The sequence below is a fragment of the Phoenix dactylifera genome, chromosome 16, assembly GCF_051530095.1.
Source record: "Phoenix dactylifera cultivar Ajwa chromosome 16, Ajwa_hap1_PhDact_Kaust_v1.1, whole genome shotgun sequence".
Taxonomy (NCBI): domain Eukaryota; kingdom Viridiplantae; phylum Streptophyta; class Magnoliopsida; order Arecales; family Arecaceae; genus Phoenix; species Phoenix dactylifera.
In genome coordinates this window covers 1,066,683-1,210,861 of record NC_143205.1, presented here as the reverse complement: position 1 = coordinate 1,210,861, position 144,179 = coordinate 1,066,683, and the positions used below count along the sequence as shown (strand labels likewise).

The 144,179-nt window shown below is 42.7% G+C and overlaps 5 protein-coding genes, 2 non-coding genes and 1 pseudogene across 8 annotated transcripts; 5 read left to right on the top strand and 3 right to left on the bottom strand.

Annotated features, from left to right (window-relative positions):
* Positions 1–2,645: 2,645 nt before the first annotated feature.
* On the top strand, positions 2,646–7,531 carry LOC120104331 (lysine-specific demethylase JMJ18-like; annotated as a pseudogene).
* A 19,146-nt stretch (positions 7,532–26,677) lies between these two features.
* On the bottom strand, positions 26,678–31,767 carry LOC103723859 (uncharacterized). Its single transcript, XM_008814932.6, has 3 exons — positions 31,150–31,767; positions 29,629–30,059; positions 26,678–27,381 (listed from the first exon to the last, which is right to left on the bottom strand). The coding sequence occupies exons 1-3, from the start codon at positions 31,312–31,314 to the stop codon at positions 26,943–26,945; spliced, it is 1,035 nt and encodes a 344-aa protein (XP_008813154.2). The 5' UTR covers positions 31,315–31,767; the 3' UTR covers positions 26,678–26,942.
* Positions 31,768–34,658: 2,891 nt separating this feature from the next.
* LOC103723858 (transmembrane 9 superfamily member 2-like) lies at positions 34,659–39,176 on the top strand. Its single transcript, XM_008814931.6, has 7 exons — positions 34,659–35,375; positions 36,151–36,191; positions 36,292–36,874; positions 36,957–37,094; positions 37,181–37,337; positions 37,437–37,921; positions 38,689–39,176. Exons 1-7 carry the CDS (start codon positions 35,227–35,229, stop codon positions 38,906–38,908), a joined length of 1,773 nt encoding a protein of 590 aa, XP_008813153.4. The 5' UTR covers positions 34,659–35,226; the 3' UTR covers positions 38,909–39,176.
* Positions 39,177–53,293: 14,117 nt separating this feature from the next.
* Positions 53,294–55,982, bottom strand: LOC103723864 (uncharacterized). Its single transcript, XM_008814936.5, has 2 exons — positions 55,590–55,982; positions 53,294–54,700 (listed from the first exon to the last, which is right to left on the bottom strand). Exons 1-2 carry the CDS (start codon positions 55,868–55,870, stop codon positions 53,383–53,385), a joined length of 1,599 nt encoding a protein of 532 aa, XP_008813158.4. The 5' UTR covers positions 55,871–55,982; the 3' UTR covers positions 53,294–53,382.
* A 1,110-nt stretch (positions 55,983–57,092) lies between these two features.
* Positions 57,093–64,138, bottom strand: LOC103723856 (ruBisCO large subunit-binding protein subunit beta, chloroplastic-like). 2 transcript variants are annotated; one of them, XM_008814929.6, is made up of 15 exons: positions 63,987–64,138; positions 62,096–62,337; positions 61,868–61,993; positions 61,314–61,451; positions 61,128–61,223; positions 60,720–60,962; positions 60,378–60,612; positions 60,106–60,275; positions 59,942–60,019; positions 59,752–59,823; positions 59,554–59,658; positions 59,277–59,369; positions 59,104–59,196; positions 57,536–57,659; positions 57,093–57,412 (listed from the first exon to the last, which is right to left on the bottom strand). In XM_008814929.6, exons 2-15 carry the CDS (start codon positions 62,333–62,335, stop codon positions 57,399–57,401), a joined length of 1,827 nt encoding a protein of 608 aa, XP_008813151.3. In that variant the 5' UTR covers positions 62,336–62,337; positions 63,987–64,138; the 3' UTR covers positions 57,093–57,398. The 2 variants fall into 2 exon arrangements, with proteins under 2 accessions (XP_008813151.3, XP_008813152.3); XM_008814930.6 differs by having other exon boundaries at positions 62,096–62,318; positions 63,987–64,116.
* A 4,741-nt stretch (positions 64,139–68,879) lies between these two features.
* On the top strand, positions 68,880–119,517 carry LOC120104330 (uncharacterized). Its single transcript, XM_088712872.2, has 3 exons — positions 68,880–69,033; positions 117,857–118,470; positions 118,999–119,517. Exons 1-3 carry the CDS (start codon positions 68,880–68,882, stop codon positions 119,515–119,517), a joined length of 1,287 nt encoding a protein of 428 aa, XP_088568998.2.
* Positions 109,448–109,553, top strand: LOC120109576 (small nucleolar RNA R71). The gene has a single exon (XR_005510412.1). It is a non-coding gene; the product is annotated as a small nucleolar RNA R71 (small nucleolar RNA).
* A 6,525-nt stretch (positions 119,518–126,042) lies between the features above and the next one.
* LOC149751080 (small nucleolar RNA R71) lies at positions 126,043–126,148 on the top strand. The gene has a single exon (XR_016398806.1). It is a non-coding gene; the product is annotated as a small nucleolar RNA R71 (small nucleolar RNA).
* Positions 126,149–144,179: the final 18,031 nt, after the last annotated feature.

Sequence of the window (144,179 nt, the reverse complement as noted above, 5' to 3'; positions counted from 1 at the left end):
ATACTAATTATTGTCGAACCGTCCGGTTCAAGCAATACCAAACCGACCCAGTGCGATGGTCAGAACCAGTCTTTTCGAGCTGGAACCGGCCAGTTTGATATTGACTCGGTGTGAACAAGTCAGTTCCCACCGAGCCAAGTCGCATTTGTGGCAATAATGCCACAGTGTCTCGAGTGGCTGTGAGCGCAACTAGTCCACTTTCGTCCTCATCCACAGCAAGTAGAGGAACCGTTTGACACAGAAGCATCTCAATGACCTTGTATATGTTCACTACAATCTGAGATTGAGGCAAAAGTGCATTCAGAAGCAAGTATAGCTCAAGTATATAGATCTGATCCATGGTGCTTTTATTAATGATGAGGATGATTCTATGATCGGATGGCTTGTGAGCCAGCATCAAAAGCCAAAGATTGATGAGCCAGTATCGCCTCCACGACTGGCTAGCTTCGTAGCTAGCGAGGCTAGGGTCGATGCAGGGCAATGGGTTGAGTGCAATATTCCACGCATTCCTACAACTGATCAGCCATAACCATAAAAGAGCCAGTTACCACATGACTTCTTGTCCGAGACATCCTCTCAGAGATATGATCGAGAAATAGTTAGACGAGACCACTACGCTATCCAGTCGACTCAGTCAGGAAGGCGACATAGCCATGCAGAGAGGGGTACAAAGAGTAAGAAGGCAACTGCCCAGCATATCTAAAAAGAAAAATAAAAGGCACCTGCAACCCGAATGAAGAGTATTGAAGAAAAATGTTGGAGCATAAACAATGACAATTCTGGTGGTCACGGATCTGCTGGCCATAGATAAGAGACCACTATTGACATAGGTTCTTAAGGAGAGTCTTTTTCAAACGTGGGAGCTAAAAAGAAATTTTGCCTATAGCAATTTTGACACGGATGCTTAAGAAGAGTCTTTTTCAATTAGGAGAGCCAAAAAAAAAAAAAATCTATAATAATTTATTTTTGGTTTATGCCTATATAAAGGCATGCTCTATTTTATGTTTTCAAAGAATTTAATTCGAGTTTGAGTGAATTAAGGAATTAAGCCTTTGGCTTGTTTTTCTTCTTTTGGATGTTATGTATCTCTAGGCTTTTTTTTGGATGGTGAGTGTGTTCTTATTCTGTAAGTGGTGATCATTAGAACTCTGTATCTCTAGGGTGGAATTCTTTGGATAATGAGTTTTTTTTTTCATCAAACTCTGTTTCTCTTGAGTGGATTTCTTTGGATAGTGAGTTTTTATCTATCCATTGCTCTTATTCTTGAAGATTTTGGGTTTACCACTATTCTCAAATTTATGATTGGTGTTGGAGTGTTCGTTGTTGTTTTTCTTCTCTATTTTTTCGGCATCAGATTTGGTATCAGAGCGTCCCAGGTTGTCATGGCTGCTCGAGGTCATGGTTGAAGAGGGCAGAAAGTTGAAGGACCAAACTGCGAGCGAGATCTTCATGATGCTGAGAATGAAGAACTATGGAGGGAAGTGCAGTGGCTTCAACAAAATTTGGCGTGTCTTCAAACTTTAAGACATAATATCCCAAATCATGAATCATAGGAAGAGGATTCACATGACGAGAAAGAAGAGACGAATCCTTTTTATCAAGATCATAGCCCAATGTCGAATCGTTTCCGAAGGAGTCACGAGTTTCAACGAGAGTTTGAAACCAAAGTTGATATTTCTAATTTTGAAGGAAGAGCGCATCCTGATGCATTCATCGATTGATTGAATACAATGGAGCGCATCTTTGAATACAAAAATGTACCTGAAGATCGCAAGGTAAAAACTATAGCCATCAAGTTGAAGAAACACGCCTCTATCTAGTGGAAGCATCTTATGAAGCAAAAAGCACGTGAAGAAAAAAGGCGAATTGTGACATGAAAAAAAATGAGAAAGGTGCTAAGACAAAAAAAAAATTCAAATAAAAATGGGCAAGTTGCTCTTCTCAAGTTTCATAATTTTAAGCAAAAAAATTTATCGGTGAAAGATTATACTTTTGAGATTGAGTATCTAATGTTGCGGTGTTTGAGGAGCTCGAGGAGCAAACTATAGCCCGTTATTTTAGCGAGTTACATTGGAAAATTTGTGACGTGATACAATTACAACCTTATTAGACTTTTAACGATGTGTGCAAGCTTGCAGTTAAGGTTGAGAAGCAATTGAGGGAGCCTCGTAGAAGAGTTTTTTGCTCTACAAGTCGTGACACTCCTTTTAACTGGGGGGTGCCCGACCTTTCAAGTTTAATTCCACCAAGGCATCCTTATCAAAAATTCCTCCAAAAGCAGAAAGTCCATCAGCTGGTTCTGGTCATTTCCTACCTCCTACCGGTCGTCGATGCTGCAAATGCCAAGGTATAGACCATATTGCATCTGATTGTTCTAACTGTAAAATTATTTTTCTTGTGGAGGAAGACAAAGGTGAAGCCGAAAATTTGGATGAGGCAACATATGATGAGGAGGTAGAAGAAGAGGAAGTGGTTTATGCCGATTAAGAAGAATCTCTGGTGGTTTGTAGGAGCTTGAACGCAGCACATGTAGAAGATGACGAGTGGCTTCGCAACAATATCTTCCATACAAGATGTACTTCTCATGGCAAAGTCTATGACGTGATCATTGACAAAGAAAGCTGTGAGAATATCGTGGCAGCAAAATGGTGAAGAAATTGAAGCTCAAAACGGAAGATCATCGTCAACCATACAAGCTTTCTCGGCTTCGCAAGAGGAATGAGAGTCACTCTTCAAAACTTCTCTGCCAAAATGAAAATGTGTCCAGAAGCCCAAGCAGCTCTAAATATGAGGAGGCAAATTCCAGATGGCATCCAAAAGAAGCATGTAGACCTATCATTGATGAAGCTCCTGCATTCTATCCAAGTGAGAAGGAGTTTAAAGACACGCTTGGATACATTACAAAAATACGACCGAAAGCAGAACAATATAATATATGCCGCATTATACCACCCCCTTCTTGGGCAATGCCTCGCCTGCTTCGAGAGGAGCTTTTGGGAATGTGCAAAGTTTACCACACGAGTGCAACTAGTTGACAAGCTTCGAAATAGAGAGCCAGCAAAAAAAAGATTTCGGACCGTTGTCACAAGAGAAGAAAGCGGTTGAGATTTGGAATGACTCGTAGGCGCAATAGTTTAAATGGTTGTGATACCAGTGACTCTGTTGGATCAGATACTGATGAAAAGTTTGGTTTTCAATCTGGTTCAAACTTCACTCTTCAGACCTTCTAGATATATGCAGATGAATTCAAAAGGCATTACTTTAGGATGAAAGATGCTAATGAAAATGTGATTTCCAGTAGCGAGGATCATGAGAAGAGTTGTCAAACCTCGGTGGAGAAAATTGAAGGAGAATATTGGCGGATAGTTGAGGAACCAACTGAAGAAGTTAAGGTGCATTATGGTGCTGATTTGGATACTGGCACATTTGGCAGTGGATTTCCTAAAGCACCATCTTCACCTAAAAGTGATTCAGATCCATGCAAGCTATCAGGTTGGAACTTAAATAATTTACCACGACTTTCCAGTTCTATTCTTTCATTTGAAAGAGAAGATATCTCTGGGGTATTAGTCCCGTGGCTTCATGTAGGGATGTGCTTTTCATCATTTCGTTGGCATGTGGAAGACCATCACCTTTGCTCTCTGAATTATATGCATTTTGGTGATCCAAAAGTATGGTATGTGATGGGGGGAAAAGTGGGCCCCCCAACGCACATGACTGAGGAACCCAAATCCGACGACGCACGTGATCTCAATAGATATGTTCTCGGCAGCCATGGGCTTGGCGAGTACGAGTTTGACAAACACGACCTCGGCAGAATCGACCTTAGAAAGCCTGATTTCAGCAACATGGCCTCGACAACCATGAGCCCGACAAATGCGAGCTCGGCAAGCGCGCCCCGACCGAGCAGAGCCCGCTTGACCTCGAGGCTAGAAAGGACCCAGTCAAAATTCAGAGCCGACTCTTCCGAAAATCAAGCTGATCTCCGAATCGAAACAGCTACCACGTTCTCCATATCCGGGATCAACCCCCGCAATCTACGCCACGACAACTGTCGAATTCAAATCCTTCCGTTCTCCACCGAGGGCCAACTAATTCGAATTTCCAAGCCAATTAAGGTAACATATTTCAGTCCAAAATTCCCGCTTTAATGCTTGATAGCGTGTAACTGCCACACCACCTCCTATAAAGAGGAAAAACTCCAAGAAGACGGGGAGGATTCCTCCTCTACGCCTGAGCTTCTCTACTAAAAACTATCTCCAAATCTCTATCTGACTTAAGCATCAGAGGGCCTTTGCCGGAACCCCTGTCCCAGGCTTTTTGAAGGTTCTCCGGAGGTAGCCGTCCGCCGCTACCATCTCCCGAAGACAGCCTTCTACAACCGCCCCTAGCAGAAGCTTCTCCCTTTGGTCCGCGATCACCCCCGGGTCCCATTTCCAACAACAACATTTGGCGCTAGAGAAAGAGCCCGAGTCGTGATCATGAGGTTGAGAAGCAGAGGAGCTTTTAATACCTCCAGACAATGTGCACCAACTCCTGGCCGCTCAGTCTATAACCCGCCGCCGATGCCCCCGACGGGCCAAGCTCCGCAGATCCAGCCGCAACAGTTCAATGCACTGGTACAACAAGTCCAGGCGTTGGCCGCGGCAGTCCAAGGCCTGCAACAAGCAGGGGTCCCTCTGGCGCCACCCCTGCAAACTCGTGCTCGATCGGCACTCCCCCGAAACGGGCAGGTGTCGCGAAGTCGAAATCTCCGCCGCGGCTCCTCAAGGATCAACAACGGAAAACAACGCTCCCACCAGGATTCCCCCTAAACGTCTCCTCAGGAGGAGTCATCGGAGAGTCACCAAGATAGAAGGCCACAGCCCCGGGCCCAACCACAACCCTCCGAGGCCGGGTCAGCCCCGGGTCAATTTTCGCCGGGATGGGCAACAGTGGCGACGTCCCAGGGTGGAGAACTCGACAAGAAGGTCGAGGAGCTCGAGCGGCAGATTGAGGCGCTTCAAGACTAAGGAGTGAAGCATGAAGGCGACCCTTACTTCACCACCAAGTCACCCTTCTCCTGTCAGATCGAGAACGAGCCGATCCCACCGAGGTTCAAGATGCCACAAATAGAACCGTATAGTAGAGCCACCGACCCACTGGATTATCTGGAGAGTTACAGAGCTCTCATGGCACTGCAGGGATCTTTGGATGCCCTACTGTGCAAAGCCTTCCCAGCCACTCTTCGAGGGACGGCCCGACTTTGGTTCTCGGGGTTGAAGCCGGACACCATGTCCTCCTTCGAACAGCTCGGCAGGCAGTTCGCTATTCACTTCGCTGCTAGTCGGTGCCAGCGGTGATCGTCGGATTCTCTTCTCGACATAAAACAAAAGGAGGAAGAATCCTTGAAGAATTACATCGACCGTTTCACCGCCGCTACTTGGGAGGTTCGCGACCTCGACCAGTCGATTGCCATGTCGGCACTGAAGACTGGAGCTCGGTCTTACAAGTTTCTTTTCTCCATCGAAAAGAACTTTCCTGCCAACTTCGCAGAGATGCTGGCCCAAGCTCGGAAATATGAGAAGGCAGAAAAAGCCATGGCCACTCGGCGAGACGCTGCCGAACGACCTTCGAAAATGCAGAAGAAGAGTCGCGAGGAGCGTGGCCGCCCAAGAAGCAGGTCGCCCCACCGAGAGAAGAACATGCCTCGGCTAAAGAGCCCGCCTCGCCCGAGACCGCGGCACTGATCGAGATCACCACCTCACCCGAGGTCGCCACCGAGGAGGCTCAAAGACTATACTCCCCTCAACTCTACTCGGACCGAGATCCTAATGGAGATAGAGGGTCAGGGCTACCTCCAACCCCCACCGCAAATGCGATAGACGGAAGCTTGAAAACGCTCCAAGAAGTACTGTCATTTCCATCAAGACAATGGTCATGACACAGAGGATTGATTCTAGCTTCGAGAAGAGATCGAAGCACTTATCCATCGGGGAATGCTCGGTCGATTTGTACCATCAAAGGGGAGAGCAAGAGAAGAAAATGAACAAGGGAAGCTACGGCGGCCAAATGAGATTTCCCAAAGCCAATCAGGGGTTTATGTAGACATTCCCAACGGATCAGATCGCTGGGAGCCAGCCTTACCCCTCGTCCGGATCACGCCACGTGCCCGCCTCGGAAACCAGCCCGGCATATCAATCCGAATCAATACCATAAAAGCGGAAGATTGACAACCACCCCTTCGGATACTGGAGCCCAATTATGAGGCCGCCACATAAAACCGCCTCGAGAAGAGGAATATTACCGCCAATGCCTTTTTCAGAAAACAAATAGGAAAGCGCCTTTTTCCTTTCTTCTGACTACTTCCTTCGCCCAAGTTCGAATACAGCTTGAACTCGGAAGTCGGGGGGGTAGATGATGGGGGGAAAGCGGGCCCCCCAACGCACGTGACTGAGAAACCCAAATCCAACGACGCACATGATCTCAATAGACATGGTCTCGGCGGCCATGGGCTTAGCGAGCACGAGTTTGACAAATGCCACCTCGGCAGAACCGACCTTAGAAAGCTTGATTTCAGCATACATTGCCTCGGCAACCATAAGCCCGACAAATGCGAGCTCGGCAAGTATAGCCCGACCGATCAAAGCCCGCTCGACCTCGAGGCTAGAAAGGACCTAGTCAAAACCCATAGCCGACTCCACCGAAAATCAAGCTGATCTCTGAATCGAAACGGCTACCACGTTTTCCATATCCTAGATCAACCCCCGCAATCTACGTCGCGATAACTGTCGAATTCAAATCCTTCCATTCTCCACCGAGGGCCAGCTAATTCGAATTCCCAGGCCAATTAAGGTAACGTATTTTAGTCCGAAATCCTCGCCATAATGCCTGATAGTGTGTAACTGCTACACCACCTCCTATAAAGAGGAAAAACTCCAAGAAGACGGGGAGGATTCCTCCTCTACACCTGAGCTTCTCCACTAAAAACTGTCTCCAAATTCTTATCTAACTTAAGCATCGGAGGGCCTTTGCCAGAACCCCCGGCTCAGGCTTTTTGCAGGTTCCTCGGTGGTAGCCGTCCGCTGCCACCATCTCTTGGAGATAGCCTTCTACAACCGCCCCTGGCGGAAGCTCCTCCCTTTGGTCCGCGATCACCCTCGGGTCCTATTTACAGCAACAACAGTATGGAGTTCCTGGCAAAGGCTGTGAAATTGGAGGATGCAATGAAAAAGCATTTACCTAAGTTGTTTAAAGAACAACCTGATCTGCTGCATGAATTGGTTACACAATTTTCTCCTTCTGGCCTTAAATCTGAGGGAGTGCTTGTTTACTGTGCCATTCAGAATTCTGGGGAGTTTATTCTTACATTTCCAAGAGCATATCATTCTAGTTTCAATTGTGCAGAAGCAGTAAAAGTTGCTCCTATGGACCGGCTGCCACATGGGCAATGTGCTGTCAATCTCTATAGCGAGCAACATCGTAAAATATCCTTATCCCATGACAAATTACTACTTGCTGCTGCACAGGAAGCTGTTGAAGGCTTTGGTAGTAGTCTGTATTGCAGAGGAATGACTTGTGAATCTTAAGATAGCAAAGTGTTTGTCGAAAGAATGGAGTACTTACTGAAGCCATTAAGGTGTGAGTCATGATGGAATTGAAAAGAAGGAAATCTTTTTGTAGTATACCAAAAGCTAGAAAAATGGATAAGAACTTTGACTCATCGAGTGAGAAAGAATACTTACAAGGTTGAACTTCCACGAAACTATGGTATTTCAGCTACATTCAATGTATCTGACATATCCCCTTACCATGGAGATGAAGATGAAGCTAGTTCAGACTCCAGGACGAGTCTTTTTCAACCGGGGGAGCATGACATAGGTGCTTAAGGAGAGTCCTTTTTAAACGAGGGAGCCAAAAAAAACTTTGTCTATGGTGATTTTGACACGGGTACTTAAGAAGAGTCCTTTTCAACCGAAGGAGCCAAAAAGAAATTTTTTTTATGGTGATTTATTTTTAGTTTATGCCTATATTAAGGCATGCCCTATGTTATATTTTCAGAGAATTTAATTCGAGGTTGAGTGAGTTAAGGAATTAAGCCTTTGGCTTGTTTTTCTTCTTTTGAGTATTTTGTATCTCTAGGCTTTTCTTTAGATGGTGAGCGTGTTCTTGCTCTATATCTCAGAAAGATTGTTTATGAGTGATGATCACTAAAACTTTGTATCCCTAGGATGGATTCCTTTGGGTGGTGAGTTTTTTTTATTAAACTCCGTATCCTTTGGGTGGTGAGTTTTTACCTATCCATTATTCTTATTCTTAGAGATTTTGGGTTTACCACTATTCTCAAATTCCTAGTTGGCGTTGGAGTGTTCGCTATTGTCTTTCTCCTCTATTTTGTCGGCATCAATAGTTTATAAGACACAACCACAGGATAGTCTTCAATACACCAGTGAGTCTTAGTTTATACATTGTTGCCCAGAAAGACAACCCAAGAGGGGGGTGAATTGGATTTTAAAATAATTTTGCAATTAAAACGTTTGTGGATGACTAATTAATACTTTTAAAAGATGATTAATTAGTTGCTATGTGCTGTGAGTGAAATGAGAGTGAGAGAGAGAGACACAAGCAATCACAAATACAATGTTTATAGTGGTTCGGAGCTATCCCTTGCTCCTACGTCCACTCCCCAAGTCTCACTTGGGAATTCACTATAACCCCTTGGATTACAGCCGGTTGTTTTACAAGCTCACAACCCAACTTGTTGTTTTACGAGCTCACAACGAACTCGGTCAGTTTTCCCAGGCTCACCGACTAGAACCACCCCGATTGTTTTCCCGGGATCACAATCGAACCCTTACACGTTGGTTTTACCCTCGGCTCACCAACCAACCTCTACACTCTTGATTCAATCCCCTGATTGAATCAAGCAAAGACAAGATGAAAAGAACAAAGACAAATAGAAAAACAGAGCTTCTAAAAAGCAGATATACAGCAATATAAACTAGAGAGAAGTTAAGAGCCCTCAAACACGTTTGAGTTGGAGTAGAGTAGGGCTTCTTGAACTGTGAGTCTCCTCTTGAATGTCTGGTCGACTTGAAGGCAGGAGGAGACTTCTTTAAATGCTGGGAAGAGGTAGCTGGATGGAGTTAATGGTGCTCTTCCTTCTTTTCTGTTGAAAAACAGTTGGCCGAGATAGGATGCTTGATTTCTTTGAGTGGAATGGTGCTTCTCTGCCTTGCTACAGTCCTCTGTGGCTATTTAAGCCATCCCCCACGGAAACTAGCCGTTAGACACTTTTTTCTGCCCGTTCTGCACACTCTGCACATCCTGACAATATGTCCGTTGGGGTCGGAGTCGACTCGCGCGATCTGGAGTCGACTCGGCTGTAGCGGGAGTCGACTCATACTTTTCTGGAGTCGGCTCGGCAACTGTTCCGGATTTGAATTAAAGTGACCTCCGCGACTGGGAGTCGACTCGACTTAACCCGGAGTCGACTCGCCAACTTCTGGAGCTGACTTGCCATTTTCGGAGTCGGCTCATCCCATGAAGTCCATGGAGCTAATTTTTCAACTTGGCCCACTCGAGTCGACTCGACAATCCTGGGAGTCGACTCGGCGCTCAGAGCCCGAACTCCCGATCTTCTGTCTTTTGGCTCGTCCAGTCTTGGAGTCGACTCGAACTGTTCCGGAGTCGACTCGGCTCTCAGTTTTCGAAACACAGCCTTCTGCCTTTTTGATGTAGCGATGCCTTGGAGTCGACTCGAGCTGTTTGGGAGTCGACTCGGCTCTCAGAGACAATAATTCGGTCTTCTGTCTTTTTGGGGTCGCGCTGTCTCGGAGTCGACTCGCGCATTGCGGGAGTCGACTCGAATCTCAGAGTCCGAAAACTGCTCTCTGACTTTTGCCTTGTGTACCACTGAGAGTCGACTCTACGCTTTCTTTGGAGTCGACCTGCCAACCATCGGAGTCGACTCGCGTTCCACAGGAGTCGACTCGAATCTCAGGATCGAAAATCGCTCTCTGACTTTTCTGTCTGTAACTCCTTGGAGTCGACTCATACTACTCCGGAGTCGACTCGGTAATCATCGGAGTCGACTCGCGCACTTCAGGAGTCGACTCGCTGACAGGTTTTGAGTTGAATCTTTCTGTTCGTCTGTCAGTTCTCAGTCGGAGTCGACTCGTAATGATCCGGAGTCGACTCGAGCCCGTGCCAGTGATTCTGATACGCTTGGAGTCGACTCGTAATATCCCGGAGTCGACTCGAGTCTCAGACTTTGGTTCAAACTGACTTCTTAACTTATCCAAAATATCTTGAACCAAGTCTAGAAACACTTAGACAAGATTTTCACTGAAACACTCAATTGAATTCATTAGTAAACAAAAGATATACTCAAATGCTTTGAGCTCATCAAAATCAAATAGGGTTTTAATCAATCACTCCACAATCTCCCCCTTTTTGATGATGACAAAACATTGAGTATATGTAAAGTGAATTGCTCAATAAACAAGGAAATGAAATCTATAAATGAATTCAAGTGTCCGTTTTTTTTTTTAATTTATCCAAACTTGAAAGGTGTGAAACAATAAATTTTGGAGTTAAAGCTCCCCCTTTCATTTGGAATTATATAAGCCTTCATGTCATGCACTCAATTGTTTGGCTTATATATATTTAATGATTTGACTTTCTTAAAAATTCAGATTCTCCCCCTCAACATATGCATTCTACTTTGTTTTGATTCTCTGAATTTCCTTTTAATGCATTGAAGTTTTTGAACTGAAATTTTTGATTTTTAGAGGGAAAATCTGTCAATTTGTTCTTGAGTAGGATTCAACTAATCTCCGAATATCCCTTGAATAGATTCTGGAGATTACTCCATTAGGAGCCCCAACAGAGAGATAATGAGCCTCGAGGTATCAAATCCACTAAGAACAAATTATTGTGTGTTTTAAAAGTTTTTTTTTTATTGATTTTCATTTATTCCTTTTACATATCTATTACATATTTCTCCCCCTTTTTGTCATCGTATCAAAAAGAAAGTGAATAGAACACACAAGCAAGCAGAGATCAATTGGCACAGTATTGAAATGAATATGTCTACTCATTGTATTGATGTATATATAAATACATTTATGAATACAATAAGTAAAGCAAAAGATACATGTCAAAATAAAACAAAAGCAGCTAGGGTCTCCTCGAGGATGTGGCTCCTCCTCTCAATCTGTTCTGTTCCATGAGGAGAGTGACCCCGTCTGTGACATTCCCAAGCTGGGAGATAATGGCCGAAGTGGCCCTGCTGTGTGTGGTGGAGAGCTCGGTCAGGGTCTCCTGCAGTGTGTCCAACTTGGCGATCAGTACATTCGCCAAGCGCTCTGCCCCCTGGGTAGTGGTGCCCATATCCTGTCGGACGTTATCGCGCATCTTCCGAGTAGTGCTCGTGACTTCGCTCATGCTGTGGAACTGGGCTTGGATCAGGAACCTTACATTGTCGATCTCTTTCCGCACATGGGTCGTCATCTCAGCCACGGCGGACAGGGAAGGGACCAACGCTGAAGAAGGTGCAGGAGAAGGAGCAGGCACTGAACCCCGGAGCTCCCTAAGTAGGTCATCCCGGAGATCTCTAACTATCTCCTGCCGCAACTCCCGGAGCTGCTCAGTAGCGATCCGGACCTCCATGGGCTGAGTAGGTGGAGCTGAGGAGGAGGGTCCGGCTGAGGTGGTGGGAGCAGAAGTGGAGGGAAAGGTAGGATAGTCTGAGTCTGGGTCAGGACTGGGGGAATGTCTGGTGGTATGTGTGGAGGTGGATGATTTCCTAACCCAGGTTCCCTCGACCTTTCGAAACCCCATCCTGTGTAGGGTTCCCGGACGCATGCGATCTGTCCATCGCAATGCGCGAGAGGGTTCCCCCTCAGGAATGGGAATCTCGGCCTCCCTAAACAGAAGAGTAAACATCATGCCATAGGGGAGGGTGAGCCTAGGTCTATCTAGTGGCTCACATAGGTATCTATACATCATCTTGGAAAAGTTGATTGGGGTGTCCTGGAGGATGTAGAACATAAGAGCTAGGTCTCTCTCAGATACAAAATCGAAGCGGCCAGTCTTCGGGAAGAGGGACCTAGAGATGATACTCAAGAGGAGCCGCATCTCAACAGAAAGTGAGCTAGCGGACACCTCATCTAAGAGGGACTGAGGTAGATGTCCTAGAATGGCCGTAAGGGCCTCAGTCCTATCCTCGGGGTGTGTGGGAGCTACCCCTACTTGTGGAAGGTGGAGGATTTGGGCTATGAAATCCTCGGAAATAAACAATGGGACACCGGCTACAGTTCCCTCTATTCCCCCATTGCCCCTATGGACAGTACCATAAAACTCTCTAACTAGGCCAGGGTATGTGGGGAGATCTAAGGAACAAAAATACTCTAAACCCTGGGCCCGCAATCTCTCTCCTATGGTAAAGCCCTCTCGGGAGAGATAGTCAAAATCGACGTATCTCCCGGTGGAGACCGCCTTCCCGGCGCACGGCCTCGAGGGAACCTCCCTTGGCGGGGAACGAGCCGGAGGTTGTGGCCTCACGGGATCGTTCCGAGCTTTGGACCGTCGCTCGGTGCCGCTCGCGGGTTGGGTCCTCTTCCGGCTTGGGACAACGGCTTTACGAGGCATGGTCGACCTAGAATGGGGTAGAACGCTAATGGACGGAGGAAGGTCGACGGAAAAAGTCCTAAGGACGGTCGGAGACGATCTATGAGACGGCTCTAGGGTTTTTTGAACAGTGGCGGCGGTGAATAGAAGTGTTGATAAAACGCTTGGATTAGGGTTAAAAACCCGGATCCCGACCTCGAGTCGACTCCACTGAGTCGCGAGTCGACTCGACCTCGAGTCGACTCCAAAGTATGCGCGAGTCGACTCCCCCTCATGAGCCATCGACTTAGAGTCGACTCCCGTCAATATGCGAGTCGACTCCTCTTATGCTTCATCTTCCTCGAGTCGACTCCCGTCTGTGAGCGAGTCGACTCCTTCTTATGAGCCGACTCCGAAACTTACTCGAGTCGACTCGAACTCTGGCACGCACCTAAAAGTTATGCTATTTTCGTACCAAACCAGGGACACTCACTAAGTTATGATCTAATTTGATGATCATAGTTGAGAAACTCTATTTTTAATCATCAAAATCAATGAACTAGTGGAAAATACCACTAGGATGGATCAATCACTCCTAATCCCCTCCTAAGCACACTAAATCTCTCTTCACTTAAGGGTTTTGTAAAAATGTCAGCTAATTGATCATCAGTGCAAACAAATTGAAGTGTCACATCACCATTCAGTACATGATCTCTTATGAAGTGATGTCTTATCTCAATATGTTTAGTTCTTGAATGCTGAATTGGATTTTTAGTTAGGTTAATGGCACTTGTATTATCACAATTAATGGAAATTTTATCTTGTTTAATGCCATAATCTTCTAATTGTTGTTTGATCCACAAGATTTGAGCACAACAACTCCCGGCTGCAACATATTCAGCTTCAGCAGTAGATAATGCAACCGAGTTTTGTTTCTTGCTAAACCATAAGATTAAGTTTTCTCCTAGGAATTGACATGACCCGCTGGTGCTTTTTCTATCAAGTTTACATCCAGCAAAGTCTGAATCTGTGTATCCTATTAAGTTTAGGCTAGATTCTTTAGAATACCATAACCCTATATTCTTTGTTCCTATTAGGTATTTAAAGATTCTCTTGACTGCAATTAGATGAGATTCCTTAGGATTAGACTGATATCTAGCACACATACAAACACTAAACATGATATCAGGTCTACTTGCAGTAAGATACAATAAAGATCCTATCATACCTCTATATAATTTCTGATCTACAGATTTACCTGATTCATCTTGGTCTAATTTGCATAATGAGCTCATGGGGGTGCTGATTGACTTGTTCCCCTCCATATCAAACTTCTTAAGCATCTCCTTGATGTACTTAGCTTGATTGATGAAGATGCCTTCTTCAGATTGTTTGATTTGAAGCCCGAGGAAATAATTCAGCTCTCCCATCATGCTCATTTCAAATTCACTCTGCATCAAGTCAGCAAATTCTTCGCAGAGGCGATTGTTAGTAGCACCGAAAATAATATCATCAACATAAATCTGTACTACAACATATCTTTGTTTTTCTTCTTTAGAAACAATGTTGTATCTACATTACCCCTAGAAAACTCATGTTCTAATAGGAATTTGCTAAGCCTCTCATACCATGCTCTAGGTGCTTGTTTCAAACCATAAAGTGCCTTGTTCAATTTATATACATGATTAGGGTATTGATGATTTTCAAAACCAGGAGGTTGTTCTACATATACTTCCTCATTAATATACCCATTTAAGAATGCACTTTTTACATCTATTTGAAATAATTTGAAGTCCTTAGAGCATGCAAATGCTAGTAAAAGTCTAATTGCTTCAAGTCTAGCTACAGGAGCAAAGGTTTCATCAAAATTTATACCTTCTTCTTGATTATAACCCTTTGCTACTAGTCTAGCCTTATTCCTTATTACAATTCCATTTTCATCAAGTTTATTTTTATAAATCCATTTGGTACCTATAATTGAATATTCAGTAGGTCTTTCAACTAGATTCCATACTTTGTTTCTAGTAAATTGGTTTAATTCTTCTTGCATTGCATTTATCCAATTTACATCTTTTTCAGCTTCTTCTATGTGTTTGGGCTCAAAATGTGAAACGAAAGCTAGATGATTGTTTAAGTTCCTAAGAGATGCTCTAGTCCTAACAGGTTGAGATGGATCATCTAGAATTAATTCCTTAGGATGCCCGTGAGCAAACCTCCAAGCCTTAGTCAGCCCATGATCCATAATAGCCTCTTGGCTTGATGATGCATTTTCAATTAATTTTTGATTATCATCTTGTAATGTCATCTCATCTATCTTCTCTTCAAGAATTTCACCATCATCATCAAAATTAACTCTCTTGCTAGAAGAGATATCACTAAAATCATCAAAAACAACATGTATGGATTCTTCTATAACTAGGGTTCTTTTATTAAAGATTCTATAGGCTTTACTAGTTGTGGAGTACCCCAAGAATATACCCTCATCAGATTTAGAGTCAAATTTTTCTAGATTATCTTTCCCATTATTATGAACAAAACACCTACATCCAAAAATATGAAAATAGTTCACTTTTGGTTTTCTGTTTTTCCAAAGTTCATAAGGTGTTTTCTTTATGATGGGTCTTAATAAAACTCTATTTAATATATGACAAGAAGTATTGACAGCTTCTCCCCAAAAGTACTTAGGGAGGTTACTTTCACACAACATAGTTCTAGCTATTTCCTCTAGAGTTCTATTTTTCCTCTCCACAACTCCATTTTGTTGTGGTGTCCTAGGTGCAGAAAAATTGTGTGTTATTCTCTTTTTACTACAAAACTCATTAAATAAATGATTTTCAAATTCGGTACCATGGTCACTTCTAATAGCTATTACAGAAGTATCTCTAGCATTTGTTACTTCTTTATGAAATTTCTTGAAAATTGAAAATGCTTGATCCTTATGGCCTAAGAACATGACCCAAGTATATCTAGAATAATCATCTACGATAACTAGACCATATTTATTTCCACCTAGACTTGTGGTTCTAGTTGGTCCGAATAGGTCCATGTGTAGTAGTTCTAGAGGTCTAGAGGTAGAGACACAATTTATAGATTTAAAGGAGTTCTTTGATTGTTTGCCAAATTGACATGCTTCACATATTTTATTCTTTTCAAACTTTAATTTTGGCAAACCTATCACAGAATCTCTTTTAACTAGTTTAGATATGGTGTCCATGCTTGCATGACCTAACTTACAGTGCCATAACCAACTAGCATCATTATCCTTAGTTTCATTAACAACTAAACATGGGTTGTGTTTGGCAAGATCCTCAAGGTCTACAACATACACATTTCCACGTCTTATTCCTTTAAAAACTAAACTATTGTCATTTGGATTTGTTATGATGCATAGTGATGGTTTAAACATAACATTATAACCTCTATCACATAATTGACTAATGCTTAATAAATTATGCTTAAGACCATCAACATATTGAACATTATCAATAAAAGTTGAAGGGGTAATTTGTACTTTACCTATACCAAGGATGTGACCTTGGTTATTGTCTCCAAAAGTCACAACACCTCCCTTCTTAGCTTCAAGGGTGAAGAATTGATCCTTGTCACCCGTCATGTGTCTTGAGCAGCCACTATCCAAGTACCAACAATTTTTGTCGACCTTTGCTGCAAGACACTCCTACACAAGCAAATCATATAATCTTAGGTACCCAAGTTTTCTTGGGTCCTTCATGGTTAGTAATGTTGGTTCCTTTTGGAACCCAAACCCTCTTAATTTTTCTTTTAGTTTTTCCTTTCCTATACTTACACACATTTGCTTTATGTCCTAAAATTCCACAACAAAAGCAGGTTATTTTCTTAGTTTTACTTTTCCCTGCTTTAACAAAGAAGTTACTAAGAAGTTTTTGCTTATGTTTAGGTTTATACCCTAAACCCGCTCTATTGAATACCGCTCGTTGACTATTAAGTATCATATTCAATTTTTCAGAACTATATGTAAATTTTTCAACCAAGGGTTTGTATTTTTCAAGTTCGTTAGTTAGTGTTTGTTTTTCTGCTTTTAGATCATTTAGTTCTTTTGTGAGACTCTCATTTATATGTTTATTGTTTTTGGGTTCTAATGTTTCTTTGTTCAGCCTTTCATTTTCTTTAGTTAAGGTATTATTCTTTTGTATCAAGATTTGGTTACTTGTTTTAAGTTCTGCATTTTCTTTGATAAGAACATCTTTATCCTTAACTAATGAATCATACTTACGGAGATGAGTTTGGTTAGTTACTTTTAGTTCTTTGTTTTTAACGTTTATTGTTTTGTATTCATCCATTAATTCATTGAAAGCATCATATAATTCATCGAAAGTAAAATCTAAATGTGATGCGGATGTTACCTCATTTTCATTGGCCATGAAGCAGAAATTGGCCTTTTCTTCTTGTTCCTCATCCGATGATGATGATGATGTGTCGGAGTCCGATAGGGTGGTGACAAGGGCTTTCTTCTTCTTGTACTTGCTCCCCTTCTTCAGTAAAGGACACTCAGCTCTGATGTGTCCCGGCTTCTTGCACTCATAACATCCAATCCCCTCATTTTCCCTTTCCTTACCTTTATCCTTTCGATAGAAATTTGAGGGGCCTCTCCTTTGATGAAAGGACTTCTTTTGGTTGATGAATCTTCTGAACTTACGTACGAGAAGAGCCTCATCATCCTCTCCCTCGTGATCTTCTTCTTCACTGCTGCTACTGCAAGACAAGTCTTTGTTAGATGATGTAGATTTGAGAGCTATTACCTTTTTCTTATGGGAGGACTCTTCTTCGCTGTGTTGCTTCATTGTTAGCTCGTGCGTCATTAGGGATCCAAGAAGCTCCTCAAGTGGTAGCTTGTTCAAGTCCTTGGCTTCTTGGATTGCCGTCACCTTGGCTTCCCATGACCTTGGTAGACAGCGAAGAATCTTCCTGACAAGATCACTGTTAGTATAGTTTTTGCCAAGGCTTTTTAGGCCATTGACAATGTCAGTAAATCTAGTGAACATGCAAGTGATTGTTTCATTAGAATCCATCTTAAATAGTTCATACTTATGAACCAATATGTTTATTTTGGATTCTTTGACTTGATTCGTGCCCTCATGGGTCACTTCAAGTCTATCCCAAATCTCTTTTGCAGAATTGCAAGTAGAGACTCTATTGAATTCATTCCTATCTAATGCACAGTAAAGCACATTCATTGCTTTGGAATTGAGTTGTGCCTTTCTCATGTCATGGTCATCCCAATCCTTTTCGAGTTTGGGTACAGTGACACCCTCTACATAGATGGATGGGATGTATGGTCCATTTACTACAATGGTCCACATCTCATAGTCTTGGGCTTGGATAAATATTCTCATCCTAGCCTTCCAATATGAGTAGTCGGATCCATTAAAGAATGGGGGTCTTTGGGTGGACTGACCCTCAATGTGGGAAGATCCAAATGGGGTTGTCATTTTGATCTTTTACTCTTAGGGTAGAAGAGTTTAGGCTCTGATACCACTTGTTGCCCAGAAAGACAACCCAAGAGGGGGGGTGAATTGGGTTTTAAAATAATTTTGCAATTAAAACGTTTGTGGATGACTAATTAATACTTTTGAAAGATGATTAATTAGTTGCTATGTGCTGTGAGTGAAATGAGAGTGAGAGAGAGAGACACAAGCAATCACAAACACAATGTTTATAGTGGTTCGGAGCTATCCCTTGCTCCTACGTCCACTCTCCAAGTCTCACTTGGGAATTCACTATAACCCCTTGGATTACAGTCGGTTGTTTTACAAGCTCACAACCCAACTTGTTGTTTTACGAGCTTACAACGAACTCGGTCGGTTTTCCCAGGCTCACCGACTAGAACCACCCCGATTGTTTTCCCGGGATCACAATCGAACCCTTACACGTTGGTTTTACCCTCGGCTCACCAACCAACCTCTACACTCTTGATTCAATCCCCTGATTGAATCAAGCAAAGACAAGATGGAAAGAACAAAGACAAATAGAAAAACAGAGCTTCTAAAAAGCAGATATACAGCAATATAAACTAGAGAGAAGTTAAGATCCCTCAAACATGTTTGAGTTGGAGTAGAGTAGGGCTTCTTGAATTGTGAGTCTCCTCTTGAATGTCTGGTCGACTTGAAGGCAGGAGGAGACTTCTTTAAATGCTGGGAAGAGGTAGCTGGATGGAGTTAATGGCGCTCTTCCTTCTTTTCTGTTGAAAAACAGTTGGCCGAGATAGGATGCTTGATTTCTTTGAGTGGAATGGTGCTTCTCTGCCTTGCTACAGTCCTCTGTGGCTATTTAAGCCATCCCCCACGGAAACTAGCCGTTAGACACTTTTTTCTGCCCGTTCTGCACACTCTGCACATCCTGACAATATGTCCGTTGGGGTCGGAGTCGACTTGCGCGATCTGGAGTCGACTCGGCTGTAGCGGGAGTCGACTCATGCTTTTCTGGAGTCGGCTCGGCAACTGTTCCAGATTTGAATTAAAGTGACCTCCGCGACTGGGAGTCGACTCGACTTAACCCGGAGTCGACTCGCCAACTTCTGGAGCTGACTTGCCATTTTCGGAGTCGGCTCATCCCATGAAGTCCATGGAGCTAATTTTTCAACTTGGCCCACTCGAGTCGACTCGACAATCCTGGGAGTCGACTCGGCGCTCAGAGCCCGAACTCCCGATCTTCTGTCTTTTGGCTCGTCCAGTCTTGGAGTCGACTCGAACTGTTCCGGAGTCGACTCGGCTCTCAGTTTCCGAAACACAGCCTTCTGCCTTTTTGATGTAGCGCTGCCTTGGAGTCGACTCGAGCTGTCTGGGAGTCGACTCGAGCTTTCTGGGAGACAATAATTCGGTCTTCTGTCTTTTTGGGGTCGCGCTGTCTCGGAGTCGACTCGCGCATTGCGGGAGTCGACTCGGATCTCAGAGTCCGAAAACTGCTCTCTGACTTTTGCCTTGTGTACCACTGAGAGTCGACTCTACGCTTTCTTTGGAGTCGACCTGCCAACCATCGGAGTCGACTCGCGTTCCACAGGAGTCGACTCGAATCTCAGGGTCGAAAATCGCTCTCTGACTTTTCTGTCTGTAACTCCTTGGAGTCGACTCATACTACTCCGGAGTCGACTCGGTAATCATCGGAGTCGACTCGCGTACTTCAGGAGTCGACTCGCTGACAGGTTTTGAGTTGAATCTTTCTGTTCGTCTGTCAGTTCTCAGTCGGAGTCGACTCGTAATGATCCGGAGTCGACTCGAGCCCGTGCCAGTGATTCTGATACGCTTGGAGTCGACTCGTAATATCCCGGAATCGACTCGAGTCTCAGACTTTGGTTCAAACTGACTTCTTAACTTATCCAAAATATCTTGAACCAAGTCTAGAAACACTTAGACAAGATTTTCACTGAAACACTCAATTGAATTCATTAGTAAACAAAAGATATACTCAAATGCTTTGAGCTCATCAAAATCAAATAGGGTTTTAATCAATCACTCCACATACATGCTACAAAGGATAGGGACCACGGTGCATGATCTGATAGAGCTCACGAGAATACGATTGCATATAGGAGATGGGCTCCTTGAGGTCATTCAGAAAGACACGATGTAGCTGCAGATGACTTTGCACATGGGGTAGGATCTATAAACGTATCAGATTCTGAGTCGTATATTGGATCCTATTATCCACATGCACAAGCAGCCTATGATCCATATGAATACAGATATGGATATGGTGTATCTGAGGCATCTTCCGGTGGCTACTACCTTATGTAGCCCAAAGCATCTTACAGATCGAATTTTGCTGCCGGTATATTCGAATGGGCCCCTTCACAACCATATTATCGGTCAGAAGACACCTCTCAAAGCTAGAGCTTCAGCGAGAGATCCGATAGTGTTTATAATCCAGCGCGCGTCCTTTATGAGATGAACGTATAAGACTACAATACCGCTAGGTTAGCGGGATGGATTGATGTGCCTCCTGATTATGCTCCGGATATCTATGAGAGGCATTACCACTCGATCGATTTTAGATATCATTATGTATGTTTGTTGGACTTTAAAAGTATGTAACTGATTGTATTATTTTTAAATTTTTACGTCACTACTTGGTTTAAGAATATTTTATATTATTCATTTTATTTTTTGTATCATTTTAAAGCAATAAGATGCATCATCTAAGTTACATCAGAATCATAAAAAATTTAAAAAATATTAAAAAAAATCAAAATAATATCAAAATAATATTAAATCAGACTTAAATTCATAAAAAAAATTTGAAAAGAGTTATTACCAATTAATTTTTTGGGAACTCCAAAAAAAGAGGTGTGTCGATCCGTGAACCAGCATGCCCTACCAATTCGGTGAATCATACTGGGCACTAACCGGTACGGATCTTAGTACCAGTTTAGCGGACCTTGCCTTATAAAAAATATTTGTTTTGCTTGTATACTCTTCATTTTTTTTCTTGCATATATGCCTATACCATCTAATGCCATTAAAAAATTAGCAGTTTAAAATTAAAATAAGTAAAATATCCAAAAAGAAACATTTGATAAGGGTATGTATATAAATAATACTTTGCAAGGGTATTCATGCAATTCCACATATTTAGGAGGGTTTACATGCAAAAAAATCTATTTTTATCCTTCTTTTATTTCAACCTATTTTAACACTCGGATTTGTCTAATGTCTGATCCTCAATATTTTTCGTAAAAATATTACTTAGATAACAAAAGCAATTATAGAAGTTCTTTCACTAATCATGGGTTTATTCTACTTTATTCTTCTTCATTTATAACAACTATTATATCTTATGTTATCGAAACATAGAAAATAATTACAATCTCTTAAAGACACACAATAAATTGCAATGATTAAGCTTCTTTGCTACTGCTATGCTCATAGGTGGAAAAACAACATCAATCATCCCCAAGCAAAATTATTAGAGGACTTTAAATTCTTCACACTTCTTAAAAGCCTCTGCGGCCATATGGAAGAAGGCCACCCTTTACATTGTGTACCTTAAGCTACTTTTCTTTGAGCTTCAATTTTTTAGAGGAAGAATAGATCTAGTGTATAGGGCCTATCTTATCACAGTAATTTTAAATCAGCCACCAGCTTGCACATAAAAAAATTTTAACTCTAAAAGATAAATATTATAAATCTTATATACTAAAACATAAATTTGCAAATCTCTCACAACATTTTTTTAAAAAAAAACATAAAACTAAAAGCAGGTGCTAACCATCTTCTTTAAAAAATTATACAATGAAAGGTTGCCTCTGGCGGGGAAGCGAGTCGAGAAAATGGTTTGATTCCAAATGGAGAAGTAAAAGAGAGGATCGAGAGAGATCGAAAGATTTTTTAAAGAAGGTAGAGATATTAGTATCCAGTAAGACTTATTAATATGTTACCCACTTCAGAAATAAAAAAAATATATTTTCATAATTTAAAATTAATTTTTAATTTTAATAAATATAATTTGGGCTCATTGCATTAGCTAAATCGCTATGTCAAAGTATTCATACAAAAATAGTATTTTATGAAGGCATGCACGTAAATATCAATTTGGAAGATATTCATACAAATTCTAATTTTAAAAGGGTATTTATGCAAAAAATCTAAAAAAAAAATTGTGTGTATACCCTTCTAAGTACATAAAATTACATAAATATGCTCTAAAATTGCTATTAGCATGTATACCCTTATAAACATTTATTTTTGTATATTTATTCATTAATGGTATTTTTGTCATTTCAATTTTAAACCGCTAACTTCTTAACGACATTAGTTAGCATGAGTATATATATATATAAAAAGATATATATATAAAATAAGTGTTTGATATGGATATATATATATATATATATATATATATATGTAAATATTAATTTTGAGAGGATATTCACACAAATTTCAATATGTAGAAATGTATATACACAAAAAAATTTAATTATTTTAAAAATACATATGCTGGTAAAGGTGAAGATGGTAATGGTTGCAATGGAGGAAACAGAGGTGGCGGCAGTGTTAATGGCAATTTTGTCGTTGTCACAATAGAGATAATGACAATGACAGCAATGGTATGTTGGAGTCATCACGAATTCTAAGGAGTCCACTATTTAATTTTTTCTTCTTTGTTTTATATGATGGTTCAAGTTAACTTATGGTAAGCCTTAGGCTTCATAAATTCAAATCTAGTATGAGTATGACTTTATTTTGTTTTTATTGGATTTGGTTTTCAGGTATTTTCAGCATTTAGGTCGGTGATGTTTTCTTTAAAGGAGACCTTGGCATCTCTTTTGAGTGCGAGGCATTTAGAGAGAGAGAAAGAGGCAGCGCATCTTTATAGTGTATGTCATCCTTATATGGAAGAGAAGCTTTACGTCTCTATTTTTTAATTAAAATTTTGTTCTCTCTCAGGATATTTTTTTCGTTCTCTATTTTTTTTTCAGCATCTTTTTCTTGTTATTTTTTTATATTTGCTTGGGATCTTCGGCCGATGCAGTCAATCTACTCTAGATAATATGCCATTATACACTATAGTAATGACGAGCAAGTAAGGGCACCAATGATATAGTGAGGCGATATTGATGATGGCAGTGGTGCGGTAGAGACGGCGATGGTGGTAGTGATGGAGCACCTTGAGATATAGTGGAGGTAGCTATAATAATAGTAGTGAAATGGTAGTGGTAGCAGTAATGAAGATGGCAATCACGACAATCATGATGGTAGTACAAAAGTGGTGGTTGAGTTGGCGATAATAATGGTCGAGATAGTGGTGGTAGTGGTAGCAAAAAATATGCTTCTTATTTTTGAAAATATTGAATACAAAATTTTTTTATTTTTATTCTTTTAAAAATAATAAAAATAATTTTAAAAATACCAGTGATAACAGGACGGTTGGAAAGACCAGTGATAAATTGCCATCCCTGTTTTAAAAGAATATTGCAAGTAAAATTTTGAGATAAGTCATTCATCCTATTAATTTGCGACGTGACAGAAGGATCCTTCGAGCTTAGTCAAATACCAAATGTTATACTAATAATGAATTAGCAAAAGAAAAAAACTGATGATAAGGTCATCAAGTGTGTAGTAGATTTTAAATTTCTTGTTTTAAATGACAATTTGAAATACTCATGGAGCATTCCTAACCCTCTTAAGATGCAAATAAAAAAGAATATAATTATCTTCAAGCGAAAATCAAGATAATTAAGGTAATACTGAAGACTGTTATGCTAATTTAATTTTATATCATTTTGTTTAGTGAGGTAGTAACATCATGGAGACATGCAAGGTGTGGCGGCATATGGGTAAGGCGATAATTTATGGCGCGGGATCAATAGTATTAAAGTTGAGTGCATATACATGCACAATATATATATATATATATATGTGTGTGTGTGTGTACACATATGTATATATATATGTGTGTGTGTACACATATGTATGTATGTATGTATGTGTGTGTGTGTATATATATGTACATATATATATATGTATATACGTATATGTATATGTGTGTGTGTGTGTGTGTGTGTGTGTGTGTGTGTGTATATATATGGATATGTATGTATATATTCATGCATGCATGAATGCGTATATATGTTTGTGTATATATATACTATTTTATATTATTTGATCAATTTTAAAGCATGTAACTTGATAAATAATACTAGCACCTCCTAATCTCAAGAAAAAAAATCTTAGAGTGAGAAAAAATTAATAATGAAAGATAGAAGTATGGATAGAAGAGGATTAATATATAACATTTGAGTAGTAGACATTTTTCTAAAAAGTTTATAAAAATAGTTTTAAAAGAGATAATTATGTGCAAAACTAGAAATAAATTAAAATACTAACTACATAAAAATTAAAAGTAAAATAGCAATCAAAAAAAGAAAATTGAATGTTACAGTTTCCATTTATACATCAACTGCTGCTTTTGCATAGATTTCAGGTTAAGCATTTGTTTCTTAGAACTTGTTTCTTTAGAATTTGGAAAATAATCGTAAAGTATGCTTCTGAAAAGTTCTAAAAGCAGACCCATATTGCATAACTAGGCAGAAGGTGGTCGGTTTGTGCTCCCTTTGTTCCTTCTACGGTGGCTTTTGCTTTCCTCTACTTTCCGCTAGCCTTGTTAACCAATTTCTGTCAACATACAAGTCTTATATTGGATCCAAAGTCATTTTTGAACCACTTCAAGGAGAAGCCTTGGAATTGACCTATTGGCACAAGTGCATTTCTGCGAAATTTATTAAGTCATAGCGAAGAAAGAAACAATATGCTTGTTGTTCACACTAAAAACCTTAAATAAACCATTTATATGGGAAAGTTAAATTTTTTTAATTTTTTCCATTTATTCTTTTTTAATAGATAATATATTTTCATATATTAGGAGGATTATAATATAATAATTTCTTTAAAAATACACTTACATATAATAGGTAGTCCATTATTGAAAAAAATATGATATCTTCAAAGAATAACTTAAAATTTTGGTAGAGGAGACCATATTTGGTCCGAGAATTAAAAAAAAGTAGAATAGAAGATATTATTCCTTATATCCTCCGACTCGGTTTGTGCACCATTTGCTCCTAATTCACAATAAATTATTAATTAGATCAGATCTACAACCAGTTCAACCATAAAGCAACATTTATAATAGTAATATATATATATATAATGGCAATACATGCAAGGATGAATTTATTAGTGGCGGTGGATCTCCAACTAATAATTTCTCCTAATTCACGTTCCAACACACTTCCATGCATAACCTGTAGCAAGCATCTTCACATCCCGGCAAGATTTCCGTTCATTCAAAATTGTGCCCATTATGTTTTGGCATGCGTAATACACATAAATATACGTGATATGCGTAAAAAGATGTGTCATAATTCCATTTGTTGATAAGATGGCGAGCCGTGCAGTTGATTTCTCCCAAATTAAAAGAAAAAAAAAAAACAAGAAAACTAGGTTCGAAGTAACCATATCAGCCCAGCTACTTGACAATGAGACTTCTCAGATGGTACTCCATCCTGGCCTTCAAAAAAATAAAGAAAGAAAACATGGTAGTTGTCCTACTTTCAGCTGAACGAAGGATGAAGCATACTCGTCACGCCGAAAATATATAACAAAGGAGACCAGTATGAAGGTATATTGGAGGCAAATAGAAGTGCTCGCCGGTCCCTTTCTATACTGCTCAGCATTTTGAAAAAGTTTTTTGGACACATGAGAAATTTTTCTTGCCAATGCTTTGTCACTTTTTTTTTTTGTTTGATTCTGTTGAGTGCACTTATGTTATAGTAGTGTGAATGGCTGTTGTGAAAAAAAAAAAAAAGAAGACTTGAAACTCGTAATCCAAGTTCTCAGGAGATTTGAAAGCTGTAGCTGACAATATATTTTCATCGTTTGTTTACCTTTCAAGCTGATAGTCAGAAATTGAGTATATTAAATTAATACTCCTTTTCTTAGCAATCATATCACATACCCAGATAGACGAGACTCCTGCATTGCTTGCAGCGTAGCTTAAACATTTTTCTTGATATTCTTCCATATGCCAAGCAAAAAAACAAAGCCCGATTTCTTAGTTTAGCCTGATGCTTGAATATATAATATCTAAAAAATTAATTTTTATATATTTAATTAATTAAAAAATAGTATATTTCAGAATAGCTTATATTTGATTAAGCATATATTTTTCCAAAAAAATTATGTAAAATATCTATTATATTTTTAATAAAAAAAATTATCCTATTCTACCTAAAAGCTTAAGAATATTTTTTTTAAAAAAAAATTACCTAAATTTTCAGCCGATAGGAATTGAACTTTTCCGCATCTCATATAGATTTTCTTTTCTATGAGATGTAGAAATCTTATTCTCATGAGAAAGCTACTTTTCCAACTATCATATTTTTCTATTTTTATATTGGCCATACTTTTTTCCCTCCTTCTCGCGAGCCGGATGAGTTCTAATATTTATTACACTTCAACCTCCATCTGGTCTAAAATCATTGCCTGTGACAATAGCATAGCATTACCACTCACGTAAGGACCAACCAAAGTATGGTGGAAATACACTAACATCATTTGCAAACAGGCTTTTCCAACACAAGGTCCACCACAATATGTGGTGGTTGTATTGAAAAATTAAAATTTCATCTCGCCTTCAAATAGCTATTGACATTTTGAACTATTACAACATTCGAAGAAATTACTTGGTACAAAAAGATAATGAACAATACTTATCAAGAAAAAAAAACAAAAATAATTAGAAGATTTAGCATGGAATAAATGAAGAGTTAACACTGGTGCTTGTGTCTCAAGCATATAGTACCCTGCATTTTTCTGCAGTTACCCTCCCAGGATGCGCCTAATGGCTGCCCGCTGCTCAGCTGTCAATCTTAAAGGAAACTTAACATCGAACTTGATCCTCAGGTTTCCCTTCTTCCCTGGCTCTTTGGCGATCGGCATCCCTTCATTTGCAACCACAAGCTCATACCGAGGTGTCACAACATCGATCACATTGACTGCAAGGTCGCGCCCGTCGAGGGTCGTGAGGTTTATTGAGGTCCCTGCAAGTGCATCCACCAATGGAATCTTCTGGTAGACCACAAGATCATTGCCATCCCTCTTGTACACATCATGAGGTTTCTCGTCGATGACAAATACAAGGTCTGCTGGTAATAGATCTGCCTGCTCGTTCCCCTTGTCTGGAAATGTTATCTTGGTTCCTTTCTTCCATCCAGGCTTCACATCAATCGATAAGATCTCTGTCTCGGGCACCAGACGCCTATGTTGCATGCAAAGATGAAAAAGAGGAAAACATACAACATATCAGCAAGATCAAAGTCTTTATCATTATGCCTGAGAATTTCCATTACAGAAAAGTTTATTATCAAACTGAATACAGAAGGATGATAATTATGACGATAGAAAAATAATACTGAGTCAACATCACATTACAGACTGATTAATTTAAGTTGATAGGCTATAAGAAAAAATAATTTTATCTCCAATATGTGAGAGGAAAGAAACCCAAAAAAATGAATATGGAGGCAAACCATTATCAAGATTAAAGGAACTAAATAACCAACAAAAAGGAATGACACACATAGGCATGCATACGTACGTACGTGTGTGCGCGCGCGTGTGTGACGTATTATTTATATATAAAAAGAATATACAATCCAGAAAGGGCAAAATTTGAAGAATGAATACCAAATTACATACGAGAATTTGTCTCTCTATACATTGCTGAGATCCTGCAACTTCCACCCAAAAAAAATGATGCAGCATATCTCTTTCTACACAAAACTGCAGTGAGGGATATCACTCTATATACCTTGCTAAGTAGATGAAACTATAGAAATCTACACCTTTAAGCTTTAAACTGCCCAGTCAATAAGTATATATTATTGTTCTGCTAAAATAACAAAGAATGAAGGTATAGAAATAAATAGATAAGGAACTCAATTAGTTCTAAAGGGATCATAATTCCTAGAGTTTCTGACATGATAAAGATGTGTTTTAACTTCTACATATCAAATAAACCATGATTTTATACTTTACATGCTACTTGACCTATCAATATTCTATAAACAATATTCCTGGGTCTAAAACACAGGTTTTCAAACCGTTTCAAACATTAAGCTGCAGCATATAATGACTGTATATAAGTGGTCGTTCCAGATATACATTCTTGAGTACATGTATTGCCTGAATCTCATATCAAGTGAATTCATAATAAAAGAGTCACAAGGGCCAGGCGCCACCACCCCAAGAGATATGTTCATATATAAGAAATGTCAAATGACTAGTGAAGAAGACTAGTGGTGGTAAAGATATATGGCTCACACTGTGTATGTGAAGTCAAAGGACCACATAATTGGAGCAAAAACACATTCCAAATAGATCTTAGCAGTACCATGCCATTCTATTGAATAAGGAGCCCCATGAATGGAAGGGGAGAAACATAGAAGATTATTTTTAAAAAAAAGGGATTTTGGAGAATCTCAAAGATGTTAAGAATGGATTTCGTATCTTTAAACAATTCACAATATTTTTTTCATAGTTATCCATAGCAATAAACGTTACGATCCTACCATACTTCTGCAAAGCTCAGCTAGAAAGCAACAAATTCACATCAAACAACAGTGAAAATAAAAATATGACCAAAAACATGAAAATGATAACTATTCAGGCCCTTAACACAAAAAAGAAAAACTTTGACTAATATCAAGAAATTCTATTAGCAAGGACAGCTGAAAATGTTCCAGATCGCTTTCCAGAATAAAATTCTCAGTTTGATCTTCTAAAAATCTTCATAAAATCTACACTGGTGGGGAAAGTCGTAAGCTGCAAATAAAACAATTGTTTACTGATCATACACAATATTGATGTTCATCCAGCAGCTGATTGGTTTGTGGAAACAAGAAAGCTTGGAGATTCTGTTCAAGCAATATAACCCCGATCCTCCTATCCATGTAAATTAGTAGTAGACTAGTAGAAGACTTGCCTTGCTCTGTAACTCATAACCGTGTTGGTTCCTAATTAGGAAAAATAGTATCATACCTTTCAAAGAAACGAAATAATTAAGTAAATATTTTATGAGATGACAGAATTTAAATTTAAGTTTCACTAGGGAAACACTTTAAGTGTCAAACAACCAACCTCCTGAACTCTAAATGGTAGCCATATTATATAGTAATATGATGCAGATATGTTAACATATAGAACTAAGAAAGAAAAGTGTGGGTCAACAATTAGAAAACATTTCACTTGACAAATCTGCATGAAGAATTATTCTCTCATACAAAATGTGTGAGACTAAAACAGGATGCAAAATTCAATTCAAGCATACTTCAATATCAATGTTAACAAATCACATGCTTGCAGCCATTCTGTAATAGCATCAGGGCATGAAAGTTTTCAGTGCAACATCAATCATGAAATCATATCAGCGCATGAAAAGTTTTCAGTATAACATCAGTCATGAAATCGTATCAGGACACCACAAGATATCTGGAAAAGTGTATACCCATTTGGTCGCATGACATTTCTTGAGATCTTCATCTTTCTTGTTGATCCAGTATAGAGTTCTTCGAGGCTGCATGTGAGCTTGCTCTCCACAGGTGGTGCTTTCCGAGGCTGGCCTCCACTGGCACCAGCACCCTTGGTATTTGATTTGAAGGTATTCTTTGTCCCACCAAATCCACCAAAAGTCCCACCACCATCTGTTTGAAACCTTGTGGACTTTGCACGCCCCATGGACTCAAACCCAAAAGGGCTGCTTCCGAAGAACTCAGCAAAAATATCCTCTGCATCTCGAGGATTGAATCGGAAATTACTGGGACCACTTGAGCCATGAGCAAATGGGGCCCCACTTTGGGAACCCGGAGGGGGCATCCCTTTCAGGCCTTCTTCTCCATATTGATCATATACTGCCCTCTTCTGTGGATCGCTTAGAACCTGAGACAGCAGGCCTGACATATGAGAAAGATATGGGAAGATATGGTATCAACTAGAATAACTCTGCAAAGCTAATACATATCATGGTTTTTTTTCCCTCTCTTTCCTTCAGTAAAGAACAATCCAAATTTTTGAAAACCAGTAGATATTAAACTCTAGTAAATGGCTCCATGAACCCTTCAAAGGTACATTTCTCTGTAGGCAATCATATTGAATAAGGAAATCTAAGTTCAACTAATGTTCAAAAAACTATTGAAAATGAATCATATACCAAAGTTTGGAATATCAAAAATTGGGAACATAATAAGACATAATAAACCAGGTTCTTGCTTCTTTTTTTCATTCTTGTGTACAGTTTCCATGTTTTCAAACAAGAAGTGATTTCTTTACTACCAAACTAAAAAAATTACTATTAGAGAAGCAGAATATTCTTGGCTCAAACAAAGATAAAAGTCTAGTTGTTTCTTCAATCTAGAGCAACCTAGTCTCTAAATAACAGAATCTAGTTTTGTTCCCGCAATGCATTGTTAAAAATCACGACTTACAAAAAAATTCCAAATGCATTGTTTAGCCATCAGAATATTCTAAACTCTGAACCATCATAAACTGGCAAAAGGAAAAATTCCATGTTCCAACAGAAATAATATAAATCAAAATATAAAGAAGATTCTTGCCGTATACCTATTTATGCTTTCTTTCATCCTAGATTAATCCGAAACCATAGTAACATAAGGTTTCAACTGAGATAACACAAGCATGCTGATGAACAAAAGCCCATTATTTTAAGTCAATAATTCCATAAAGGTTTCTCCCAAATAATCATTGTCATGAAAAAAATCACACATAGCAAAGGAAATTAAATAAATTAGGAATCAAATATATCATAGTTGTCATGGCAAAGCCAAGAATGTGTTCAAGAATCCGAGATCCCAATCAAATTTCTATAAATTTTAGATTTATAATACCTCACTAATTCCTTATTATCCCCTAACAACATGAATCAAATCCAGGCATCTCTTGATAAAAAAACTCAAGAAATACATCGAAAAAAAAAAAGAATCAGGGGCAGGGAATCGATCCAATGACTCGCCTCATAGGCCTCTGAGAGCTGCTTGAACTTGGCCTCGGCCTCACTCTTGTTGGTAGGGTTCTTGTCCGGGTGCCACTGCATCGCCAGCCTCCGATACGACTTCTTGAGATCCTCATCGGTGGCGTTCCGGTTCACCTTCAGGATGTTGTAGTAATCTACTCCCATGCCGATCCAAACATCAAATCAAACCAAACACTAATCCTAGCTCCAATCCTTTTTCTTGGGTGATGGAACAACAATCCTTTCAATCAAGAAAGCAAGCTCTTGAGATCGCGCAGGATCCTTAAACTCGCCACCGATCCGATCAATTCGAACGAGTTCTTGGAACGAACGCTTAAAACATTCCAGCTTGAGAGATCTCCGAGACTGCGCTTCAAATCTCAATCAAAAAATTGCGAAAAAAACGCAGAAATCCAGCAGAAACCTTCATCAAGAGCTCCGATCTTTGGGATTTGCTTCCGAATTCCGAAGAAGACAATCGAAATCTCTTCCGAAACGAAAGGCGAAATAGAATTATCGAAGCCTTCGGGCGAGAGAAAGGAACCTAAACAGAGCGGAGGGATTGGAAGGCGCTTGGCGAAGAAATGAGACGAGAGAGATCGATGGCTTCTTTGTAATAAAATATTATTTCTTTGTTTCATATCCAGATTAATAAAATAATATCGGTGACCAAACGAAAAGAAGACTAACGGCACATGTTAGCAACAACCAGTATCCTTTCCGGTCCTACAATTAGTATTTTTTTTTTTCACTAGCATGAAAATAAATGAGTAAGGAAATATATCCATCTAAACTCCTCCCAATAAATTTGATCAGTGGGATCGCAGCCATCTGTTGCACATACATCATACATTCAGACAGCAGTCCATGCCACTTAATAAAGATATGGAGTTTAAGATAAAAAAAATATTTTTTTGACTTCATATTGTCATTTCCAACATCCTCTTGGCTCTGAAAAATCTTCAAATTGTAGATTGTCTGCATCTTTTTTTCGATGATAATTTATCATTAAATTCTTTTAGTAAATCATAGGAAATAATTTACTTTTTGATACTTAAAGATTCATCATTTAGAATTGGAATTGGGTCTGGGTTCGAGCAAGACCAATCAGGCTAGGCTAACTTTGGGCCAAGCTTTGGGATATGAACAATTCATGTCAAATTTAGCCTTAAAATCAAATGCTTGAAATTGTTTCAGCGGTATTTTAAGCAATTCTAAATCCTGCTTGAAGCTTGATAGCAGCCAATAATCTTTAGATCGGTCTAGACCCTTGGCTTTTCCACTTAAAACTTGCCATCCAATCCCCTACCCTATGAGAATGAAATTGATCCTTTGGACAAAAAATGGCAATGTCTCTCATCTCTCGAGAATGATTATGATCTTGAAAGCCTCTCTCCTTTTGATTTAGCTGCACTAGGGTGAATAACCTTCTTACTTGGTTGCATCCGATTCAAAACCTAACCATCCAACCTCAACCCTAACTATAACCCTCATTTTTCGTTTCTAACCCTAGACATATGATCCAACCCAAATCCAACCTATCCAACCTAGAGCTAGCTATTCTATTTGACTTGATCACACCTAACCAAGTCCAATTATACTTGATCGAGCCAAAACCATACCTAATCTGTTGTCAACCTGACGTAATTTTACTTGTCTTAACCAAATTTTAGCCCAATTGACCCAACTTTAGGAGCTAACACTATAAGTAATCTACAAGCCTAAAATTAATATACACATCCAAAATTGAATCCATCTTGAACCCAGTGTGAACTTAAGCTAGTCCAATATATCATGGCTACATCCAAATTACCCTTGATAGCTTTACTTCATGTTTCCACTTCTCTATCATGAATGTACTCCTACATAGAATCCTCCTGCATATAAAAGGGGTTATGATGATATCCACCGACGTTGCCTCCTTTATTTTTCTTTTATTAAGACCACCTGACAAGTGGCCCCCTTACAGCTTTTCACCTCATTCGTCTTTAAAACAAAATTTGATTTTTCCTTCCCTCCCCTCTTGCCATGTATTTTTTTAAATATCATCCCTCCATACTACCTTCCTTCCCCCGAGCCCTTCCACCAAGGTATAATCTTTAACAAACTCTACCTCCTTTCGATGCTCTTTTTATGGTATGCATTGGATGATTTTAGGTGTTTTGTATTTGGCCCTTACACCCCCTCCTAATGACATAATTAACCTTCTAAATTGTCCTAGCCCAACTCTTAATCCTGTCATTCTACTCTCCATCTTTGAATCCTCTTCTCCTCCTACAGAATAATCACCATCCATTTCCTTCTCCACCTTATCAATCTAAAAGAAAAGGAGACAAGCCAATCTCAATCACCGATCTGTTAATCTCTCTTCATCCCTGTCTTGGATCCTCTCTCCTAATTATAGCAGAGGATGACTCAAGTATCGACTCGATCGTCTTCCTTGGCCACGACGGACCCTTCGCAGTGCCAGCAGCCGGATCCATGTGGCCACCAACCACAGGCTAAAGATCGGTCACCGGATCTCCTCGCTCGAGCTAGAATCCGGCTCCCCTAGGTCACTGGCGGTCTCCACCACCATGGGCGTCCGCTCCGGCCCGTCCTCCAGCACTGACGTCGAAAACCTGCGAGATGCCTCCGCATGCCCGATCCGCCCACAATCGTAGCAGAAATCGAGCACATTTCCATAGACGAAGGGCTGCCAAAGCACCTTCACCTTCCCACTGATCTGAACGTCGGGCAACCACGGCGCGTTGGCATCGATGGACACCTTCACTCTGGCAAATCCCATGACTTTCTGTTGCTTCGTGATCCTATTGATGACGAGTGACTGACCAGCCACTGCCGCAATCCAAAGGATTATCTCGCTCGATCAGTATTTCACTAGGGGCTGAGGTAATTAGATTTAGACCACCGCCATTTTCACAACATCCAGTCCTGACACGAAGTCAAGAGCCCACAACTCCATGGCCAACAGCCGACCCGCCACCATGCATGGCCCCGCGGTCAAGACACGATTCTGGTTTGCCGTCGATTTGAAACAGAGAGCAAGGTAGTCATCAGTGATGAGCACTGCTTCCACCTCGGCTTTCGTCTTTTCTAGAGAACAACATCCCGGGCTACCCACTCCGCCGGCACCCAACAACCCAGGCTATGGACCACCACCATCCGATCCTTCCACTCGCTCCTAGAAGCCTCGATCGGCTCCTCCGGCAGCTTGAGGACTGCCAAGAAAAGTTGCCAAAGCTTCTCCACCTTTGCCTCCGAATTTGGGTGGGTTGCTCAGCCATCGGGCCTCGCCTACTTCCCTTTGCCTGCGGATCCCGGCTCTCGCCCGAGACAGTGCCGCCCACCGCTTTGCTCTTCTTGGCCTTCTATGCCATTGCCGATCGTGCACGATTCCTGAAAGCTTTCACTTCAGAGCGAACTAGCCGTTAAACCATACCACAAGCAACTTTCCTTTGCATCCTGCATGAGCCATAAATAGTCAATTTTGATTCCTCCATGTATTCATACCTAAATTGTTTTTGAAACCTTATTGGAGGCAGCATAATTAAACAAAGTTAAATTTTGAGCGTAACCTACATGAGCGATGCATCTCATATGAAAAATGCTGATTGGAGATAATTATATTCGAGATTGCGATTAACCAGACAAAATAAACTTACCAAAAAAAGAATAAAAAATATTAGGAGCACGTCATTAATTCGATCTCATTCCCCCTTAGTCCCATCTCTTCTTATTTTACTCTCTCTCGCTTCTGGTTCTGGGTAAGAGTTGCCGCGGGCATTTACTCCCACCTCTTGGATCTCAAGACCTATCTCTCCGCTCTCTCCGGAAGCCTACGTTCCCTCTGTCAAAATCCGACCTTTTGCTGAAAGATCTCGCCTTTCCCGATAGATCTGCCAGCCCAACCCTTCATGAGCTAGGTCTTGCTTGGAAACCGAGGATTTGTGAAAAAGATGCATTTTTTTGGGGGCGGGAGGAAATCTTAGGTGGATATTAGGCTTGTTTCCCTCTTAGAAAACCGTGTGAGAGCTCTGGAGATTAGGGTTTTTCGTTGGAGAGATCTTAGATTTGATGATGGTGAGAATAGAGGTTGCTGTTCTTCTGCTTCTAGTGTCGGCTTGGGGGTTCGAGGTTGAAGCTGATGAGTCTGATCACCGGTACAAGGAGGGGGATCATGTCCCTCTGTATGCTAACAAAGTGGGGCCTTTTCACAATCCAAGGTAATATGAGAAGTGTGGTAATTTAATTTCTTATTTCTTGTAAGTTCCTCCAGAAATAAGAGATTTAGGTTTCAAGCTTTTGTCAAGGGCTTCTTTTTGTGTCCTCCAATATGCAGCATTACGTGTACCAGAGAATTTATCAGTTAAATGAGAGATATCTGATTGCTAACTTGTTAATGCGTCGGGGTTTTCATGTGGTTAATCCTTGATATAATTTTGATGTATTGATATTATTTTAATTTTTGGGGATCAATTCTCTTTGCCAATTTAAGTTGACATATCTCCGTTCACTATTTGTTTTTTTTTCTTTTTTTGTGTGTATACTTTTGTGTTGAAGATAATGGATCTTGCCCTTGACATGCTTCAGTTTTTGCTGCCTCAATTTAATTCCAATTGTTTAATTCCAGTTTGTATTACCTTTTCAAGGTAGTACTCAGATGTTTATTTCATGTTCTTTGTGCTTCTGCTATTATACATGTTATATGCTTGGTATTGGACTTATAGCCTCTAGGGTTCCCAAGGGACAACTATTCTGCCACCTTCGGCTCTTGGATCTGTGATTGCTCTTGCAGTAGAAAGGCTCTTGACAATGAAATTGAGAATGGGACAATGTGTACTTGAAAATTTCTTTATTTTTTTCTCTGTTTGCCTGGGCGACTAAGTGGTGGACTTTTCACGTTTTAATTTTTATGTTGAGATTGCACGTTTCATTTCCTTCGAACTTTCTTTAGTTTATCATGAATGCTACTATGCCTTTTTTTTTTTTTATCTGCAGTGAGACGTATCGGTACTATGATTTGCCATTTTGTTCACCAGGTTTGCTATCAAAATCTTCTTGTTTTTTTTTTTCACTACAGTCTTTGTTGGTTGATTGGTTTTTAAACTTTCCGTACTTGATTGATGCACATGATCACAGAGCATGTGACTGAGAAGAAGGAAGCTCTAGGGGAAGTGTTAAATGGTGATCGTTTGGTTGATGCACCATATGAGTTAAATTTCCGGGAGGACAAACAGTCCATGTCTCTTTGTAAGAAAACTTTGTCCAAAGAAAAAGTTGCAGAGCTCAGAAATGCAGTCTCAAAGGATTATTACTTCCAGATGTACTACGATGACCTTCCCTTTTGGGGTTTCTTGGGAAAGGCTGAGAAGGATAAGCCTGACCCAAGCGAGAACAAGTACTTGCTCTTTAAACACATTCACTTTGACATTTTGTACAGTGATGACCGTGTCATTGAAATTAATGTCCAAACTGACCCAAATCTGTCTGTGGACATAACGGAGGATAAGGAAGTTGATGTGGAGTTCTCATATTCTGTGACATGGAAGAAAACTGACATTCCCTTTGAGAAGAGAATGGATAAGTACAAGAAGTCTTCTTTTATGCCCCAACATTTAGAAATTCATTGGTTCTCTATCATCAACTCGTGTGTGACAGTCCTCCTTCTGACTGGATTCCTTGCTACCATTCTTATGCGTGTGCTCAGGAATGACTTCATCAAGTAAGAACTGCACAATATTTTTCACTTATGATCTGTGGTTCCTTGCGTTAATACTGAATAGTTTTTACCTGTCTTCTTATAGATACTCTCATGATGATGAGTCCCTTGAAGACCAAGAAGAGACTGGGTGGAAGTATATTCATGGGGATGTCTTTCGATTCCCAAAGCACAGGTCTTTGTTTTCAGCTGTAATTGGATCTGGAACTCAGCTTCTAGCTCTGTAAGAACCTCATGCTGTACTTTTTTGGATTTGTTATTTCATCTAATATAGTCTGTTATAGTCTAATACTTGCTTGCTGCTGCTAGTGCAATGTTTATCTTCCTTCTGGCACTTGTGGGGGTGTTTTATCCATACAACCGTGGTTCCCTTTTCACAGCTCTTGTTGTTATCTATGCTCTTACCTCTGGTATAGCTGGATATACAGCGACCTCCTTCTATTTGCAACTAGAAGGGACTAATTGGGTATGAGATTGCTTCAGCAAAATGTAATTTCCAAGAATAGAACTCTTTTTTCTTTTTTTGGTGGACTTGTTTTAAGTTTCTTTCTCCTGTGAATTGCAGGTTGGAAATTTACTGTTGACTGGCTGCTTATTTTGTGGTCCTTTGTTCCTAACTTTCTGCTTTCTTAACACTATTGCCATAGTATACAGCGCCACTGCAGCCTTGCCATTTGGTACTATCCTTGTGATTATTCTCATATGGGCCCTGGTAACTTCACCTTTGCTTGTGTTGGGTGGCATTGCTGGTAAGAACAGCAAGACAGAATTCCAGGCTTCATGTCGCACCACAAAGTATCCACGAGAAATTCCTCAGCTGCCATGGTATCGGGGCACTATTCCTCAAATGGCGATGGCAGGGTTCCTTCCCTTTAGCGCCATCTATATTGAGCTGTATTATATATTTGCTAGTGTCTGGGGTCACAAAATTTACACCATCTATAGCATACTGTTTATTGTTTTTATCATCCTCATTATTGTCACAGCATTCATCACTGTGGCAATGACATACTTTCAGCTTGCTGTTGAGGATCATGAATGGTGGTGGAGGTAAAACTACAACTCTTTTATATTGCATCACAGATAACATATTGGGCATATCATTATGTCTTATATCTCAAACTTTGAAAGTCATGTAATATTATGCTTTGGTTATCCTCTCTTTTTTTTTGCTATGACATTCATCTGGTGCATGCTTTCCAAGCTCACAACAGTATTGTTCTGCAAAAGTTATCATTCATGTCATTTTATTTCTTTTTCTTCTGCATGGGAAGTTGCACTTATCTCAGTTCTTCTTGTTCATTTTATCTGCGATCATGGTTTTTTAAGTAGCTATGCTTTTGAAACTTACAATGTGTTATTTAGGATGTTGCTTCATATTAATCATTATTTAAGTATTTTTAGCTTTCGCTTCTATTAGGTGATTAAGTTGAAGAACAAATTATTTATTGGTGTTAGATCTGTCTTGAATCCATTTCATGTCCATGTTGAACGTAAGATGATATTTTGGTTGGCTAAACAGTCAGACATACTCTGCCGCATAAACCATGTTTCTTTTTTTTTTTTTTTACTTTGTTCAAACAACTTGTAGGAACATATTGCATCAAAGAAATGTATGACATGTTGTGTGTCCATGAATCTTTGAAGAACTTTGGAAGTAAAAAAGAAAGGTCTGATGTTTGTTAGGATGAATATAAGCAGTATTACACAGCCTTTTACAATTTACATACAAGTCTGAACAAAACTAGAGACAAATGTTGGCATTAAAATTCTCTTGTGTCTCTTTTATGGATTAAAAGCTTCACTATTTTATGCAGGTCCATTCTTTGTGGAGGATCCACTGGTATATTCATCTTTTTCTACTGCATATACTACTATCATGCAAGATCAGATATGTCAGGATTCATGCAAACGTCTTTCTTCTTTGGTTACATGACCTGTATCTGCTATGGGTTCTTCCTCATGCTGGGGACTGTTGGTTTCCGTGCCTCTCTGCTGTTTGTGCGGCACATATACCGTTCAATCAAGTGCGAGTAAATTCAAATCTAGCTCTAGGTCAGGTCAGGTTATGTGGATACTCATTGCGGCTATAGAAACAACATTTGCCATGGCCTATATTACCAAACTCTCCCTGCTGATGGACTAGATGCTTGTTTTAAGTTTGATATATATTTTTTGTGTAAACCTACCTCTTCATTCCGTTTCAAGAACAGGATGCGACGCCTAAAATGCGAACGGCAGAAGTATCAAATAACTAGGAGAACTTGTATTATGAAAATTTTAGAATGTTGTTTGTTTGTTATCACGATCCCCTAGAGCATAACAGTTGCTGTATACCTGTATGGCAGAATATGGAAATGTACAAGGCTACAAATTTTATCAAAATAATAATAATTTTTTTTAAAAAAATATTTAATTAAAATTATTTAAATATTTTTTTACAATAGTTTTAATGTGATATAAATCAATATTTACTAATTATTAACATAAATCAAATAAATATTTTAACAAGTCTGGCTAAAAAAAAGTATTTTTAAAAATTAGTTAAAAGTATAAAATATTTATTGAAAAATAAATTATTTTTTGAATAATGTATTTTTTAAAGTATATTATTGTTTTTATAAAGAAATATCATATATCTGATATTAGACATTGGTCACGTAATTTAGTGGTGTGGGTTAGAATGCATAAAGAGTCAAATATCAGTAATTTTAATTACTGGTGGTATGGGGTCTAAATTCTACCATTTTATTCATTGGTGGTGCAGTGTTGAAATCAGTTTTTTAAATTACAAGCTGATAAGGTCAATGAATAATTTCTATTAGTGGGGCTAGATCATAATCATGCCGAGAATGTATACATATAAAATAAATTTTATAATTTGTTCAGTCCTATTTTCTAAATTTGATAACATAACATATAATATAATTTAAAATAATTATAACATTAATATGCCCGATATGTTTCATTAAGTATAAAATAGATATCATAATTAAATTTAATTAACTAATTATTACTTTCCAAAAATTCAGTTACTTACCTCTTTTCGCTTCAAAATATCACTTCAGTCAGGCAGGTCAGATTTACTTATTTTCATATCATTAAAATGACATTAATTTTGTCATCTTGGAAGCCAAGCAAAATTAAAATATTATTGCGGATATGGTCTTATGCTCAAATCAGGATAGATGAACTGAATTAATTAAGATCATACATGATTTAAGTGACTCAATGAAGATCAATGATGATCAAATTTAAAAGAGATTTGATAATGTCGAGATAACGGGTTGGTTTACCACTTGGGTATTGAGGTGGTTTAGGATCTCCACTTAGGGTCAACTTGGATCTGAACAAAGGATGACATAATTTTAAACCAAAAGAGAGAAATAATACAGAAAAACAAAGAAGAAGAAAGAAGAAAAGATGAGGAAGCAGGAGGAGGTGAGGACCACGATCAGGTGGCTGTGGCGGTCGACAACCGGAAGATCGGCGACAGAGGCGACCGATGACGGTGACAGGGGCAGCCGACGATGAAAAGAAGAGGAAGAAAGGGCCGAAAATAGAGGTTTTAGCTCCTCTCTTTCTTCCTTCAAGATTCTGACGATGGGGCTCTAATGACGGCTCAAGGTATCAAAGGGGACAAGCTTCCATCTTCGGCAACAAGTGCCAGCAGCGGAGGAGGCCGGAAAAGAAGAACAATAGGGGGTTTTTGGATCGAAAAATAGGGGATGAACATAACCCCTTCTTTCACATATTTTTTTGGTAAAAATGAGGCCGCTGATGAGGCTGGTGAACGAGGAAACAAAGGAGAAGAAGATTAAGGTGCTTACCCGTGCTTTCGCAAGGGATTTGCTGCATTTTTCGGCGAGCACGAGAAGCTTAGGTCATCGGCAATGAAGGGAGGAAAAGACGAAGACAGTTTATGTAAGAATCTTCCGATGAGAAAGAACTAAGGAGGTTCGACGGCTTAAATAGAAGTGTAGGGTAGGCTTATCCTAGCCTCCGACAGAGTCGGTGGTGGAGGACTCATCTTCCTCCGCCGCCATGGTTCACGAGGGCTCTGCCCTATTCTGAATGGAAAGAGGGCTTCAGGCCGTCACTTAGTGTCGTGCTGGGCCAACAAACCGACCCCACAAGGCTGGGCCTTCACATTCTCTCCTTAAAAAAATTTCGTCCACGAAATTTTCTTTTTCTATGTTTTCAAAAGTTAAAGATTCATAGTTCTAATCTCATCCTCAAGTTTTTAATAATTTTGTTGATCAATACAACTTCATCATTAGTTCTTATCATAAGAATAAGATTCAATTCTTCCATATTTAATTTTTTTGGTAGATTATCTAAATTAAACTTCTCTTTTATGAATGAAAATGAACATCTTCATTCTAAATAAGAATATTAAGTTTTTTTGTCAAAATATCAACCGTTCTTGATTAATTAATCTATCCTCAGATTAGATCATAAACAACTCCAATCCACCCTTAATAGAATATTCACCAAGGTCAATAGATAACCTCAATCTCTTTCAATTAAATAGAGGGGTGATATTAATTAAAGAAGCACAAGTTTTAGATTTAGGAGAAAAGAAATTTATACCAAAATATTTCATATCTAAGATTAAAAATTTGATGATCCATTAATGCTAGTTTCAAAATGCCAAGAATTTTTTTGGCACGACATAAAATTGGAGAACTGAAAATAGCACAATGACATCCAAAAATCAGAACATTTTTCTTTCGTTTATCAAAAAAATCGTACTATACAAGAAAATAGATCAAGTCTTTTGTTATTACAACTTGCCAAATCAAAGAGATAATACTTTTGACCAACTTAGAAAAAATAATTCAGACCACTACGTTTTCGCTCTGCCCTCGGATTCAAACCACCAAAATATTTGGATTTACTAATAACTTTTGATCAAAATACTACTTTGTATTATAAACTAAAGAGATCTAAAATTTTAATTTTCAGATAAAGCTCAAAAAGGAACCTTTGATTCTTGTTTACCTCAAGCGCATCAATCTAGATTAACCCCAAGTAAATTGATACATTCAAAATGAATTGAATCTTAATTCTCTTATTAGTTTAACTAGATGATTCTAAGTTAAACTCCTACAAGTAAAAATAATTAGAACAATTTTCTTAATGCTCCACCAAATTAGAAGGCTTTAAACTAACACAAATGAGTAAAACTAGCTCAATCATCTCTTCCAAAGTTTCCTTCATTGAGATCTTTAGCATTTATCAAAAACCTTCCATCATAACTATGTAAGCCTCTAAAATTTAAATTTTTTATGCAAATCTAGATTTCATTAGCAATCACAATAATATTGACAAAAGATCCTAAATCAACTTATAAGTCCAAAGTTTGAATTGAAGTTTCATATACATCACATCGTCTCCTACAGATATAAGTAAGATCTATTATTTGGTCTAAAGATGATAATTAAAATTATTAAGGATTCCACCAAGGTGAATGCTTTACAATCTCAAAATAAAATCATTTCTTCAATAAGAAAATAGACCTATATCCCCAAGCATGTTTTCCTTCTACATAAGTGTTTCATTCGTAATCTCAATGCTTCACTCTTCTTTCCTTCTCCAATCCCCTCCGCCATCAGTCTCCTTGTTGTTGCTTCCACCTACCTCAAATTGCCCTACAATGGACTCCATCTTATCTCTCATATCACCACGAGCTGCCATTCCTCTCTCTTATCTCCTGTAATCTTCTTCTTGAAACTCCTCTCTCTTTTTTTGATATGGCAGACAAGTCATACATGTCTAGTATGATTACATCTAAGAAAATCAGATAAAAAAAAATTTTGTGGTGGGGAAGAGGATGTAGCTGGCCCACAAAATACCACCTGAATGTTGTGCCACAAACCCTCGTCTCTCTCAAAAGGTACTCCATTGTCCATTATCTCTTCCCTCAAACCATGGCCTCTAGGACTAGTTCAAATACTTGTACCCATAAGAGGGTCATCCAATCCAAGGTCAAATTGGGCGATCTAAATGGAGACTTGGCATTGTTCAACCAAAAGGAGAGGAAAGATCAGCTAAAGCCTAATACTTTTACATACAATGTCTTGATCTCTGGTTTGTGGATGGAGAGTCAGGGAAAGGATGTTGTCAAGTTATTACACTAAATGCTTAAGAGAAAAATTGAAGTGATGCAAGTCATGTACAACACTGATTAATGAATAGTGCATAACAAAATCTTATAAGATGGATTAAAATAAAGAAACAAAAAATAGTGAACCCCATTCTGAAGGAGATAAGCACACTATGGATGGAGGAACCATAAAAAAATATTTCTTGAAACTTTTACCGATCATGACCAAGTGATAAACTAGATGTCGTGTAAGGGATCCAACAGAAAAGGGAATGGAAACAAAGATAAGGAAAAAAACAAAAAGGAATAGAAATAGTGGCAAAATGTAATAATTCTTTGACAAAGTTAAAGGCATGTTTCTATAGACAGCTACTGATCTGGTGCACTCAAGACATATGAATAATCACTAAATAGACCTGGGAGCTCCATTACTAAATTCTGAAATACAGATTTCTAGATTTTTTAGTGGAGATGGGCTTCCAACTGTGCATTTCACTTCTTCCAACTCTGCCAAAGGAGGGGCTCGAGGAGACATCAGGCTCGCATCCATGGTATTTTACTCACTCTCTCCTCTTCTCTCTTCCTCTCTCCTACTCTCCCTCTTTGTTTGATATCAAGCCAGTTAAATGGGAAGAAGATCATGAGACAATGTGATCCTATTACTGGGTGCCAATAGCCCTGCCATCCTATGCTGTCTCACTTATAAGGGTAATATGGGAAAAATATTTTTAGAATGGGCATGTGATGGTCACGTGATGATTTACACTACCAACCTGCTAATGGAGATGGATGAAAATGATACATTCACAAAGCTTAAGAGAGTTAAGGTTCCTAATAGAAACTTTTGAGAGGGTGTACATGCAAAAGGGTCAAAGTCACGGGGGTGTAGGTGTAATTTTCCATGTGTAAGTGTAATTTTCCATGAATAATTGTAGTTTTGCAATTTTTTGTGGACCTAAATTAGTGTCTCATTTTTTACCTTTCTAGACCGGTGCATTCTAGATGCTTAATTATTGAACAAGCGCATTGCGTTGTAGGCATCAATTTTGACACACATCATCAATGGCTAAAACATCAAGCCATCATGAAAGATTTAATGAATCTCATTTTGGATTGACCAACCATAAGTCAACAATAGCAAAGAGTAGCCATAGACCTACCGATCCAAATGGAGTAAGGAACAACAAGTTCATAATCCTAGCTTTTATTGACTAGCTAGCAATCAATGAAAAGCAACTGTCAAGTAAGCAGTGGTGAGGTAAATGAGAACATGAAAGCAGCAATCAGACTCTTACTTGATTGTTCCAACTACTTCTCTTTATAATAAATACAAGTTTATATTGACTTTAGCGGGAGCCATAATAAAACTAGTAGGAGTCACAGTTAGGCAAGAAAACAAAATAGTCTCAGTCAGGCCTAGTAGTGAGATGTAAGCAATGTCAGTTCCTATAGTAGAGAGGAAAGTAGTGGATGTAACGTGCTCAATTTGCTTTCGTCAAATCTAAGTTAATGTCAAGATGCTAAAAAATAAAAAAGATTCTACACAAATTCATCCACCAAGAGATGCTAGAAGCATAAAAATCGAATAAAGAGCATATCGTGATTTCCTGATTAAGTGGTTAAAGCTCTATAAGCCTTAGCAATCTTTGGTTACCAATGCTCTTTTTTGCTCTTTTCTGATAGTGGGAAGGTTGTCCTCTGAAGTGAATTATATGGCTAGTATAGTCTATAGAGAAGGGAAGAATGACTTTGTAAGGAGGCAATTCAAGATTTTTTATCTCGTAATTAGTGAAAGTTGGTTGAATAACTTGATAAAAGAAGCATATTTAGAAGCTTTTATCCCAACACTTGCACAAAGATGTCAACCTTTTGATTCATGTTACCTAGTTTATAGAATTGGGACCTATGTTGAGCGAGTCTTCCCTCACTACCTCACTATTTAATCGGGATAGCATCGTTAAAAATTAACATGGTGTTGGCTGCTTTTCTAGATGCAATTAAGAAAGGCTGGGTCAAGATGCTTCGCTGGACCAATGCCCAGGAGTGCCATCAATTCGAACTAGAAAGATAGTGAAATAGTAGTAGGTTTTACTACTTTGAATCTTTTAGACCTTTCACTACTAGGATGTTTCCTGATAGGAGAGCATTGACTAAGAAATTAAGCTAAGCTAAAAGAAATAAAGGATATCATTTATTTTAAAAGTAAGAGTGGTACAAATATAAAATTTGATAATGATTGAGAAATCTAAAGATCCCCTCTCCATAGTTACAATATTAGATCTACACACGACCTTCCCAATTGTTGGACAAATGTCCAATTATTAACTTGCCACATGTATTCCAACTTATGCCATTCCATCCACTTCTTGAAGGTTATCGCTCCTGATTCAATTCCCATGCACTATCTCCAATCCTCATGTTCTAACTTTTGATTACTGTCCACCAATCATTCGATGCAATTATGTCCAATGACTTGCCCCTGGTCGACAACTTTTTATTCAGATTTCATATTAGGTACTTTGCACTAGGCTGATAACCACTTATGTTCCTCTAGATATCTTACTCCAGGCTAGTATCCTTCATTGCTTAGTCTATTATTTCTACATTTGGCCTATACTCTAATGTTCATCTTAGCATTCAGCCTTCTACCCAACACTCTAGCTTTGGTTAGCGACCTTGGCACACAACCTATTAAGTCGAACCTCTGCGCTTTGCCTGTCCCTCATATCTTAGCATATCAATCTACTTTCATTACCAAGGGTGAGGTCTTTCTTTCATTATCACTCAGTTTTTAGTGCCGCCACATGGCCATTACTAAACCAATCTTTGGGATTTCATTATTGGTTAGGATATAGTGTAAACGGATAGATTCCTCCGACCTCTTTTTATTTGTGAAAGTTTCAACTATCTTTATTGTCAAAGACTGGTTAGCATACAACTCTCTTTGCTTTGGTAGAAATCACTTTGTTAGATCGACAGATTGACTTCATTCAACAAAGAGGGAAGACAATGGGAGCTCTAGATCAACCATTTTGGATAGCCAAAATAGATTAGTCTCTTTCAAAAGAAAGTTTGATGTATGCCAACAAAAAAAAAAAGATTTTGTCAAGCTAAAGCTGCTAAAGCACTCCAAACAGCCTTTGATCGCCTTCTTGTGTTATAGACTGTTATGGTTGAGAGCTCTAGTTGAACAGATGCTACCAAATTGATAATCGTTCCATGCACTTGCTTCCCTGTTTCAAGAATGAAGATTAAGGACAAGATGAGCATAGCTATCTTATCAAGATCAACTTTAGAAAAGACACTATTACTTTACTTAGATTGAGGATGGATATTCTTTTCTTTTCTATGCTACTTGGCTCTTTCTTCCTTTAGGGCATTTCTTTCCTTCCAATAGAGGTTGTCTTGCTTGGAACTATATCCCCTCAATTCCCTCCCTTCTTGCAAAAAATAATGCCGAGAACACTATCTATATATAAAAAAAAGCAATACCACTTACCGAGAATTTTTCCTAGCCAAAATTGAACCTAGATTTATTATAATGCATCAATCAAGATTTTTGAAAATAATTTATGCATGAACACATAAAGAAATCAAAATTGACCACTTAAAAGAAAGTTATGATGACACAAGGAAGCTAATTCAAAAACAACCACTTTCAAAGAATTTATTGTTGTAAGGAAACCAAGGTAACCTCCATCCAAGAAAAGCTACTGTTGGAAATAACCTCTTTTTTCATGATCAATGCATGAAAATGACTTTATTAGGGTGTTATGGTTCAAATTTGGCCCGAGGGTGACCACGCCGGTGGAGCCGAGGGAGCCGCCGATGGTTGAAAGTGGAAGACGAAAGCCACCTCCTGCGCTACGGCCGCGGACCTACACAAAGCCTCACCGGTATTTCCGGTGAGGGCCTTCCGACGATCAAGTTAGAGTGGGATAAAGTTGGTCCAGCCAAAAGTTCCTTAGAAATTACCTGACCGAGCTATTTATAGCCTCGGTGGAGTAGCCCAAGTGGCGGAGGTACTGTCAGCCCTCATCATGAGGGGGCGTGGCTCTGAGCCAGAGGTGATCAAAACCCGGGTCGGGCCGGGCTCGGGCCGGGCTCCACAGCAGAAATTAAGCCCGATGGCTATGCCCAGACCCGGCCCGGCCCGACTGTCGGGCTTAAATTTTTGTCCAGGCCCGACCCGACCTTATAAATCTGGTCCCAGGCCCGACCCGACAGGCCCGACCCGACCTCCCTCCCTCTCTCCCGCTTCCCCCCCTCCCCCCCCACCTCTCCCTCTCCGAGTTCCGACTCGGAACTTCCGAGCTCTCCCGCTCCCCCCCCCCACCTCTCCCTCTCCGAGTCGGGCTCTCGGCGAAGGAAGGGGGGGCGGCTCTCGGCGAGGGAAGGGGGGGCGGCGGCTCTCGGCGAAGGAAGGGGGGGCGGCGGCTCTCAGCGAAGGGAAGGGGGGGCGCCGGCTCTCAGCGAAGGGAAGGGGGGGCGGCGGCTCTCGGCGAAGGGAAGGGGGGGCGCCGGCTCTCAGCGAAGGAAGGGGGGCGCCGGCTCTCAGCGAAGGGAAGGGGGGGGCGCCGGCTCTCGGCGAAGGAAGGGGGGGCGCTGGCTCTCGGCGAAGGAAGGGGGCGGCGGCTCTCAGCGAGGGAAGGGGGGGCGGCGGCTCTCAGCGACGGGAAGGGGGGGCGGCGGCTCTCCGCGAAGGGAAGGGGGGGGGGCGGCTCTCGGCGAGGGAAGGGGGGCGGCGGCTCTCAGCGAAGGGAAGGGGGGGCGGCGGCTCTCGGCGAAGGAAGGGGGGGCGCCGGCTCTCAGCGAAGGAAGGGGGGGCGCCGGCTCTCAGCAAAGGAAGGGGGCGGCGGCGGCTCTCAGCGACGGAAAGAAGGGGGGCGGGGGGGGGGGGGGGGGGGGGGTTGGGTGGGGGGTTGGTCGCGGCGGCTCTCAGCGAGGGGAGGAGAGGGTTTAGGATTTAGTTTTAGTTTTAGGGTTTCTTTTTTTTTTAAATATTATCAGTATTTTATAGTCGGGCCGGGCCGAATCGGGCTTTTTTTTTAAGTGTCCAGGCCCGGCCCGATTTTTTTGGTCGGGCCGCTTTTCCTGCCCAGGCCCGACCAACGGGCCCTTTTTCAATGCCCAAGCCCGAAAAATTTCGGGCCGGGCCGGACGGGCTGGGCGGGCCAGAAGGCCCGTGATCACCTCTACTCTGAGCCGGATGGCGCGCAGCTCAGGCTGGTTGGTGACGTGCGGTACAGCCCGTTCTTAAGAACGGTAGGGTATTGACAGTCACGGCAGGATATGGCCGGAGTAGTCAAGATGCCGTCTGACTGCTGTTGGCCAGTTATGGAGACATGACATGGTAGTGTTGTGGAGTACGGCCACGTAGGTGGGCGCACGCCTGCACATGGGCGCGATCATTGGTGAAGCCGAGCTCGTCAAGTAGTCGCGTCATGCGTTTGACGAGGTCGGTTTGGCGGGTGCCGGGAGTAGCTCGGCTTTCCGGGTTCCGAGATGTGTTCGCTGGAGCGCTCCAAGACATGTTCGCTGGAGCGCTCCGAGCTCGAGGATCGGGGCGTACTGCTGGGGTTGGCGCCTCGAGCTTGGTCAGGACGAGTCGGCAATTGTCTGGAGGTACCCCAAGCTTGGTCGAGGGAGTTGGCGAATATCTAGAGTTGGAGAAACTTTCGGCGGGGTCCCAAGGACAAGCTGACTTTGGGTCGAAGTGAAGATTCAGCTAACTGTCGTTGATGTTTACTGGGCCAAAATTGGGCGGCCTTTTAGTTGTGGGCTGGACGATCCATTTTTCCCTCTATCATAGGGATTTCTCTCTCACTCTAAAACAACAACATCACTGCATTTGGTCGTAGAAACCTGCTATCGTAGCCATGTATCTTAGGATTGGGAATAATCATTAGAGCAATAGGTCTACCTACTCTAAAGCATTTCTTGATGCTCTTAATTATTTGGGTCAGTGTCTCAATTATTTTGTATTTAAGATTTTACATTCATGCCCTTAAAAAATGAATTGTACCGTATATCCTCTTGTTAATGTTATTTGAGTCATGATTACTCTTATTCAAGTCATGATTGTGTCCATGCCAATGATAACTATAATAAGGCAATAGATAATTTGAGAAATTTGCTGGTGAAACCATCTCAACACATATATAATGCTTTGTAATAAATACGTGTTCAAGTTTGGATTGTAGATTATAAGTCTTCATTATTGAGACATGGGAAAGAATCCACAACTCCTCTGGCCGATCATGGCATGCTTGCCGCTGATCAACCCAATTATAGTGAAAATTAACATGAATTAATTGTTTATGTTTGACCATTTTTTGAGAAATGGCTCTATATATAAAAAAAACAAGCATTGATCCAGTGGCATATAAAGGGCCACAAATTGATGCATCATAATGGCACCATGGAAGAAACTCAAGGAACATCAAAGTCTTCCATCCTATATAACAGGAGATGTAGTAAGATTTATATAACCAATGGGCATCTTTTCTTTGGTTATGCTATTTGCCTTTGCTAGTCCTATCCTCTAATGAAGTAAGAACTCTCCTCAATTCACTACAACTTCGTTGTATAACTTTATTATTATGTTGGTAGGACAGAAATATACTTTTGTTTCTAGCCTATGGAAAATTTTTATACAAAACTTTTCCTCTGACTTAGCTTCAAAAACAAGCCTAACATTTGAGAAAATCTTGTGAAAAAAATTAGAATAACTCTTCGATAATGAGACTATAGAATCATTGGGTCATATTTTTCTTAAATTTTCTTTTATTCTAAGTATTTGGTTAGTTCAGCAGCCACAATTTACCCAACATTTGTATTTCTTTTAGACTACATGGTGATGATCACCACTTTGATAATTATGTGAATTTCTTGGTGGGAGCGAAATGTAAGAATTTTTTTGAATGAAAGGGTTTCACCTGAAGAACTATTTGTTCATCTACCTTAACTTGACTAGTTAATACTTTGTACTTAAAAAAACCCTATTACATGTATCCAATGGTTGGCAAAGACTTAGTTCACTTTGTTGCTGATTTTGTTTGGCTTGCTTAGGCTCTTTACTGATCACCAAAGAGAACCGAAGTTGATGAGAGAATGCTTTCCGTCTCTAGAGAAAATTTAAACTTCTAAGCCACCACCTATAGATAGGGCTGCAAATGGGTCGGGTCGGGTCGGATCGGGTCCTGAGTGACCCCGATCCAATCCGATTTCTTGTTAGGGTCCTAATTTTGGACCCAGATCCGATCCGGTTGAAAATCGAATCGAGTCGGGCCGGATCCATGCCTACAAATTTTGACCCGACGGGTCATTCGGGTCTGGGTCGGGTCTGGGTCTATGTATTTTTATATTCAAAGTTTCACTATATAATAGTAAATAACATCAAGCAAAAAAAATAGGTCGGGTTGGGTCCGGGTCTGGGTCGATATTGGGTGGACCTGACCTAACCCGAAAAACAGAATGGATCTAAATTTAGGACCCGGCCCCACGGGTCCTAAAATTTGCAGCCCTACCTATAGATGAAGACTCCTAAATAAGCAAAAAAAAATAAAATCTTGAAGCAAATAAATTAAGACAATCTACTTCTACTCCTTCAATAGAAGAGTTTCTTGTATAAGATGAGCATAGAAACATATTCATAAGTGCTTGGATATTTTTGGTCAGGTATAATAATACATGTTGGGATTGCTCTATCTCTATTAAAGAAAAAAGAAAATGACAAGCCATTGTTGTAAATATTGCCTAATATAACATATGCCGCATGACATCTAGCCTCCCTTCCTTGTCGGTTGTAGCTGGAGTTGAGTAACCCCACTGTTAATGTGTCTATACCTTAGCTATTGGGTTGAAAAATCTCAATTGTATTGGATAGAATCAGCCTAAAAGATGGACTATTAATTAAAATATTTATATCAATAACAAAAGGCGACCTTCGATGATGCACTTCTCATTACATCCATTAAATTTTAGTTAGCAATTTATCATGCTTCAAGATCAATTTCTCATTTTTTTAACCCTTTCTAGATTAGTGTATTTACATGCCTAATTGCCTTACCACCTTTTAGGAATGAACCTTGATGCACATTAATGGCCAAAATATCAACTTCATCATGAAAGATTTATTGAATTAATTTTGAGTTGTAGATAAATAATACTTTTTATATGTCTTGCATTCTTGCAATCACATGACATGAATTAGTTTTTGTGTTTGACTATTTGTTAGATAATTGTCGTAGCTTTATTAAAGCAAATTGAAAGGCCAACCTTGTGAGCTTGTCATGACATAAAAAAAACATGAATTGCTATATGACATCTAGCCTCTATACCATGTTTAGTCGTGCCCAGGGCTAAATAACACCATCGTTAACTACACATTGGTGCCCTAGCTATTGGATTGGAAAACCTCAATTGTGTTGAGTAAAAATACCCCGCATTGTTAGGCTTAATGAATTCAATGAGCTTAAACAAAAATAGAATTTACTAGCAAAACAGGATTATCAAAACAAGCCAAAGTTGGTGGGAGAAATCTTGTTGTCTCTAAACTATAATGTTTAAATCTCTAGGCCCGAAGAGAAGATATCCTTTTAATGAGCAAACTAGCCTTGAAAGCTTAGAAATATATAAATAAAGATAGCCTACTACAATTCCTCCCCTAATTTAGGAGCTTCCTATTTAAGAAGGGATATGGAGAAATGTTTGTAAGTTGTTAGATCCTTTTTTGGGTATAACCTTCATCTTAAGGAACAATGTAGAGATCATATTTTAGAAAGATATTCAGGTCGGAGATCACCTCAAAAACATCCTTTTCCCATTTGTATGATTATTACTCAAAACAAGATGCTAAGATGTTTTTCTTCAAGAAATTGGTTCAAATTCTTAGAACGTTCCTTTTATGTTCTTTTTTTCCTATGTTCAACTAAGAAACTTGATGAATCTAGTTTGGCTCACCTGATCTTCCATATTTCGAAATAAACCAAGCCAGAGATGGTTAAGATCTAGCACATTTTCTATCAAATCTTTTATATATTCATTAACTATGGAGGAATCATTTACCCCCCTTATCTTTTCTTATGGAGAGCTAATGTCTCATGAAAAATTAAAATTTTTTATATGGATATCTCTCAAGAATAGATTGTACATGGTTGGAGTGCTCAACAAAATGGGATGGAATCGGAGCTTCAGCATCCCCTTTTGCTCATCTATGGTGGCAAATTTTAACCGTTGGATCCTCTTTTACCTCTTCTTATGCCTCGATAACATTAATCTACATTATCATAACTACATCACTAGCAGAAAGCATTGGCTAGTTTGGCACCAAAAGCAGCAGCTAGATGTTTTCAAACTAACTTAGAACATGCTTGTTTTAACTATCTATTGCTCTATTAGAGAAAGGAACAAAATAATCTTCTTAAAATACCACTTGAAAGGTATGCTTCAAATTATTTTAATTCTCTTTTCTTCGTGGAAAGATATTGTCTTTGAAGATTGTTTTTTCCTTTTCTTCTCTATCCTCTAGGATTTCTCCAATATATCCTAGATTGACAAACTTTGAAGGAAAAAATGTGTATCTGCATCTAGTTTAAATAGAGTGCAAGCATTAATTAGTTATTAAGGACTGTATCAGGTAATCTTGTTCCTCAGAGCATAAACATTCTAAATTTTAACATTTTCGTCCCTACTCTATTATGCTTTTTGCTTTTAAAGGTGTTAAACCTCAGAAACGAGGCTTTTACTTATTTAGCTGTAATGTCCTCCAAGCATCTAATACTTTGATAAAAAAAATTTGACACTTAAAACTATAAATATTAATTTATTATGTTCCCCCTGGTGCAAGTAGCGCGGAAAGACAGCCAATAATAAATCTGAGTCCGGATTGCGATTTCTATTGAACAAGCAGCAGCAAACAAGTCATCAAGCCTTTCGACAATTTTTTCCGATAGTCAATTTATCGAATGCTAAAAACACTTACTATCATTAATTTATTCTTTAGTTTTCTTTACTAATCAAGAAAAAATATTTTTTATTTTCTCAGAAATCCAGTAGTTATTCACTGCACTCAAATTTGAATCTGAAGTATCTATGCCAACCAGCAGAGCTAAGAACTATTGGCAGAAAAAAAAAATCAAATAAAACTAGAGAATAGGATTTTTTCCCCTCTACTCTAAACTATAATTAATATTTTGCAGTTAGTCATTCATCTTCACTGCACATTAGCCATTGTTCTCAATCAGTAGAGTGAAACAATTTCTTAAGAACAACAAGGAAGGTATGAAGAAAGTATTTGTATTACTTAGCCGAACTCAGCAACAATGCCACACTCAAAAAGAATTACTCGAAATATAATTTGCAGCGAGCAGCATATAGCATTCACAAGAAAGCATACAGCTCAAACTCCTCCTTTCTCTTGTCCTCCGCTCATCTCACCGGAATTCGAGCTCCCTCCAACCCCATTTTCCCCATCTCCAACCCTGTCCAACCCACAAGCAGGAGTACCGTCCTCTCTCTCCTCCTCTTTCACATGCCCTGCAGCCACAACTCCTCCCAAATTACTAACGTTTCCAAAGATCAGCACCACCACTCCCACAAAGCTCCCCAAGAATGCAGCACCGAATGCCTTTCCGGCGTTGCCAGGCGCCGCCGATCCAGCTGCGAACCCGGCAAACGCACCAGCCGCCCTAACCCAAGCAAGCCATGCTGAGAATGCCCCTTCCTTGCCCGCCGGGGAGCAATCCAACAGTAACACCCTCCCAAAGGCATGCAGCACCCCGGCTGCCGTGCTCTGGAGAAGCACCACAAGAACCATATGAACTGGCTCCCACTTCTTGTCCTTGTAGTAGAAACCGAGCCCCGACGTGAATGCAGACATAAAGAATCCAAGCAGCTGCATGCTTACGGCATCAGCCCGCATGATAAGCTGAACTGGATGCAGTGTAGGAAGAGAAAACATAGGAAATATGAAGTAGATCATCCACAGAGATAGCAACATGACTGGTTTGATGCACAGATCGCCGATGATATATAGAGTGCCGCTCGTGAAGATGCACATCGACGAGAACGACGACAATAACACGGCAATGAGGCTGCCGATGGCATGCGGATACGTAGCAATTGCAAAGAAATGAGCACATTTTGCTGAGGAGCTTGCTGAGGATGGTGGAGCTGGCCGACATGAGAAGGCATGGCAAATGCCGACGGATAACATGAGGCCGCTGAAGATGGAGACCACCCATAGGCTAGTGAGCTTGTCGGAGCGGCGGAGCATGTGATAGGTGAAGGCAGCAATGATGGCAGCCCCGATGGAGCCACCGGTGGTGCAAAATAAGGATAGCCAGCTTGCAGCAGCCCGACGGCGTGGGAAGTGGTCTTTTCCGGCGACATGCGCAGTGTGGCTGCGGATCATGAGGCCTAGGTTGCGGCTGTGTGCGGCGGTGCCAACGGTGGTTGCAACGGCGATCACAGCAATGAAGACAGGGAAGAGCCATGTTGTCTTGAAGAATCCGGTGAGAAGACATGAGAAGGCAGCGATCGCGGTGGCGCCGCCGAGAATTATAGATTGACCTTCTCCCTGGTCGAGGTAGTGTGCTGCATGGGGGAGGATAGGGCCGGTGAGGAGGATTCCTGCAGCCCATGAGCTTGCTGTCCATTGTAAAGGGGAGAACTTGGCGCCATCGACCTTAATTGAATGATTGATTAGCCTTTGGTATCTGTAAAATTTTTAGAGGAGTCATCTTATTTGGGTTCTAATTCTCAAAACATCACCAAGACTTGTTTCCACAATTTCTAACAGGAGTTACAGATTCTCTACAATTCAGGACCGCAATATACTGTGGTTAAGATTGGCCAAGAACATGCATGCCCTTGAAATCACAACTTAACACGTCACATGATACAAGGAAGGTCTGCAATTAATTGAGAAGTATACCTACCTCCCCGGGTTCAAGGTATACTTACTCTTTTGTAAATTAAAAAACTTAACATCCGATCCTTTAGCTCACTTTCATTTGATGTTTAGCTCTCATATATAGCTCAAATTTTATATATTTTTCACGTAGTTGATTCAGTTTCTCTATCGATGTTTTGTAGTTTATACCATATATTCACGAGCAAGGTGCACATGCTTACGTGCAAAGCGAGGAATTAGATATAAAACGACCATCAAATACAAAGACTAGATATTGTCAGGCCCATCCAGGGGCAAACCTCAATTACCTATGTTCTGGATTTGCTCTCAGTTTTGCTCCTCATTTTTGTTGCATCATAAATAATTTTATAACTGCTTTTCCGAACACTTAATTTGTTCGTGCTATAACACCTCGCAATATATATATGCCTACTACTTGAAACCAGCCAACAATGACAAGATGCATGCATTTTATATATTTTTTCATCCAATAAACTATTGTATACAAGGATGATTATTTATTTAATTTCTGGAAATTTTTGTGTTCAGGAGAATGAGATCTTCGTTCTATACTATGTAATGCCCATGAGCAATTAAAGATATGGTGCAATTGTTTCATCTATTGGTTCCCTACAATTCATTAATTCAAGCAGTATTTCCTCCAAAGAATGAGAAGAAGGAGGTGCACTCACAGGGTCATTTCGTCTGGAGAGCACACCACCCCTCTGGATGTGTAGGCCGGTGGCGGAGGCAGGTCGGAGGTGAGAGACGCTCTTTGGACTATGAGGAGAGGAAAAAGTATCGGAATGAGGACTGTGTAAACAAAGTACGAGCAAAGGCCATAAACGAACCATCCGACGAGCTCCAGACTCCTCGGTGGATCCTCGAGCTTCGCTTGCGACTCCTTGCGAGCGTCCTCCTTCAGCCGGTCGGGATTCTCCGGTGCCTCTCGGATGTCCGGGGTCTCGGACATGGCTGTGTGCGATCGCCGGCGAGCTTGAAGTGAAGTTGGGATTGGTAGGTGCGGTAGGTGGAGCGATGGGAGTGGCTTTGGAGGTGGGGGGATATGAGAGGGAAGGAGATTGCGCAAGTGCTGAGCTGTGGCGCGAAGCTCTCGAGGGTGAGAGGAGCATAGTTTTGGTCGGGAAGCAGCATCTCGAGAAGAATATTTGGCATCACGGAAAAGCGGCTTTTGTATTGCTAGTGTTGTGATTGGTCATGCGGAGCAAGCAACGATGAAGATTTGAATGTTTGTACTCGCCTAGTCTAGGCTCTAGAGTGCAAACGAGCCAAACAGCTCGAGAGATATTTTATTTTAATTATTTATTTTAAATTATGTTCAAAGTTCAAATTTAAGCATGGCCCTATGATATTCAAATACGAGCTTGAGTATCAAATTCGAACTTCGATGCTGAGGCTCAATCGATCTCGAATCAAATTTGGTCTTGAGTAATCTGAACCGTGTCAAGCTTAAAAACTTCTAACTACTTAGCTCGATTACAACTTCTAGTACAGTCTCGTGCGCCTAAAAATTTAAAGAAAGGTTATAGAGCTTTAACTATCATTTGATTAAAATTTCAGTTAGCAATTTTTCACGCATTAAAATCAATTTTTTATTTTGTTATTAATATAAAAATCTCTCTCTCTTTTTCTTTTTTTTTTTTTTGTTAGATCAATTGTGGACAAGCCCGATGCATTGAAAGAGAAGTATCTTCTGCCGTCTGCATCACTTATCCATGCACCACACCAATCTAATCATCTCATTCTTATGGATCCCATTCATCATGTGCCATGATTAGTCCACAATCCACAAAAATAAAACAAGACGATCGCCATGATGCGCAGCTACAGTTAGATTATAAGTTCTCCCGATCAGGTGACTTAAACCATGGCACGGAACAAAGACCCACCCTTCTACAAAACCAAGCTAAACCGGGCCTAATCCACACCAGGACCCACCTCACCCAAGGGTCTACTCATCTAACGAGGTCAAATTTGAGTACTGCCAATTAACAAGTATGTCCTGCTCTAAAAGTCTAGTTTTAAGTATTAAGCCTGAGTTTATAATTGTGCATCGTATAGACTTCAGGTTTCAACATTCATCTGACACATAACACCAAACTGTCAGGTGCCTACATTGGCACAAGCTTTGTTCCAATGCAGCAGCAGCAACAAAAAAAGAAAACACCACAGAATGCTGACTGAGAGCGTTTCTTTCTCAATTGCCATCCACGATTTACGTGCGTGCTACAAGTTAATTTTTCATATTCTTTTTAACTAACAGCACGTAAATCATTCCAAAGAAGCTAGTGTTGGTTTCCCAAAAATGTAATGAAATTGTTACACCAACAAGCTGATATCACATGCCGCAATTTGATAACCATATCATTAACGTCACATCTCAGCTCCATCATCTGAATCAAGTTTACAAAAAGAAAGACCTCTAATTGCAATCTCCAGAATGGAGGATCCTATCATTCTCATCACCATCACAATCTTCGTCAGTATCCATATCCTGAAAAAAATATATCAAGTCAGTGCTTCAGCTGGCAGCGAACATGGTAGAAAGGACAGACGAGCACGCGCGTGCACAAGCAAGAGAGAGAGAGCTTCAAGCTCAACTTGAGTTGACTAATACCTGAATTGTCCATTGGGTTTCCTGCAGGAACAGGCTCAGGCTCCTTGATGTCAACAACCACAACATCAGAGGTGAGGAAGGTCTTGGCGACTGAAGCTGCATGCTCCAAACAGCACCTCACAACCTGTTTTTCCAAAGAAAGCCAAGTTCAAAATCCTAGGCAGAGCAGTTGCCATTTGTTAAGAGACAAACAAATAAAGCAATCATAGATGAGACTTAAATATTAAAAAAAATATAACGGCTAAGCTTTTTTTCATCAATGATATTTCCATCCCTTGCTTTTTAACTGGATCGCGTTATTACCAACTTGCTATCCAAGACTCGGATCATATAACTTATGAAACATGACCTGAAAAAAAACGGAAACCTTGGATCTTCACGAACCTCTCTCAGCAATCCGAATGTACAACCAAAATTGAAAGACTGCTCATATGCTTGAATAAGTATGTACAGTTGAAACAAATTAGCCCATACAAACATCTAGTCTTAGGCCTTTTGAGTGAATTTATAAGCTGCGAACTGTCAAGACCAGTTCTTTGATTCGTTGTCACCATTCTTCTCCATATGATATGTATGATATGATATCTTCTACTCCTTTATGCTGACCCTTCAAGAATAATTTGAAGCCAATCTCCAGGCACCTTAAACATTATTCACAAATCTCTACTCATACTCGCCAAGCTTGAGCAACTTTAATGCTTTCTCCAGAATCCATTTCGCTGCCTCGGTTTTTCTATTACAGATAAATATATTACATGTATGTTTGTTTAATGTAAATCTGTTTTAGTAAACCTCATCAGTCAAACAGCCGCTGGTGTCTTTATTTTGACCTTTATTTCTCACTAGTTTTAACAACCATTCAGATTGGCACTCATTTCTTGGATATCTTATATAATCTGCTCCAACCAACTTCATTATCAACATCCTGATCCACACAAGATCTTACTTGATAAAGAAACAACGAGTTCTGGAAAACTTTAACCACTCAATTTCGAGTATTAATTATGGAAATTTTAAATCTTATCATATGGTTTCACATTATGCAGACACTCCGTCGCAGGTCGTAAATCCTAAACTTTTGTCAGAGGTTATAAAGCAGCATCCAATACACTTTGTCTTAAACTCGCACACACTGATGGTACAGTGTTTTAAACTAATATGCATCAATGATGTTTCTAATTACGTGTTAAATTTAAAATACATGTTATTCATTTATAACCCAACTAAAATAAAAGTATTCATTTAAAAGCCGGACAGATTATTTTCTTTTTATAAAAAAAGGAGGTGTCCTGCTGCTACAGGGTCTGAGGAGGGATCAAATGTATGTCGCCTTGACCCCACCTTCGGAGAGACTATTTCCATGTTTTGAACCCATGATACCCTAGAGACAGTAGAATAACCTTCCCATTATGCCAAGACCTGCTGTCTTACATGTTGAAGAGATAACGGATCAATTTGTTTCACCCAAATTGGCACCAAATTGAGGTACATGATTCCACTTGCACCTAAGTTGCACTAATACTTGTAAAAGGATAACAAAAGCAAGGAGTTCAAAAAGGATGACAAACCTTAGTTGGGTCAATAATCCCCGCAGCCATCAAATCCTCGTAGTTTCCAGTTGCGGCATTATAACCAATTTTAAGGTTATCACTAGCAAGCACCTGACACAACAAAAACAGTCAAGATGATCTGTGCATGCAGCAAATTAATTGATTTCATGCAAGACTTAAAAAGCCTGCACCTTCTCAATGACCACACTTCCATTGACACCAGCATTTTTAGCAATCAATTTCAGTGGGTAGCTCAAAGCCCTCCTCACTATCTCTGCCCCAACCTGCAATGACATCAAGACAAACAGGTCACACTATCAATCTGAACATGTATTCAGCATTTTGATTTTATTTCCTTGTTTTGAAGGGACAAATAGTTGCCCATCCACCATAAATGTTTGATCTGGCGGAGATGCAAATATATTATAACCATCTAGCCTTTTCCCGCTATGCAAATATATCATTAACCTTTTGCTCATCATTCTCAAGAGTCTCCTTGATGGCATCAACCTTGGATGCGAGCCTCAAAAGACTACAGCCACCACCAACAACAATACCTTCCTCAACAGCCGCCTGAGCACAAATGCACACAAGACTTAATAAGTAATAGAGCAGTTGACATTTAGACTTAAGCTGAAAACTGGTCTTGTCACGAACAAAACATACCTTGGTAGCATTGAGAGCATCTTCAACTCTCAATTTCTTCTCTTTCAGTTCTGTTTCTGTTTGCGCTCCAACCTGTACAAGTTGGAGAACAATGTTACAGCATAACATACCCTTTCCCATATAAAGAATGAGAAAATAGAAAAAAAGGAGCTTAGACATTGCAATTCCTGAGATTAACCCTTCAATATACCTGAATGACAGCAACACCACCAGAGAGTTTTGCTATCCTCTCATTAAGCTTTTCCTTTTCATATTCTTGTTCAGCAGCCTGAGAAACAAGATAAACAGTATTGATATTGGCTTCAGAATCACAGCCAATGTTAGCCAGAAAGTAATTTGTTCAAAAAATCAAACCTCAATAAGATTCCGGATCTGTGCAACTCTTTTATTTACTGCCCCCTGCGTGCTCCCATCACCAACTATGGTGGTTGAGTCTTTGGTTAGTACAACCTTTGCAGCAGTACCCAAGACCTCTTTGTCCGCTTTATCCAAGGTAAGCCCAACTTCATCTCTTATTACGGTACCTGCATGCAACAACATCCCATCAGAATATCAAGATAAACAGATAGATATAACGATACTAGGACACAGCAGGAGAACATCTTAAGAATGAACTCCAGATTAACCTCCAGTCAGTATCGCAATGTCGTCAAGGTATTGACTTTTGCGCTCTCCAAACCCCGGGGCTTTAATTGCAGCAATTTTCAATGACCCTCTAAGCTTGTTCACGACAAGAGTTGCGAGGGCTTCCTGTTCAATGTCTTCTGCAATTAATAATATCGGATAACCCCCTTTTATGGCATCCTCCAAAACATTGATCAGATCTCTTGCATTTGTAATTTTTTTGTCCACAAGAAGCACCTGAAAATACAAGCACATAACAATACTTGGATACATGCGAACCACAAATGAAACACCAAAAGACAACCATATCAAAATGCAAAAACAATCTGCAGTTAAGTTCAAACCTTGCAATTTTCATATTCAGCTGACATTTTTTCACTGTCTGTTACAAAGTAGGGGGAAATATAACCACGATCAAATTGCATTCCCTCTACCACATAAAGGCTGTTTTCTGCACTTTTTCCTTCTTCAAGTGTAACCACCCCCTTCCTACCCACCTTGCTCAGAGCATCAGCTACCATGTTTCCTATTTCATAGTTGTTTCCAGCACTAACAGCAGCTACATCTGCAAGTTCAATGTCTTCAACCTGCCACATATGATGAAATACATCAAATACAAAAGCATTTTACGCCACAAAGAATGATAAAATTACCTAACCTGAAGCTAGATTAAAACTTGATGCTACTTGATTTTAGAAACATTGCTGGTGTTACGTCTATAATAGAAGAATCTAGTAAAATTCTCAACTTACCTCCTTAGATATTTTCCTGAGTTCAGACACTAGGGATTTAGCAGTTTTCTCAATGCCACGAGTAATCTGAACTGGGTTGGCTCCTGCTGCAACCACCTATAAGTTACAGATATTTGGTTTATCAGACAAAAAAAATACACCTACCTCTAATCCAGTTATCAGGAATTTGGATTCGGAATGGTGTACCTTAACACCTTCAGCAATCAAACCTTGAGCAAGGACAACCGAAGTAGTTGTTCCATCCCCAGCCAAGTCATTCGTCTTTGCAGCAGCTTGTCTTACCAGCTTTGCACCAATATTCTCAACAGGATCCTCTAGCTCAACCTACAAAACAGCCAAGTTACACTTGTTTATGGTCACAATGCACAATTAAGAACTGATAGTTTATTGCTGCAATATTCAAAGATTTGAAACACATGACATCAAAATGAGAAACAGAAAAAACATAATGTCAGCTACGAAGCAAAAGGAAAGACAAACTTGATTATTATAAAAGTCTGATGGCAAAAAAATTTTAGATGCCCTACTTCAGTGTAAAACACCAGAATTCACCAAAGATTAACTAAAAAATCAAACACCATTGGATAAAGGAATGCAACCTTAGTTTGGTTGAAAGTTAAAACAACTAAGAAGGAATTATATCGGCAAACCAAAAATAATGAGAAATGACCTGTTTTTAAGTTTATGCACTTAAACCCAGCGTAAATCTTGACAAAGGCAGATTAACATGATAATTTTACCTCTTTGGCCACTGTAACCCCATCATTAACAATTCTAGGAGATCCATATTTGCTCTCCAGAACAACATTTCTGCCTTTTGGACCAAGAGTAACACCAACAAGGTCTGCAAGCTTGTTAACACCAGTCTGAAATGATAGGGAGAAAAAGGTGACTCAGGAAAAAGCAATTATCATAAAGCACTACCAGTCAGAACAAGCTTGAAAACAAATAAGCTTCACAAAACTCACTTGCAGCTTTTTAGTAGCTGATCCATCCTTGTTGAAGTACAACTCCTTGGCCATTGCATTAATCTTTAAGTTACATCTTTTCCTTGGACACACATTCTGTCTCCTGCCACTGACGGAAGTAGATGATATAAAAGCAAGCGAAGAAAATTGGGAAAACCTTTTAGCAGAAGCTGAAAGCTTGCTGTCCGTTGCAAGGCCAATTGGAGCAGCAAAAGACATAGTGCTGAAAGATGAAGACATTCCTGACAAAGTTATAAAAGAATCAAGTAAGTCTAGCAGACTATTTCCAAAAAACAGTCATTTCTGCATGTCACAAAAGCATGAATCCTCATGTCAAACAGAAAAATATAATCATGTGCCACAGGAGGGGAAGAGATCAAGTGGAATGGTTCAAAAACCATAAAGCAGTTCATGTTCTTAGCACAGCACTGGCAGAGGAACATAAAATCCCAGACACTCTTATCAGAACTTTAAACAAGATAACAAACATATCCAAAAAGAAAATTTAGAAAAGGTCACAAATTTGCACATATGCCCCCTCGGACTTTAGGACCACAGGTATTCAAATATGGCTATAATTGAATAATTTAATTACGACGGAAACATGCAGAGCAACTGCTGAAACAATAAAAATTCAAAGTGTTCATTTTTTCTTTTTTTTTTTGATCACACATGGTTTGGCTACAAAACAGTATGTCATCGAAAATGAGAAAGCATCCGATCATACAACAAAAATCATTTTGAAAAGAAAATAATGCACCTGTCCTGCATTAATCCATGGGAAAGAACCTAAAATCTTGCAAGCATGTTATACCAACAAATCAGCCAAAACATTTTTTTCATATTTTAAGAGATATTTTCTATTTTTCACCTTTTTTTTATCTCACATGGTTTGGCTACACAACAGTATGCCATGAGAAAATGAGAAAGCATCCGATCATACAACAAAAATCATTTTGAAAAGAAAATAATGCACCTGTCCTGCATTAATCCACGGGAAAGAATCTAAAATGTTGCAAGCATGTTATATCAACTGATCAGCCAAACTATTTTTTCATATTTTAAGAGATATTTTCTATTTTTCACCTAATTTGGACAATCAACACTAACCCACATAGATGAGCATTTTCTTAACACTAACAAGTCCTGAAAAGAAAAAAGAAATCGAAATTCTCCATCCAACAAGTTACTTAAATGCAAAATGGCAGAATTGTGTTCACAATAAGTGTGAAAAATAGTAATATACTAGATTTCCAGGCTAAATAGCAAAAATAAATGATATGGCATATTCAAACATCCTCATATGCATTTGGCAGCATTTTACAAGTGCAGGGGGTTCATTTTATGCTGTATGCCAGCACCAGAACAACATGGGATTTAGGGAGTCTAATTGTCCATTTAATTAGATGCAATTTTTATCCAAAAATTGTCATAACAATATCATAACTTTGTCTATGAATTAAATCATCAAGCAGGCGTACCGTTAATGAACAGGGAATAAAATAAAATAGCCCCAAGCTACCCTTTTTATCCCCCAGTTCCCTCCTAAGCCTAAAAGATTTACTTCCTCACAAAACCCCATCTTTTCTACTTCTAATTGCCAGAAATCCATTCCAGGGCGTTGATTCAAGCTTTTAAACGATTAAAATGGAGATACAATCAAATCAAAATCCATCCGTTCGATATCTAAGCGGCAGAAATCCAATCCAAAACATCCAAGATTCAAGCTTTTAAGCGATTAAACGAGAACCAACCAACAAACCTTAGACCCTGACCTTAATTCTGATTCCAAACACTCAAGACCCTAAAAATCTAAGCATTTCCCACGGAAAACAAGAACATAGGAGGCGAAATCGAAGCCGGGGAACTCGAAAAAGAGAGAAGGAATCACCTGAACACGGATTGAAGGGCTAGAGTTTCGCGGATTTGGGTGGATAATGCTCGCTGCAAGACTCTTCTCCTCTTCCCACGAAAGAGCTTCGGGGGACAGACGGATGAGGTTTTATAGAAGAAGGGTTTTTGTGCCGCTCTCTTAACGCTCGTGAAGATTCGGGAGGATCTAAGCCGTTGGATTTGGAAACGTCGGTCCCCGGGCAATTGTGGAACCATCTAGAAAGGTGGATGGGAGGTTGTGATATTTTAATTCCGTGGGTCGGCTTGAACCGGGTTTAGACCGGACGCAACCAAGAAAAGAAAATAGGTCTTAGAAGAGGTTCCGATTGCCATTCAAGGACGCTTTTGGCTCTTTCACCATAGTCTTATATATTGATGAATACTTCAATACGCATAACAGCAAAATAGCAAGAGTTTCCTACTCTAGCGCTGTTGAGAGTCTCATGTACATGAAACTTGTAAGCTGATATCAATCGAATCCAGATCAACACATTAGAGAGAGGTTGAGGATACTCAGATACCTCAATAGCACTACAGGCTATTCCTTATACTATCAAGGATACTGTCTATACCTAATAGGTAATATTGATGCTAATTAGAAAGTACATTTGAATGAGCACAAATCAGCTTTAAAATATGTGTGTGTGTATTCTTACATAACAGTAACACCATCTCTTGGAGTAGTAAGAAACAATCCTACAAAGCCATTATCTATAATGGACGACAAGTTTGTGGCATGTTCAGCTCTGACGCATGAGATAGTTTGGCTTTGGAGATTCTTGCAGAATTTAGGAGTTGTCACTAATTCTTCTGAACTAGTGACAATTTAACATGATAACAAGGTAGCCCTAGCTACACAAAAGATCCCATATATCATGGCAAGACCAAATACATTGATATTGAGATACAACTTTGTTGAAATTATCATAACATAGAATGGGCTTTGTAGTGTATTTCTATGCAATAATTGGTTGCAGTCCTCCCACTAAATCTATCTCTAGAGATATGTATGTCTCATATGTTAGGTTGTTGGGATTCCATAGAATATGATGTACTATTTTTTGGAACCATTAAGGTATTTATATATTTTACTTGCATTAAGAAAGAAAGCTTAGATAAGAGAATATGGATATCCCACCACCCATATAACTGTAGAGATATAGTAAGCTCTGATACCAATTGTAGGGGGATGAACTGCTTCTGAAACCTTAGCACCTAGGGCGTCCCCTTGCTGATTAAGGCATAGAACACTGGTTCTTTGATAGTGGAGGAGAGCAAGAGCCAAGCAAAAATAAACTCTTCTTCCTTATAGCCAAATTACCTGAGTCTCAAGCAAATAGAAGACCAATTTTTGTCTCTACCTAAATCTGGCGTAGGCCTGGGGTCGACCCTTTAACAGCATGAGTCGACCCCAGCTTTGCAGGGGTCGACTCTAGATCAGCATGAGTCGACCCCTGAAGATCAGCATAAGTCGATCCCTACTCTTCAGGGGTCGATCCCATATCAGCATGAGTCGACTCCTCTACTATTTTCATTGCAGTTCCTTACAATTCTTGCTTTGGATATGCCACAATTGTGCACACAATCTCTACCTTGGTGCTCCAAAGCCTCTGCAAGCTCCACCTGGTCCATAAACCCCATCAGCCCCACACATGAGAGAAATCTATCCCGCGAAAGAATCTTCATAAGTACATCTGACTGGTTCTTCTTCGTATGAACTTTAACCAGCATCACCTTACCTTCTTCCACCAGCTCTCTAATCCTGTAGTACCTCACATCTGTATGCATTGTGCGAGCATGATAGACTGGATTTTGAACCAACTACCGAGCACTTTTACTATCACTATGTAGCACTACTATAGCTTGCTTCACGCCCATCTTCTGAATGAGTCTCTTCAACCAAAGAGCCTTCTTGGCAGCCTCTGTAATCCCTATATATTCGGCCTCTGTGGTGGACAAGGCCGTAATAGGTTGAAGGATTGATCTCCAAGAAACCGGTCTACCGTACATGCAAAAGATATAACCTGGAGTAGACCTTCTTGTATCTAGATCACCTGCAAAGTTAGCATCAACAAACCCTTCCAATGGGCCTAAAAACTCACTTGATACATTGGAGTTCCTCTTAGATCCATCTTACTGCCCAAACATCAGACCAAGCCTCCAAGTTCCTTGAAGATACCGAAAAATCCACTTCAATGCCTTCCAATGCTCCTTTCCAGGATTTGCCATGTACCTGCTCATCTGGCTCACTGCATGTGCCATTTCTTGCCTATAACACACCATAGCATACATGACGCTGCCAACGACATTAGCATACGGAACTCTCTCCATGCACTCTTTCTTTTCAGCTGTCTGAGGGCACTGCAGCTTGGAAAGAGTCATGTGGCTTGCAAGAGGTGTTCCAACCTGTTTGGCTTCATTCATCCCAAACCTTTCCAACACCTTCTGAATGTATCCTCCCAATGACAATTGGAGAATACCCTTGCTTCTATCTCTGTAAATTTCCATCCCAAGTATCTTTCTAGATGGACCCAAGTCCTTCATCTCAAACTCAGAAGACAATTGATGAGAATGCAAAATGTCATATTTTTCTTCCTTAATATTTAGTCTTTTATACTTATTTTGTGCTTAAATGTACTCATTATTCTTATATTTTGATTTAGGATGCAAATGGAGGCGTTAAGTACAAAACAAAGCTAATTGGATGATTTTGGATAGTCTCGACATTGCTTCGTAATCTAGGCATAACTTTCTCATCCGGCTCCGATTGAGATGATTCAAGATGCTGTGGAATGCTAAGAAAACGTTCTACAACTTTTATGTTTTGAGTTTTGAGAGATACTAGGCTTATCAAGGTCGAAATCGGGCTTGAAGTTGCTACACGTGCACTACTGACGTGCTGGAAAGTCCTTAGCCTGCAATTACGGATTTGATTCGGTCTATTTTCGGAGGTCTCCAAATCTGGTGCACGAAAATCCCAGTTGAAAATACCACTTTTTCCTGTTATATTAGAACTTTATTTTATTTTCCTTAATTAGTCATATTTGAATTCAAAATGTACGTGAAAAGGGGAAAAGATAAGGATGCCTCTTCCACGAGCTCCTCTTTTCTCTTTCTCCTTTGGAAGTTTTCATCCATGGCCTTGCGTGGCTAAAGCCTTGATTGGTCTAAGGAAACAGAAGGCTCAGAATCAATAAAATTGTGAGATCTAATTTGTTTTCATTGTTCAATTCATGCTTTGATATCGGATGTTCTTCTATGTATATTTTCATAATTGTTTTCGTTTAATTACTAGGAGGCCTACTAGTTTATTATTCATTGCAATCTACTGCTAGGTTAGATATCAAATCCATAATTGTTTGATCCCTCTAATCTATGAAGCAACTAAGATCTAATGATTTGCTGCGTCAGAAATTTTCAGATCTAGGAAGAACACTCGGCTAAATTAAATGCAACCGCTTGTGTTTGTGTTGTTTAGCATCATCGATCTCTCTAATTCTTAAGGCTGCTACTAGATTAAACCTTTAGCGCTTGTCTTGGGTTGTTTAGTAGTTAGGGTTAATTAGATCGCTTGTTTTTAATTAACTACGACCAAGAAGAGATAAGAAAATATTTCCAACAGGGGATATTCAAAGTGTGAATTGATATATCCTTGCATCAATGATCAATTGTAAAATTCCGATGATGGATGTTGACTTAGACCAAGGTTTGTTCTTTTGATTGATTTTGATACTTTAATTTGAATTGTTCCGTAGTTGTTTTATTGTTTTGTTACACTCAACCCCCCCATCCTTGTTCACGTAGCATAAAACGAGGCTAGATACTCTCCGTGGGAACAATTCTTACTCGCACTACTACATATATTTTTAGGAGTATAGGTTTTATTTTTGATTGCCTGCGACAGCACACCAAATTTTGGCGTCATTGCTGGGAAGTGATTCTAGTTGATTTTTGTGCTTCTTGATGATCTTTATTTTGTACTTGAAATTTTTGGAAAAAAAAATCGTTAGTTTTCGATAGTTACGGTTTCAGCAGAATTCTAATTCTGGTAGAACTAGACCTTGGTACTATAGTTTTCTAAAGGTAAATGATGTTCTAAGCAAGACTAGTTAATCCTTTGGATTACTAGCCCCACCCTCTCGAGGCCAAATTCCACTATTTTTTAGGTATTTTTAGAGTTTCCTTGATTGTTTATGACTGTAACTCGCTCTTCTAATCAAGGTGATTTGCAGTGTGATCCAAAAATAGAAAAAACTTTGTGCAGGTTAAGGAGGGAAGCTCGGAGAAATTCTGAGGAGAATGATCTAGCTCTTGATTCCCTTTTTGCTAGCAATTCTGATTTAGAAGAGGAGGAAGTCATGGCTGAAAATCAAACTTTGAAAGAGCTTGCTGCCCCTAATTTGAATCAACAGCCCTTATGCATAATGTTCCCTACTTTAGATGTTACTACTTTTGAATTAAAATCTGGACTAATACATCTCTTGCCCACTTTCCATGGCCTTGCATGTGAAGATCCTCACAAGCATTTAAAGGAGTTTTATATAGTATGCACGAGTATGAAACCGACGGGGGTGACTGCAGAGCAAATTAAATTAAGAGCCTTTCCGTTTTCTTTGAAGGATTTGGCTAAGGATTGGCTCCATTATCTACCATCTAGAAGTATTACCACATGGAACGAGATGAAAAGATTGTTTTTGGAGAAATATTTTCCAGCTTCAAGGGCGGCCAACATTCGAAAAGAAATTTGTGGTGTAAAGCACAAAACGGAGAGTTCCTACACGAATACTGGGAACGTGTCAAGAAATTATGTGCAAGCTGCCCCCATCATCAAATTAGGGAGCAGGTACTTATCTAGTATTTCTATGAGGGCCTTCTATCCACTGAAAAGAGCATGATTGATGCTGCTAGTGGAGGAGTTTTGGTGGATAAAACTCCAGAAACTGCGAGAAACTTGATTGCAAATATGGCGGCCAATTCTCAAGAATTTGGCACTAGACTTGACCCTCCATCTAAGCATGTTAATGAGGTAAATATTGTTGGAAATTGTATCATAAATGTCAATCGTCAGCATGTTGATGATTGAATTTTGTAAATGAATTGACAAATTAATAAAGTGTTATTTGGCATTATTCATCATTGCACATCTTCATATGAACTCTTATATGATGAATATTTTATGATAAAGGAGGATTTATCTTCAAGTTCTTAAAACTGTTCGTGATCAAATGATATGTTGTTACCAGGACGATAGCATTATCGAGATTAGGTCGTTGTGTGACATATACGTTGGTTATCCTTTTAACCAATGAGTGTGGAGACACTGGTATGCCACACAGGTGAAGTGTAGGAGTACATTTCACTGAACGTGACCAATTCCAGAATGCTCTACTGTCAAGAGATGTTCCGAGTGGATATGGGTATAAGTTTGGCTCTCTGACCTGAGACTGCAACCTGTGACTAGCGAGCAACTTATTATACTTTGGTACCGGACTACCTAGATTTCTAATTCAGTAACGGAAGGTCACTAGGTGCAGTCAAGTACTTGCATAGTCAGTTGTGAGTCGAGATGGAATTGACCCCTCCTAGAAACAGGAGATAATGTCTTATCATTAATTTAGCAAAATCTTGGCCAGGGTAATCCCAATGAGGAGTCACGGAATATCTAAAGTTAATCACATAATGGATGTATTAATTATAGGGTTGACAGTGAGCTCTAAGTCATCCTGGCATTAGGAGTCAAAGGGATTGAATTATACAGTAACCATAGTCCAGGGTTACAGAATATTTGCTTCGCATATATTCGGCCTATCCGGATGTTGGGTACCATTGCTAGATGGTCACATCGATTAGTATAGAAAGACGTTCCTATACTACCGGCTTAGGTTCGAACCTATGAGGTCACACGCATAGAAGTTTCTAAGTTGATCAAATGGCTGATTGATGATTAACAATCATTCAGGGGTAATTTGGTCAATTCGATTGACAAATTATCCTAAGCAAAAGTTGCATTAAAATAATTCTTGAATTATTAGAGGATTAATTAGCAATTAGATTGCTAATGAACTCAATTTGATTGAGTAATTGGGCTTAGGTTGAGCCAAATTGAATAGGATTCAATTTGGGCTGCATCAGGTTTTGACCTAATTAGATTGGGTTCAACCCAAGTAGATTGAGCTTGACTCAGTTGATGAGACTTGATCCAATTGGATTTGGCTTGATCCAAATTAATTAGAAGACCTTATTTGATGAGGATTATGAGGCCTCTATCCCTTCTTCTCCTCCTTCCTCACGTTCATCCTCCATCTCCTTGAAGAACAATCAAGGTTGAGTGTTTAGAAGGAGAAAGCTTCAGCCACGGCAGTGTTCCTGCGCGAGCTAGCACTCCCGCGAAAAACGATCTACTTAGGGCTTCACGTGTACTTCTCGTAGAGGCCATTCGTGTGCGTGGCTGCGAAGTCAAAAATCAAATCCACAAGTTTCTTCCATCATAAATGGTATTAATTCTATATTAATCTTTTTATTTTGGAGTCAGGGTCTAGGTCCGATTTCCTGATATTTTACCCTCCTTTGGGGCTCCTCACGGAGTTATCTCTAGAATCCATTCGATGGATATTCGAAGATTAATCGGAATAGAGTGTTTACCTTTCAGATCTGATAGTTAATCATGCATAAAAGTTTTAGCATAATTGTTTAAACGATTTCGGCATAATCCTATGTGTTCTTAATGTTCATCCGATTCCTGTTTACCTAAAAATATGCTAAATAGATCGTTGTTAGAACCGACAAATAAAGTTTAAATTAATTTTACTCTTACCTTTTCTACTCGAAGAATAGTGGTTGTAAGAGGTCGATCCACAGGAAGGCGATTGGAGTTGCATAAAAATTAGAACATTTACTCGGATTCAAAATCGATTTTTGAATAACAAAAGAAAAATATTATGTCGGGGATGATGATAGATTCTCTAGTCTACCAGAGAATCTTCTTTATTTAAAAATAATAAAAAGACAAGTACTTAGAAATCAAAAAGCATTTATAAATTCATGAAATGTTTAACTATTCAAAGAAAAATTTTGGCATAAATTAAAATGGATGAAAACAAGTGCTAAGAAGATCAAAAGCCTAGAATATAAATTGCATAAAAGAAAATTTAATGTATTGCATCAAAGAAGAATTAAAAGATTGCATTAAAAAAATAGAAATTAACTTGAACCTAGAACAAGGATTGCATAAAAAAGAAATGATAGATTTAATAAAAAGAAAATTCATTACAAATAAAAGTGGAGATTGGAAGCCTAATGTTTCTTCTCTTTTACAAATAACATAAAAAAAATAAAATAAATAGCTTCTCCCTCCCGTTAGAACATAAAATATATTTTTTTATTCTTTTCTTCCACAAAAATAGAGCTTCCTCTGTTTTTTTCTTTCTCACTTCTCTCCCCAAACAGAGCCTTTCTTCTTCACGCTCCCGTCTCCTCCTTGGACCAGCCGGCCACCCCCCACTCCGAGCTCTCTTCTCCTTCCCTCTTCCTCTCCTTAAATAGGTCGCCCACCCCCTGATGGACAGCGACGAATCCCTTGATGGAGGGGTAACGGATGCTTGATCGATGGGGATCCGATTGCTTGGGGGCTGGGATTTGGAAATGGAAGGAGTAGCCGATCTCGGATGAGCCGCTGGGTGCTTGGATCATGGTGCTTGCAGACGCGGAGGCTTGAAGCGTGGGATGCATCACCGGCGTCAAAGGAGGCAGATTCGGGAGCTTGATCTGTGGGATTGCTTGGATGTGGAGGCTTGATACGTGGAAGATGAGTACGGACGGGAACTTGGGCTGCTGGCAGTGACGTGGACGAGCGGATCGTGCGAAGGAGGCTGAGCTGATCGTGGAACAGGCTGGGGCTTCCTTCACGGATGGCTGATCTAGGAGGGGACGCGATGCAGGGGCTCTCGAATCCAGAAGAGGGGGACGCGGTGCGGGATCGCCAGGAGGAATGCTTCATGGATGGAAGAAGATCCATCTTCTTCTTTGGCCCACGGACGGATGCGGGATCCGTGATGAACGCGGACGGGCGCTTGGGATCATTCCTTCTCCCCTGCATGGATGAAGCTGGAGATTTGAGGGAGATAGGCTGATATGGATTGAAACTGGGACGAGCAGAATGGAGCTTGGCTGCGTTCGAACGGGCGCTTGGATCTCGCTTGACTGAATATGGGTCATGTGCCAGTTTCTGCAATGGAATTGGATTTTGGAAGAAGGTCTGGGACTTTCTTTGCCCTCCTGAGAGAGGAGCTGGGAGACACCAAGTTCCGTCCAATTAGTCATATAGATAAAAAAATAGTGTGATATGAAATTTGGCTTGTAGACGGACGGACTTAGTTCGTCACGGGTCATCTATTCTGACTGGAGGTTAATTGCAAGTCTTTCAAGTCATGGGTCACCCAGCACCTCATAGTTATGATATGGTCAAATTAGATTTGCCCAAAATTCTTTCCAAAAGCACAAAGAAATTGGACCTGATTTAGAACCCGACCCCGACTCGAACCCGACCCGATCTTCAACCGGGTCGGATCTGGGAAGGGATCCTTCTAAAGTCAAATTTGTACTCAATGTGCATTTTATCTCTAATTTATGATAATCTGTGTCAAACCCAAATATAATATTAATCTAGTGAATTTATTATTATCGGTTAGCAATAACACTAATTTTAGTGACATGTAGGTCGCACTTTTGTGCTCTCATCACTTAATGTGCTGATTTCTAGATTTGATCTTGTAAGCATGCATGAATTAAATTGTTTGATTTATTTTTTTGCTGTATTTTTGAAACTTAAAAAGAACTACATATGGCTTAATCCCCCTTATGAAGGGGTACGTAAGCAACCCGATCAGGTTCAGCCATGGTTTTCAAAAAAAAAATAATTCAGCATGCTCAACACCGAAAACCTAGGATTCACTTTCAGTGGTATCAGAGCCAGGTTTATGTTTAAACTTTTATGTTGTTGCCCAGAGATGGTCACCCAAGAGGGGGGTGAATTGGGTGTTTTAAAACTTTTTGCCTAATTAAAAATAAAACACACAAATGTATGAACTAAAGTAAAGATAGAGGTATGAGAACAATCAATCGCAAACACAAGATTTTATAGTGGTTCGGAGCTTCCACTGCTCCTACATCCACTCCCCAAAGCACCTTTGGGAATTTCCACTATAATCCAAGATTACAGTCCGGTAGTTTTGCGAGTGCACTACCCAACTCGTTGTTTTACACCGGGCTAACAACGAACCCTATAACCCCCAATTTCACCTAAGCTTGGGACGCCTTTCCCTTGTTCCAAGTCCCTTGACTGGAACAAGCACAATATTGAAAAAGTTTTACAAGGATTTAAAAGCTCTCAAGAAGCAAATAAAACAGTGAGAAGTAATAGAACCTGAAAGAACCCTTTTAGCCGTTGGAAGCGTGGGAAATGGTGGTTCTTCCGATGTGGATCGCGTTGGCTTGAATGTGAGCTTTGAATGCCTAGCGGAAGAGAGTAGTTGAGCACGAAATCACTTGGGAAGCTTGAAGGCACTTGATTTCTTCACTTGAATGCACTAACTCCCTTGAACCTCTTTTTCTTTCTTTTCTCTTGAATGATCTTGTGTTGGGTTGGTGAGAAGTCGTTGGAAAGCACTTAAGAGCTCCCTTTTATAGCCCAAAAAGCAAATATAGCCATTAGAGATAAAGTTAAGGGAGTTTGAAATTCAAACCAAACCCGAAAAAGTTGTCAGTCGCGTCCCAGGCGCTTCGGAGACGTCTCCGCTTCAACGCGAGACGTCTCGGCAGTAAGATTTTACTTTTGACGTTGTTTGGGGTCGACTCGGCGCTTTACGGGGACGACTCCGATGATGAAGGGTTTGAATCCTTGTTTTTCTGTTTTTCTGAGAGGGTCGCCTCGGCACTTTACGGGGACGTCTCGGCTTGTTTGCGCTTTTTGCATGGGACGACTCCGCTGCCTTGGGGACGACTCCGCCGATATATCTCCGAAAAACAAGTCTTCTGGAATTCTCTGAGAGAGTCGACTCCGCTCTTTCAGGGGACGTCTCCGCTGCCTTATCACCGAAAAAGACATCCTCTGGAATACCCTGAGAGAGTCGACTCCGCACTCTCTGGGAACGACTCGGAAACTCAGCTTTTACTTGCGGGGACGACTCCGCGTACTGTGGAGACGGCTCGCGCGCATCTCTTGAAATCGGCCTTTCTGCCGCCACTGAGAGAGTCGACTCCGCTTCTGAGAGAGTCGACTCCGACCCTGCGAGACGCCTCGCCAGGTGCCGGGGACGTCTCCAAACGTGCCAGTTCTTCCTGTTTGTGCCAGAGACGTCTCTGGAACAAACCGGAGACGTCTCGGCTGTCCCTGATCTGTTTTCTTCATCTCAAAAATTCTTCAATAAATTCATAAAAATTATGGAAACTTGCCTAGACATTTCTTAACAATATTCTTAATTAAACATATGAAATCCTCAAGTAAATTGTTAAGATAAATAGAATTATACTCTAGTGTTTTGTATTCATCAAAATCCATTAGGGGGTCAATAATCTCCCCCTTTTTGATGAGGACAAAACACTGAGTATATGCAAAATTCGAACTTTAAACATATACACAGTATTTGATCAGATGTACAAGTATAATGTTTTGATTAGAGCTAGATACAGTGTGCATAATTCAAAATAGTCAATTTTCAGTTCTATCCTTATGCATAAGATTGATCTTAATAGCTCTTAAGCAATTTTAGCATATCAACTGAATTTGAATCAAGTTAAAATGAAATATTGATGCTAAAGATAATTGAAAGCTAAGTTCTTTTTGACTCCCCCTTTCTTTTCCAGAAGGGCAATTATCTTAAAGCCAATATTCTTCAATTTTATCTTTTCTAATTCAACTTTAAGTATGAGTGTAAATTTTGCATTCCATATTCAGGTTCTACTCCATATATAAGTTCTATATATCTACTCCCCCTTTTTGTCATCAACAATGAAGGGGACAAATTATACGTAGGTACTTAAAGCACAATTCCTAGGGGAATTCAGCATATTACAATGAACCACTCAAGGATATTCAAGTTATGCTCCCTCTGTCTATTGTTTTACTAGTGAATTCAGAATTCATTTCACTCCCCCTTTGATGTTCAGGTTGTGCTCCCCCTTAGGGTATGTTATGAGATTTTTATGGCACATCACAGAATCACATACACAATCACAGAATCACATACACAGAATTAGAAATATACACAAGGTTTCAAAAGGAATTGTATGACATTCATATATCATTGTAAACATTTGAAGTCATTACAAAGTTAAAAGAGGAGATCATTACAAGTATTCATTTCTAATACAAAAAATGTTTCAAAATGAGCCTAGGGTTTACAAAAAGAAGAACCCTAGATGTCTACAAAGTGTCCCTTATCGGCGACGTTGCTCATAAGCCCTAGCAGCTGCATCTATAAATGCATTAATGGAATCTAGCAGTGTTCTGAACTGTTCTCCCTGGGACTGATGGAAGGCTGCCACTAGTGCTTCAAATTCAATGCTTGCCCTTTCAATTCTTCCTCTAAGTTGGGCAGCCACGGTGCCCACATTGCCTCCAGGGCTTGTCAACTCTCGAAGACCATCTGAAATGTTCCTCAAGCTGTCTTGTAGCTTAATTGATCTGAAGGTTTGGGTGGCACTCACACTAACTAGTTCTTGCGCTGTAGCTTCTATCTGAGTTCTGATTTCCTTCAACTCTTGTAGAAGCCCTTCATGTGAGGCCCTGATGGGGGCCAACTCAATAGAGATCATCGATCTCATTTCCTCCCTCATTTGCTGGCATATCACAGATGCTAAAGTGCGCATCTGTTCTTCTGATAGGGAGAAGGGCCCAGTGACTGTAGGAGGAGGTGGCATAGAGGTGGAAGGTCCAGCTGAGCTGGAGGGTATATCAGGGAAGTCCATGTGGCTGGGTGGAGGAGAGTGGTGGTCAGGCTCCTGATGTGGGATCTCAGGGTCTAAGGTTTGAGCTTTTCTTTTTGGTACCTTAACCCATGACCCATCTACCTTGTGAAACTCCATTCTACGCATTATGCTCTCATTATAATAGTCGGTGTTTCTCAAGGATTTTGCAGGTTCATTTTCTGGAATGTGAACCTTAAAATGTTTGAATACTAGGGTAAAGATCATCCCATAGGGTATGCTAAACCTAGAATACCTATGACATATAGCAATGTAGTTCAACATAAGTCTAGGGAGGTTTAGGGGAATCCCTAGTAGGATGTGGTGCATGATAACTAGGTCTCGCTCCGAAACAAAATCGAAGCGACCGGTTTTTGGAAACAAGACTCGGTTGACAATACTCAAAAGTAGTCTAATTTCGGCATTTAGGTCTTGTGAGTTCACTACATCAAGAGGCCCGCAGTCCTCTCGTCCTAAAAGCAAGTTTAGGGCTATTTCCCTTTGGGGATGTGAGGTCGGAGCCTCACCGTCCTTAGGGATTTGCAAGACGCTAGATAGGACATCCTCATTAATCTCTACCAACGTCCCCCGGACATGTGCAGTGTACCCTAAGTCCCCTAAGGCCATATTACTAAACATCTCTCTAACTAGGCCGGGGTAGGTCGATGTATTGAGGGTACAAAGGTATTCCCACCCTTGGGCACGGAGTTTCTCTCCAATAGAGAACCCCTCACTATCTAGAAAATGGAAATCTATGTACCTACCGGTGGTTACTGTGCGATTCGCACAGGAAATGGTCGTGGTTGGCGGAGCAACCGGAGGGGACGGCGCGGATGGCTCTTCCCTCCGTTCCTCACCGTCGGTTGCTACCCTAGGACGCCTCCCACCGGTTCGTCTAGCCCTCTTAGGTGCCATGGATGCTAGGGTTTGTGATGGAGAGCAAATGGAGGCTAGGGTTTGTGGTGGAGAGCAAATGGAGGCTAGGGTTTTTGTTTTTGTCGAAAATGGAAGAGAATAGCTCGGGTCGGCTCGAGCTGTTTCACCTATTTAAAAACCCTCGTTCGGTCCCCGAGACGTCTCCGCGACTGATGCGAGACGTCTCGCCGGGGGACGTCTCTGCGATTTGCCAGAGACATCTCCGGCACTGAAAAATTTCAGACTAATTTCTATCTTTTTCCAATTTATTTTACTCAATCACACTAATCAACATGATTTCTTTTGGTGAATACAGAGTGAGTTTGTTTGTGATCCTCCCCCTTGATAATATATCCTATAAAAGTTTGATAATGATTTTTTTTTTTGAATTATTAACATTGAAATGAGGAATGTTTAACCAAATTTCGAATACCTATGAAATAGGCTCTGAAAATATCTCCATGAAGAGTCCAAGGGAGGGTAACCATCCTCCGGAAAGTCGAACAATTCGTCATTTAACTTAGATAGATTCATGCTTTCACTTATGTTGACCTTGAGGTGGATTACTAGTTTGAGTAGCAAAGCATTGCAATGCAAGTTCAATTTAATTGCTAGGATCATACAAGCTCAATGCATTCCTTAAGAAGTTGAACCTATCTTTACAAAGGGGCTTTGTAAAGATATCGGCCAATTGATTTTCAGTACATACATACTCAATCATCACATCATTTTTCAGCACATGATCCCTAATAAAGTGATGCCTAATCTCTATATGTTTTGATTTTGAGTGTTGGACATGATTTTTTGTTAAGTTAATTGCACTTGTGTTATCACATTTAATTGGTATATTGTCCATTTTGATACCGAAGTCTTCAAGTTATTACTTAATCCATAGAACTTGGGCACAACAGCTTCCAGCTGCAATGTACTCAGCCTCAGCTGTGGATAAGGCAACTGAATTCTGTTTCTTGCTAAACCAAGAAACCAAATTAGCACCCAAGAATTGACATGTGCCACTTGTGCTTTTTCTGTCGAGTTTGCACCCAGCAAAATCAGCATCGGAATAAGCAATTAAATTTATGTCAGATTGTTTAGAATACCATAAGCCTACATTAGATGTCCCTACTAGATATCTAAAAATTCTTTTAACAGCTTGCAAGTGTGATTCCTTAGGACATGCTTGGTATCTAGCACACATACAAACACTGAATAATATATCTGGTCTACTAGCAGTAAGGTAAAGTAAAGAGCCTATCATACCTCTGTACAATTTGCAGTCTATACTTTTACCTTTTTCATCTTTGTCAAGCTTGCAACTTGAGCCCATGGGTGTGCTGATTTCCTTTGCATCCTTCATCTTGAATTTTTCCAACATCTCCTTGATATATTTGGACTGACTGATGAAGATGCCTTCCTCTGATTGTTTTATTTGTAGCCCAAGGAAGAAGTTGAGCTCACCCATCATGCTCATTTCAAATTCTCCCTGCATAAGCTTGGCAAACTCTTGACAAAGACTATCATTAGTAGCACCAAAAATTATATCATCCACATAAATTTGTACAAGCAATAAGTCATTTCCTTTTCTTTTAATGAAGAGGGTTTTGTCTACATTTCCTCTCTTAAATTTATTTTCAATTAGGAAATTACTTAATCTTTCATACCATGCCCTAGGGGCTTGCTTCAGTCCATACAATGCTTTATGTAATTTATAAACATAATCTGGATGTAAGTGGTTTTCAAAACCTGAAGGTTGTCCTACATAAACTTCCTCCATTATATAACCATTTAAAAATGCACTTTTTACATCCATTTGATAGAGTTTAAAATCCATGAAGCAAGCATATGCCAAAAGTAGCCTAATAGCCTCTAACCTAGCAACAGAAGCAAAAGTTTCATCAAAATCTATTCCTTCCTCCTGATTATGGCCTTTGGCAACTAGTCTAGCTTTGTTTCTTATAACTATTCCATCTTCATCTAGTTTATTTCTATACACCCACTTGGTGCCTATGATTGAAACATTAGGAGTCTTTTCATTAGAGTCCAAACTTGTTTTCTTTCAAATTGATTTAATTCTTCTTGCATAGCATTTATCCAATTTTCATCCTTTTCGGCTTCCTCTAGTGACTTAGGCTCTATTTGTGAAACGAAAGCAAGATAATTACTAGTATTTCTTAGAGAGGATCTTGTCCTTACCCCTTGTGAGGGATCACCAAGGATTAAATCCCTTGGATGACCATGTGCATACCTCCATTCCCTCGGAAGATCTTGATTTCTTGCTTGAGATTGATCTTCTTCATCTTGCTGAATTGTATCTTCCTTGACTTCATCTTCAAGTTGTTTGTCTTGTATGGAGAACTCCTTCATTCTGTCTTCAAGTATACCTGCATCACTATCTTCTTCTTTTCTAGAAGAATCTCCATTAGCTTCATCAAAGACAATATGAATGGATTCTTCAACAACGAGAGTTCTCTTGTTGAAGACCCTGTATGCTCTACTAGATGAGAAATAACCTAAGAAGATCCCCTCATCTGATTTAGCACTAAATTTACTTAGATTGTCCTTTCCCACCGACAACCGAAAACATGAAAGTAACATATATTTGGCTTCTTATTATTCAGCAACTCATAAGGTGTTTTCTTTAAAATAGATCTGACTAATGCACGGTTTAAGATGTGACATGCAGTATTTATCGCTTCAGACCAAAAATATTTTGGTAGATCCGATTCGCAGAACATGGTACGAGCCATATCTGCTAGTGTGCGATTCTTCCTTTCTACCACCCCATTTTGTTGGGGTGTCCCAGGGGCCGAGAAATTGTGATTGATACCATTTTCGTCACAAAATTTTTCAAAGTGTTGATTTTCAAACTCGGTACCATGATCACTCCTAATTGCTTTTAGTTTAAGATTGAGTTCATTCGAAATCCTATTATGAAACTTGATAAAAGCGGGAAAGGACTCATCTTTATGTGCAAGAAATGAAACCCATGTAAAACGTGAAAAATCATCAACAATTACAAGACCAAATTTCTTACCCCCTAGACTAGCAGTTCTAGTGGGTCCAAACAAATCCATGTGAATTAGTTCTAAGGGTTTTGATGTTGAGACTATGTTTTTAAACTTGAAAGAGCTTCTCGTTTGTTTCCTTAATTGACATGCAGCACAAATTTTGTTCTTTTCAAAATCTATTTTTGGTAGTCCTTTGACTAGATCTTTTGTAATCAATTTAGAGATTAAATCCATGCTAGCATGCCCTAACCTACGATGCCATAACCAACTAGTCTCATTGACTTTGGGATCCATGGCTACAAGACATTGGCCATCCTTCATGGTGAGATCATCAAGATCTACCATGTAAACATTTCCATGCCTATGTCCTGTAAGTATGATCTCATTGTCAACTGGACTACTAATTATGCAAAGTGAAGATTCAAATGACACTTTAAAGCCCTTGTCACAAAATTGACTTATACTTAATAAATTATGTTTGAGTCCATTAACTAACAATACATTGTCAACAAATGAGGAGGGTGATATGGAGATTTTACCAACACCAATGATTTGACCTTTAGCATTGTCTTCAAATGTGACTACTCCTTCTTTTGATTTTAAAGTGACGAAGAGACTCTTGTCACCGGTCATATGCCTTGAGCAACCACTATCAAGATACCACATTCTCTTTTTATTCCCGGCTGCAAGGCATACCTGCAAAATGATCATGTGAAGCTCTTAGGTACCCAAGTTTTCTTGGGTCCTTCGTGGTTAGTGTAGTTGGTTCCCTTAGGCATCCATACTTTAGTTATGTTTTTAGCTTTTACAAATGTACTCTTGTTAGTTTGGATCTTTCTTTGAATACAAGAGTAGGCTTTATGTCCACTTTTTTCACAATGAAAGCATGTAGGTTTTTCAGTTTTGACATCTTTTGCTTTCACAAGAAATTCTTTAGATACTTTTGTTGCTTGTTAGTTTTATATCCTAATCTGGCTTTATTAAAAACAGCTCTTTGATTTGAAAGAATAAGATTTAATTTTTCAGAGCTTTGTGTAAATTTTTTAACAATTGGTTTGTACTTATGTACCTGATTCTTAAGATTCAAATTTTCTTTAACTAGTTCTTCCTTATCCTTTTTAAGGGATTCAACATTTTGTGCAAGTGAGGTATTATTATTGAGTAGAGATTTAACTTTTAGATTCAATTCCTTAATTAGTGTTTTTGCCGTTTTATTTTCAATGCTAAGTTTTGAATTTTTATTTTCTAGATCAATGGTGTTAACATTTTCAACGCTCTCTTTCTCAATCAATAGTTTTTTAATATAATCCTTTAGTTTTTGATTGGAGGCCTTTAGTTCTTTATTCTTTGCTCCTAACATACTACAATCACTCATAAGTTCTTGAAAAGCTTCATATAATTCTTCTAAAGTAAAATTTATAGTTGAGCTTTAACATACCTCGTCATTTTCAAATGCCATGAAGCACAAATTTGCGGTCTCTTCCTTCTCTTCCTCGAAGGAGGATGTATCACTATCGTCCCACGTTGCCTTCAACGCCTTCTTCTTCTTCTTTCCAAAGTGCTTCTTTTGTTGAGGGCATTCGGAACGAATGTGTCCCGGTCTCTTGCAATCATAGCATATGATTGGGTCTCTTTCTTTTTCCTTTTCTTTTTTCCAATCATTTCTCCCTCCAAATTTCTTTCTTGGGAAGGGTTTCTTTCTTCTCATGAATTTCTTAAACTTCCTTACTATTAAACCCAAGTCCTCATCTTCGCTTTCTTCTTCACTCTCACTACTTTCTTCTTCACACACACTTGAAGTAGCCTTGAGTGCAATTGTCTTCAACTTTGGCAACTCTTCTTCATGTTGCTTCATTGTGAGCTCATGCGTCATCAATGAGCCCAATAGTTGTTCTAGTCCCAAAGTGTTGAGATCTTTGGCTTCTATGATCGCCGTGACCTTTGCTTTCCATGCTTTCGGCAAAGACCTAAGAATTTTACTCACAAGTTCCGGATTAGTATAGAATTTATCCAAACTCTTTAGACCATTAATTATATCGGTGAAGCGTGTAAACATGCATGTGATGGTTTCATTGGGTTCCATTTTAAACAACTCATATTTGTGAACTAGAATGTTCACTTTAGATTCTTTGACTTGATTTGTACCCTCGTGGGTAACTTCAAGCCTATCCCATATTTCCTTGGCGGAACTACAGGTGGAGACTCTATTGAACTCATTTACATCTAGAGCACAAAATAATGAGTTCATGGCTCTAGAATTGAGTTGAACCATCCTACTATCATTCTCATCCCAATCATCCTCAAGTTTGGAAACTTGAATGCCATTTACCATGTGAGATGGTTCGTGTGGTCCCTTGATTATGATCCTCCACAAGGCATAATCTTGTGCTTGAATAAAGATCTTCATTCTAGTCTTCCAATAGGTATAATTTGTCCCATTGAAGAGTGGAGGTCTATTGGTTGCCTGCCCCTCAGCAGGAACATTGTTAAAGGGTGTTGCCATCTAGATCTTTGGCTAAGACGGTTAGGTCTTTCAAGAAATACACAGAGCACCCGCTCTGATACCACTTGTTGCCCAGAGATGGTCACCCAAGAGGGGGGTGAATTGGGTGTTTTAAAACTTTTTGCCAAATTAAAAATAAAACACACAAATTTATGAACTAAAGTAAAGATAGAGATATGAGAACAATCAATCGCAAACACAAGGTTTTATAGTGGTTTGGAGCTTCCACTGCTCCTACATCCACTCTCCAAAGCACCTTTGGGAATTTCCACTATAATCCAAGATTACAGTCCAGTAGTTTTGCGAGTGCACTACCCAACTCGTTGTTTTACACCGGGCTAACAACGAACCCTATAACCCCCAATTTCACCTAGGCTTGGGACGCCTTTCCCTTGTTCCAAGTCCCTTGACTGGAACAAGCACAATATTGAAAAAGTTTTACAAGGATTTAAAAGCTCTCAAGAAGCAAATAAAACAGTGAGAAGTAATAGAACCCGGAAGAACCCTTTTAGCCGTTGGAAGCGTGGGAAATGGTGGTTCTTCCGATGTGGATCGCGTTGGCTTGAATGTGAGCTTTGAATGCCTAGCGGAAGAGAGTAGTTGAGCACGAAATCACTTGGGAAGCTTGAAGGCACTTGATTTCTTCACTTGAATGCACTAACTCCCTTGAACCTCTTTTTCTTTCTTCTCTCTTGAATGATCTTGTGTTGGGTTGGTGAGAAGTTGTTGGAAAGCACTTAAGAGCTCCCTTTTATAGCCCAAAAAGCAAATATAGCCGTTAGAGATAAAGTTAAGGGAGTTTGAAATTCAAACCAAACCTGAAAAAGTTGTCAGTCGCGTCCCAGGCGCTTCGGAGATGTCTCCGCTTCAACGCGAGACGTCTCGATAGTAAGATTTTACTTTTGACGTTGTTTGGGGTCGACTCGGCGCTTTACGGGGACGACTCCGATGATGAACGGTTTGAATCCTTGTTTTTCTGAGAGGGTCGCCTCGGCACTTTACGGGGACGTCTCGGCTTGTTTGCGCTTTTTGCATGGGGACGACTCCGCTGCCTTGGGGACGACTCCGCCGATATATCTCCGAAAAACAAGTCTTCTGGAATTCTCTGAGAGAGTCGACTCCGCTCTTTCAGGGGACGTCTCCGCTGCCTTATCACCGAAAAAGACATCCTCTGGAATACCCTGAGAGAGTCGACTCCGCACTCTCTGGGGACGACTCAAAAACTCAGCTTTTACTTGCGGGGACGACTCCGCGTACTGTGGAGACGGCTCGCGCGCATCTCTTGAAATCGGCCTTTCTGCCGCCACTGAGAGAGTCGACTCCGCTTCTGAGAGAGTCGACTCCGACCCTGCGAGATGCCTCGCCAGGTGCCGGGGACGTCTCCAAACGTGCCAGTTCTTCCTGTTTGTGCCGGAGACGTCTCTGGAACAAACCGGAGACGTCTCGGCTGTCCCTGATCTGTTTTCTTCATCTCAAAAATTCTTCAATAAATTCATAAAAATTATGAGAACTTGCCTAGACATTTCTTAACAATATTCTTAATTAAACATATGAAATCCTCAAGTAAATTGTTAAGATAAATGGAATTATACTCTAGTGTTTTGTATTCATCAAAATCCATTAGGGGGTCAACATATGTTTTAATTATTGCAATTAAATATGAAATCATTAACATATTTAGATTAGATCTAAAGTATTTTTTATGATTGATTTAATTACTGATTATGCATGATTAAGTAGATCTGAAATTTTGGATGCATATGATGCATGTTTGTGTTAGGATTAGTAACATCTGAAATCATAATATTGTTTAGATTAGATCTAAATAAAGTTTATAATTCATATGATCTCTGATTTTAATGAACAAATCAGATTTGAAAATAAAAGTGAAAAAATAAATACATAAGATGTATTTTGTTTGAATTAATTCATGTTGTTATGTATATGTGATGCATGAACATAAAACATAATGACTTAAACATGAATTAAATCTGATTACATGTGATTAATTATAAAAACTCAGATCTGAAAATATGTTTTAAGATCTGAAAGATTGTAATTAATATGTAATTAAAAAGAAATATGCAATGATCAAAACTTTCATAAGTCTAAACTTAATTGAGAATTAAGTGTTATGAAATAGAATTGTAACTCAATTAATTGACATTGCATAATTCTTTGGGCATATGGGTTAGCTGAATCAAGTTCCTAGGATTGGGTTAGACCTAAGGTTAGAATCATACATGGACAAATAGAATTAATTGATCAAATCTAATTAAGTAGTAACTAGATTAGGTCAAGAAAATTTTAGGTCAATTTACAATAGTTGTAGATGGATCAAGTCCATGTCTTTGATTAAACCAAGATGGAACTTGATTTAGGCTCAGAGGTGTAACTTGAGTCATTTGAGTAATCAAATCGAAATTGATTAACCAGTCGATGCCGAAGGTAAGTTTGGCAGTTTTGACCTGTAGTTTTTAATTGGGAGCTGCTCACACTGATTTGTCTTTGTCGAGTTAATGGCATATCCCTTCCACCGATCTCACTTACCTGACCAACATGGTCAATCACATTTTGATTGGATCACTTAATGATTCGAGTTAGTCCATGCCTATAAGAAAAATTAGTTTGACTGATTTAGGTGCCTCCTTAACCGATTTCAGTCTAATCTGATTTGGTGAAGTCAGTGAAAAAAATTAGACTAACCGGATCTTCTCATCTATCCTAATTATGAAATTCTCTAAAATTATTAGGTCCTTAAAATGAAATGGTTATGGAGATAACTAGGTCATAGCCTCCCATTAAGTTGGGTGATAATGGGTTCAATGTTTTGATAATTATTGGAGGCGCCACACGCCTGATACTTATCAAGCATTAAAATTATCATTCAATATATGATGAGTTAAGTGTACCTTCAATAGGCGATCAGGTGAGCCGAGCCACACTCGGGCTTGGTCGTCTATTAGTTGATTAGACTTAACACTATCATTTAATGGTTGGACCTTATTAGGGTATTCAGTGGAGGCACCACACGCCTGCCGAAGAACCTAGGGAAAAATCATCACTAAAAGTTGCTTGGTGAAGCAATTGGTTAAGAACCTACCAATACGTGCATATAGGTTGGCCGAGCCATACTCGGGCCTATATGCGATCTATTGGGTTCTAGTGCCCACTAAAGAATTAAGAGTAATTTTTCGAATTGGAGGTAGAGGCTACCAATTTGTATAAAATAGTGGGAGTATCTTTAAACTAAAGTCAAAGTCTACTGTGTTTAGTCAATTCATATACTAATAGCCAAATTTTCTTTTATACATAAATGGTCACTAATTTGTCACTTCGCTCATTATTGGATAATGACAAGTTGACTGGTCTCAACTTTAATAATTGATATAGAAAACTGAAAATAGTGCTAGAGCATGAGAAGATCCTTTATGTGATAACGGATCAAGCACCTGAGCAGCCCGCTGCTAATGCATCAAGATCGGCCAGAGACACTTATCAGAAGTGGCTTAGTGACCGGATCACTGTTCGATGCATCATGTTGGCAGCAATGAGTGATGAGTTTAGTAGGCGTTTTGAAAATACGCAGCCGAAAGATATCATTCAAGTATTGTTGCCCAAATAGACAACCCAAGAGGGGGGGTGAATTGGGTTTTAAAATAATTTGGCTATTAAAACTTTTGTGGATAACTAATTAATGCTTTTGCGAGATAATTAATTAGTTTCTATGTGCGGTGAATGAAATGCGAGAGATAGAAAGAGACAAACAATCACAAACACAATATTTTATAGTGGTTCGGAGCTAACCCTTGCTCCTACGTCCACTCCCCAAGTCTCACTTGGGAATTCACTATAACCCCTTGGATTACAGCCGGTTGTTTTCCAAGCTCACAACCAAACTTGTTGTTTTACGAGCTCACAACGAACTCGGTCGGTTTTTCCAGGCTCACCGACTAGAACCAACCCGATTGTTTTCCCGGGATCACAATCGAACTCTTACACGTTGGTTTTACACTCGGCTCACCAACCAACCTCAATACCCTTGATTCAATCCCCCGATTGAACCAAGCAAAGACAAGATGGAAGTAAAAAGGAGTAACAGAAAAACAGAGCTTCTCAAAAGCAGATAAATAACAATATAAACAAAAGAGAAGTTAGAAGCCCTCAAACACGTTTGAGTTGGAGTAGAGTAGGGCTTCTTGAACTTCGGGTCTCCTCTTGAATGTCTGGTCGACTTGAATGCAGGAGGAGATCTCTTTCAATGTTGGGAAGAAGTAGGTGGATGCAGTTAATGTTGCTCTTCCCTCTTTTCCGTTGAAAACCAGGTTGCAGAGATTGAAAGCTTGATTACTTTGAGTGGAATGGTTGTTCTCTTCCTTGCTACAGTCTTCTGTGGCTATTTAAGCCATCCCCCACGGAAACTAGCCGTTAGAGACCTTTTTCTGCCCGTTCTGCACACTCTGCACAGCCTGACAATATGTCCGTTGGTGGGTTGGAGTCGACTCGCGCGATCAGGAGTCGACTCGGCTGTAGCGGGAGTCGACTCATGCTTTTCTGGAGTCAACTCGGCAACTGTTCCAGATTTGAATTAAAGTCGCCTCTTCGACTGGGAGTCGACTCGACTTGACCCGGAGTCGACTCGCCAACTTCTGGAGCTGACTTGGCATTTTCGGTGTCGGCTCATCCCATGGAGTCCGTGGATCTATTTTTGAACTTGGTCCACTCGAGTCGACTCGACAATCCTGGGAGTCGACTCGGCGCTCAGAACCCGAACTCTCGATCTACTGTCTTTTGGCTCGTCCAGTCTTGGAGTCGACTCGAACTGTTCCGGAGTCGACTCAGCTCTCAGTTTCCGAAACTTAGTCTTCTGTGTTTTTAGTGAAGCGCTGCCTTGGAGTCGACTCGAGCTGTCTGGGAGTCGACTCGAATCTCAGAGACAGCAAATTGGTCTTCTGTCTTCTTTGGGGTCGCGGTGTCTCGGAGTCGACTCGTGCAATGCGGGAGTCGACTCGAATCTCAGAGTCCGAAAAACGCTCTCTGACTTTTGCCTTGTGTACTGCTGAGAGTCGACTCTCACTATCTTTGGAGTCGACCTGCCAACCATCGGAGTCGACTCGCGTTCCACAGGAGTCGACTCGAATCTCAGGGTCGAAAACCGCTCTCTGACTTTTCTGCCTGTAACTCCTTGGAGTCGACTCATACTTCTCCGGAGTCGACTCGGTAAACATCGGAGTCGACTCGCGCACTTCAGGAGTCGACTCGCTGACAGATTTTGAGTTGATGCTTTCTGTTTGTCTGTCTGTTCTCAGTTGGAGTCGACTCGTAATGGTCAGGAGTCGACTCGAGCCCGTGCCAGTGATCCTGATACGCTTGGAGTCGACTCGTAATACTCTGGAGTCGACTCGAGTCTCAGACTTTGGTTCAAACTGACTTCTTAACTTATCCAAAAAATTATGAACCAAGTCTTGAGACACTTAGACAAGATTTTTACTGAAACACTCAATTGAATTCATTAGTAAACAACATATATACTCTAATGCTTTGAGCTCATCAAAATCAAATAGGGTTTTAATCAATCACTCCACAATCTCTCCCTTTTTGATGATGACAAAACTTTGAGTATATGTAAAGTGAATTGCTCAATAAACAAGGAAATAAAATCCATAAATGAATTCATATGTCTGGTAATTTAATATATCCAAGCTTGAAAGGTGTGAAACAATAAATTTTGGAGTTAAAGCTCCCCCTTTCATTTAGAATTATATAAGCCTTCATATCATGCAATCAATTGTTTGGCTTATATATATTTAATGATTTGGCTTTCTTAAAAATTCAGATTCTCCCCCTCAACATATGCATTTTACTATGTTTTGATTCTCTGAATTTTCTTTTAGTATATTGAAGTTTTTGAATTTTAAATTTTGGTATTTAGAGAAAAAATCTGTCAATTTGTTCTTGAGTTGGATTCAGCTAATCTCCGAATATCCCTTGAATAGATTCTGGAGATTACTCCATTAGGAGCCCCAAAAGAGAGATAATGAGCCTCGAGGTACCAAATCCACTAAGAACAAATTATGTTTTAATTTTTGATTCTCATTTTGATTTCTTTTATGTTGATTCCATTTACATATCTATTCAATATTTCTCCTCCTTTTTGTCATCGTATCAAAAAAAAGGAGGTAAGCAGAACACACAATCAATCATAGATCAAATTGCACAGAAATGAAGATAAGATGTCTACTCATTGTATTGATGTGTATGTGAATACATTTGAGAATACAATAAGTAAAGCAAAACAGTACATGTCAAAATAAAACACAAAAGCAGCTACGGTCTCCTCGAGGATGTAGCTCCTCCTCTCGAGGATGTGGCTCCCCCTCTCGAGGATGTATCTCCTCCTCTCGAGGATGTATCTCCTCCTCTCGAGGATGTATCTCTTTCTCTCGAGGATGTGGCTCCCCGAGGCATGCGCTCAACCAGTGCTTGGACTGTATTGGTGACGTTCTCGAGCTGTCGGATAACGGCCTGAATGGCCCTGCTCTGTGTCGTATCGAGCTCGAGGACCGACTTCTGCAGTGCGTCCAGCTTGTCGATGAGCACATTCGACAAGCGCTCGGCCCCCTGGGTAGTGGTGCTCATGTCCTTCCGGATGTCATCGCGCATCTTCCGAGTGATGCCCGTGACCTCACTCATACTGGAGAACTGAGCCTGAATCAAACTCCTCACGTTGTAGATCTCTTCCCGTACATGGGCCGTCATGTCAGTCACGGCTGTCAAGGAAGGGACCAACTCAAAAGATGTGGGTGCAGGAGTGGGAGCTGGCACTGAACCTCGGAGCTCCCGAAGTAGCTCATCTCGCAGGTCTCTAACAATCTCCTGCCGCAACTCCAGGAGCTGCTCAGGAGCGATCCGGACCTCCATAGGTGGTGGAGCTGAGGAGGAAGGTCCGGCTGAGGTGGTAGGAGCAGAAGTGGAGGGAAAGTCAGGATAGTCAGAATCTGGCTCAGGGCTAGGAGAGTGTCTGGAGGTATGTGTGGAGGTGGATGACTTCCTAACCCATGTTCCCTCTACCTTCCGAAACCCCATCCTGTGTAGGGTCCCCGGACGCATGCGATCAGTCCATCGCAATGCCTTAGAGGGTTCTCCCTCAGGAATGGGAATCTCGTACTCCCTAAACAACAGAGTGAACATCATACCGTAGGGGAGGGTGAGCCTAGGTCTATCTAGGGGCTCACACAGATATCTATAAATGAGTTTGGGGAAGTTGATTGGGGTGTCCTGAAGAATATAAAACATAAGGGCGAGGTCCCTCTCAGACACAAAATCGAAGCGGCCAGTCTTCGGGAAAATGGACCTAGACAAAATACTCAGGAGGATCCGCACCTCAACAGGAAGTGAGCTAGCGGATACCTCGTCTAAAAGGGACTGAGGAGGATATCCTAGTATGGCCGTAAGGGCCTCAGTCCTGTCCTCGGGGTGTGTGGGAGCCACCCCTACTTGTAGAAGGTGGAGGATGTGGGCAATAAGATCCTCCATAACGAACAGAGGGACACCGGCTACCGTGCCCTCGATACCCCCATCTCCCCGATGGACGGTACCGTAAAACTCTCTAACTAATCCAGGGTAAGTGGGGAGATCTAATGTAAGGAAATACTCTAAGCCCTGGACACGCAATCTCTCACCTATGGTGAAGCCCTCCCGGGAGAGATAGTCGAAATCGACGTATCTCCCGGTGGAGACCGCCTTCCCGGCGCACGGCCTCGCGGGAACCGCCCTCGGCAGGGAACGAGCCGGAGGTTGTGACCTCGCGGGATCGTGCCGAGCCTTGGAGCGCCTCTCGGGACCGGCCTCGGCTTGGGGCCTCTTCCGGACGACGGCCTTACGAGGCATAGTGACCTAGAATGGGAGGAAAAGCCCTAATGGACGGTGAAAAGTCGACGGAAAAAGCTTGGGGACGACCGGGGACGACCTAGGAGTCGGCTCTAGGGCTTGTGAACAGTGGCGGCGGAGAATAGAAATGTTTTAAAAACGATGGAGCTAGGGTTAAAAAGTCGGATCCCGACTGCGAGTCGACTCCTCTGAGTCGCGAGTCGACTCGACCTCGAGTCGACTCCAAAGTATGCGCGAGTCGACTCTCCTTATGCGCCTATTGACCCCGACTCTCCTTATGCGCGAGTCGACTCCCGACTGTATGCGAGTCGACTCCACCTCTGCTGCCATCGACCTCGAGTCGACTCCCGACTAAGCGCGAGTCGACTCTCCCTTACGAGCCGACTCTGAAACTTACTCGAGTCGTCTCGAACTTTGGCACGCACCTAAAAATCATGCTATGTTCGTGCCGAATGAGGGAAAATCACTAAATTATGATCTGATTTGATGATCATTGAAAAGAAACTCTATTTTAACCACAATCTAATCATCAAAATCAATGAATCTAGTGAAAACTACCACTAGGATGGATCAATCACTCCTAATCCCCTCCTAATCACACTAAATCTCTCTTCACTTAGGGGTTTTGTAAAAATGTCAGCTAATTGATCATCAGTACAAACAAATTGGAGTGTCACATCACCATTCAGTACATGATCTCTTATGAAGTGATGTCTTATCTCAATATGTTTAGTTTTTGAATGCTGAATTGGATTTTTAGTTAGATTAATGGCACTTGTATTATCACAATTAATGGGTATTTTATCTTGTTTAATGTCATAATCTTCTAATTGTTGTTTGATCCATAAGATTTGAGCACAACAACTTCCGGCTGCAACATATTCAGCTTCAGCAGTAGATAATGCAACCGAGTTTTGTTTCTTGCTAAACCATGATATTAAGTTTTCTCCTAGGAATTGACATGACCCGCTGGTGCTTTTTCTATCAAGTTTACATCCAGCAAAGTCTGAATCTGTATAACCTATTAAGTTCAGGCTAGATTCTTTAGAATACCATAACCCTATATTCTTTGTTCCTATTAGGTATTTAAAGATTCTCTTTACTGTAATTAGATGTGATTCCTTAGGATTAGCCTGATATCTAGCACACATGCAAACACTAAACATGATATCAGGTCTACTTGCAGTAAGATACAATAAAGATCCTATCATACCTCTATATAGTTTCTGATCTACAGATTTACCTGATTCATCTTGGTCTAATTTGCATGATGAGCTCATGGGAGTGCTGATTGATTTGTTTCCCTCCATATCAAACTTCTTGAGCATCTCCTTGATGTATTTGGCTTGATTGATGAAGATGCCTCCTTCAGATTGTTTGATTTGAAGTCCAAGGAAGTAATTCAGCTCTCCCATCATGCTCATCTCAAATTCACTCTGCATCAAGTTAGCAAATTCTTCGCAGAGACGATTGTTAGTAGCACCGAAAATAATATCATCAACATAAATCTGTACTAACAACATATCTTTGTTTTTCTTCTTTAGAAACAATATAGTATCTACATTACCCCTAGAGAACTCATGTTCTAATAGGAATTTGCTAAGCCTCTCATACCATGCTCTAGGTGCTTGTTTTAAATCATAAAGTGCTTTGTTCAATTTATAAACATGATTAGGGTATTGATGATTTTCAAAACCAGGAGGTTGTTCTACATATACCTCCTTATTAATATACCCATTTAAAAATGCACTTTTTACATCCATTTGAAATAACTTAAAGTCCTTAGAGCATGCAAAAGCTAGTAAAAGTCTAATTGCTTCAAGTCTAGCTACCGGAGCAAAGGTTTCATCAAAATCTATACCTTCTTCTTGATTATAACCCTTGGCTACTAATTTAGCCTTATTCCTTATTACAGTACCATTTTCAGTAGGTCTTTCAACTAGATTCCATACTTTGTTTCTAGTAAATTGGTTTAATTCTTCTTGCATTGCATTTATCCAATTTACATCTTTTCAGCTTCTTCTATGTGTTTGGGCTCAAAATGAGAAACAAAGGCTAGATGATTATTTAAGTTCCTAAGGGATGCCCTAGTCCTAATAGGTTGAGATGGATCATCTAGAATTAATTCCTTAGGATGCCCGTGAGCATACCTCCAAGCTTTAGTTAGTCCATGATCCACAATAGCCTCTTGGCTTGATGATGCACCTTCAATTAATTTTTGATTATCATCTTGTAATGTCATCTCATCTATCTTTTCTTCAAGAATTTCAGCATCATCATCAAAATTAACTCTCTTGCTAGAAGAGATGTCACTAGAATCATCAAATACAACATGTATAGATTCTTCTATAACTAGGATTCTTTTATTAAAGACTCTATAGGCTTTGCTAGTTGTAGAGTACCCCAAGAATATAGCCTCATCAGATTTTGAGTCAAATTTTTCTAGATTATCTTTCCCATTATTATGAACAAAACACCTACATCCAAAAACATGAAAGTAGTTTACCTTTGGTTTTCTGTTTTTCCAAAGTTTATAAGGTGTTTTCTTTATAATGGGTCTCAATAAAACTCTATTTAATATATGACAAGAAGTATTAATGGCTTCTCCCCAAAAGTACTTAGGGAGGTTACTTTCACATAACATAGTCCTAGCCATTTCCTCTAGAGTTCTATTTTTTCTCTCCACAACTCCATTTTGTTGTGGTGTCCTAGGTGCAGAAAAATTTTGAGTTATTCCCTTTTTACTACAAAACTCATCAAATAAATGATTTTTAAATTCGGTACTATGGTCACTTCTAATAGCTATTACTGTAGTATCTCTAGCATTGGTTACTTCCTTATGAAACTTTTTAAATACTGAAAAAGCTTGATCTTTATGTGCTAAGAACATAACCCAAGTGTATCTAGAATAATCATCTACAATGACTAGACCATATTTATTTCCACCTAGGCTTGTTGTTCTAGTTGGTCCGAATAGGTCCATGTGTAATAATTCTAGAGGTCTAGAGGTAGAGACACATTTTATGGATTTAAAGGAGTTCCTAGATTGTTTGCCATATTGACAAGCTTCACATATTTTATTCTTTTCAAATCTTAGTTTTGGCAAACCTATCACAGAATCTCTTTTAACTAGTTTAGATATTGTGTCCATGCTTGCATGACCTAACTTACGGTGCCATAACCAACTAGCATCATTGTCCTTAGTTTCATTAACAACTAAGCATGGGTTGTGTTTGGCAAGATCCTCAAGATCTATAACATACACATTCCCACGTCTTATTCCTTTAAAAACTAAACTATTATCATTTGGGTTTGTTATGATGCATAGTGATGGTTTAAACATAACATTATAGCCTCTATCACATAATTGACTAATGCTTAATAAATTATGCTTAAGACCATCAACATATCGAACATTATCAATAAAAGTAGAAGGGGTAATTTGAACTTTACCTATACCAATGATGTGACCTTGGTTATTGTCTCCAAAAGTCACAGCACCTCCCTTCTTAGCTTCAAGGGTGAAGAATTGATCCTTGTCGCCCGTCATGTGTCTTGAGCAGCCACTATCCAAGTACCAGCAATTTTTGTTGACCTTGGCTGCAAGACACTCCTACACAAGCAAATCATGTAATCTTAGGTACCCAAGTTTTCTTGGGTCCTTTATGGTTAGTCTTGTTGGTTCCTTTTGGAATTGTTGGCAGCGACCCGCACCGGAACCCACTCACACCAGCGCCGCCACCGACGTCGGACAAGCAAGAGAGATACAAACGGATAAGCACTCTCTCGCTCCCTCGACTCCGGACTCAAGGATCACCTCTTCGCTCCGCCTACGAAGGGCAAAAGATTACCCCTTGGTATCAGTAGGGTAAAACACTTGAGCACCGCAACGGATTATCAAAGATCAAAGGAAGAAGAAGGAAGAAAATAGCAAAGCAAACACAAAGATGTAACGAGGTTCGGCTACAAATAGCCTACGTCCTCCACCGCTCCAAATCTCAATAAGGATGAACTGATTACAGAGATAGCACACACCCGAACGATCACAAGCGATCGATCTACAAGAGATTCACACAGAATTCCCCTTGCACAAGAAGTAGGATCCCAATCCTCTTCTTCTCTAGAACCCTAGCCTCACAAACAAGAGTCTCTCTCAAAATACGGCCAATCCTTTTTTTTTTTTTTACCCTAGGGCTCTCATGAGTCCTATATATAGTCTCAAGACCTTCAGATGATCATAGCCGTCGAAACGCCAACAAAACACCAAAAGAAAAACTCATCCGTATGATTTCCCGTGAGCCCGAGTCGACTCGGCTGAAGTCCGAGTCGACTCTGGCACGTCTGGACAATTTCCAGTTTAACTGGCACGATCTCGAGTCGACTCCACTGTATCTCGAGTCGACTCGGTTCGAGTCGACTCTGACAGTCCAGACAGAAACATGATTTTTGCGGCTTTTCTCTTCTCGGGTCGACTCGACAGACCTCGAGTCGACTCGACTGTTTCCGAGTCGACTCGACTGTAGCCCGAGTCGACTCTGACAGTCCGCCAGACGGAACTATGCAGAATTGATTCTCCTTCAATTCTCTTCATCACCAAAGGTCTCCACATACCCCAACAATCTCCCACTTGGAGACCTTGGGTATATCCTCTTGTTACTTGGCTCTCATCTGTGCTCCCACTGAAACTAAATCATCCTAGTGAAATAGGTACGATGCCTCCTCAACGTCTTCAAGCATGAAGACCAGCAGAAGCTGAACAACTCCTCAGCTTCTCCACCGTGACGACCTTCGTCAACATATCTGCAGGATTCTGACTTGTATGAATCTTCTCCAACTTGACGAGTCCCTGCTCGAGCAATGACCTCACGAAGTGGTACCGTATGTCAATATGCTTCGTCCTTGAATGGAAAGCTGAATTCTTTGCCAGATGAATTGCACTTTGACTATCTGAATATAACATGCAATCCTTCTGCTCCTTCCCAAGCTCCTTCATCAAGCCCTGAAGCCATATTAGTTCCTTGCACGCCTCTGTGGCTGCCACATACTCCGCCTCCGTAGTCGACAATGCAACAACTGGTTGCAACCTGGAAATCCAACTGACGGCTCCACTGCCCAAGGTGAACAAGTACCCTGTCGTGCTTCTCCTGCCGTCCAAGTCCCCTGCCATATCTGAGTCCACATAGCCCTGTAACCGGATCTCAGAACCTCCATAGCACAATGACATGTGCTCAGTGCCTTTCAGATACCTCAGTATCCATTTGACCGCACGCCAATGCTCCAAGCCTGGGCAACTCATGAAGCGACTCACAACTCCCACTGCTTGAGCAATGTCTGGTCTTGTACACACCATAGCGTACATCAAGCTCCCCACTGCCGATGCATACGGGATTTTTGACATATTGAGCTCCTCCACCCGCGTCTTCGGACTTTGCCCTTTTGAGAGCTTAAAATGGGCACCCAGCGGTGTGCCAACAGGTTTGGCACCCTCCATGCAGAATCTCCTGAGTACTCGGCTGATGTACTCCGCCTGAGATAGTCTGAGGATATGTTTAGACCTATCTCTGCTGATCCGCATCCCAAGGATCTGTTTTGCTGCTCCTAGATCCTTCATTGCAAATTTTCTTGACAGCTTCAGCTTCAATTTTGCAATCTCATGCATGCTAGCTCCTGCAACTAACATGTCATCAACATACAATAGCAAGATAATGTAAGATGTACCGAAGTCCCGGAAGTAGCAACAGTGATCCTCCTGACATCTCCTGTATCCTATCTCAAGCATGTAACTATCGAACTTGAGATACCATTGTCTGGGTGCCTGTTTCAAACCATAGAGGCTTTTCTTCAATTTGCAAACCAAGTCACCCGTGCCAGCTGCAATGTATCCCTCCGGCTGCTGCATATATATCTCCTCATCGAGATCTCCGTGGAGAAAGGCCGTCTTCACATCAAGCTGCTCTAAGTGAAGATCCTCTACAGCCACCATGCTCAGCACCGCTCGAATAGAACTCATCTTGACTACAGGAGAAAAGATCTCTGTGAAGTCGATACCTGCTCTCTGCTGAAATCCTTTTACAACCAGCCTGGCCTTGTATCGCTTCTTCCCATCCTGCTCTTCCTTCAGCCTGTAAACCCATTTGTTTGACAGTGCTTTCTTCCCCTTGGGCAGATCCACCAAATCCCACGTTTGATTCTGCTCCAATGACTTCATCTCATCATCCATGGCCAACTCCTACTCCTTCCTGGTATCAACCTCCAATGCCTCCGTGAAGCATTCAGGTTCGCCATTATCTGTGAGCAGCAAATAACTAAGAGTCCCATCATACCTTTGAGGAGGCTTCCCATGAGTACTACGAGTGGACCTTCTTAGTTGTGGAGGGGGTGCCAATGCTTCAGGTTCTTGCTCTGACTGAGTCTTCTGACCAGAATTTGTAGACTCCTCTTCAGGATCCACAAAACACGGCTCAACAGGTTTTGTTTCTGATTCAGTGCTCTGCTGCATTTTCTCATTGAATACCACATCATTACTACGAATGATCTTCTTGTGTTCGGGATCCCAAAGCCGGTACCCAAACTGTTGACCTCCGTATCCAACGAAAATACACTTCTTTGATTTGGCATCTAGTTTGCTTCTTTGACTGGAATCAATATGGATATAACTGGTACAACCGAATACTCGTAAGTGCGCCAAATCAATCTTCTTCGCTGTCCATGCTTCCTCAGAAATCCCAAATTCAAGTTTCTTTGATGGCCCTCTGTTGATCAAGTAGGCAGCAGTGTTAACTGCTTCCGCCCAAAACTGCTGTGGCAATCCAGCATGTATCCTCATACTCCTGGCACGCTCATTAATTGTTCTGTTCATCCTTTCAGCAACTCCATTTTGTTGTGGTGTTCCTGGAACTGTCCTTTGCCTGACGATCCCAGCATCTGCACAGTAGTCCTCAAACTCCCTGCTACAATACTCACCACCGTTGTCCGATCTCAGGCATTTCAACCTCTTTCCTGTCTCGAGTTCTACCATCGCCTGCCATCTCCTGAATACCCCAAATACCTCTGACTTGTGCTTCAAGAAGAACACCCAAAGCTTCCTGGTAGCATCATCAATAAAAGTAACATAGTACTGAGATCCACCAATGGAAGAAACTGGTGCAGGCCCCCACACGTCCGTGTGCACGAGATCTAGCTTTTCTTGCTTCCGAGGTTTACCTTCTTTGTTGAATGAAACACGCTTCTGCTTTCCGAGAACACAATCCTCACAGAAGTCCATCTCAACACTCCTGAGACCCTGCAGCTTTCCTAACTGGTGCATCACCTCCAGTCCCTGATAACTCATGTGCCCAAGTCTACAATGCCATAACTTGGTGTCCACATCTGCTGCAACAACTCCAATAGAGTTCTCCGTGCCGTTGGTGACATAAAGTGTCCCAACCTTCTTGCCACTAGCCACCGTCAACGAACCTCTGGATATCTTCCACTGATCAGCTGTGAAAGTAGCCTTGTACCCCTGGCTCGCCAACTGTCCAATAGAAATCAGATTCCTCTGCAGTTGAGGTACGTGCCGTACGTCCTCAAGCTCAAGTGAAGATCCAGAAACCAACTTCACTTCCGCGCTTCCCCTTCCTTGTATGGTGCAAGGCTCTCCATCCCCTAGGTAGACTTTGCCAAAGTCTCCCTTCTCATATCCTCCAAGAAGCTTCCGTTGGGATGTAGCATGGAAAGACGTGCCCGAGTCTATCACCCAAGACTCGTCACAGGTAGACAAAGATAGAACGAGGGCATCCATATCACCGTCTTCAGCAAGATTTGCCAGATCCTTGCTGACTCCTTCGGTGTGGTCGCCTTGCTTCCCTTTAGGAGATTTGCAATCCCTCCTAAAGTGCCCCGTCTTCCCGCAGTTCCAGCACTTCGCTCCCTTGTTCTGAGGTGCTCGAGACCTGCTGGATCTCGACTTCGAGTCGCTTCGAAATCGACCGTCCTTCTTTTGTCTTCCCCGGTCAGAGGTGTTTAGTGCACTTCCAGACGACTCCGTAGCTCCAGAAGATTTCCTTCTTGCTTCTTCACTCAGAAGCACTCCCACAACGTCATCAAAAATCAACTTCCCCGTTGCCGAAGAGTTGCTCACCGCCATCACCAGGCCCTCCCAGCTATCAGGCAATCCGGAGAGGATTAGCAATGCCCGAATCTCATCGTCAAAACTAATCTCCACTGACTCCAACTGGGCCGTGAGTCCATTGAACTCGTTGAGGTATTCTGCTACGCTGCCGCCATTTTTCATACGAAGATTAAACAACCTCTTCATGAGAAATACCTTGTTTGATGCTGAGGGTTTCTCGTACGTCCGCGACAATGTTGCCATCAACTCCATCGTCGTCTTCTCGTTTTTGATGTTGAATGCCACTTGGGATGCAAGTGACAATCTGATGGTGCCGAGCGTCTTCCGATCGAGGACCTCCCAGTCTTCATCGGACATCTTCTCTGGTTTCTTTGCTCTACCTCCAAGAGGTAAATAGAGATCCTTCTGGTAAAGGTAATCTTCTATTTGCATCTTCCAAAACCCGAAGTTCGTGCCATTGAACTTCTCAATTCGCAACTTCCCTTCATCCGCCATTGCAGAATAACCAATAGCTCTGATACCAATTGTTGGCAGCGACCCGCACCGGAACCCACTCACACCAGCGCCGCCACCGACGTCGGACAAGCAAGAGAGATACAAACGGATAAGCACTCTCTCGCTCCCTCGACTCCAGACTCAAGGATCACCTCTTCGCTCCGCCTACGAAGGGCAAAAGATTACCCCTTGGTATCAGTAGGGTAAAACACTTGAGCACCGCAACGGATTATCAAAGATCAAAGGAAGAAGAAGGAAGAAAATAGCAAAGCAAACACAAAGATGTAACGAGGTTCGGCTACAAATAGCCTACGTCCTCCACCGCTCCAAATCTCAATAAGGATGAACTGATTACAGAGATAGCACACACCCGAACGATCACAAGCGATCGATCTACAAGAGATTCACACAGAATTCCCCTTGCACAAGAAGTAGGATCCCAATCCTCTTCTTCTCTAGAACCCTAGCCTCACAAACAAGAGTCTCTCTCAAAATACGGCCAATCCTTTTTTTTTTTTTTACCCTAGGGCTCTCATGAGTCCTATATATAGTCTCAAGACCTTCAGATGATCATAGCCGTCGAAACGCCAACAAAACACCAAAAGAAAAACTCATCCGTATGATTTTCCGCGAGCCCGAGTCGACTCGACTGAAGTCCGAGTCGACTCTGGCATGTCTGGACAATTTCCAGTTTAACTGGCACGATCTCGAGTCGACTCCACTGTATCTCGAGTCGACTCGACGATGCTCCGAGTCGACTCGACTGTAGTTCGAGTCGACTCTGACAGTCCAGACAGAAACATGGTTTTTGCGGCTTTTCTCTTCTCGGGTCGACTCGACAGACCTCGAGTCGACTCGACTGTTCCCGAGTCGACTCGACTGTAGCCTGAGTCGACTCTGACAGTCCGCCAGACGGAACTATGCAGAATTGATTCTCCTTCAATTCTCTTCATCACCAAAGGTCTCCACATACCCCAACAGGAACCCATACCCTTTTAATTTTTCCTTTTGTTTTTCCTTTTCTATAATTACACACATTTGCCTTATGTCCTAATTTTCCACAACAAAAACAGGTTATTTTCTTAGTTTTACTTTCTCCTGCTTTAACAAAGAAGTTACTAAGAAGTTTTTGCTTATTTTTAGGTTTATATCCTAAACCTGCTCTATTGAATACTGCACGTTGACTATTAAGTATCATATTTAATTTTTCAGAACTATAAGTAAATTTCTCAACCAAAGGTTTGTATTTTCCAAGTTCTTTAGTTAGAGTTTGTTTTTCCGTTTTTAGAGTATTCAAGTCTTTTATGAGATTTTCGTTTAAGATTTGTTTATTGTTTTTAAGTTCTGAAATTTCCTTAGTTAGTTTTTCATTATCTTTACTTAAGGTGTTAGTTTTTTTAATTAAGAGTTGGTTGCTTGTCTTAAGTTCTAGATTTTCTTTGGTGATACAGTCCTTATCCTTAACTAGTTTATCATATTTATGTATGTAAGTTTGATTAGCTAGTTTTAGCTCTTTATTCTTAATGTTTATAGCCTTATATTCAATCATTAGTTCATTAAATGCATCATAAAGTTCATCAAAAGTAAAATCTAGATGCGTTTCGGATGTTACCTCATTTTCGTTGGCCATGAAGCAGAAATTGGCATTTTCTTCTTGTTCCTCATCCGATGATGAAGATGATGCGTCGGAGTCCGATAAGGTGGTGACAAGGGCTTTCTTCTTCTTGTACTTGCTGCCCTTCTTAAGTAAGGGACACTCAGCTCTGATGTGTCCCGGCTTCTTGCACTCATAGCATCCAATCCCCTCATTTTCCTTTTTCTTACCTTTATCCTTGCGATAGAAATTTGAGGGGCCTCTCCTTTGATGATAGGACTTCTTGTGGTTGATGAATTTTCTGAACTTGCGCACAAGAAGAGCCTCATCATCATCTCCCTCATGATCTTCTTCTTCACTGCTGCTACTGCAGGACAAATCTTTGTTAGATGATGTGGATTTAAGAGCTATTACCTTTTTCTTATGTGAGGACTCTTCTTCGCTGTGTTGCTTGATCGGTTATTTCAATTTTGAAAATAAACCACGCAATAGCACGTATCCTGTAGGATAGTGATTACGGGTGTCGGTCCACAGGGATTGGAGACAAGTTATTTTTCTTTTAAAAATAAATCAAAAAGAAGGATTTGCTAACTTGATTCAACTAAATTAATCTATGAGTACGAATTGAAATTTAATCAAAGTAAATAGATCTAGGGTTTGGAATCCACCACATAGCATTGCATCAAGGATTGTGTTCTTAATTTTTATCTTTTGGAAGGCATGCAATTTTTGGCTATAAGCCTTTTAAAATAAAAACATAAAGAGTGTTAGGAAGATCCATCTTCGGTATAGCATGAAGTGTCTACCTAAGTATGCTAATCTAGGATGCAGCACACTTCATCTTCCTAGGCATGGATCATCTTAGACTACTTTAGCAAACATGATTAGTAACTAGCATGCTCAAAGTTTAAATATCATAAAGGAATATTTCATTGAAAATAAGAATTTAAACAAGCTCCAAAATAACAATAAAAATAAGAACTACAATGCCCTGATACATTGCTAGGGCTTCATCCAGCCCTAGACTAGATGTTTAGCCGAGCATGGCTTCCGGACGACCTCCCATCCTCAAATGAAGTTGATCACCTCCCATAATTCCCAAAATATCCAAGACTCTTCTCTTTCCTCCCCTCTCTCTTCTTTTTTTTTATTTCTTTCTCTCGGCTTTCTTCTTCTTCTTCACCGAAACAGAGCCCCCCTGTTTCTTTCTTCTCCACCGAGCCTCCCTCCCCTCCGAACGCCTCAGCCCCCTCCTTTTATAGCTGTCCGGAGTGCTCGTTCGGGAAGGGAGAAGAGATCACGGCCGGCTGATTCCGGGGCGTGATGCTGGAGGGAAAATCGCGGATGGATGGGGCGAAAGGCGTCAATCCATAGGAGAATGGCCGGATCTCGTGCTCCTTGATGGCTAGAAACGGAAGGGGATGGCTCCGGATGAGGGGTGCCGCGGGATCGCTGGGAGGCTGATGCGGAATGCCTGGATCACGGAGAAGGGGAAGGAGCTAGAGACGGACGCCGATCCGGAAGGAGCTGGGACGAGGGCGTGGATCTCGGATTTTGCTCGCTAAGAACGGCAGCTGTGAGGAGGCGGGGATGCAGGCGGATGCCTGATGCGGAAGACGCCCGGCTGGCTGGAGACGTTGCTGGCTTTGCTGGTTGATACGCACGGTGATCGCGGAGGAGTTGGTCTTCTACTCGCTCGGAATGGTCGCTGGCTGCAGTGCGGGATCGTCGGGATCACGGAAGAGGGGCTGGGAGGTTCGGTGATTGCGGAGGATTTGGAGACAAGCGTTGCTGGCACGGGATCTGGCACGCGGTGGGGACGCTGAGGATGCGGACGGCTTGGCACGGTGGCTGTTGATGGCTGGGATTCCGGGATTGATGGCGTGAACGGGAGAAGATGAGATGGGTTTCCTTCTTCGGGTGCTTGATTGGAAGCGGGAGCTTGGATGCTGACGGCTGGGTGGAGTTCTTTGAACGCGGAAGCGGGGGAGGATGCGGAGGATCATGCGGCTTGTTCTGAAACAGGGGAAGAGAAGAAATAAAATAAAATAAAATAATGTGGAAGATGAATACGGGAATGAGTAGGATGTTTGAATTTTTTTATTATTTATATTTCTTCTTCTCTTCTTTTTTTTAGAAAAGTGGTTGGGGTCCACTCGGGTAAGTTGGAAGGGCTTTGTTCTGAATCTAAAATAAAGAAAGTTTGGACACGTGGAGAAAATGGGAGAGGCCTTTGTTTTGCTAAGTTGGGAAGCTTGGTGCACACGGGAAATATGACGTGGACAAAGGAATGGGTAGCTTCATGCACATGTGGGAGAAAGTAGTCCACACATGGAACAGATTGAGACTAGTTCGTGAATGGGATGACTCGACCTGCACACACATTAGACTAAATTAATATAGAAAATTAAACCAAACTTGAATTACCTCTAATAATTTATTCAAATGAAATGAGAGGGGAAACACATTTTCTTTTGTTAATATTTAAAATATGTGCATAACAATAGTAATAAGTGCTATGTAAAATAGATAAATTTGTACATTATTTAGCACTTATCACACCCCCAAACCTACATTTTGCTAGTCCTCGAGCAAAATAAAATTAGAAAAGAAGAAACTCTAACTCACTTTCGCAGGCATCGCGATTGCATTTACCATATGCAACAAGGCTTTAAACCCCTAGGTTACCCTAGTGGACGAGTTATAGTCTCGTGAGGGTTTCCAGTGAAGATACCCACAAACTTCAATATTAAAATAAATCATTTATTGTTATGATTATATTTTTTTATTATTATTTTTATTCTTTTTTTTATTATTTTTTTTGATCTATTAAGTGAAAATTAAATTCCAAATGCATACTAGTAAAGAATTTCAAAAACTCTTTTTTTTTTTATATTAAAATCTAATTCAAGATACATAAATGATAAGAATTTCAAAACACACACGGTTTTATTTACTAAATCAGCCCAAATTCTAGGTCAAGATGCAATTCAAGTTGAAGTCATTAAGTTTCCGTTAGGGAGTTGTAAGACTTATTTATACTGGAGTGCTCAGTGAAATCTGGACCGTACCCAAGCTAAGAGCTCAGATCTCCAAAATATTGCTAATACCAGTAGTTTCCAAGGATTGGTCGAAGGAACCTACTCACTGATTCAAAACCATCTTATCTGCAGGATTTCGAGAGTTGTGGATGTTTACTTTAGTACCTCACGGGCTTTATCTGTAATATTCCAGTTTACTCGAATTTTTACAACGACGGCTTTCACACTATTGTCTTTTCGGTCAATACAGCTTTTTTTTTTTTTTTTCCTTTTTTTTTTCCTTTTTTTTTCTTTTTTTTTTTTTTTTTTTTTAAGAAAGATATATAAATTGTGCACTTTTACTCTTGTGGTGATTTCTCCGTGTAACGAGCAATCAGTCGACAACTCTCACACCAGTTGGCATAAGGTGTCGGGCATCAAGACTCCCCTACGGACTTATGCTCGGAGTCCTCATCACAAGCCCACTTGACCTTTGACAATAGGTAGCCCTTTTCGATGTTCCTGACTAAATCCATTTTTATTGATTTTTTTTTTTTTTTTTTTTTATTGGATTAGATAAGTATGATTCATCAGGGTCCAAGGTTGCTACTATACTATCAACATAATGTCGAGCCTAGACCTTAGAAGGGTCGGCCAGTGTGTAGTGAAATTCCAAAGTATTAATTAGCTTACAACTCCCTAAGAGAGACTTAATAAAAAGAACTTAAATTTGTATTACTTCCCACTAGTCATTGGGCTTTTAGATTTTATATACCTTGTGTGTTTATCATTCTCGCATAAATGTATATAAATTAGGTTTTTTTTTTTCAACAAAACTTTTTTTTTAATAATTTTTTTTATTATTATTTTATAAACACATTTTTTTTAAAAAAAAAAAAAAAAAAAAAATTATTTTAAAAATTTTTTTTTTAAAGATGATTTTTTTTTATTATATTTTTTTTAAAACTTTTTTTTTTTTTTGATGAAAATCAAGATGAATACCCCCAAACCTAAACCTAACATTGTCCTCAATGTTAAGAAATAATCTAAGAGAATTGGGTTGCCTCCCAACAAGCGCTAAGTTTATTGTCTTCAGCCAGACACAGTGGGTCCTTAATTATTTTGATAAACAGGGTTCGTTAAATTAAGGGATTCGATCAATTGCCCGTCGGCAACACAGTCTACATAAGGTTTTAACCTTTGACCATTGACTTTTAAAACATGTCCACCATTGAGGTGTTGGATCTCTACTGCACCATAAGGAGAAACCTTTTTCACTACGAATGGTCCATCCCACCTAGAGCGTAGTTTACCCGGGAAGAGTCGCAACTTGGAATTGAACAGCCAAACCTTTTGACCAGGTTCGAAGGACTTACGGTTAATATTTTTATCATGAAAAGCCTTAGTCCTTGCTTTATAAATTTTAGCATTTTCATAAGCCTCATTACGCAATTCTTCAAGTTCACTTAGTTGGAGTTTTCGGTGAGGACCAGCTACTGCCATGTCTAAGTTAAATTTTTTTATAGCCCAGAAAGCTCTATGTTCAAGTTCTACCGGTAAGTGACAAGCTTTACCAAAAACTAATCGGTAGGGGGACATGCCAATAGGAGTTTTGTAGGCGGTACGGTAAGCCCAGAGTGCATCATTTATCCTTTGAGACCAATCTTTCCTATCGGGACGTACCGTTTTCTCTAAGATGTGTTTTAACTCTCTATTGGACACCTCGACTTGTCCACTCGTTTGGGGATGGTATGGGGTAGCAACTTTGTGGGTGATGTTATATTTGCGAACCAAAGCCTCGAAAGATCGGTTGCAAAAATGAGATCCCCCATCACTGATAATGGCCCGGGGTGTACCAAAACGACAAAAGATGTTTTCATGTAAAAATTTAATCACAACCTTGTGGTCATTAGTTTTAGTGGCGACAGCTTCTACCCATTTTGAAACATAATCAACCCCTACCAGAATATATTCGAAACCAAAGGATGGTGGGAAAGGGCCCATGAAGTCAATACCCCAGACATCAAAGATTTCTACAATTAAAATAGGATTGAGAGGCATCATATCTCTACGAGAGATGGTACCCATCCGTTGGCACCGTTCACAAGTTTGGCAAAAGTTATGGGCATCTTTGAAAAGTGTGGGCCAATAAAATCCACTTTGTAAAACTTTTGCTGCAGTTTTTCTACCCCCAAAATGTCCCCCACAAGCTTGTGAATGGCAGAATGAAAGAATACTTTGAAATTCACATTCAGGGACACATCGACGGATGACTTGATCGGGACAATACTTGAATAAATCAGGATCATCCCAATAATAGAACTTTACTTGTGAAAAGAATCGGTTCTTATCTTGAGTTGACCAATCATCAGGAATTCGTCCTATGGCAAGGTAATTCACTATGTTTGCAAACCATGGCGTTTTTATTCTTTGTACCTCAAATAATTGTTCATCTGGGAAAGAATCGTGCAAGGGTGAGGTATTTTTACAAGAGGGCTCAAGAAGAATCCTAGATAAGTGGTCCGCTACGACATTTGCAGTTCCTTTCTTATCACGAATTTCTAGGTCAAATTCTTGTAGTAAAAGAATCCATCGAATCAGACGGGGTTTGGTATCCTTCTTTGCAAGAAGGTGTCGAAGGGCAGCATGATCAGTGAATACGGTAACCTTGGATCCTAATAAGTAAGATCGAAACTTGTCTAGTGCGAATACTACCGCTAGCAATTCTTTCTCAGTGGTGGTGTAGTTTAATTGTGCATCTGAGAGTGCTTTACTAGCATAGTAAATGACATGAGGTACTTTATCTAGCCGTTGCCCTAAGACTGCCCCAATAGCATAGTCGGATGCATCACACATTAGTTCAAATGGAAGGGTCCAATTAGGGGGCCGTATGATAGGTGCAGTGGTCAATTTCGAGCGAAGATTTTCAAATGCCTCCTCGCATGTTTTATCAAAGACAAAGGGAGTGTCCTTGGCAAGAAGATTGCACAAGGGTTTGGAAATCTTACTGAAATCCTGAATAAAGCGACGGTAGAAACCAGCATGACCAAGGAATGATCGGATTTGTTTCACAGTTTTTGGTGGAGGAAGATTGGAAATAAGATCGACTTTGGCTTTATCTACTTCAATGCCCCTCTTGGACACGACGTGTCCTAAAACTATGCCTTCTTGAACCATAAAATGGCTCTTTTCCCAACTTAGTACTAGGTTGGTCTCCTTACATCTTTTCAAAACTAAGGTCAAATTGTTCAGACAATCATCAAAAGATAGGCCAAAAACTGAGAAATCATCAATGAATACTTCTAGAAAGTTTTCCACCATATCTGAAAAGATGGCCATCATGCATCGTTGAAAAGTTGCGGGTGCATTACATAGTCCAAAAGGCATCCTCCTATATGCAAATGTCCCAAATGGGCAGGTAAAGGTGGTCTTCTCTTGATCGTCCGGGTAGACAGGTACTTGGTTGTATCCAGAATAACCATCTAAGAAGCAGTAGAAACCTTGACCAGCCAACCGTTCCAAAATTTGATCTATGAAAGGTAGAGGGAAATGGTCCTTCCTAGTCATTGAATTAAGTTTTCTATAGTCAATGCACACGCGCCAACCCGTGGTTGTGCGTGTTTGTATTAATTCTCCTTCCGTATTTTCAATCACAGTAATACCTGATTTCTTGGGTACCACTTGTGTCGGACTCACCCACTTACTATCAGAAATTGGATAAATGATTCCGGCATCTAATAACTTCACCACTTCTTTCTTGACTACCTCCTTCATGTTAGGATTGAGTCTTCTTTGCATTTCTCGGGTAGGTTTTGCATCATCTTCGAGATGAATTCGATGCATGCAAACAGAGGGGTCAACCCCTTTCAAATCGGCCACAGACCATCCTATGGCATGTTTATTTTCTTCTAGCACCCTCAAAAGTTTACCCTCCTGTTCAGTAGATAAGTTGGCTGCGATAATTACAGGGAGGCTATCTTCTGGTCCTAGAAAGGCATACTTAAGATTTGTTGGAAGTGGCTTTAACTCAAGTTTAGGTGGTGAATCAATGGAAGGACAAAGTGGCGCGCTAGCAATGGGAGGAAGAGGTTCAGGTCGGCTCTTCCAAGGAAGGGAACTCACTGGAGATTGATTGTCAAGTAAGATGTTAACTTCTTCTATGGCCTTGTCTATATCAAAGTTGTCAATGTCAAAATGGGCCAGACATGCCTCTAAGGGGTCATCTGCTAAGATATAGGGAAGGGCTTCCTCTACAAGATCATCCATTTCGTCAATTAGGCAACACTCGTCTTCCCTCACATGTTGGTCAGCGGCATGAAAAACATTCAATTTAATTTTCATGTTCCCAAATGATATATCCATTGCCCCGGTTCTACAGTTGATACATGCATTGGCTGTTGCTAAAAAGGGACGACCAAGAATCACAGGGATTTGTTTTTTTTAGGTTGGGCACATGTTCCATGTCAAGGACGATAAAATCTACTGGAAAATAGAACTTGTCTACCTTGACAAGAACATCTTCAATCATCCCCCGTGGTATCTTCACAGATCGATCAGCCAATTGTAAGGACACCGAGGTAGGTTTTAATTCACCTAACCCAAATTTCTCATAGACTGAATAGGGTAGAAGATTCACACTTGCCCCTAGATCTAAGAGCGCTCGGTCAATGGAGTTATCTCCTATGACACAGGAAATAGTGGGAGCGCCAGGATCTTTGAATTTTGGAGGGGTGTTGTATTGGAGAATGGAACTTACCTGTTCAGTAAGTAAGACCTTTTTAGGCACATGTGTCCTAGATTTTCGCTTTTGGGTGCAAAGGTCTTTGAGAAATTTGGCATAGGAGGGAACTTGTTTGATGGCATCAAGAAGTGGAAGGTTGATTTTAACTTGTTTGAACACCTCCATCATCTCTTCTAGTGAAGTTCCCTTCTTGCCAAAGGGAGTGGGTGCATTAAGTGCTTCAGGAAATGGAGCCTTTGGAGTATGGGTTGTGACAGATGGTGGACTAGCTGAAGAAGGTTTTGGGTTTTCATGTGAAACATTCCTCTCCTCTTCTTCATCTTCCTTATTGTTACCCTCCCCAACCTTATTATCTATTATACGTCCACTCCTTAGGGTAGTCAAAGCATTGGCTTGCTCATGATTTAGTCGGGTTTCTTGAGCCACATATTGTCCCCTAGGATTACTCATTGGTTGACTTGGAAGCTTACCTTCCTCTCGTTTATTTAATGCATTGGCTAGTTGACCCATTTGGGATTCTAGCTTAGCAATTGATTGTGTGTGAGAGTGCAATAGTTGTGTATTTGCCTCCAAACCTTGAAGGGCAGTCAACACCTTCTCCTCAAAGGCTGTATTTCTTTGGGTTGGAGGAGGAGGATGCTGAAATTGAGTTGAGGGACGGTAGAGATGAAAATTCTGAGGGTTTTGAAAATTTTGGGGGAAGGGTTGGGAGGTATTAGAAGCTTGCTGCCTCCAAGAAAAATTTGGATGATTCCGCCATCCCGGATTATATGTATTGGAAAATGGATCATTACCCGGTCTGGGCTGTGTTTGGGCAGCATTGATGTGTTCTTGCACGAGTTCGGGATATTGGGGTGCTGAGGGGCACTCATGAATAGGATGCGATGGGCTAGAACAGATAGCACACACTTGTGCTTGGGAAGAACTAACGACCTGTCCTCCTATCATTAGTTGGTCAATCTTATGGGACAATGCATCTACCTTGCTAGACAGGTCCATAGAATGACTTATTTCACAAATGGCCCCTTTTCTTTGAAAATTCGGGGATGCTTGACGAGAACACGAAGCATGGTGGAGGGAGTTTTCATTAAGATTTTCAAATAGTTGCCATGCTTCATGCTCATTTCGAAGCATGAAAGTCCCCCCGCATGCAGCATCGATCATCTGACGGTTTCGTTCCGTCAAACCGTCATAGAAACATTGCACTAGCTGCCACTTAGGTATTTGATGATGAGGGCATTTACGGATTAGGTCCCTAAATCTCTCCCAAGTTTCATAAAATTCTTCTCCCTCGGTTTGGGAGAAGCTTGTAATGGCACGTCTAAACTGGTTCGTTCTTCCTATGGGAAAGTATTTTTTAAGGAATTCTTGTTGCATTTGATCCCAAGAACGAATTGAGTTAGCTTCTAAAGAATTCAGCCATTGTTTGGCTCTATCTTTAAGGGAGAAGGGGAATAATCTAAGTTTTAAAGCATCATCAGTGAAATTTTGAATCTTGACAGTGGTGCAAATCTCAAGGAATTCATCTAGGTGTTTATATGGGTCTTCATTGGTGAGCCCATAAAAAGATGGGAGCATTTGGATCACACTAGACTTTATTTCATATTGTACAGCTGCTACCTCAGGTAATCGAATGCAAGATGGGGAAGTATAAATAGTGGGAGTAAAGTATTCCCTCAAGAGTTTGGGTTGTTCTTCAGCCATCTTAAGAGGTGGGGATGATCCTAATGTTTTGATCTTAGCTCGAATGTTCCTAAGGGTTCGTTCTATTTCAGGGTCAAAAGGTAATAGATTTTGTACTCTAGAACGACTACCGTGCATACACTAGTACTTGATCAATCAAGCATGCAAAGCATATCAATCCTAGTCTTTGTCCTAAAATCACTAGACAGCTCCTAACTGGTTTGAAGAGGTCACCTAAGCCTCCAATCCGGTCTAATGAACCGAGTTGACCAGGTAAGCTCCCAGGTAAGTGGAGGGGTCACGATGCGTTCGCAAAGGTCCCACTTAAAACCCACTTGCCTCGAACAGATGAACTGTCTCCCTTATAGGGACAAAGCTTGCCTAGACATCAACTAAGCCACAGAGCGAAATTGGTGCAACTTTCGGTGATCTTCGTCCTATTGAGCTCGAATGTCCCTAGGAGCCAACGTCTAATTGATTTTAATTAAAGATGACACTATGTGAGATTGAGTTCACCTAAGTTGGGCAAGAGTCCGGTGATGAAATCCGGCTCTTATCTTGTTGGGGTGATTGCCCTTACTATGTGCAAATTGATTTGTGTATGTGTATCAAGCATGCATTCACAATTTTGCTATAATTAAAATCAAACAATCACCACAAAATTTCAAACCAATAATTAATTTAAATAAGAAAAGTTTAGAGGTTACCAAAGGGAATTTCCCCAGCAATTTAATTTTTTTTTTTTTTTTTTTTTTTTTTGCAAACCTCTACAACATTTCTTTTCCGGCAGTTCTCCTTTTGATCATCCCAGATTTTTTCCTCGATTCCTGATCAAATAATATAAATAAAAATTAGTAAGGGAGAAAAAGAAGATAAGAAAAGTAACAATAATAGAAATTTTTTTAAAAGAATTTTTTTTTTTTTTAATTTTTAAATAATTTTTTAATAAGAAAAATAACTATGCTAGCAATCCCCGGCAACGGCGCCAAAAATTGATCGGTTATTTCAATTTTGAAAATAAACCACGCAATAGCACGTATCCTGTAGGATAGTGATTACGGGTGTCGGTCCACAGGGATTGGAGACAAGTTATTTTTCTTTTAAAAATAAATCAAAAAGAAGGATTTGCTAACTTGATTCAACTAAATTAATCTATGAGTACGAATTGAAATTTAATCAAAGTAAATAGATCTAGGGTTTGGAATCCACCACATAGCATTGCATCAAGGATTGTGTTCTTAATTTTTATCTTTTGGAAGGCATGCAATTTTTGGCTATAAGCCTTTTAAAATAAAAACATAAAGAGTGTTAGGAAGATCCATCTTCGGTATAGCATGAAGTGTCTACCTAAGTATGCTAATCTAGGATGCAGCACACTTCATCTTCCTAGGCATGGATCATCTTAGACTACTTTAGCAAACATGATTAGTAACTAGCATGCTCAAAGTTTAAATATCATAAAGGAATATTTCATTGAAAATAAGAATTTAAACAAGCTCCAAAATAACAATAAAAATAAGAACTACAATGCCCTGATACATTGCTAGGGCTTCATCCAGCCCTAGACTAGATGTTTAGCCGAGCATGGCTTCCGGACGACCTCCCATCCTCAAATGAAGTTGATCACCTCCCATAATTCCCAAAATATCCAAGACTCTTCTCTTTCCTCCCCTCTCTCTTCTTTTTTTTTATTTCTTTCTCTCGGCTTTCTTCTTCTTCTTCACCGAAACAGAGCCCCCCTGTTTCTTTCTTCTCCACCGAGCCTCCCTCCCCTCCGAACGCCTCAGCCCCCTCCTTTTATAGCTGTCCGGAGTGCTCGTTCGGGAAGGGAGAAGAGATCACGGCCGGCTGATTCCGGGGCGTGATGCTGGAGGGAAAATCGCGGATGGATGGGGCGAAAGGCGTCAATCCATAGGAGAATGGCCGGATCTCGTGCTCCTTGATGGCTAGAAACGGAAGGGGATGGCTCCGGATGAGGGGTGCCGCGGGATCGCTGGGAGGCTGATGCGGAATGCCTGGATCACGGAGAAGGGGAAGGAGCTAGAGACGGACGCCGATCCGGAAGGAGCTGGGACGAGGGCGTGGATCTCGGATTTTGCTCGCTAAGAACGGCAGCTGTGAGGAGGCGGGGATGCAGGCGGATGCCTGATGCGGAAGACGCCCGGCTGGCTGGAGACGTTGCTGGCTTTGCTGGTTGATACGCACGGTGATCGCGGAGGAGTTGGTCTTCTACTCGCTCGGAATGGTCGCTGGCTGCAGTGCGGGATCGTCGGGATCACGGAAGAGGGGCTGGGAGGTTCGGTGATTGCGGAGGATTTGGAGACAAGCGTTGCTGGCACGGGATCTGGCACGCGGTGGGGACGCTGAGGATGCGGACGGCTTGGCACGGTGGCTGTTGATGGCTGGGATTCCGGGATTGATGGCGTGAACGGGAGAAGATGAGATGGGTTTCCTTCTTCGGGTGCTTGATTGGAAGCGGGAGCTTGGATGCTGACGGCTGGGTGGAGTTCTTTGAACGCGGAAGCGGGGGAGGATGCGGAGGATCATGCGGCTTGTTCTGAAACAGGGGAAGAGAAGAAATAAAATAAAATAAAATAATGTGGAAGATGAATACGGGAATGAGTAGGATGTTTGAATTTTTTTATTATTTATATTTCTTCTTCTCTTCTTTTTTTTAGAAAAGTGGTTGGGGTCCACTCGGGTAAGTTGGAAGGGCTTTGTTCTGAATCTAAAATAAAGAAAGTTTGGACACGTGGAGAAAATGGGAGAGGCCTTTGTTTTGCTAAGTTGGGAAGCTTGGTGCACACGGGAAATATGACGTGGACAAAGGAATGGGTAGCTTCATGCACATGTGGGAGAAAGTAGTCCACACATGGAACAGATTGAGACTAGTTCGTGAATGGGATGACTCGACCTGCACACACATTAGACTAAATTAATATAGAAAATTAAACCAAACTTGAATTACCTCTAATAATTTATTCAAATGAAATGAGAGGGGAAACACATTTTCTTTTGTTAATATTTAAAATATGTGCATAACAATAGTAATAAGTGCTATGTAAAATAGATAAATTTGTACATTATTTAGCACTTATCATTGCTTCATGGTTAGCTCGTGAGTCATTAGGGATCCAAGGAGCTCTTCAAGTGGAAGCTTGTTCAAGTCCTTAGCTTCTTGGATTGCCGTCACCTTGGCTTCCCATGACCTTGGTAGACATCGAAGAATCTTCCTGACAAGCTCACTGTTAGTATAGTTTTTGCCAAGGCTTTTTAGGCCATTGACAATGTCAGTGAATCTAGTGAACATGCAAGTGATTGTTTCATTAGAATCCATTTTAAATAGTTCATACTTATGAACCAATATATTTATTTTGGATTCTTTGACTTGATTCGTGCCCTCATGGGTCACTTCAAGTCTATCCCAAATCTCTTTTGCAGAATTGCAAGTAGAGACTCTATTGAATTCATTCCTATCTAGTGCACAGTAAAGCACATTCATTGCTTTAGAATTAAGTTGTGCCTTTCTCATGTCGTGTTCATCCCAATCCTTTTCGAGTTTGGGTACAGTGACCCCCTCTACATAAATGGATGGGATGTATGGCCCATTTGCTACAATGGTCCACATCTCATAGTCTTGGGCTTGGATGAATATTCTCATCCTAGCCTTCCAATATGAGTAGTCAGATCCATTAAAGAATGGGGGTCTTTGGGTGGACTGACCCTCAATGTGGGAAGATCCAAATGGGGTTGTCATTTTGATCTTTGACTCTTAGGGTAGAAGAGTTTAGGCTCTGATACCACTTGTTGCCCAGATAGACAACCCAAGAGGGGGGGTGAATTGGGTTTTAAAATAATTTGGCTATTAAAACTTTTGTGGATAACTAATTAATGCTTTTGCGAGATGATTAATTAGTTTCTATGTGCGGTGAATGAAATGCGAGAGATAGAGAGAGACAAACAATCACAAACACAATGTTTTATAGTGGTTCGGAGCTAACCCTTGCTCCTACGTCCACTCCCCAAGTCTCACTTGGGAATTCACTATAACCCCTTGGATTACAGCCGGTTGTTTTCCAAGCTCACAACCAAACTTGTTGTTTTACGAGCTCACAACGAACTCGGTCGGTTTTTCCAGGCTCACCGACTAGAACCAACCCGATTGTTTTCCCGGGATCACAATCGAACCCTTACACGTTGGTTTTACACTCGGCTCACCAACCAACCTCAATACCCTTGATTCAATCCCCCGATTGAACCAAGCAAAGACAAGATGGAAGTAAAAAGGAGTAACAGAAAAACAGAGCTTCTCAAAAGCAGATAAATAACAATATAAACAAAAGAGAAGTTAGAAGCCCTCAAACACGTTTGAGTTGGAGTAGAGTAGGGCTTCTTGAACTTCGGGTCTCCTCTTGAATGTCTGGTCGACTTGAATGCAGGAGGAGATCTCTTTCAATGTTGGGAAGAAGTAGGTGGATGCAGTTAATGTTGCTCTTCCCTCTTTTCCGTTGAAAACCAGGTTGCAGAGATTGAAAGCTTGATTACTTTGAGTGGAATGGTTGTTCTCTTCCTTGCTACAGTCTTCTGTGGCTATTTAAGCCATCCCCCACGGAAACTAGCCGTTAGAGACCTTTTTCTGCCCGTTCTGCACACTCTGCATAGCCTGACAATATGTCCGTTGGTGGGTTGGAGTCGACTCGCGCGATCAGGAGTCGACTCGGCTGTAGCGGGAGTCGACTCATGCTTTTCTGGAGTCGACTCGGCAACTGTTCCGGATTTGAATTAAAGTCGCCTCTTCGACTGGGAGTCGACTCGACTTGACCCGGAGTCGACTCGCCAACTTCTGGAGCTGACTTGGCATTTTCGGTGTCGGCTCATCCCATGGAGTCCGTGGATCTATTTTTGAACTTGGTCCACTCGAGTCGACTCGACAATCCTGGGAGTCGACTCGGCGCTCAGAGCCCGAACTCTCGATCTACTGTCTTTTGGCTCGTCCAGTCTTGGAGTCGACTCGAACTGTTCCGGAGTCAACTCGGCTCTCAGTTTCCGAAACTTAGTCTTCTGTGTTTTTAGTGAAGCGCTGCCTTGGAGTCGACTCGAGCTGTCTGGGAGTCGACTCGAATCTCAGAGACAGCAAATTGGTCTTCTGTCTTCTTTGGGGTCGCGGTGTCTCGGAGTCGACTCGTGCAATGCGGGAGTCGACTCGAATCTCAGAGTCCGAAAAACGCTCTCTGACTTTTGCCTTGTGTACTGCTGAGAGTCGACTCTCACTATCTTTGGAGTCGACCTGCCAACCATCGGAGTCGACTCGCGTTCCACAGGAGTCGACTCGAATCTCAGGGTCGAAAACCGCTCTCTGACTTTTCTGCCTGTAACTCCTTGGAGTCGACTCATACTTCTCCGGAGTCGACTCGGTAAACATCGGAGTCGACTCGCGCACTTCAGGAGTCGACTCGCTGACAGATTTTGAGTTGATGCTTTCTGTTTGTCTGTCTGTTCTCAGTTGGAGTCGACTCGTAATGGTCAGGAGTCGACTCGAGCCCGTGCCAGTGATCCTGATACGCTTGGAGTCGACTCGTAATACTCTGGAGTCGACTCGAGTCTCAGACTTTGGTTCAAACTGACTTCTTAACTTATCCAAAATATTATGAACCAAATCTTGAGACACTTAGACAAGATTTTCACTGAAACACTCAATTGAATTCATTAGTAAACAACATATATACTCTAATGCTTTGAGCTCATCAAAATCAAATAGGGTTTTAATCAATCACTCCACAAGTATTGAATGAATCATTCGGCATTCCTGACGACGTTGAGAGGCACAAAACTAGTGTGCCATCTTCAGCGCTCGAATGAAAGATGGGACCTCGGTAACTGATCATGAACTGTACATGATTGAGTTGATCGAGCGTCTAAGCTCTCTTGTCTTTCCCCTTCATGATCGATTGGGGAAGGATGTCATACTAAACTCATTGCCTGGATCATACCGTCCTTTTCTCACTCATTTTCGTATGACGAAACCTGTAGTGAATTATCACCAATTGTTAGGGTTACTACAGACATTTGAGAATGATCACCAACTTCTTAAGAAGACGGTGAACTTAGTGGGAGGTTCATCCAAGGGTCGCTCCTTTAAGAAAAGAAAAAAGAAAAATAAAATCCAAAAGAAACAGGTGCGCCATGCTCAGCCTAGTCAGAAAAAGAATAAAATGGCTGATCAGAGCAAGGCGGAGTGCTTCTTCTGCAAGAAGCAAGGACATTGGAAGAAAAACTGTTCTCTTTACATTGCATCCCTCGATCCGAACCGGCCTAAGAAAAGTAGGCAATCAGTTGCCAATCAAGGTACTTATATGATAACACCTTGCAATTTTTCTATTTGTGATAATTCAACCTGGGTATTGGATACAGGTAGTCCTTTTAATATTTGCAATTCGTTGCAGGAGCTACAAGTTAGTAAGAGGTTTGAAGAAGAAGAAAGGTTCCGGAATGTTGGAGATGGAAGACTAGTTCCAGTTCTAGCTTTAGGAATTCTTAAACTTGAATTCAGCTCTCATGTAAATGTCCTTAGTGATTGTCACTATTGTCCAAGTTTTCTATTGAATATCATTTCTGTAGGCCTTTTGGCCAAAAATGGTTCTGAAATATCAATACAAAAGGATTATTTCAATGCCATTTGGAATGGTGTTGTAATGAATGGAATTCTGAGTAATGGCATTTACATTTTGTCACAGCCTGTTCATGTAATGTATAAATCCAATAAGCACCCTAGAATAGATAATGTCATGGATGTCTACCTTTGGCATCATAGGCTAGGTCATATTAACAAGAACAGGATGAACAGGTTAAGTAAAGAGGGAATCCTAGATGTTAATGATTGTGAATCATTGACAACCTGTGAATCATACCTTCTTGGTAAAATGACCAAATCACCTTTTATCGAAAAAGGTGAACAAGCCAGTGACATATTGACCCTTGTACATTCTGATGTATATGGGCCAATGAGCACAAATGCTAGGGGTGGGTATTCATATTTCATTACGTTTACAGACGACTTTTCTAGGTATGGCTATGTCTATTTAATGAGACATAAATCTGAATCATTTGAAATATTCAAAGTATATCGTAATGAAGTAGAAAAACAAACTGAAAAAAGTATTAAAACTCTTCGATCAGATCGAGGAGGTGAATACCTCTCCAGTGAGTTTTTGACATATCTAGGAGAAAATGGGATTCTCTCCCAATGGACTCCTCCTGTTACACCACAATATAATGGTGTATCAGAAAGGAGAAATCGAACTCTGTTAGACATGGTTCAATCTATGATGGGGTTTGCGAGTATGTCCATATTCTTTTGGGGATATACACTTGAGTCAGCCTGCTACATTCCAAATAAGGTTCCAAGTAAGTCGGTAAATAAAACACCACATGAGATATGGACTGGACGTAAGCCGATGCTCTCTCACCTTAGGCTTTGGGGGTGTCCGGCGTATGTCAAACATTTGAAAACAGACAAACTTGAACCCAAGTCTGATAGATGTTTCTTTGTTGGTTACCCTAAAGAAACTAAAGGATATTACTTCTACTTTGCTAAAGAACAAAAGTTGTTCGTAAGCAATAGAGCTATATTCTGTCACGACCCCTGCCCTATTTCGGTGGGCTACCACGACGGTTCTAGGGTGCGGGTAGGCATAAGGCCACCAGCCACCACGTAGAACCCTACTACCTATCAATCATCAATAAATCCTGAAAATTTTGGCATGATGCATGCATAAAATAATCACCTTTCCTATATTGACCTGTCAGGATTATCTCAATACATACAACAACACTACCTGTCAGAGCAGCAATCCCATAATCTGTCACATAATAAACCTGGCGAAGACCCCGGAGCAGTCATGGACCCTACACGTTGACGGCTCCTCAACCTCGGGGGGTAGTGGAGCAGGCCTCATCCTCACCAGCCCGGACGGGGTAGTTGCAGAACAAGCTTTGCGCTTCGAGTTCCCCGCCTCGAACAACGTGGCGGAATATGAGGCGCTCGTCGCCAGGCTCAAACTGGCTAAAGAGCTGAAGGTTGAAGACCTGAAGGTCTTCAGTGACTCCCAACTGGTCGTGAACCAGATTCTGAGAGACTTCGAAGCTATGGAGCCATCGATGCAGAAATATCTCCAGAAGGTGCGAGACCTCACCTCTACTCTGAGCTCCTTCAACATTCAACATATTTCTAGGTCGGAGAACCTGAGGGCAGACCAACTGTCGAAACTGGCGACCTCCCGCATGAGCGAACTTTCCAAAGCAACAATGCTCGAGTATCTCCAAACGTCCAGCACAGAAGAGCCTGAGCCGATCCTCTACATCGAAACCGAGCCAAGCTGGATGGACGAGCTCATCAGTTATCTGCAAGATGAAGCTCTCCCTGACGATGAGCTCGAGGCTCGCCGAATTAGGCGTCTGGATTCCCGATACGTATTCTATGATGGTAAGCTCTACCGGAGATCCTTCACCTCTCCCCTCCTCAGATGTCTCCACCCGTCAGAGGCGGACTATGCTATGCGAGAGGTTCATAAGGGAATTTGTGGAAACCATTTGGGAGGCCGAGCATTGGCCCACAAGATCCTCCGCCAGGGATACTACTGGTCCACACTTCAGAAGGATGCAACGGACTTCGTCCGAAGGTGCGATCGGTGCCAGCGGAACGCCAACATCTAGCGCCGACCCTCGGCCCCGCTGACCTCGATCGGCGCCCCCTGGCCATTCGCTCAGTGGGGAATTGACATCTTGGGGCCATTTCCCCCAGCGACCGGGCAGAGGAAATTTCTAGTCATCTCTATCGACTACTTTACCAAGTGGGTCGAGGCCGAGCCAGTGGCCCGGATTACTGAGCAAAGGATGTGGGACTTTGTCTGGAAGTCGATAATTTACAGATTTGGACTCCCCCGCATCCTCATATCTGACAACGGCCACCAGTTCGACAACATTCATTTTAGAAAATTCTGCTCCGAACTCGGCATCGACCACCGCTTCACCTCGGTCGCCCATCCACAGACAAATGGAGAAACCGAGGTAACAAATTGCACCATTTTGCAGGGACTCAAGGCCAGGCTCGACCGGTCCAAGGGGCAGTGGGTTGAGGACTTATACAATGTTCTCTGGGCCTACCGGACTACATTTCGACTACCTACCGGCGAGACCCCCTTCAACCTGGCATATGAAATAGAGGCTGTTATTCCTTTGGAGATTGGACTCCCCTCACCGAGGGTGGAGTGCTACAATGCTGACTCCAACTCCTCTCAGCTCAGAAACAATTTGGACCTCGTTGAAGAGGCGAGGGAGGCCGTCCGAGTCCGTATGATGAGATACCAACGGAAGACGGCGCAGTACTACAATGCCAAAGTCAAGGCCAAGTCTTTTAAAGTGGGGGACCTCGTCCTTAGAAGAGCTGAAGCTTCTCAGCCAACCGAGCAGGAAAAACTAGCCCTAAATTGGAAAGGACCTTACCGAATTATACGTGTCCAGCGGCCCGGAGCATACAAGTTGGAATCCCTCGAAGGGACCCTCATCCCGCGGAGCTGGAATTCCGAAAACCTTCGGATGTACTACCAGTAGAACCCTAAGGGGTCCTCGGTGATCGAGGACATGAGTCCCATCTTCTCCTCATGATAATCTGCAGTTTTTTAATCATGTTGTGTTTCTCTTGATATTGGGATATTTGTGATCCTCAGACTACCCGACCAAGCCCAGATGCCCGACTCAGCTCGGATGCCCGACCGAGCTCGAATGCTCTAGTCAAGCCTGAAGCACCTCGCCGCGCCGATATCGAGCTTAGTATCGATCTCCCTCAAATACCTCGACGAAGGTCGGAACGCCCCGAGTGTCGATAGTGCATTCCCAGACCCCTCGACCTCGGAAAGCGTCGCAGGTCGATAGTGCGTTCCTAGACCCCTCGACCTTGCACAAGATCCCTCGACTAAGATCGGGATACCCCGAGTGTCGATAGTGCGTTCCCAGACTCCTCGACCTCGGAAAGCATCGCAGGTCGATAGTGCGTTCCCAGATTTCTCGACCTTGCGCACGATCCCTCGACTAAGGTCGGAATGCCCCGAGTGTCGATAGTGCGTTCCCAGATCCCTCGACCTCGAAAAACGTCACAGGTCGAGAGTGCGTTCCCAGACCCCTCGACCTTGCGCACGATCTCTCGACTAAGGTCGGGATGCCTCGAGTGTCAATAGTGCGTTTCCAGACCCCTCGACCTTGGGAAGCGTCGTAGGTCGATATTGCATTCCCAGACCCCTCGACCTTGCGCATGATCCCTCGACTAAGGTCGAGATGCCCCGAGTGTCGATGGTGCGTTCCCAGATCCCTCGTCCTCGAAAAGCGTCGCAGATCGATAATGTGTTCCCAGACCCCTCGATCTTGCACACGATCCCTCGACTAAGGTCGGGATGCCCCGAGTGTCGATAGTGTATTCCCCGACCCCTCGATCTCGGAAAGCGTTGCAAGTCGATAGTGCGTTCCCAGACCCCTCAATCTTGCGCACGATCCCTCGACTAAGGTCGGGATGCCTCGAGTGTCGATGGTGCGTTTGATCGGTTATTTCAATTTCAAAAATAAACCACCCAATAGCACGTATCCTGTAGGATAGTGATTACGGGTGTCGGTCCACAGGGATTGAAGAATAAGTTATTTTTCTTTTAAAAATAAATCAACAAGAAGGATTTGCTAACTTGATTTAACTAAATCAAACTATGAGTACGGATTGAAATTTTATCAAAGTAAATAGATCTAGGGTTTGGAATCCACCACATAGCATTGCATCAAGGATTGTGTTCTTAATCTTATCTTTTGGAGAGGCATGCAATTTTGGCTACAAGCCTTATAAAATAAAAGCATAAAGAGTTTTAAGAAGATCCATCTTCGGTATAGCATGAAGTGTCTACCTAAGTATGCTAATCTAGGGTGTAGCACATCTCATCTTCCTAGGCATGGATCATCTTAGACTACTTTAGCAACATGAATAGTAAATGGCATGCTCAAGGTTTAAACATCATAAAATAATTTTTCATTGAGAATGAGAATTTAAACAAACTCCAAAAAGATTAAAAGAGTAAGAACTACAATGCCCTGTTACATTGCTAGGGCTTCATCCAGCCCTAGACTAGGTGTTCAGCCGCGCATGGTGGCCGGATGTCCTTCCATCTTCAAATGAAAGCCTTCACCTCTCATTCTTCCCAGAATAACACAAACTCTTCTCTTTCCTCCCCTCTCTCTTCTTTTTTTTTATTTCTTTCTCTCGGCTTTCTTCTTCTTCTTCTTCACCGAAACAGGGGTTCTCCCCTCTTTTGCTTCTTCTCAACCGAGCTCTCCCTCTTTTATAGTCATCCAGTGTGCTCATTCGGGAAGGGAGAAGAGATCACGGGCGGCTAATTTCGGGGCGTGATGCTGGAGGGCAGCTTGCGGACGAAAATGGCGAATGGCTGGATCTCGGGAGGAAAGCATGATCCGTGGAGCGCCAGGTTGAATGCAGATGGCCGGATCAATGGAGCTGGCCGCTGGATCGATGGGAGGTTGACGTGCAGATGAGATAAGGTGAGATGGCCGCGGGATCGACGGAAGGAGCTGGACGAGCCGATCACGGACGGCTGGGCAGACGATGATCGCGGAGAAGGCTGAATCACAGAGATTTGATGGCGGAGGAGCTGGGAAGAGAGGCTGCACCGGTTGATGGCGGAGAAACAGGATGCTGGGGGGGAAGCGGAAGAAGAAAGTGATCGGATCCATGGCGTGATATGCTGGGATGCGATGCTGTCTCGGTTGCTCGGAATGGCAGCCGTGCGGAGGCGCTGGTCACGGCGTGGAGCTGGAAATCCGGAAGAGGAGATGCCGCACGTGGTTGATGGCGGAGGAGCTGGGAATCCGGAAGAGGAGATGGCATGAACGCGGTGGGCACGACGCGGGATCGACGGGAGGAAGGTGGACGGCCCTGATGCAAGGAGGGAGGAAGAAGATAAACAGTGGCTTATATATTATATATTTTTTTTAACACTGTTCATATGAACAGTGTTTTTCACGGAACACTGTTCATATGAACAGTGTTACCTCGGAATACTGTTCACCTGAACAGTGATTCCGGTAATTTTTGGGAAAAATTATTTTTCTTGCTTTATTTTGACATGAAAATGGGCATATATAAATTTAAAACAAGGATCTCCTCTATTTTGCTTAGTTTGGAAATGTGATGCGGAGACGGGAGTTTCTGAACCGTTGGATTGCTTGGATAGTGGTCGCGGGAAAGGAATAGGATTGGTTTGGGAATTGGCTTTGGATTTGAGGTAGGTTATGATCTTTAATTTGCTTGAACTTGATCTCGAGCCCAATGTTATTTAAATTCAATTATTGCTAAACTGCTTCAGACCGGACTCGATAAAACTAAAAACAGGACCGTGACTTAATAACATTAATCAAACATTTTCTCCATACAAAAATAATTAATTATAGCTTTCAATCTAATTAGGACCAAAACCCATTTAATTATAGCCTTAGCTTGATTACAACTCCATTAGGTTACCAAATCGGGTCAACACAATATCCTCCTTATATGTTTTCATGAAAGATTATAACCAGGAGAGAGACAAGTTTAGAGTCTGTTTTGAGAAAAGAATTATTTACCTCTTACCATAATTTAAATTTAATTCAATGTTTATTCAATTTCATGGTAAAATATGTATTTATCAGTTTAAAAACATTGATAAGTGCTATGGAAAGATAACTAAATTATAAATTATTAAGCACTTATCACACCCCCAAACCTATGTTTTGCTAGTCCTCGAGCAAAATTAAAGAAGAATTCTAACTCACTTTCGCAGGCATCGCGGTTACATTTACCATATGTAACAAGGCTTTAAACCCCCAGGTTACCCTAGTGGACGAGTTATAGTCTCGTGAGGGTTTCCAGTGAAGATACCCACAAACTTCAATATCATTTATTGTTATGATTAATTTGTTGTTGTTGTTGTTTTTTTTTTTTTTTTTTTAATTCGATTGATGAAACTTCAAATTCCAAGTGCATACTAGCTAGGAAAAAAAAAACTTTTTTTTTAATTAAAATCTAATTTAAGATACATAAATGATAAGAATTTCAAAGCACACACGGTTTTATTTACTAAGTCAGCCCAAATTCTAGATTAGTATGCAATCTAAGTTAAAGTCATTAAGTTTCCTTTTAGGGAGTTGTAAGACTTATTTATACTGGAGTGCTCGGTAAAATCTGGACCGTACCCAAGCTAAGAGTTCGGATCTCCAAAATATTGCTAATACCAGTAGTTTCCAAGGATTGGTCGAAGGAACCTACTCACTGATTCAAAATCATCTTATCTGCAGGATTTCGAGAGTTGTGGATGTTTACTTTAGTACCTCACGGGCTTTATCTGTAATATTCCAGTTTACTCGAATTTTTACAACGACGGCTTTCACACTATTGTCTTTTCGGTCAATACAGCATTTTTTCCTTTTTTTTTCTTTTCTTTTTTAAGAAAGATATATAAATTGTGTACTTTTACTCTTGTGGTGATTTCTCCGTGTAACGAGCAATCAGTCGACAACTCTCACACCAGTTGGCATAAGGTGTCGGGCATCAAGACTCCCCTACGAACTTATGCTCGGAGTCCCATCACAAGCCCACTTGACCTTTGACAATAGGTAGCCCTTTTCGATGTTCCTGACTAAATCAATTATTATTGATGATTTTTTTTTTTTTTTTTGGACTAGATAAGTATGATTCATCAGGGTCCAAGGTTGCTACCATACTCTCAACATAATGTCGAGCCTAGACCTTAGAAGAGTCGGCCAGTGTGTAGTGAAATTCCAAAGTATTAATTAGCTTACAACTCCCTAAGAGAGACTTAATAAAAAGAACTTAAATTTGTATTACTTCCCACTAGTCATTGGGCTTTTTAGATTTTATATACCTTGTGTGTTTATCATTCTCGCATAAATGTATATAAATTAGAATTTTTTTTAACAAAAACTTTTTTTTAATAATTTTTTTATTATTTTATAAAAAATGAAAATAAACACATAAAAAAAATATTTTTATTTTTTATTTTTTATTTTTTTAAAAAAATGATTTTTTTTATTATTATTTTTTATTTTTTATTTTATTTTTTTATTTTTTTATTTTTTTTATTTTTTTATTTTTTTTATATTTTTTTATTTTTTTATTTTTATTTTTATTTTTTTTTTTGGGATGAAAATCAAGATGAATACCCCCAAACCTAAACCTAACATTGTCCTCAATGTTAAGAAATAATCTAAGAGAATTGGGTTGCCTCCCAACAAGCGCTAAGTTTATTGTCTTCAGCCAGACATAGTGAGATAGTTTTTGCATCTCCTTCTATGAGGTCATCTATTTTGTCTATCATATAACACTCAATTTTCCTTGCGGGTTGGTCGGCCGCATTGAACACATTTAATTTTACCTTCATGTTCCCAAATGATATGTTCATTACCCCTGTTCTACAATTGATGCATGCATTGGCTGTTGCTAAAAAGGGCCGCCCAAGGATCACAGGGATTTGTTTATTAGGATTGGGCTCATGTTCCATATCAAGGACAATGAAATCTACTGGAAAATAGAATTTATCTACCTTGACAAGAACATCTTCAATTATCCCACGTGGTGTTTTTACAGATCGATCAGCCAATTGAAGGGATACCGAGGTTGGTTTTAACTCACCTAAACCAAGTTTCTCATAAACTGAATAAGGTAATAGGTTGACACTTGCCCCTAGATCTAAGAGTGCTCGATCAATGAAATTATTTCCTAAGACACAGGAGATGGTGGGAGCACCAGGATCTTTGAATTTTGGAGGGGTGTTGTGTTGGAGAATAGAACTCACTTGCTCAGTTAGAAAGACCTTTTTAGGCACATGTGTCCTAGATTTTCGCTTTTGTGTACAAAGGTCTTTGAGAAATTTGGCATAGGAGGGAACTTGTCTGATGGCATCAAGGAGTGGGAGGTTGATTTTAACTTGTTTGAAGACCTCCATCATCTCTTCTAATGAAGTTCCCTTTTTGCCAAATGGAGAGGGTGAAGTAAGAGCTTCAGGATATGGGGCCTTTGGGATATGAGTTTTGGCAGAAGGTGGACTAGGTGAAGAAGAAGAAGAAGGTTTTTCATTTGACACATTTCTATCCTCTTCTTCATCTTCCTTATTGTTGTCCTCCCCAATCTTATTGTCTACTACACGTCCACTCCTTAGGGTAGTCAAAGCATTGGCTTGTTCATGATGAATTGCATTTAGTTGATTTTCTTGAGCCATGTATTGTCCCCTAGGATTACTTAGTGGTTGGCTTGGAAGCTTTCCTTCCTCTCGCTTGTTTAGTGCATTAGCTAGTTGACCCATTTGGGATTCTAGCTTGGCGATTGATTGCGTATGAGAGTGCACTAATTGTGTAATGGTTTCCAAACCTTGAAGGGCGTTCAACACTTTCTCCTCAAAGGCTGTGTTTCTTTGGGGTGGAGGAAGAATGTGTTGAAATTGAGTTGAGGGACGGTAGGGATGAATATTTTGTTGGGTTTGAAAATTCTGAGAATTTTGAAAATTTTGGGAATAGGGTTGGGCTGTGTTCGAAGCTTGCTGCTTCCAAGAAAAGTTTGGATGATTTCGCCATCCCGGATTATATGTATTGGAAAATGGGTCATTACCCGGTCTGGGCTGTGTTTGAGCAGCATTGATGTGTTCTTGCACGAGTTCGGGATATTGGGGTGCTGAGGGGCACTCATGAATAGGGTGGGATGGGCTAGAACAAATAGTACATACTTGTGCTTGGGAAGAGTTCATGTAATGCCCACCTATCATCAGTTGGTCAATCTTATGGGACAATGCATCTACCTTGCTAGACAGGTCCATAGAATGACTTATTTCACAAATTGTCCCTTTTCTTTGAGAACTCGGGGGTGCTTGACGAGAACATGAAGCATGGTGGAGGGAGTTTTCATTTAGATTTTCAAATAATTTCCATGCTTCATGCTCATTTTGAAGCATGAATGTCCCCCCACATGCGGCATCAATCATCTGACGGTTTCGTTCAGTCAATCCGTCATAGAAGCATTGCACTAGCTGCCACTTAGGTATTTGATGATGTGGGCATTTACGGATTAGGTCCCGAAATCTCTCCCAAGTTTCATGAAATTCTTCTCCCTCAGTTTGGGAGAAGCTTGTGATAGCACGTCTAAACTGGTTCGTTCTTCCTATGGAAAAGTATTTTTTTAAGAATTCTTGTTGCATTTGACCCCAGGAATGAATCGAGTTGGCTTCTAAAGAATTCAACCATTGCTTGGCTCTATCTTTAAGGGAAAAGGGGAATAATCTAAGTTTCAGAGCATCATCAGTGAAATTCTGAATCTTGACAGTGGTGCAAATCTCAAGGAATTCATCTAGGTGTTTATATGGATCTTCATTGGTGAGCCCATAAAAAGATGGAAGCATTTGGATCACACTAGACTTTATTTCATATTGTACAGCTGCTACCTCAGGTAATCGAATGCAAGATGGGGAAGTGTAAATAGTGGGAGTAAAATATTTCCTCAGGAGTTTGGGTTGTTCTTCAGCCATCTTAAGAGGTGGGGATGATCCTAATGTTTTGATCTTAGCTCGAATGTTCCTAAGGGTTCGTTCTATTTCAAGGTCAAAAGGTAATAGGTTTTGTACTCTAGAACGACTACCGTGCATACACTAGTACTCGATCAATCAAGCATGCAATAAAAGAGAAAAGCATATCAATCCTAGTCTTTGTCCTAAAATCACTAGACAGCTCCTAACTGGTTTGAAGAGGGCACCTAAGCCTCCAATCCGGTCTAATGAACCGAGTTGACCAGGTAAGCTCCCAGGTAAGTGGAGGGGTCACGATGCGTTCGCAAAGGTCCCACTTAAAACCCACTTGCCTCGAACAGATGAACTGTCTCCCTTATAGGGACAAAGCTTGCCTAGACATCAACTAAGCCACAGAGCGAAATTGGTGCAACTTTCGGTGATCTTCGTCCTATTGAGCTCGAATGTCCCTAGGAGCCAACGTCTAATTGATTTTAATTAAAGATGACACTATGTGAGATTGAGTTCACCTAAGTTGGGCAAGAGTCCGGTGATGAAATCCGGCTCTTATCTTGTTGGGGTGATTGCCCTTACTATGTGCAAATTGATTTATGTATGTGTATCAAGCATGCATTCACAATTTTGCTATAATTAAAATCAAACAATCACCACAAAATTTCAAACCAATAATTAATTTAAATAAGAAAAGTTTAGAGGTTACCAAAGGAAATTTTCCCAGCAATTTAATTTTTTTTTTTTTTTGCAAACCTCTACAGCATTTGTTTTCCGGCAGTTCTCCTTTTGATCATCCCAGATTTTTTTTTCCTCGATTCCTGATAAAAAAATAAATAAATAAATAAAAATTAGTAAGGGAGAAAAAGAAGATAAGAAAAGTAACTGTTGCTGGTGGTCCAAACCGAGAACGATTGGCACTGCGGTGTGAACGGGGTTCCGTCTGAGTTGTCTTGGTTGGTGTTGGTTGCGCTCCACCTTCCGCCAAGAAACCTGCAAACAAGCCTTGCATCACCACCAGGGTGGTGATGGCCCTCCGACGGTCAAGTCAGAGGAGATTGGAGGAGGAGGAGAGGTGATAATCGCAAGTAAGAGAGTGCTCTGGGAGATATTGCTCACCTCCCCCCTTTCTCCCCCCAGCCGCATATATACCTGGCTGGGGGGTCTCTCAGGGGGGTTCGTTACCGTGGGGCACGATGGTGTGGCCACTGACATGGCCGTTACAGGGCGTCGTGGAGCAGCACCGGGTACGGCCACGTCAGGGCATAGTGGGGCTCCGCTTTGTACGGCTGATGCAGGAGATCGTGGAGCAGCATCGGATACAGCCGTTGCAGGGAGTAGTGGAGCAGGAGGCCGCGGCGTGCCTCTGGGGAATAGCCTGTCGTTATCAAGAGATCTCCGACTCGGGGTCGGAGCGCTGGATCAAAGGGCAGCCGACTCGGGGTCGGGCTGCGGAGCCGAGGATGTCCGACTCGGGGTCGGATTGCTGGATCAAAGCGCAGCCGACTCGGGGTCGGGCTGCGGAGCCGAGGATGTCCGACTCGGGGTCGGATTGCTGGATCAAAGGGCAGCCGACTCGGGGTCGGGCTGCGGAGCCGAGGATGTCCGACTCGGGGTCGGATTGCTGGATCAAAGGGCAGCCGACTCGGGGTCGGGCTGCGGGGCCGAGGATGTCCGACTCGGGGTCGGATTGCTGGATCAAAGGGCAGCCGTAGTCTTCCTGGGCGCGCGTGCCGGTCACGTGGGGCATGGCGGCTTATTTCCCCCGTAACAGTAGCCCCCCACTTCCGAGCCTGGAACCAGAAGGGGAACAGGTGAAGGGAGTGATGTTTCGGGATTGCCGCCGTTCCTCGGAGAGGCGCGCGCGCTTCGAGCTCCCCGCCCTTTTTATGGCGTATGGCGGTTATTGCCGACCTGGCAGTCTGAGGATTTCGGCGGACATCCTTCCTTAATGGTGTCGATTCGCCTTTGGGGCGCGAGCGACCCTTCGGCAGCCAGGCGTCCTCTGGCGTCATCGAGGCGTCACTTGCCTTTCCGCCTATTTAATCGGGGGCCTTTCCCCGTCCGTCTTCTTCTTTACAGATATTTTCAAGTTTCCCCTTTGCGCAGCTGTTGCTGCCGTCGGACTGTTCACTTGTTTCTCCTTTGGCGCTCTCGGAGCCGTTCTTACCTCCTTTCCGGTGAGTTTTCCCCATTCTTCTACTTAGGGCTCTCCATACTTTCCCCTCTTATACTAGTGTACTCCAGTCGCTCCGGTCTTTCCCCCCTTCCTGTCCCCGTCCTGACCGTAGGTTTATTGGCCATTAGGAATGGGCGAAGTGAGAGCAGACCAAATTAAGTCGGAGCTGGTCGCCACAGACTTAGACAGACTCGTGGCTCGGTACCACCTTCCCGAGGCCTGCAACGCCACGCTCCCGGAGCCTGAGGAGAGGATGTCCCATCCTCCTCCAGGGAAGATCGCCATCAATGAGGGCATTCTCCAGGCCGGGTTCCGCTTTCCCCCTTCGGACTTGGTCATGCAGGTGCTACGGGGTTTAAGAGTGGCACCGACGCAACTGGTGCCGAACTCGTGGCGGGCCCTGACGGTCTTCCAGGTTCTCTGCCGTATGCACGAGATCCCCGCCACCCTGAATGTTTTTTGGGAGTTCTACAGCCTGAGCGGCCACCCCCAGGACAAAGGGTGGTGGTGCTTCGCAGCGCGGCGAGGATGCGGCCTTGTCAAGGAGGCTCCTACCTCCATTCACAAATGGAAGGAGCGCTTCTTTTTTGTTGATGCAGATCCCTCTTGGGAAATCAGGGCGACCTGGGAGACCCCGATGAAGTCTCCGATCGGCCTATCGAGACTGTCAAGGGAGGAGTCCGATGGCTTGGCCGCCTTGAAGGGGTTGGTTGCCGAGGGCCAGCTCCCCCCGGTGGCCCGCCTTATTTCCGAGGATACTTTGGTGAATGTCGGTCTGAGCTCGGTCCCCACCGACCGTGAGTCCGCCACCGATTCTTTCTTGACTTTTTCCCTTCTTTCGTCCCGTTCTTTCCTTTGGTTTCTCCGTCTCTGACTATCCCGTCCTTTTTGCAGAGATCGACGACGTCATGCGGTCGGTGAAGACAAAGGCTGTTGGTAGGGCGTCCCTGCTGGAAGCAGCCCAGAGGAGGAAACGAGCTCTTCCGAGCGGGGCCCCACCGGCGAAGAAGTCCCGTAAGGAGGTGCCTCCGACGCCGACCGACGAGTCCGGGCCCACCGATCAGGGAGACGTCGTGGGCACGGACCGGCAGCTGACGCTGTATCAGCCCTCCGGTGGTAAGATTGCCGCTACTCCGGAGGTATCATCCGAGCCTGCCCGAGACGGACGGGTCGGGCGTGATCGGTCCCCGACCCGGCCTTCGACTCGGTCGGCTCCTGATGACTCGAGGAGGGACGCGCCGAGGCCCCGACCGAGCGGGACCCTATCAATTCCTGGGGTGACCCCCGCCCCGAGCGCGATCGGCCGGACTCTTCCCCAGGCGATGGATAAGGGTAAGGCTGCAGAACCACCGTCCGGCTCTGGGGAGAAATCGGGGTCTGCCTTCACTACCGATGGCGCCCGAAATCTCATCGAAACAGTGCTGCTGGAGAAGGACCATCGGCGGGTCCGGGAGTTGGAGGTCTCTGACGTTGGGGCTGCCAGCTGTGTCTGTCTCATGTCGGTGAGTGTTCTTCTGGCCGCTTTTCACCATTTATTGGCTCTGTTGTTCTCCGCCTGACTCCCTTATTTTTCCTATTTCTTAGCTCGCCCAGTACATGATCCGTCTGGAGGAGTGCTACAAGGAACAGGCGGGGCTTCTGGCGAAGGCCGAGGACCGGCTGAAAGCAGTGGAAAAGGGAGGCCAGGCTGTGGCAGGCAGGACGACCGGGGACTTCGAGGCGAGGCTCCGGGAGGCCGAAGAGCGGGCACTCGGCTTTGCTGCCCTCGAGAAGCAACTGTTGGAGGCTCAGGAGCAGCTCAAGGTTGCCTCGGGTCTCGAGGGCGAGGTCAAGAAGGCGGATGAGCGGGCCGAGAAGCAGTCCCGGAAGGCTGCCGACTACCGGGAGAGGTGGTAGAAGGCCCAGCGGTCAGCCGACAACGCCCGCAACCGAATCCGGTCTCTTGAAGCTAAGCTGGGCGAATTGGAGTCGGCCTTGGAGAAGTCCCGTGCGAGCGATCAGGAGCTTCATTCGCGCCTGACGGAGGCTGAGGCTGCTCGCATTGCTGCCGAAGCGAAGCACAAGGAGGCTCGGGCTGAGCTGCTGAGGGTCTCCACCGAGGCGGAAGGCCGGATTGTGGCGAAGGTCTTGGAGGCGAAAGCCCAGATTATGGAGCGGGCAGAGGCGGCGCTGGCCGAGAGGAGTGCAGAAATCGGGCGTCAGGAGGTAGAGGCTTATCGCCAGTCCGCCGAGTTCGCTCATGATATGTCGGAGGCAGTACAGACCTATCGTCAGTCCGACGAGTTTGTCCGTGACGCGTCGGACGCGGGGGCCGAAGCCTTTATCTTAGGCTTCGAGGAGGGCCTGGCAAGGGTGTCGGCTAAGTACCCCGAAGTTGACCTGAGCGAGATTTCCCTTCTCGACTCCTCTCCGGCGCCATTGCCTGCTGGTTCTCCTGCTGCTTCCCTACCTCCTGCGGACGAGCCCGACGTTCCCGACCCGGGAGTTCCTCCAAGCTGACCTCTTGTACCTTTCGTTGTCTTCTCTTTTTTTTTATACCGGCGTTTTGCCAAATTGTATGGGCCTCGGCCCTGAAACAATGAAAATTAATGCAAGTTGAATGTTTCTTCATCTCGCCTTCGTCCTTCTTTTTCTTTTAACTCTCGGTAGCGTCTTGCTGACTCCTGGCTCCCGAAATTCTTCCGGCGCTAGGCCAGGCATCCGAGGGTTAGGCCTTAGGAAACTCTTCCGGCGCTAAGCCAGGCATCCGAGGGTTGGGCCTCGGGAAATTCTTCCGGCGCTAAGCCAGGCATCCGAGGGTTAGGCCTCGGAAAATTCTTCCGGCGCTAAGCCAGGCATCCGAGGGTTAGGCCCCAGGAAACTCTTCCGGCGCTAAGCCAGGCATCCGAGGGTTAGGCCTCAGGAAATTCTTCCGGCGCTAAGCCAGGCATCCGAGGGTTAGGCCTCAGGAAACTCTTCCGGCGCTAAGCCAGGCATCCGAGGGTTGGGCCTCAAGAAATTCTTCCGGCGCTAAGCCAGGCATCCGAGGGTTAGGCCTCGGGAAATTCTTCCGGCGCTAAGCCAGGCATCCGAGGGTTAGGCCTCAGGAAATTCTTCCGGCGCCAAGCCAGGCATCCGAGGGTTAGGCCTCAGGAAATTCTTCCGGCGCTAAGCCAGGCATCCGAGGGTTAGGCCTCCGGAAATTCTTCCGGCGCTAAGCCAGGCATCCGAGGGTTAGGCCTCAGGAAATTCTTCCGGCGCCAAGCCAGGCATCCGAGGGTTAGGCCTCAGAAAATTCCACTCGTTGGTCGACCAAGGCTGGCGCATGCCGAGGCAACTGGTCGGGGCTTCAGGCTAGTCTGCTCCCGGGATGGTCATCGGGTTAGCCTGGCATCCGAGGGCCGAGCCTCGGGACCTTCCACTCGTTGGTCGGCCAAGGCTGGCGCAAGCCGAGGCGACCGGTCGGGGCTTCCGGCTAGTCTGCTCCCGGGATGATCATCGGGTTAGCCAGGCATCCGAGGGCCGTCAAGCCTCAGGAAATTCCGCTCGTTGGTCGGCCAAGGCTGGCGCAAGCCGAGGCGACCGGTCGGGGCTTCAGGCTAGTCTGCTCCCGGGATGATCGTCGGGTTAGCCTGGCATCCGAGGGTTGTCAAGCCTCAGGAAATTCCGCTCGTTGGTCGGCCAAGGCTGGCGCAAGCCGAGGCGACCGGTCGGGGCTTCAGGCTAGTCTGCTCCCGGGATGATCGTCGGGTTAGCCTGGCATCCGAGGGTTGTCAAGCCTCAGGAAATTCCACTCGTTGGTCGGCCAAGGCTGGCGCGAGCCGAGGCGACCGGTCGGGGCTTCAGGCTAGTCTGCTCCCGGGATGATCATCGGGTTAGCCTGGCATCCGAGGGCCGAGCCTCGGGACATTCCGCTCGTTGGTCGGCCAAGGCTGGCGCAAGCCGAGGCGACCGGTCGGGGCTTCCGGCTAGTCTGCTCCCGGGATGATCATCGGGCTAGCCAGGCATCCGAGGGCCGAGCCTCGGGACATTCCACTCGTTGGTCGGCCAAGGCTGGCGCAAGCCGAGGCGACCGGTCGGGGCTTCCGGCTAGTCTGCTCCCGGGATGATCATCGGGTTAGCCTGGCATCCGAGGGTCGAGCCTCGGGACATTCCGCTCGTTGGTCGGCCAAGGCTGGCGCAAGCCGAGGCGACCGGTCGGGGCTTCCGGCTAGTCTGCTCCCGGGATGATCATCGGGCTAGCCAGGCATCCGAGGGCCGAGCCTCGGGACATTCCACTCGTTGGTCGGCCAAGGCTGGCGCAAGCCGAGGCGACCGGTCGGGGCTTCCGGCTAGTCTGCTCCCGGGATGATCATCGGGCTAGCCAGGCATCCGAGGGCCGAGCCTCGGGAAATTCCGCTCGTTGGTCGGCCAAGGCTGGCGCAAGCCGAGGCGACCGGTCGGGGCTTCCGGCTAGTCTGCTCCCGGGATGATCATCGGGCTAGCCAGGCATCCGAGGGCCGAGCCTCGGGACATTCCACTCGTTGGTCGGCCAAGGCTGGCGCAAGCCGAGGCGACCGGTCGGGGCTTCCGGCTAGTCTGCTCCCGGGATGATCATCGGGCTAGCCAGGCATCCGAGGGCCGAGCCTCGAGAAATTCCGCTCGCTGGTCGTGCGCTTGTCGCTCGCTGCCCGACGGGGTTTCTCCGTGGCCAGCCGCGATCATGTTTCTCCTTTTCTCTAAGCGTTGCCTGGGGGAACACGAGAAGGGCATTAAACGCTAATTAATGCGTTACCTGGGAAATCGGATCGCCAGCTGCTGCTTGCGAGGAGTGTTAGTTGAGCGGCCGCGATACGCGGGTTCTTCGAGGAGGATACGGCCTGGGCGCGAGCGGAGATATGTGGACCTAGGGGTACATGACACCCGGATTGTCCTGCGCAAAGAATGCGGTTTAAGGAGAATGACGCTTAGGAAATCGCGGGGAGATACGCCTCGGGAGCCGGAACGGCTCCGGTTTCAATGCGCCTGCACTTATTGGAGCCACCCGCATCGGAACGACCAGGGGGCCGCAGTTTGGCTATAAATACAGGTGCAGGTACGATGGAGTTTGCCAAGCCGGAGCTGTTCAGGTTGCCATGGATCGCGGACCTCCTCCTTGGCATATGACTGAGAGACTCCTGTTGAAGGAAAGGGGAGACGCTCCCCTTGCGACTTCAGCCAACTAGCCGTTTCATCTGGGATCAACAAGGAGGGTCTTCCCGGCGGAACTCCGCTCTAGGCGTTTCATCCGGGATCACATCTCCCCTCCTTGAAGTTCAGCCTCCCGATCGAGCTCTGCACCAGACGCTCAGTCCGGGACCGCGCCTCCATATGCTCTTCCCCCTCGTATTCCTTCTCTTTCCTACCACTGGGGAGGATGGGAATATCCTTTGGAGGCGGCGTTCCCCTGGGGGCAGCGGGAGCTTCTTCTGCGGCGGCTCCTCGTCTTTTTGGTGAGGTGCTGGATGGCGCCTCCGGTTAGAAGCACCCACTTCCGGTGGGATTGCAGCTGCTTTGGGTTGAGGGTTTGGGATCCTCGGTCCTCAGCTCCACGGATTCTCCACCTCTTCTTTGCTTTCTTTACTCCCTAATTCCCCTCTGGGAATTCCTTGTAATCACACGAGCACGCCATTGTAACCAGAAATTATTGAAATGAAAAGTGTTGCACCTTTTCAAATTGTCTTTCTGGCCTTGTTGTTCTACTGGTAATACATCCGCAGGTTAGCGGAATTCCAGCCCCTTGGAATTTCTCGGCCATCTAGGGCTTCCAACTGGTAGGAGCCAGGTCGGTTTACCCAACGAACTTTATACGGGCCTTCCCAATTCGGCGCTAGCTTCCCACCTTCCGTAGGTTGAGATGCCTTAGCTCGCCTCAGCACCAGATCTCCAATTCTGAAAAGCTTCGGTCGGACTTTGGAGTTGTAATATCGGGCCACCCTCCGCTGATACATTGCCATCCGAACCTGCGCCATTTCCCTTGCTTCTTCCAAGAGATCCAGGTTCCCTCGGAGTTGCTCCGAGTTGGCCTCGGGTCGGTGTGCGGCTACCCGAGGTGAGGGAAGTCCGAGCTCTACGGGGACAACGGCTTCCGTGCCATAGGTTAGGCTGAAAGGCGTCTCCCCGGTAGGAGTCCGATGCGTGGTCCGATACGCCCAAAGGATATTCTCGAGTTCCTCGACCCAAGCTTGCCCCGTCCGTCCGATCCGCGCTTTGATACCTTGGAGGATTGTCCGATTTGTGACCTCGGCCTCGCCGTTGGTTTGGGGATGCGACACGGACGTGAACCGATGTTCGATCCCGAACTCCTCGCAGAAGTCTCGGAAATGCTTGTTATCAAACTGTCGACCGTTATCCGAGATGAGGACCCGAGGTACCCCAAATCGGACAATGATGTTCTTCTTTACGAACTTCCGGACTTGCGCCTCCGTGATGGTGGCCAGTGGCTCTGCCTCCACCCACTTGGTGAAGTAGTCGATGGCGACAATCAAAAATTTCCGCTGGGCCGAAGCGATGGGGAATGGTCCGAGGATATCCATTCCCCACTGTGCAAAGGGCCAGGGGGCGGTGATTGGCGCCAAGGGAACAGAGGGGACTCTCTGGATGTTGGCGTGGCGCTGGCAGGCGTCGCATTTCCGTACGTGATCCTTTGAGTCTTCCAATAAGGTCGGCCAATAGTAGCCTTGCCTCATGATCTTATGTGCCAGGGACCTAGCCCCCAGGTGCGATCCGCAGATGCCTTCGTGGACTTCGCTGAGGGTGTAAGCCGCTTCCGAAGGGCGGAGGCACCTTAAGAGGGGGGCGGTGAACGAGGTCCGATACAGCCTCCCTTCGTAGAGTACGTAGTGGGCGGACTTCATAACAAGTCGCCGAGCTTGATCTTCATCTTCGGGGAGGATCCCTTCGGCGAGGTAAGCTACAAGCGGGTCCATCCAAGATGGTTCCGGATCAATTGCCATTACCGCTTCAGCCTCGCCGATGCTCGGGGCATCTAGGGTCTTCAGGTATATCGCCCTTGACAAGTTGTGTGCCTCAGCGCCCACCAAGCGGGACAACCTGTCGGCCCTAGCACTTTCGCTCCTTGGGACCTGCTGAATGTCAATACTGCCGAGGTCGGGAATGAGTGCTCGCACCTTCCGGACGTAGCTCTGCATGGTCGGGCTCCGTGCCTCGAACTCCCCTCGAACCTGCCCGACCACCAGCTGGGAGTCGGTGAAGACCTTCAGACGCCGGATGCCGAGCTCCTTGGCGAGTTTGAGTCCCGTGACTAGGGCCTCGTACTCCGCCTCATTGTTGGTCACTGGAAATCCGAACCTCAAGGCATACTCGGCTATCACTCCATCGGGATTGGTAAGGACCAGCCCAGCCCCTCCACCTTCAGGGTTCGACGACCCGTCAATGTGGAGCGTCCAGATCGGGAGATCGAGGCTGGGTGTTTCCGGCGGCCTAGGTTCCGTCTCCTGCACAGTGCACTCAGCGAGAAAGTCCGCGAGCACCTGGGCCTTGATGGCGGGCCGGGGCTGGTAGCGGATGTCGAACTCACCAAGTTCTACTGCCCACTTCACCAGCCGTCCCGCATTCTCAGGATTGCTGAGGATCTGCCGCAGTGGTTGATCGGTCAAAAGGGTGACAGAATGAGCCTGGAAATAGGGGCGAAGCCTCCTGGTCGCAGTCAGCAGCGCGAAGGCGATCTTTTCAGCCTTCGTGTACCGCGTCTCGGCATCCCGGAGGACTCGGCTGGTGTAGTACACGGGCTTCTGAAGTTTTGCCTCTTCCCGAACCAGTACTGCGCTGACTGCGGTTGGGGAGACCGCCAGGTAAAGGTAGAGCATCTCCCCCTCTTACGGCTTGGACAGCAGGGGAGGAGACGCCATGTACTCCTTGAGCTGGTCGAACGCCACTTGACATTCAGCCGTCCAGAGGAAGTCTTTCGGGCGCTTCAACACCTTGAAGAACGGTTGGCAGCGTTCGGCCGATTTTGCCACAAATCGTCCGAGCGCGGCGACCCTCCCAGCGAGCTCCTGAACCTCCTTCACTTTGGTCGGAGGGGACATATCTTGGATGGCCTTGATTTTGTCCGGGTTGGCCTCGATCCCCCGCTGGTTGACAATGAAGCCGAGGAACCTCCCGGCCGATGCACCAAAGGCGCACTTCGCTGGGTTTAGCTTCATACGAAACTTCCGCAAGGTGGCGAAGGTCTCCTCCAGATCCGCAATGTGCTGATCCGCATGGCGGCTCTTTACCAGCATATCGTCCACGTACACCTCCATGTTCCGGCCGATCTGCTCCTTGAAGATTTTATTGACGAGGCGCTGGTAAGTAGCGCCAGCATTCTTCAGACCGAAGGGCATTACCTTGTAACAGTACAGCCCCCTGTCTGTTATGAAGGCCGTTTTCTCCTCGTCCTGTGGAGCCATCATTATTTGGTTGTAGCCGGAGAAGGCGTCCATGAAAGACAGCAGCTGATATCCGGAAGTCGCGTCGACCAGTTGGTCTATTCGCGGAAGCGGAAAGCTATCCTTGGGGCACGCCTTGTTCAGGTCGGTGTAGTCGACGCACATCCTCCACTTTCCGCTCGCCTTCCGGACAAGTACGACGTTTGCCAGCCACTCGAGGTAGCTCACTTCCCTTATGAAACCTGCCTCCAAGAGTTTGTCTACCTCCTGGTCGACCACCCGGATCCGATCCGGGGCACAGTGTCTCTTCTTTTGCTTTACTGGTCGGTGGGTCGGGTCGACGTTGAGGGCGTGAGAAATGACCTCCGGGTCGATCCCAGGTACATCGGCCGCCGACCAGGCAAACACATCAGCATTGGCTCGGAGGAATTCCACTAACCGGAGCCGAGCTTCCAAGTCGAGGTTGGCACCGACCCGGACCGTGCGGTCCGGGCGGCCTTCTTCGAGGGGAACTTCAATTACGCCCTCGGCCGGCTCCCCGTGCCGCAAGGCCACTTCGTCTCTGGCGTCAAGGGACTCGACGCTTAGGGCCTCCATGGGCTTCTTCCCTTTGAGAGTTGCTAGGAAACACTGCCGTGCGGTTGGTTGGTCACCTCGGACCTCTCCAATCCCGGCCGCCGTGGGGAACCGCATGAGCAAATGGTAGGTAGAAACTACCGCGCGAAGGGCGTTCAGTCCGGGTCGTCCGAGGATAGCGTTGTAGGCCGAGGGGACACGGACGACCAAGAACCCGAGTCGCACCGTGGCTTCTGCGGGTGCAACGCCCGCAGTCACAGGCAGCTCAATGACACCTTCGGCCGAGATAGCGTCTCCAGTGAATCCTATGAGGGGGGTGGATGTTTTGTGCAACAATTGTCGGGACAAGCTCATCTTTTGGAAGGCCTCGTAATACAAAATATCAGCTGAGCTTCCACTATCCACAAGAACACGCCTTACATCATAGTTCGCCATAGTGAGAGAGATCACCATGGCGTCATCGTGGGGAGTCTGAACCCCCTTTACATCTTCATCACAAAAAGTGATTACATTTCCGACCCGCTGCCTCTTCGCGACGGCCACTCCTGATGCTTCCGCCGAGCCCCCTGCGTTCCTCACGGGCCGAGAGCAGCCCCCAGTGATGGTGTGGATCACTCCCGCAACGGGTCGATTCTGCTCCCGAGGCCCCTGAGGGGCCGGGTCGGCCGGACGCGGGTCTGCCGGGGGACGTCGGTCGTTTACATATCGACCGAGACGCCCTCGGCGAATGAGAGCCTCGATCTCGTCCCGAAGCTGGAAGCAGTCTTCGGTATCGTGGCCGTGGTCTCGGTGGTACTCACAGTACGCCCGAGAAGGCCTCCTCCCAGGGATCTTCTTCATCTGCCTCGGGACCGGGAGGTCCTCCCGCCCCTTGACCTCCATGAGGATCTGGGCCCGGGGGGCCAGGAGTGGGGTGTACCGGTTGAAGCGTCGGTGCGGAGAACGAGGGCGTGTGGCGCCGTGGTTCCTTGCTGGTGACGGGCTTCTGCGCCGGCGTTGAGGCGTCGGGCTCCTCCTCTGGGGTGCCTCTTTTCGCCTTTTCTTCCCGGGCTTTAGAGGGGCCTCGGCGGCCTCCTTGTTCCGGTGGGATGCTGCCTCCTCGGCGTCTGCATACTGGTTTGCCCGAGATAACAGCTCCGGGAAGCTCCGCAGCAGGCGTTTGTCCAGGGAGAAGGTGAGTCTGCCCTTCCGGAAGCCACGCTTCAGGGCTGAGAGAGCCACTTCCTGGCTCAGGTTCCGGACCTCCAGTGTAGCCTTGTTGAAGCGGGTGAGATAATCCCGCAGGCTTTCTCCCTCGTTTTGCCGGACATCAAAGAGGGAGTCGGAGACCAGTCGCCGCCTGCTACTGACGGCGAAATGGCTGATGAAGAAGCGGGTGAACTGGTCGAAGGACTGGATGGAGTTAGCCTCCAGGCCGGCGAACCATGCCCTTGCCGGGCCACGGAGGGTCGCCGGGAAGGCCTTGCAGAGGAGCGGATCCGATGCTCCATGGAGGAGCATAAGAGTCCTGAAACTCTCCACGTGGTCCCGCGGGTCCGCCGCCCCGTCGTAGGGTTCGATCGCCGGCATTTTGAACCCCGGCGGGTTCGGGGTCCGCAGGATCCTCGAGGCAAGCGCCGGCTGGGAGGAGATCTCCAAGTCAGCGAAGGGATCTTTGGAGTGGCCCTTCAGGACCTGGAGTTGTCTGTGGAGATCGTCCACCCGCCGGTCCAGGGAGCGCGACCGGTGGGTGGGGGACAAGGAGCGGCGCGAGGGGGACCGACTGGAGTGCGGGCCCCTCGAGGACTGGGGTGTCTGAGAACGCGCCCGGGTCCGCCTCTCGTACCCCGCACAGCTCCGATGAGAAGGTCCTGGCAGAATGGACCGCACTCGAGAATCCTCCTCGCGCCGGCGCTCCTCTCCATGGGAGAGGAAGGAGCGCGGGTTGTGAGGAAGAGGCGAGTGCTCGGGGGGCAGCGGCTCCTGAGCCCGTTGCGGCACCCGAGAGATCACACCCTGCAGATTCTGCACTGCCTCCGCGAGGGTGCGAACCTGCTGGGCTAGCTGGTCGAACTGAGCAGCTTCGACCGTCTGAATGGGAGAAGGGGCGGTGGAGTGCTGCTGAGAGTGCGTTGGGGACGCAGCAGCCTCTCGGCCGGAGGCGCGAGAGGCTCCGCGACCGGAAGCATTGGAAGCTCCACGACCACCTCGCCGTGCCATTACGATCGTTCTAAGATTCGGGCCCTCCTTCTAGCGCCAACTGTTGCTGGTGGTCCAAACCGAGAACGATTGGCACTGCGGTGTGAACGGGGTTCCGTCTGAGTTGTCTTGGTTGGTGTTGGTTGCGCTCCACCTTCCGCCAAGAAACCTGCAAACAAGCCTTGCACCACCACCAGGGTGGTGATGGCCCTCCGACGGTCAAGTCAGAGGAGATTGGAGGAGGAGGAGAGGTGATAATCGCAAGTAAGAGAGTGCTCTGGGAGATATTGCTCACCTCCCCCCTTTCTCCCCCCAGCCGCATATATACCTGGCTGGGGGGTCTCTCAGGGGGGTTCGTTACCGTGGGGCACGATGGTGTGGCCACTGACATGGCCGTTACAGGGCGTCGTGGAGCAGCACCGGGTACGGCCACGTCAGGGCATAGTGGGGCTCCGCTTTGTACGGCTGATGCAGGAGATCGTGGAGCAGCATCGGATACAGCCGTTGCAGGGAGTAGTGGAGCAGGAGGCCGCGGCGTGCCTCTGGGGAATAGCCTGTCGTTATCAAGAGATCTCCGACTCGGGGTCGGAGCGCTGGATCAAAGGGCAGCCGACTCGGGGTCGGGCTGCGGAGCCGAGGATGTCCGACTCGGGGTCGGATTGCTGGATCAAAGGGCAGCCGACTCGGGGTCGGGCTGCGGAGCCGAGGATGTCCGACTCGGGGTCGGATTGCTGGATCAAAGGGCAGCCGACTCGGGGTCGGGCTGCGGAGCCGAGGATGTCCGACTCGGGGTCGGATTGCTGGATCAAAGGGCAGCCGACTCGGGGTCGGGCTGCGGGGCCGAGGATGTCCGACTCGGGGTCGGATTGCTGGATCAAAGGGCAGCCGTAGTCTTCCTGGGCGCGCGTGCCGGTCACGTGGGGCATGGCGGCTTATTTCCCCCGTAACAGTAACAATAATAGAAATTTTTTTAAATTTTTTTTAATTTTTAAATAATTTTTTTTTAATAAGAAAAATAACTATGCTAGCAATCCCCGGCAACGGCGCCAAAAATTGATCGGTTATTTCAATTTCAAAAATAAACCACGCAATAGCACGTATCCTGTAGGATAGTGATTACGGGTGTCGGTCCACAGGGATTGAAGAATAAGTTATTTTTTTTTTAAAAATAAATCAACAAGAAGGATTTGCTAACTTGATTTAACTAAATCAAACTATGAGTACGGATTGAAATTTTATCAAAGTAAATAGATCTAGGGTTTGGAATCCACCACATAGCATTGCATCAAGGATTGTGTTCTTAATCTTATCTTTTGGAGAGGCATGCAATTTTGGCTACAAGCCTTATAAAATAAAAGCATAAAGAGTTTTAGGAAGATCCATCTTCGGTATAGCATGAAGTGTCTACCTAAGTATGCTAATCTAGGGTGTAGCACATCTCATCTTCCTAGGCATGGATCATCTTAGACTACTTTAGCAACATGAATAGTAAATGGCATGCTCAAGGTTTAAACATCATAAAATAATTTTTCATTGAGAATGAGAATTTAAACAAACTCCAAAAAGATTAAAAGAGTAAGAACTACAATGCCCTGTTACATTGCTAGGGCTTCATCCAGCCCTAGACTAGGTGTTCAGCCGCGCATGGTGGCCGGATGTCCTTCCATCTTCAAATGAAAGCCTTCACCTCTCATTCTTCCCAGAATAACACAAACTCTTCTCTTTCCTCCCCTCTCTCTTCTTTTTTTTTATTTCTTTCTCTCGGCTTTCTTCTTCTTCTTCTTCATCGAAACAGGGGTTCTCCCCTCTTTTGCTTCTTCTCAACCGAGCTCTCCCTCTTTTATAGTCATCCAGTGTGCTCATTCGGGAAGGGAGAAGAGATCACGGGCGGCTAATTTCGGGGCGTGATGCTGGAGGGCAGCTTGCGGACGAAAATGGCGAATGGCTGGATCTCGGGAGGAAAGCATGATCCGTGGAGCGCCGGGTTGAATGCAGATGGCCGGATCAATGGAGCTGGCCGCTGGATCGATGGGAGGTTGACGTGCAGATGAGATAAGGTGAGATGGCCGCGGGATCGACGGAAGGAGCTGGACGAGCCGATCACGGACGGCTGGGCAGACGATGATCGCGGAGAAGGCTGAATCACAGAGATTTGATGGCGGAGGAGCTGGGAAGAGAGGCTGCACCGGTTGATGGCGGAGAAACAGGATGCTGGGGGGGAAGCGGAAGAAGAAAGTGATCGGATCCATGGCGTGATACGCTGGGATGCGATGCTGTCTCTGTTGCTCGGAATGGCAGCCGTGCGGAGGCGCTGGTCACGGCGTGGAGCTGGAAATCCGGAAGAGGAGATGCCGCACGTGGTTGATGGCGGAGGAGTTGGGAATCCGAAAGAGGAGATGGCATGAACGCGGTGGGCACGACGCGGGATCGACGGGAGGAAGGTGGACGGCCCTGATGCAAGGAGGGAGGAAGAAGATAAACAGTGGCTTATATATTATATATATTTTTTTAACACTGTTCATATGAACAGTGTTTTTCACGGAACACTGTTCATATGAACAGTGTTACCTCGGAATACTGTTCACCTGAACAGTGATTCCGGTAATTTTTGGGAAAAATTATTTTTCTTGCTTTATTTTGACATGAAAATGGGCATATATAAATTTAAAACAAGGATCTCCTCTATTTTGCTTAGTTTGGAAATGTGATGCGGAGACGGGAGTTTCTGAACCGTTGGATTGCTTGGATAGTGGTCGCGGGAAAGGAATAGGATTGGTTTGGGAATTGGCTTTGGATTTGAGGTAGGTTATGATCTTTAATTTGCTTGAACTTGATCTCGAGCCCAATGTTATTTAAATTCAATTATTGCTAAACTGCTTCAGACCGGACTCGATAAAACTAAAAACAGGACTGTGACTTAATAACATTAATCAAACATTTTCCCCATACAAAAATAATTAATTATAGCTTTCAATCTAATTAGGACCAAAACCCATTTAATTATAGCCTTAGCTTGATTACAACTCCATTAGGTTACCAAATCGGGTCAACACAATCTCCTCCTTATATGTTTTCATGAAAGATTATAACCAGGAGAGAGACAAGTTTAGAGTCTGTTTTGAGAAAAGAATTATTTACCTCTTACCATAATTTAAATTTAATTCAATGTTTATTCAATTTCATGGTAAAATATGTATTTATCAGTTTAAAAACATTGATAAGTGCTATGGAAAGATAACTAAATTATAAATTATTAAGCACTTATCAGCGTTCCCAGAACCCTCGACCTCGAGAAGCGTCGCAGGTCGATAGTGCGTTCTCAGACCCCTCGACCTTGCGCACGATCCCTCGACTAAGGTCGGGATGCCCCGAGTGTCGATAGTGCGTTCCCAGACCCCTCGATCTCGGAAAGCGTCGCGGGTCGATAGTGCGTTCCCAGACTCCTCGACCTCGAGAAGCGACACCAGGTCGACAGCGAGCCCGAGCTCCCTCGATCTCATGCTCGATCCCTCGACTAAGGTCGAGATGTCCCGTAAGTCGACAACGAACCCAAGCCCACTCGGCCTAGGGAAGACATACAGGGTAGAGCCTTTGCGCCCCCCTAACACTCGACAACGACAGAGGGGTGGCACCTATGTGGATTCCCCGACGACAACACTCCAGCGAGAAGCGGACTACGGGCCAGAAAGCGCCCCTAAAAGCTAGCCGCAACGCAAAGCGCCTGGCTCCAACAGTGCAAGAGTGATCTCCAGTCCAGTCCATACAAATCCTGCCGAATGAGGACTCGGCCGAGCCCAACGACCTCGAGCCTTAATACACTAGCCGAGCTCGGAAGTACCGAAGCACTTGCCATAAATTTTGATTCTGCTTGTTGGTACATCGACCAAGTTCGAGACTGACAGCCGCGAAATGCCCCAACGTTAGTTCGATCTGCGATCTCTTCGGAGACCGACCCTAAAGCTTTTATGAGCTTATACTCGGAAAGCCGGATCTTCTGGAAGGCAGACCTAAAAGACGAGCCCCTTTTGGAGCCTAGAGTCCGAACACAGCACTTCGGCGATTCGGGAGCCGAGCTCAAGGGCTCGGCAAAATTTGAACTCGAGCTCAAGGGCTCGGTGAAACGTGAGTCCGAGCTCGAGGACTACACGAGTTTTCCTAAAGTACATTGGACCTAAGCTTAACTGCCTAGCAAACGTGGTCGGAACCTAAGTTTATGGACTCAGTCGAGTCCAAAAACTCGGAATGATTCACCGGAAAAAATTCAGCCCAAAAGTTTATATGCTACGAAGGAAAGGATATGAAAATTTGGAAAAGGCGAAATTCTTTACTGATAAAAGCCCGAGG

Coding starts and splice junctions, on each gene's coding strand:
- LOC103723859 (XM_008814932.6), bottom strand. CDS start 31,314: ATGGGAGTAGATTACTACAACATCCTGAAGGTGAACCGGAACGCCACC. Junction 30,060..31,149: donor AGCTCTCAGAGGCCTATGAG/GCGAGTCATTGG, acceptor CTGCTGTCTCAG/GTTCTAAGCGATCCACAGAA. Junction 27,382..29,628: donor AATGTCATGCGACCAAATGG/GTATACACTTTT, acceptor CATGCAACATAG/GCGTCTGGTGCCCGAGACAG.
- LOC103723856 (XM_008814929.6), bottom strand. CDS start 62,335: ATGTCTTCATCTTTCAGCACTATGTCTTTTGCTGCTCCAATTGGCCTT. Junction 60,276..60,377: donor CATTGCGATACTGACTGGAG/GTTAATCTGGAG, acceptor TGTTGCATGCAG/GTACCGTAATAAGAGATGAA. Junction 59,197..59,276: donor GAAGTGTGGTCATTGAGAAG/GTGCAGGCTTTT, acceptor TTGTTGTGTCAG/GTGCTTGCTAGTGATAACCT.
- LOC103723858 (XM_008814931.6), top strand. CDS start 35,227: ATGATGGTGAGAATAGAGGTTGCTGTTCTTCTGCTTCTAGTGTCGGCT. Junction 36,875..36,956: donor CTCAGGAATGACTTCATCAA/GTAAGAACTGCA, acceptor GTCTTCTTATAG/ATACTCTCATGATGATGAGT. Junction 37,338..37,436: donor AACTAGAAGGGACTAATTGG/GTATGAGATTGC, acceptor TGTGAATTGCAG/GTTGGAAATTTACTGTTGAC.
- LOC120104330 (XM_088712872.2), top strand. CDS start 68,880: ATGATTGATGCTGCTAGTGGAGGAGTTTTGGTGGATAAAACTCCAGAA. Junction 69,034..117,856: donor GGTAAATATTGTTGGAAATT/GTATCATAAATG, acceptor GTAGTGGAGCAG/GCCTCATCCTCACCAGCCCG. Junction 118,471..118,998: donor CGGACTATGCTATGCGAGAG/GTTCATAAGGGA, acceptor ACCATTTTGCAG/GGACTCAAGGCCAGGCTCGA.
- LOC103723864 (XM_008814936.5), bottom strand. CDS start 55,870: ATGTCCGAGACCCCGGACATCCGAGAGGCACCGGAGAATCCCGACCGG. Junction 54,701..55,589: donor TCTCCAGACGAAATGACCCT/GTGAGTGCACCT, acceptor AAAATTTTACAG/ATACCAAAGGCTAATCAATC.